This window comes from Lycium barbarum, chromosome 12 (assembly GCF_019175385.1).
Source record: "Lycium barbarum isolate Lr01 chromosome 12, ASM1917538v2, whole genome shotgun sequence".
Classification (NCBI taxonomy): domain Eukaryota; kingdom Viridiplantae; phylum Streptophyta; class Magnoliopsida; order Solanales; family Solanaceae; genus Lycium; species Lycium barbarum.
Window position 1 is genome coordinate 72,513,202 of NC_083348.1, and position 137,038 is coordinate 72,650,239.

The 137,038-nt window shown below is 34.3% G+C and overlaps 8 protein-coding genes across 28 annotated transcripts; 4 read left to right on the top strand and 4 right to left on the bottom strand.

The window, feature by feature from the left end:
- Positions 1-13,319: 13,319 nt before the first annotated feature.
- On the top strand, positions 13,320-36,090 carry LOC132625096 (putative protease Do-like 14). Of its 10 annotated transcripts, none has more exons than XM_060339872.1 (11): positions 13,320-13,338; positions 14,862-14,947; positions 15,036-15,182; positions 15,400-15,527; positions 15,686-15,984; positions 17,289-17,358; positions 17,525-17,655; positions 18,219-18,339; positions 18,910-19,002; positions 20,219-20,343; positions 20,540-21,002. In XM_060339872.1, exons 2-11 carry the CDS (start codon positions 14,869-14,871, stop codon positions 20,562-20,564), a joined length of 1,218 nt encoding a protein of 405 aa, XP_060195855.1. In that variant the 5' UTR covers positions 13,320-13,338; positions 14,862-14,868; the 3' UTR covers positions 20,565-21,002. The 10 variants fall into 10 exon arrangements, with proteins under 10 accessions (XP_060195855.1, XP_060195859.1, XP_060195852.1 ...); XM_060339869.1 differs by lacking the exon at positions 13,320-13,338 and adding an exon at positions 14,106-14,253; XM_060339870.1 differs by lacking the exon at positions 13,320-13,338 and adding an exon at positions 14,263-14,603.
- LOC132625098 (uncharacterized) lies at positions 25,897-30,848 on the bottom strand. Of its 7 annotated transcripts, none has more exons than XM_060339883.1 (6): positions 30,678-30,848; positions 29,528-29,683; positions 27,859-28,014; positions 27,189-27,372; positions 27,065-27,116; positions 25,897-26,570 (listed from the first exon to the last, which is right to left on the bottom strand). In XM_060339883.1, exons 1-4 carry the CDS (start codon positions 30,681-30,683, stop codon positions 27,298-27,300), a joined length of 393 nt encoding a protein of 130 aa, XP_060195866.1. In that variant the 5' UTR covers positions 30,684-30,848; the 3' UTR covers positions 25,897-26,570; positions 27,065-27,116; positions 27,189-27,297. The 7 variants fall into 7 exon arrangements, 5 of the variants coding, with proteins under 5 accessions (XP_060195866.1, XP_060195865.1, XP_060195864.1 ...); XM_060339882.1 differs by having other exon boundaries at positions 27,189-27,363; positions 27,785-28,014; XM_060339881.1 differs by having other exon boundaries at positions 27,785-28,014.
- A 9,070-nt stretch (positions 36,091-45,160) lies between the features above and the next one.
- On the top strand, positions 45,161-54,019 carry LOC132623136 (putative protease Do-like 14). Of its 4 annotated transcripts, none has more exons than XM_060337845.1 (11): positions 45,161-45,272; positions 46,397-46,482; positions 46,565-46,711; positions 46,871-46,998; positions 47,149-47,447; positions 49,102-49,171; positions 49,385-49,515; positions 51,350-51,470; positions 52,022-52,114; positions 53,389-53,513; positions 53,690-54,019. In XM_060337845.1, the coding sequence occupies exons 2-11, from the start codon at positions 46,404-46,406 to the stop codon at positions 53,712-53,714; spliced, it is 1,218 nt and encodes a 405-aa protein (XP_060193828.1). In that variant the 5' UTR covers positions 45,161-45,272; positions 46,397-46,403; the 3' UTR covers positions 53,715-54,019. The 4 variants fall into 4 exon arrangements, with proteins under 4 accessions (XP_060193828.1, XP_060193827.1, XP_060193829.1 ...); XM_060337844.1 differs by lacking the exon at positions 45,161-45,272 and adding an exon at positions 45,699-45,896; XM_060337846.1 differs by lacking the exon at positions 45,161-45,272 and adding an exon at positions 45,710-45,773.
- A 15,589-nt stretch (positions 54,020-69,608) lies between these two features.
- LOC132622904 (glutathione S-transferase U10-like) lies at positions 69,609-71,123 on the bottom strand. The gene is made up of 2 exons (XM_060337585.1): positions 70,673-71,123; positions 69,609-70,289 (listed from the first exon to the last, which is right to left on the bottom strand). Exons 1-2 carry the CDS (start codon positions 70,988-70,990, stop codon positions 69,924-69,926), a joined length of 684 nt encoding a protein of 227 aa, XP_060193568.1. The 5' UTR covers positions 70,991-71,123; the 3' UTR covers positions 69,609-69,923.
- A 20,019-nt stretch (positions 71,124-91,142) lies between these two features.
- LOC132622929 (agamous-like MADS-box protein AGL81) lies at positions 91,143-92,695 on the top strand. Its single transcript, XM_060337619.1, has one exon. The coding sequence runs from the start codon at positions 91,205-91,207 to the stop codon at positions 92,351-92,353; it is 1,149 nt and encodes a 382-aa protein (XP_060193602.1). The 5' UTR covers positions 91,143-91,204; the 3' UTR covers positions 92,354-92,695.
- A 432-nt stretch (positions 92,696-93,127) lies between these two features.
- Positions 93,128-98,866, bottom strand: LOC132622837 (protein GET1-like). The gene is made up of 7 exons (XM_060337507.1): positions 98,679-98,866; positions 98,166-98,245; positions 97,514-97,584; positions 94,700-94,770; positions 94,542-94,623; positions 94,259-94,308; positions 93,128-93,447 (listed from the first exon to the last, which is right to left on the bottom strand). Exons 1-7 carry the CDS (start codon positions 98,784-98,786, stop codon positions 93,376-93,378), a joined length of 534 nt encoding a protein of 177 aa, XP_060193490.1. The 5' UTR covers positions 98,787-98,866; the 3' UTR covers positions 93,128-93,375.
- Positions 98,867-112,484: 13,618 nt separating this feature from the next.
- On the top strand, positions 112,485-114,576 carry LOC132622823 (HMG1/2-like protein). Its single transcript, XM_060337493.1, has 8 exons — positions 112,485-112,689; positions 112,920-112,965; positions 113,484-113,585; positions 113,675-113,732; positions 113,818-113,862; positions 113,959-114,039; positions 114,138-114,224; positions 114,305-114,576. Exons 1-8 carry the CDS (start codon positions 112,500-112,502, stop codon positions 114,317-114,319), a joined length of 624 nt encoding a protein of 207 aa, XP_060193476.1. The 5' UTR covers positions 112,485-112,499; the 3' UTR covers positions 114,320-114,576.
- A 1,402-nt stretch (positions 114,577-115,978) lies between these two features.
- Positions 115,979-129,805, bottom strand: LOC132621837 (uncharacterized). Of its 3 annotated transcripts, none has more exons than XM_060336289.1 (24): positions 129,523-129,805; positions 124,480-124,610; positions 123,943-124,027; positions 123,734-123,787; positions 123,443-123,534; positions 123,255-123,358; positions 122,749-122,821; positions 121,847-122,249; positions 121,147-121,470; positions 120,860-121,054; positions 120,684-120,779; positions 120,543-120,606; positions 120,173-120,294; positions 119,445-119,691; positions 119,180-119,331; positions 118,971-119,092; positions 118,403-118,526; positions 118,253-118,311; positions 117,959-118,052; positions 117,698-117,887; positions 117,241-117,342; positions 116,827-116,945; positions 116,480-116,539; positions 115,979-116,288 (listed from the first exon to the last, which is right to left on the bottom strand). In XM_060336289.1, exons 1-24 carry the CDS (start codon positions 129,568-129,570, stop codon positions 116,187-116,189), a joined length of 3,162 nt encoding a protein of 1,053 aa, XP_060192272.1. In that variant the 5' UTR covers positions 129,571-129,805; the 3' UTR covers positions 115,979-116,186. The 3 variants fall into 3 exon arrangements, with proteins under 3 accessions (XP_060192272.1, XP_060192271.1, XP_060192273.1); XM_060336288.1 differs by having other exon boundaries at positions 120,173-120,297; XM_060336290.1 differs by lacking the exon at positions 129,523-129,805 and adding an exon at positions 124,693-124,834 and having other exon boundaries at positions 120,173-120,297.
- Between the last annotated feature and the right edge of the window lie 7,233 nt (positions 129,806-137,038).

Here is a 137,038-nt window from a genome sequence, read left to right on the forward strand (position 1 = left end):
AAGTACAATCTACAGAGACACAGCGCAACGTGGAACTTTATCTTATGCAGTGAACTGGGGCAAACATGCTGAAGAGGAATATCAAACGCACAAGCAAAGGTCACGGATCTACTCTCGAACTCGACTCCGCCTACGTCCACAAACACGTGACACGTAGGTTAATTTCTCCTTCATATCCACCGCTAAAGCTCTACTCAATCAACTCCTGTCATAATCTTGTAGGCCTTTTCTATATCCCAGTCTCATCATAATTCGACAACAACAACAACAACCCAGTGAAATCCCACATCTTGGGGTTTGGGGAGGGTAGAATGTACGCAAAAAGCGTAGCGTCAATACCGACCCACTTTTTTCAAACTTCACATAGCTTGATTCTCATGGAACCCAAGATATATAGGCCACTCGAAACGGGTTCGGCCATAATTCCTTCTGCCTCCATAATGTTTTCCACCAATTCTCCTAACCCGTATTTCCTCAAGTGCGTATTTGTTGGTCAAAACAAAATTGGCTATTACGTCAACTTCTTCGCCCGAAAACTCTTACATCGTCTCCGGTCGATGAGGGGCATCTGTTGACACCCAATTTTGTCCCTCCTTTATTTCAATTTATTTCTTTGAGCTTCTAAATTGATTGACAAGCTAAATACTTTATTTTCACTATTTTATTTTTATTGCTACTACTATTAATATCGCTACTTTTATTTTCAACATTACTAGCATTACTTTGTCGCAATTCTAAATGATTCGTCATCGTTTCATTTTCGGGTTTGGACTCGTTAAATTACTTACAAGACAACACATTGTTAAATCCTTATTTTTTCTACATATTAATTATTAATTGTTTTACATAGTATATATTGTAATAGTTATAAAATTAGAAACACAAAAATAATTAAATAAAGGAGGAAGGATCAACAATTTTCAGCCAAATTAATGGCCCAAAACACAAATACAATATTATTCCCCTACCCAAATAAACAACCCACATTTTAATACCCAGCCCACATTTTTCAGCCCACTATTCGTTCAACATCAGCAGCCCATTACCTATTCCTACCCGGTCCAGCCCAAAATTACTCGACCCGGCCCATTTATTTTCTTAAAAAACCTACCCTAAATCCCTAATCTCTTTCTCTTTCTCCTCTCACCAGCCGTCGTCCCTCACCTCTCTCTCTCTCTACCCTCTCTCCCTCACGCTCTCCTCCACTCACCACTGTCCCCCACGCCTCTGTCTCCTCTGTCCCCCGCTCTTCTCTCTCATACGCTCTTCTCTCTCCTCACTCTATAAATGAAAAGATTTACTCAGTTGAAGGGGGGTTTCAATGGTTTTCGGGACTTCAATTTGAAATTCCAAACATCTTATTCTGTTTGTTCTTTTATTATTTCGAAGTCGAGTACATGAAAATTTGGGGATTCGACACGGATCGGAAAGATTGGTGATGCATGAATATTTTCTCACAAAGGTCTTTGAGTCTTCCTTTTTTTTTAATCTGGTCTTGAACGTTTGAATCAGAAAACACTTTGTTGAATTATGAGATTTGTGACGAAAGGTTAAATTCTTGACGATTCGATTAACTTTCGTCGTTGCTCGGCAAGAATTTTAGCTATGACAGAGATGCTTTAATTTTTTTACTCGAGTTTCGAATCCGTCAATACGAGAGTAGATTCGAGGCCTCGACGACCCCATTTCACTGTACGCAAAACAGGTCAGAAATCCTCCTTCTCACTCTGTTTTTTTTTTAAAGTTATGTTCTATGTAAGTTGATGTATTTAGATTCGCTTAATTTAGTATGATTTTGATTCGACGTGGTGATTAGCTATTTTGCGAAGTGGTTTCAGTCCTTTAAGTGTTTTGTACTGTTTATGTAAACGTTGTTCTCGCATTTATGTTCAGCGGTTCTTTGGTTCTTGTGTGTTGAGTGCGTTGGCTGTATTTACGATCCATGTTTGGTTCGGATGTTTAATTTACTGTTGTAATTTAGCTCAGTCGTTATAGTTGTTGTTTCGGATTAGTGTTCAGATTAAGTATCTAGTCCGTCACCTTTCTTCCTCTTGTTTTTTATTTTGAAAACTCTGGCAGAATTTGTATTTTACTATCATGGACGTACTGTTAGTTTCACTTTAACTACTTTTGTGTGTCGGCATTGTAAAAAATAAGTATACAGCATCACCCTACTTGACCATTGATTTAAATCATCATTCTATATTCATTGCTTTAGTTAAAATCACATGTTGAAGTATTTTTAGCCGCTGTCCTGTTTTAGAAATCATGTGTTGCGGTGAATTCGTTTCAAGCGATATAGTGTCAAAATGTGACTGTTAGGCATTCAACCGAATATCTACATGAAAATACTTTTTTTTTGTTGTAAAGTTTTGGATTGAACTTCTCATGCTTAGATGTTATGTGTTAGAAATCTCATTATAAATCAACCATGTTCACGTACTCTTTGCTGATCTTGTTTGCTGGGATAGCTTTTGAAAATGGCTGCATCTCTGCTCCCTGTCCTTATGCACACAAATATGTTTTTTTTGTTAAGCCTTGGTATATATTCTCCTACTAAGAGAAGTCTTCTTGTAGAATATCATATCATGCCTGGAAGGATAAAGGTTAAAGATTAACTCTTCATGTCTTAGAGAATTCGTTTCGCTGTAGTTCAAATGTGATGGACTTTGGGGATCATTTTTATGCTTTGAAAATTTAGCATGTATCATAGATTAGTTGTTTTTTTTTTAAAGTTGTTTGAAGTATCATCAGTTGCAAGATGGGTACCTCGTTCGGCATTTGTGTACTTCATGTTCTGGACAGCATCTTTGTTGTGTGCTATTTGGCTATATCTATTTTATTCAACATCTTTTTGTTGTGTGTTATTTGGCTATATCTATTTTATTCAACATCTTTTAAAACTTGAATTGTCTTACTAATTTCATTACTCTCTTATTTACATGTACACTTCGGAGCGAAAATGGAGTCTTCATAAAGACTCATTACCCGAACAGTCTCATTTTGAGATTATGCAGCATTTGGACCTTGCATGCGCATTCCTATTCAAAGCTCTCATTCTTCGACACTCCTCTGAATAGACAACAACGAGAGTGGCTAGCCAAGCGGCGAATCACCGGAAACTTCGTCCTCTTATGGGAGCCAAATACGGCTCTAATCATCTCCTTTACGCTCTTTGATGTTTGTCTGCTTGTTGTGTGACTGATATTTTAGTTTAATAATTAGTTGCCATTAGCCTTGTCTTAGGTGACTATTCAGATTCACTCCTTAGCCTTATAGCAAGAATCATTTATTTATTAGAGAGCATATTTTAGGATTCGGGAAATCAGTTTCGTCTGACCAGGAATTCCCACTAAAGCTAGCTAATTACATAGGTCTTTTTGGTCACTGGTTAACGATTGAAAACGATAGTTAAAATTAGTAAAACAATTTGCCAACCAAACATCTCAACTCTAGAATGATTTATAGTGTGAGTCTAACTTTTAGCTCAAACTTGTTCGCATAAACTTAAAAGATATTTCAAAAGTTCACACAATACTGTTTCAAAACTCCCACTCTTCTTAGTTTAAATCAATTACCTTATAGGTTTATACATCATTTTTACAACTCACACTTAGCCTAATTAAATTTTAGTCCGGTCAGTTAACCATTGTTAATTGGTCTTAAAGGATGCCTAATACCTTCCCTTTAGACTAATTGAACCCTTACCTAGAATAAGTTTCGCAGACTTTTAAAACAGAGTTAACTTTAAAATAACTTTAATAAATTTAGGTGTCCTAATTCACCATAAATAATTAGGTGGCGACTCCTTAAAATAAACAAAAATAGGAATCACCAATATGTTGTACTCTAATTTTGACTCCGGTTAAATTGGGGTATAACAGTACTGACGTCCCTTTGCCGAAGGCACTGTATTTCATGCTTGAAGGTTCTGAGAGACAGACAAAGAGACCTCCCCAGTAGACAGTGCAGAGTATCAGCTTGATTGGTAAGCTCCACTTCATCCGGAGTTACCAGGTCCAGAGTTAGTATTACTTTGTGTATATGGAGATGATAGGTAGGCCCGGGCCCTATCCCTACCACAGTACAGTATGATCTACTTAGAGGCTTGTAGACGTGTCCTGTATATTCAGTATATCAGCATGGTGGCCTTGTCAGCCCTTGTTTATATCTTTATCAGCATGGTCCTTGTCGGCCCTTGTTTATATATTTTTTTGGGTTTTTATTGTTTGCAGATATGCAAAGTGACCTTGTTGGCCCGTTTAGATATGTCATGTATATACATTGCGATGATCCCATTTGTAAAGATGTTTGTCATTTACAGAGTTTCAGAGTTCGGCCTTGTCGTCCTGAGATGTCATGTTTTACTTACAGTTGGCCTTGTTGGCTTAGATTATTGTGTATGTCTAGAGTTCATGAGTTACATATGGTCCGCTCGGGTTAAGTAAGACATCAGGTGCTGGTCTCGCTCTCTAAATGTTACATTTTGAAAGTTTCTTGTTGTTGCATTATGAGTAGACTAGCGTAAGCCTAAAGTGGACACAAAGTCCTTATGAGGTTAAGGAGAGTATTTGATAACTTTAAGCGCGTACCATAAGATTTTGAAGTCATACGAATCGGTGGAATTAAGTTTGTCGAAGGAAGTAGAATGTAAGTCATGTTTGGGACGATTTCGCCACGATTGAGTTATACTTTGTTTAGCAATGACTTGGGGAGGAGACACAGGGTCCTTTAGATGGTTAATGAAGTATTATACAAGTGCCAAGAAGGTTCCATAAGGATTGGGAGTCAAACGAATCAAAACAAGCAACTTATCGGATGGGGACACTTTGACGGACCATAGAACATTTGATGGCCTGTCAAATGGTGGAGCACCACAGTATAACAGTCACAATGAGCCATGTTGGGCTGGGCAATTTGACGGTGAACTTTGACGGACCGTAGGAATTTTGACGGTCGTCAAAGTGGGCGTAGGATTGCCCAACGAGATTTTAAGTGAGGCTTTATATATTTCATTTCACCCCATTTGAGTTCATTTTCTCCCCAAATCAGATCCTTGAGCTCTCCAAAACCCTCTCTCTAATTTTATGAACTAATCTAAGCCAAATCCAAGAGAAACAAGAGATTCAAGTGCTAAGAAGCTTGTTAGGGTTCGTGAACCTCAAGATTTCCTTTGGAGTGATATTGGAGACTTCACTTTAGTGGAGTGAGTTGATCCAAGACTTGTTCTTATGTGATTAAGGTAAGTTTTTACATCACTTGCATATGGTTAATGTTGTTTGATTGTTATACCATGTGGGTAGAGGAAGAAAAGTGATAATAGAGTTCAAGTGTGAACTTGAGGATATTATGAGCTATAGGGTAACTTGGATTGTAATTCTTGGCACGTTATGAGTATAATCTTGTTGTGGGCGATACAAATGATGTTGAGGAAGTATTGTACATAAGTAAATATAGTGTTGTGTTGTAGCTATTGTAATGAATGGTCATGAAAAGGAGTTTTGGGGATGGGATGATGCTTAACTTGAATGAAACCTCCTAATTATGGTATTGTTAGTAATGTCATTGTTGTTTGGGAGTTGCTTTGGAATTTGGTAGAAGTAGATGAAATAGGGGAAATGCTGCCCAATGTCCGATAGCTTACGAATTATACTAATTTGAACTTAAGGGTGTCTTTAGAGCCTAACCTTAGTATGAACCTTCTTAAATGTAGATTTCTCGAGCGTTGGAGGTGAAAGTTAAGTAGTTAAGAAGACATAAAGGTATGTAAAGCTAACCCTTCTTTCTTAAGGCATGATCCCATTGTTGTATACGTTCATGTGGAAATCCATAAACGTCTTCTATGACGACTTCGTTTCCTAAAATCACTAAAGCTCATAGTTCTTGGTACTCCCATGCAATTATTGATTCCCTCCTATGATAATTGATCTTCTAAAGGAGAGATATAGTAAAAATGATGATGATGATGTTGCTCTTATTTATGTAATTCTCTATCTCTCTATATATATATAAAGCTATGTTATAACACCAAGTCCCTTTGTGGCCGGGTATGCTTCACACCGAGTCCTATATGGCCGAGTATGATATCTATTGCGCGCACACCACTGCAGTTGGGTATGAATAACATCGAGTCCTATTATGGTCGGGTATGTTACATACCGAGTCCTATTAAGGCCGGGTATGTCATAATGATGATGCTAATTAATATGTGTGTGTGTGTGTATGGAAAGTCTTCTTCAAAGAAAGGGGTAAGGAAATATGATGAACACCTCAAGAGGTACAAATGGCTCTTCTATCTAATGGCTTTCCTATCTCATGTTACCATTCATGTTTTTATCATGTTATTACTTATGCTTTACATACTCAGTACATTGTTCGTACTGACGTCCTTTTGTTTGTGGATGCTGCGCCATGCCCGCAGGTGGACAGGGAGACAGACTCGACCCATAGGCTGCCCTATCAGTGATTGTCTAGAGGAGCTCCATTTGATTCGGAGCTGCTGTGGTACTATTCTTTTGTGTACATACATGGGCATGGGCGGGGCCCTTTCCCGTCGTTATGATGATACTTACTCTTTCTAGAGGCTCGTAGACAGTTGTATATAGCTAGATGTCTTTTAGCCTTGTCAGCTCATATTTTTGTATATCATTTTGATAGCCTTGTCGGCTTGTGTATATATGGGCATAGTTGTTGATGTTGGTATAAAAGTGCCTTAGCTCGATGGAAATTGTGTTATTGGTGCATAGAGATTATGAATAGGCCATGTGGCTCACCTAGATATGATTGCGGAAGTATGATGAGAGGTGCCCGGTGGGTTAGCTCCGGGTGCCCGTCATGGTCCTTCGGTTGGGTCGTGACACTAGATTTGGGGCGTGACACTGAAAATCCCATAGAATTGAATCCCATTATTCAATCTTATAAAAAAAGTCTAAGTAGGCGTTTGGCCATAGATACCAAAAACAAATTCACTTTTTTTGGAATTTTTGAAGTTGGAGTTGTGTTTGGCCATAGTTTTTAAAATTGTAGTTTTTGGTGAAATGTAGTTGTAAAAAGTAATTTTTTTTTAAAAAACAAGTTTTTTGAGTTTTTGGTATTCCGAAATACAACTTTAAGTTGTATTCGGAATATTTATGGCCAAACGCCCAAAAATGAAAAAAGTGAAGAAAAAAATCCGAAAAAAGTGAATAATTTTTATGGCCAAACGGCACCTAATTAACGGCAAGAATTTGATAGTGGTTGCTTGAAGAAGAAGTCAAAAGAGAATCTTGCTCTCTGCGATAGAGAGCATCTTAGTGCTCAGGCGAACTTCCAAGGTATCTTAATGGGAGTTGCCCTCTAGAGAAGCCCAGCATGCTCAGAATGTGCTCCTGACCGTCTTCCCAGTTTGAAGACATGGCCCACTGGGGCATCAGTCCGGTTTATGTTTTTTTTTTTTTTATTTAATATTCTTACACTTTGTTTGGATGGTTGTTACATATTATTTCATAATGTATCGTATTGTAATGTGCTATATTGTATCGTATTGTGTTGTTTCGATTAACACAACGTTTGGATAAATTGTATCGTTTCCCATCGTTACATAATCTCACACATCAACGATTTAAAGGATAAACTTACAAGAAATGTAGGGTACCGAATAGAGCTACTATAAAAAGGTAGGGTAAACAATAAAATATAACTATTAGATAATCAAAATGAGAGAACAAGATAAGGTAACGACGTGATAACACAAAATAGGTCGTTACATAAAGTAGGACTTTTCGTCGTTACGTAACGATGGATTTAACTATACGAGACATTAAAATTAAAGTAACAATCAAAACAAACATTATATTTAAACTAACAACACAATATACAATAGGTATCAACCATCCAAAGTAGAAAGATTCGGTTTGGTTGCGCTAATTTTGAAGAGAAAAAAAATTATATTTATCCCTTTGAATTTACTTAATTCTATATTTAGGTGTGATTGTTAGGGCAGTGGATGTATAATCTTTACAAGCTACACGACTCACAGGTATTTTGACATCGATGGTAATGTAATTAAGAATTGAAGAAATTCGCGAGGCTTGTCAGTAATTTTGAAAACTTTGTTAACACATAGTTAAATTAGACAACATATTATATTATAGCGTAAAATAAACGTGAATAATATTTAAAAGGGTACTATCTAGGCATTTTTTTCCCAATTAAAAATAACAAACAACCACTAATATATTCTTACACCGTCAGATATTAAAATAGGCGTATGCTCGTTGCCTTTGCCGGAACTCGGTGGTCGTTTTATTTCCTTTTTCACCAGCCCCATGCTCCCACCCCTCCTCCACCCCTCCCCAACACCAAATTTATTTTTTTTTTTTTAAAAAAAATCCTTTTTCACCAGCCCCCCCGCTCCCACCCCTCCTCCGCCCCCTCCCCCACCCCCCCCCCCAACACCAATTTTTTTTTTAAAAAAAAGTTTAAAATTTTTTTATTTGCTTTTTCACCAGCCCCCCTGCTCCCACCCCTCCTCCGCCCCCCCTCCCCCAACCCTTCCCCCGCCCCCCAACCCCAATTTTTTTTTTAAAAAAAAAAGTTTTAAATTTGTTTATTTGCTTTTTCACCAGCCCCCTCCCCCCTCGACCTCCTCACCCACCCACCCCCACCCCCAAAAATGATTTTTTTTTAAAAAAAAGTTTTGATTTTCTTTATTTGTTTTTTCACCCCCCGCCTCCTCCTCGCAACCCTCCCCCCGCCCCCCACCCTAATTTTTTTTTTAAGGTTTTTTTTAACAGCCCCCACTCCGCCCACCACCCTCCCAAAAAAAATTGTTTTAAAAAAAGAAGTTTTGCAAAGTTTTTGTTTTTGTTTTTGTTTTTTTGCACCACCACCCCCCCCCCCCCCAACCCAAAAAAAGAATATATTTTTTTTAAAGAAGTTATTGAATTTTTATTTATTTTTTTTGGTTTCTTACTTCCCCCACCCACCCAAAAAAAAATTGTTTTTAAAAAAAAGTTTTTGAAAAGTTTTTATTTTTGGTTTTTTGTACACCCCACCCACTCCAAGAAAAAAAATCTTGAAAGGAAATTTTGAATTTTTTTTTTGGGTTTAGGAAAAGTTTGGATAAAATCCAGGTTGTTGTTGTGTGTTTGTAGTGAAATAGATGGCTTTTCTGTTGTTGTCCTGGTATGGTTCAGGGTTTAGGAAAATATATCCAACATATAGTTTTTTGTTCTTGTCCTGGTATTTATCTGGTTCTGTTTGTAGAAGATAACCAACAGATTTGTAGTTGTTGCAACAAGTTCTACACTTTTTGCAACAAGTAGACAATCTGTTGCAATGACTCACTAATCTGTTGGACATAGCTTCTGTTATTTGCTTCTGTTTGTAGAAGATATCCAACAAATTTGTAGTTGTTGCAACAAGCTCTACACTGGTTGTAACAAGTAGACAATCTGTTGCAAGAACTATAAATATGTTGGACATAGCTTCAGTTATTTAGTTCTGTTTGTAGAAGATATCCTACGGATTTGTAGTTGTTGCAACAAGTTCTACACTTGTTGCAACAAGTAGACAATTTGTTGTAACAACTACAAATCTGTTGGACATAGCTTTGGTTATTTGGTTCTGTTTGTAGAAGATATCCAATAGATTTGTAGTTGTTGCAACAAGTGTAGTGCAACAAGTTCTACACTTGTTGCAACAAGTTCTACACTTGTTGCAACAAGTAGAAATCTTATTTATGAATCAGCAAATGTTGAGGAAAGATATAGTCAAATTGACAGCCAAATTAACAATCAATTCTCGAAAAGAGATGAAGAACAGAGCCAAGAAGTAGTAGATACAAATGAAGAAAGTGAAGAAGAAACTAATGATGGAAACGAAGGAGATGAAATAGATCAAGGAAATTTGTTACACCCCAAAAGGCAGTTGCTGAACAAATTATTACTTGAGTTGTGGTATTTGGAGTCAAGGTGTCTATTGAACAATTTCTGTTTATGAACTTATTTATTTTGCTTACTAATTGTTGCAACAGATGCATACAGTTGTTGAAGAAGTTGCAAAAAGTTACTAATTTATTTCAACAAGTTACTAATCTGTTTCAACAAGTTACTAATATTTTAAACAAGTTGCTTAGTTGTTGTGACAAATTACTCACCTTGTTGGAAAAAATCAAACAATTGCTTAAATTATTGCAAAAACTAAAAAATATGTCGCCACAGATGAGTTAATTGTTGTAACAGATCATACATTTGTTGAAGAAGTTGCAACAAGTTACTAATTTGTTTCAACAGATGGATCAGATGTTTAAGCAAGTTGCGTAGTTGTTGTAACAACTTACTCACATGTTGCAGCAGGTATCTCATATGTTGCCGCAGGTATCTCATATGTTGCAACAACTCCTCCATTGTTGCAACATATTTACGATATTGATCACATTGAACTCTTTTGTTTATACTGAATAACATTGAATTCATTTTTTTTTATCACTAAATATGGTCGAATTAAGTACTTCACATCAAATCACTCTAATGATCACTCGATTTAGGAAGAATACACTTAGAATTGCCCATCTAATCCATGAAATTACTATCTAATCCATTAAGGATGTTAGTAGACATATATATTCATCGCTAAATACCATTTATTTTCTTTGTTTAACACTAAATATGGGTGAATTAAGTTGTTCACATCAAATCACTTTAATGATCACTCGATTTAGTGCATACTGACTTAGTAGATCATCTCTCTTAACTCAAAATACATCAAATTGATTAAGTATTATACATTGATCACTAAATATCGTTGATTTCTTTTGTTTATCACTAAATATGGGTGAATCAAGTAGTTCACATCAACTCACTCTAATGATCACTCGATTTAGTGCATACTGACTTAGTAGATTATCTTTCCTGACTCAAAACACATCAAATTGATTAAGTATTATACATTGATCATTATCGTTGATTTCTTTTGTTTATCACTAAATATGGGTGAATCAAATAGTTCACATCAATTCACTCTAATGACCACTCGATTTAGTGCATACTGACTCAGTAAATCATCTTTCCTGACTCAAAATACATCAAATTGATTAAGTATTATACATTGATCACTACATATCGTTGATTTCCTTCGTTTATCACTAAATATCATTGATTCCTTTTGTTGATCACTAAATATGGGTGAATCAAGTAGTATCTGTTGCAACAACTGTAATATCTGCTACAGCAAGTGTAGTATCTGTTGCAACAACTGTAGTATCTGTTGCAGCAAGTGAGATACATGTTCCAACAAGATACTAGTTGCTGCAACAAGTCTTGTTACTTGTTCGATAAAACCCAACAAGTTACAGAGCTGTTGCAACAGATTCATTACTTGTTGGAAACTGTTCAGTAATACACACATTTGTGATTTGAACACGATCAACATATCATATAAACCAAGTTTACAAACACCAAGAACATAAATTATCATTCTAAAAAAGAACAATATTAAAATGTCATAAAGTTCCAAAAAATAACTATTTTTGTGCCAGCTGTTTTACATAAGGAACATTTATTTTTCCTCGTTCACAATGATTCCCCGATTCCACGCCTCCTCTTTGTCCGCCTTCTTCCGAGTTTGCTAGGATCAACATATGGAGTAGGTATCTCTCTCTCTAATTCAAAACTTCTTTTTAAGATTTCTTTTTGGGGGGTGGGTGATACAAAAAATAAAAACTTTTCAAAACTTTTTTTTTTAAAACAAAATTATTTTTTTTTTGGGTGGGTGAGTGGAGTAAGAAACCAAAGAAAAAAAAATTACTTTTCAAGATTTTTTTTTGCGGTGGATGGGTGGGTTGGGTGGTGCAAAAAATCAAAAACAAAAACTTTTTTCTTAAATAAAATTAATTTTTTTGGGGATGGTAGGGGTGGTGCAAAAAAAAAAAAACTTTTCAAAATCTTTTTCAAAAAAACATTTTTTTATGGGGTTTGGGGGTGGGGGGAAAGGGCGGGGGAGGGTGGATGGGGAGGGGGGGTGCAAAAAATCAAAACTAAAAACTTTTCAATTTTTTTTTAAAATAAAATTGATTTTTTTGGGAGGTGGGGGTGGGCAGGGAGGGGGGGTGGGCAGGGAGGGGGGTGGGTGGTACAAAAAACAAAAAAAAAAAACTTTTCAAACTCTTTTTAGAAAAAACATTTTTTGTGGGGTTTGGGGTGGGGGTGGGGGGAAAGGGCGGGGGAGGGTGGATGGAGTGGGGGTGGTGCAAAAAACCAAAAACAAAAACTTTTCAAAACTTTTTTTAAAATAAAATAATTTTTTGGGAGGGTGGGGGTGGTGGGGCGGGGGTTGGGTGGTACAAAAAACAAAAAAAAAAACTTTTCAAACTCTTGTTTAAAAAAAACATTTTTTTTCCGTGGGGGGTGAAGGTGGGGGGCAAGGTCAGGGGGAGGGTGGATGGGGAGGGGGTGGTGCAAAAAATCAAAAACAAAAATCTTTCATTTTTTTTTTTAAAAAATAAATTAATTTTTTTTGGAAGGGTGGGTGGTGGTGGTACAAAAAACAAATAAAAAAAACTTTTCAAAATCTTTTTTTTCGTGGGGGTGGGTGTGGGTGTAGGGGTGGGGTGGGGGCAAGGGCGGGGGGAAGGGTGGATGGGTTGGGGTGGTGCAAAAAACTAAAAATAAAATCTTTTCAAAACTTTTTTTAAAAATAAAATTAATTTTTTTAGGAGGGTGCGGGTGATGGGGCGGCGGGGTGAGTGGTACAAAAAAAAACAAAAAAAAAACTTTTTAAAATCTTTTTTAAAAAAGCATTTTTTGTGGGGGGTGAGGGTAAGGGGCAAGGGCGGGGTGGGGGGCTGGGGGCAGGGAGGGTGTGGGGGCTGGGGGCATGGAGGGCAGGGATATTTTATGATTTATATGAGTTGGATTAAAGTATTAAAAATAAAACTTGAAGTCAAAGTGTAAAAAACAAAGCTTAAAGTCAAAGTGTTAAAAATATAACTTTGGGATAAATTAAACGAAAAACGATCAAATATACCCTTGTACTATTAGAAAAGGGTTAAATATACCATTCCTGTTATATTTTGGATCCAAATATACCCCTTTGTTATACTTTGGGTCCAAATATACCATTTCTCCGTTAAAATTGTCCAAGATGGACATAAAATCTAACGTGACATTGACAACTCGATGAGATAGAGGCCACATCACATGCCACCTCACCGCTCAACGCATTTAACCCTCTCTTCCCCTTCTTCTTCCACCACTACCATCTCCTCCCATCTACTACAACCTTTCCCACCATTAGCATGTCTCCATTATCCAACAACCAAGAGGATCATATATTTGAATTATCCACCTCACCGAGTTGGTTAGTCTATTATTTAGTAAGCGTAACCTGAATTAAGTAAAATTGAAGTTATCTTACAGCCTCAGTAGTGAAGAAAGTGTCAGGCCGAGATCCCAGTTTCATAAACTTCATGTTTGATGTCTCTTTTTGTTAGTTATTTCACCAAAATTTAGCAGATTTGAAATACCATAGTATTGTCAGACACACAACAACACCTGCAAGCAGTAGATAATGTTAGAAGACAAAATCACCAACTAATTATACCCTGAGAATTTCCTATAAATTTGGTAAATCAAACAAGAAAGATATTTTATCAACCCCCAAATAGGCAAGGAAAAAAGGAAGAGGAGAAAAGGGTTACTGAACTACTGGATTTTCCAAGCAGAGACTCAATTTATACTAATAATCAATTTATACTAATAATAATAGCCAAAATGTCATGAACCAAGAAAATCAAGCTTCTCTTTCAGTAAAATTCTCTACCCCATTTTGTTGGATAGCGAAGATGATGGTGTTGTGGTGCTAATGGTGGGAGGAGATGGTAGTGGTGGAAGAAGAAGGGGAAGAGAGGGGTAAATGGGTTGGGCGGTGAGGTGGCATGCCATGTGGCGTCCGCCTCACCCGGTTGTTAGTGTCACGTCAGATTTTATGTCAATCTTGGATAATTTTAACGGAGAAAGGGTATATTTTGACCCAAAGTATAACCTGAAGGGTATATATGGGCCCAAAGTATAACAAAGGTATATTCAACCCTTTTCTGACAGTACAGGGGTATATTTGACCCTTTTCCGTAAATTAAAACTCCCTGATCACTAATCCAAAGTTTATCACCCCTACTCAATTAAAAAACCCTACTCAAATAAAAAACCTAAAGTTACCCAATTTAATTTTTAAACCTTTTTGTCACCTTTAATTAAAAGCCCTCGTTTCGTCACTGTGAGTTTCTGTTGCTGTGTTTTGTGTTATGAGGGTTTTGATTTTGTTCGTCGTTGATGATTTTTATTGTTCCTTGTTGATGATTTTTATCGTTCCATGTTGATGATTTTTATTGTTCTTCGTGCCTTTTTTGATTCCTATGTTAAATGGCTAAAATCACACCCCAGGTGGAAACAGAGAAAGAAAACAAGCACTGAGATTAAGCTAAGCTAAACTGGTGATGATGCTATAGATTCATTGATAGCGGTATATTAACCCTAGCAACTGTGCGCATATTGTCTTACCGGGACTAAGAGCTGAAACTGTAAAGGGCTAAAGTGTAACTGAACCCCAGCTTTAATTAATTTTTGGTATTCTTCCTTATGTGTTTCGGCCTGGTTTGGTTTCTGCTGTCAAGTGTCTGACTTTTTTTTATGTTTTTTTGTGGTATGTTTTATTGATGTGGTGATACGGGAAAGGGCTTGATGTGATTTGCTACAATTTAAGTTGAATATTCACAAGTTTTGAATGAGATCCCCGTTAAATGTTATTAGAATTTATTCTCATCACATATCCGTATTTGTTTGATTTTTAATGGATATATGAGAGTAAAATGGCTTATTTTGTAGGTAAATTATGGAATTTGATAATTACAAAAGGAAGTGGGCGGAAGCTTTCACTCCCTGGAAGAGGGAGCCAAAGGAGGCTCCATACAGTGAGTTTCATATAAATTTCTCCTCTATTTTTTTTTTTGTTATATTAGAATTTATTTATTTATGTTGTTTTATTGTAAAATTATGTAGATCCTGATGTTGTAAGAAAATCAACACTTTTGAGTACAGAGGAACAGGATGTTTCTTTGTATCCTCCAAATAGGCACTTAAATATTTACACGAAGAGGGCTGCTTTAAAAGTTTCCACATCTGTCGTCAGTCTTGAATCATACTCGGGTACTTGTTCATGATAGTTTTATTTCTTTTCTCATAGTTGTTGCTTGCCTCGATGTTCGTTTCTTTAATTCTTGGACTTACAATTTTCACTTCTATTATCTTTTAGTTCTATAATTGTGGGATTTCAATGGATACGTTGTTGTTGTTGTATTACTTTCTAGTTCTAACTTTTGCTAGCAAATTACCTATCATTTTTACTTTTACGTTCACTTTTCAGGGGAAAAGGAAATATTTCAATGTTCCGGGACTATTATAGAAAGTGTCAACACTTACAGCATAATATTGACCACTGCAAGTCTCCTTAGGTGTTCCACGAGTAGAAATTCTATAGCTGATAATATCAAGGTTGGTGGTTTATTTTTATCCTATTCTCTATTTTGTCTTTACCCCGTTTTCAAATTTGTCTAATCATCTGCTTATCTCTTGATTATTGACAGTACTTTGTATGTCATTTTAAACTAAATTCTTGCCTGATTAATTGATAATTATAACTATTTATTTAGGTTATCGTGCACCTATTTGATGGAAGATCATTTGATGGTCAAATTGAGTCATATGACTTCCACTACAATGTTGCTGCTATAAAGATTCAATCAGACACACCACTTCCTATTGCATCCCTGGCTCATTTAAGTGATTCTATCACGATTGATTCGAGTCAGCTCCGGGTTACTGAGGAGAAGCCATTTCAACTTCGTTCGCATTTGAACTCATTTGATCTTATTCCCGGAGATTTAGTTATTGCACTTAGTCGTTTTTATACGAAGCCGTATAAGATCAAGGCCGCTCCCGGTGAATTCAGGTTGGTGTTTTATTTCATTGTAATTACTTAAAAATAAAGGAGTGGGAGAGGGAAGTTATGAGACCTAAAAATGTAATACAACAGATTTGATCTACTACTATTTTTGGGTTACTACACGTTTACTTCCTAGGCAAACAAAAGGTGTGTACCTGAAATAAAGTCCAACCATGTAGTAAATTTTAGTGATTAATGAACCCCTGAGATGTAGTAGATTTTTATTTTAAGTGTGAAGGTTTTGTATGAAATTATATTAAAATCTTATTCATGTAAATGCGTTAAATTCACAAATCTAAGTCATGAACTTCGATGTTGATGATCTCTTTGATTTACGCATATGTTAATAATGAAGCGACTAGATAACATCAAAATATCTGTTAATAATGAAGCGACTAGATAACATCAAAATATCTTTTCGGTTTGGGTACAAATAGTTTGGGTAATAAGTAGTTTGTGTGTTTGTTAAGATGTGTTAGACTTTGAAATTCATGAGTTTAAGATTGACATTTTTCACTTGTTGATCAATTAAGAGATGCAGAATGGGCATGTCATTGAGATAGTGGCTATGAATTGGATACGACAGTTTTATTTTGCTGGAGGGTTTGCTTAGCACTTTAGCTTTAGCTTTCATTGGAGCCTGTAAGTTGTAAAAAGACTTAGTTAACTATTAGAACCTTCTACCCTCTTGTCAAATTAGATCTTTTTTTGGTTCTTTAGAATTTCAGTTTTATCTTTAGTGTCTGAAATTATTGGATCTTTGTTATCTGAGAAGGATAACTCAAATAAAATATACTATAAGGTTTGAATGATCTTTTGGATTTGTCCTTGATATTGTTCCTTATTCTACTTCTTGTCTATCGTTCTCTTTTCTGGATTACATTCTTCTGTTTGTAGTTACATGCGTTGTAAGATTTTAACTTTTAGTGGAAATAACCACAAAAATACTCATGTATGTAGATTTTTCATTGGTATTTCATTACCTTAAAAATAATACGACTTATGAAATATATTGGCTAAACTAGGCAATCCTAATTTACAAGGGTTCTGTAGATTGTAATTGGTTCTTACACTATTTCTTTTGCCTTTATAATATGCCTTGCTATCAGCTTGTATCATGGATTTTGAGGGGTTATGGGTGGTAAAAGTATGTTTTCTCATTTATCTAAGTAAGTTGTTTTTGTTAACATAATGTGTAGTTTCTTAAACCACACAGGCAGTAACACAAACACATTGCTTATTGCCTAGCATATTGCCATGTTGGTTGTTGGGACTTCTCTCTCAATTTTTTTGTTGGTTGATCCTTGTAGCATTGATCGCTGCGACTATGACGACTTCGATTGTAAAGAGCTTTTCATGGCGAGTTGCAGAATTATGAGAGTAACTCTCTTTCACACTTTTTTTTTATTTCACCCTTACATGTTGCTTTTGAATATATTCTTAATCAATAACAAATGATATGGATATATTTTATCTATATCTATTGTATGTTAGGTTTTTTAGTAGAAGGATTGCTAATTTAGGGCTTTTTCCTTCTTTATTGTAGTGCGGTATTGGGGGTCCACTTATTAACCGCTATGGAGAAGTCATCGGTATCTGCTTTCAGGATTTAGGATCTATTGCTTTCTTACCAATCAATATAGCCTCCATGTGGTGGGAGCATTACAAGAAATCTAGGTATTCGCCTAATCTTTGCCTTTGTAGTTTCCTTGATATGTGGTGGTACCATTTTTACTTGAATCTCATAAGCGGTGCACGGTGTCTCAAATTGTATAATTGGCCCCTTCAGTCAAGTTCAAACAATTTTGTAAAAATTTTCTATAATAGCCTGCGAATGATTGAATAGAAAATTTTGCAAAAGGAATAGAATTTTTACCTTTATGTATGGAATTTTTTTGAGGCATGTTATTGGGCCATTCTCATATTCATAATGGATTTTTGTTTCTTGGTGTGTGTGTGTCAGTCTACTAAAATGTTAAAGTTATTCCACTTACAGTTTTTATTGAATGTTAACAAACAATTCTTGCTCCTTGATAATCTGCTCGTACATGTCAAAGGTTATGAAGAAAAATGGAGTGAGTTTAGGCTTATCGAAAATCTGCTTGTACATATCAAATGTAATGATGTGCTTGTACATGTCAAATGTAATGAAGAAAAATGGAGAAGAGTTTCGGCTTATAGAAAATCTAACTAATCACACAAATAACTGGTACTAATCTTAAGTTTTTGTTCTATCATAGGCAATCACGTCGACCTTGGCTCGGGATGGAAGTAACTAACCTTTATGCAGCTGGCCTAGAAATTCTGGAAAGAATTATTTCAAAGTTCCCAGACGTCTTGAAAGGTGTCATTGTTGAAGAGGTATGCTCTCTATTATTGCAGCTTTTTTGTGGAAAACCGTTCTTTGGATGGTATTGATGTCCATCTATTTTATGCTCCTAGTTGTTAAACAAAGTAGGCACATAATAGCACTAGGGCAGAATAGGCCACGTCTGGATGCAAGGCATTCTGATGGATGTGAGGTGCCCATGAGATGCACATAAAGAAAAACAACAACTACGCGTCAGTCCCAAACAAGTTGGGGTCGGCTATATGAATCCTCACTGTCCATGTTACTCATGTGCATTAAGAAAAAGACTTTATTTTAATTTGTATGCTGAAATATTAAAGATGTGACAAATGCAAGACATAGAGCACAATTCTGCGAAAAGATAAGCAACAACACGAATTGATGTTGGAAATTAGAGAAGTGTAAAAGAATGGCAAACACCATCAATTATCCTAATTAGTGAACAGCATAGTTCAACTTTTTTGCACGGGTAGTTATGAGCTTCTGTTTCTGAAAATTACTGTTCAACCATGAATGTTGTTAGTTTAAATTAAGTAAATTATTTTACTAATTGCTGGATAATTTGATAAACTGTCCAATAGGTGGTACCTGGTTCTTCTGCTGAATCTGCTGGGATAAAACACAATGATGTTATAATTCAATTTGGTGGAAAAAGAATTCAAAGTTTCTTGGAGGTATATTTCCTTTCTTCTTGTTATTGTTTAGAGTGTATTTAATTGCGTTACTTATATTCTTTTCTACCTTATGATTCAAAATTACTAATTTTCCTCAGACTATGGTAGTTGCTTCTTCGCAAGTTTGGAGTTCTCTTTATGTAGTTAGCATGTTCATCTTTATCATTGTAGTTAATCTTTTGTTTTTTTTTCTGTGTTTATCATTCCAATGCAGTATGCAAAATATCTATCATGCATGGTTTTTTGTCATTTAAATGGAGGATGCTATCATTGTTATTGTTCATATCTAACTAGTGAAACCAGTAGACCACCCTATGCTTTATCGTTTATTTATGTAACTAACTGCTTTCGGCTGTAGCTAAGAAAGGGCTGCTATGTCATGTACCCAAGGATGCTAATTATTGTTTTTCCCTTTAATTTAGAGCAGTTCTTACCACTTAGTCGGAATGAGTTGGGCTAAATTTGAAAAATTGCTTACAGTTTCTGTGAAATAGTGAACGAAATACACTTGCTTTCATGTTTCATTCTTTTCCGATGTGTGCTTTTTGTTTTTTGTTTTTTTGTCTTTTTTCTATAATCGTTTAGGACATGAATGTCACTTCCTTCATTTGCATTAGCTATTTGGTTATGAAGATATTTGCCATTTAGTCATGTTAAAGAGTATATTTTTGACTGGTTTGATAATATTTATTGGTGCTAGTCTTAATCATAGTTTAACGCAACAACTGCAAAATGTCGAGTTAGGGGACATCTATTTTCTTCGAAACTCCCTAGGTTCACCCACTAGTCGCACTTATTATTTGGATAAGATTGGGTAGACATTTTCCTTAAGGTCATGAGAAATATCCATGTCAAAAGTATGACTTTTCCTGAGAGTTACAGGCCCAAATTGGAAGGCCAGGCTAAGGCTAAGCGAAGACAACCCTGCCTGGCATGCCTTTTTGATCAGGTCTAAATTGATGCTATTACTAGTTGATTATTGGGTTTCCATTGCATCGAACATGCTTTCTGGTAACTATGTGCTATTCTGCTAAAAACCCTCCTTTTCTTTCAGTTGATCAATGCAACTTAGCATTCAAGTAAATGTACTGAGATACAATGCACACACACTAAAAAACAATCAACCCAGTCAAGGAGAGAACATGCATGCAATAAGAAATGCAATTTCCTATTGATATTAGTAATTATTTTTCTTTTCTTATTCAAATAATCATAGCTATTCGAAAACATGTGGAATAATGTTGGAGAATCTGTGGAGCTCACTGTGATAAGAGCAAGTCATGATGTTCCTGTACATCTTAGCATGGTGGTGGAAGAAGCCACATCGGATAAATTATACAGGTATCATCTTCTACTCCTTTATCATCTCCTACTCGTTTCTTCTTAGCATACTGAGGGTGTAATTATGTAAACCGGGAACATCTTATGCTATGAGGTAGAGTTTATTCATGGAGCTGCGATGTGTCTCATTTCATTTTTTCCTTCTCTGTGAAGTTTTACCTTCATTCTCAGTGTCTTAAACATTTCATTATTTCAGCTGGCCACTTTGGGAGGCACGATGATGCAGAATTTTGGGTGTCATGATCTTTCGCCAATTATTATCACTGGTCCTGAATTTGATCTATTAACATAAGAAGCTACTGGTTTTGGCACATTGTTGAATCAGCAAACACTTGCTAAGAATGCTTTCATGCCCCTCAAGCCTAATTTTGCTATGTATTTTTCTGGATTGAGTTGGACTGCGGAATACGGAGGTGGGGGTGGGGGTCAATGTAGGCGTCGTCGTGAGTTTTTTTGGGTAAATTAACTGCTCCATCAAAATTGTTTATTGATTGCTACACTGACGTAATTTTTAGTTAATGCAATTTTTGGGTAAACATAGGTGATTACGAGTTTTTTTTAAAAAAAAAAATTGAAATCTTTGTCCATCTCAATTAGCTTCTGTTTATTGAGGATGGATTCCAGTCATTTGACAAAGCAATCAAGTTTCTTTTCCCTTTCCTCTTTGCATTTTCTATTTTTTGAGAACTGGGATGATAACTTCATCAAACAAGACCAAGATCCATAATAAACCTAAACAAGAGAAGTGCCACTAGAAACCAAAGCAAGCATGTCTTCGCCAGCTTCTTTTGTACCTGTCAACATCAGAAACCTAATCATCAAACACGAGTCAAGAGATTCACTGGCAAGATCCCAAAGCGCAAGCAACTAATATCAAGAGGCAGCAGAGATTAGGTGATTTAATCTCCTAAATAATTCAGTTTACCATGATTAAGTGATTTAATGAAGTGAAAGTATACATTAATCAATATTATGTGTTCAAACATAGTATGCATAGTGTCATACTTTGGCAAGCACTGCCACAAACAAACAAAATCAGTCAATGGCAATACGTGCATTGCATTAACCGCAGAATGTAGCAAATCTCAGTTACACACTAAATCATGACTGTGGACTGCACCACCTGCATACGTATCAAGAAGCCAAACAAATAAATGAGACTGTTGCAGCTGATCTAAGCCGATGTAGCTCAACCTACCGCACAACAGCATCAACCACAAGGCTGGCGTGATCGTGCAAATTGTGTCCAGCACTGCGACTACAAAAGATATAGAAGTACTCCTTTCAGAGGTGTGGCGCACCCAATTTACTGATCCCTAATGAATTGACAGTAACATATATTAGACATAAAAAAATAAAGGTTAAAAAACTGGTCAGTATCGCTTTTACTTTCTGCTCCCACTTGTATATTCTTCAGCGGATAGATTTGCTGGCTCTCGTAGACACTAGACAGTATCAACCACGGAATAATGCTCACCTGAATGCATTAAACAAACTATTCAAAATGTCGTTCAACCAAAAAGACAAGCAACTTTGGTATTCTAAGAAAAATGCTGTTGGGGTGATATATTGCACAAGTGCTGGCTTTTATGCACATCAGACTTGCCCCAATATAAAGGCCAAAAAGCACAATAAGATAGAGTAAAAAGGCCAAATGAAAATTCAGAAATATTAATATTGCGGAATAGAATATGAAAAATTAAACTAGGTTGCTAATGTGATTAAACAGGAAATGTATAACTGTGATTCAAAGAAGAAAAAGCTTTCATTGACTTCCTAGATTAATATGAGACCATAATTATATGGGTATCATTAGACTCGTATGACTTCCTAGATTAATATGAGACCATATTAAACCCATTTTCAAATGAAATTACGGATTTGACCCTTGGGGCTTGGAACGGGGTTTTTGGGATAGACTTCTAGACCCGAATCTCTTATGAGGTATTATTGTGTCGATTGACTCGTATTCTTACGCTTAATCCGTGCATAAACAGGTTGGGATCGTTCGGAGGCATTACGAAAAAGCGAGGCTCTGCAGTGATTGTCGGACATCTATTTCAGGCATGTTGAGACTATGAACTTTATCTTTAGCGTCATGGTTGGTTTAAATTGGACTAATAAGAAGGGAAATCGGGTAACTAAAGGGGCTCCCGATACTTGTGAGGTGACAAGCACTTGTATCGAGTACCGATGTCATGTCATGGGTATCTGTGTAATTTCAATTGTATAGCCGGTCTGAATGCCATGCTTTGGGCATTAGCTGATACCATATATTTGATTTCAGTCTATGATTGGGATATGCGGTCCCTTATTTACTGTTTTCTGTGCTTATTACCTGTCTCATTGTATTTATGTGTTCTCACCACTCCTAATAGTCGTTTAAAAGTGGAAAAGAGGTAAAGGTTGAGTCTGTATTGTTTAGCTTGATTTCTTGTTGATGTGCATGTCATATTAATGTTGTATATTATATCTCATATGCATTGAGGATACGTGTGTAAGTCTGAGGGAAATGGTTCAGACGGAGTGATGATCGATACGATGAGCTGAATTGGCCAAGTGACAGGTAACGTGATCCTACAGACGGTGTTCGATGATTTAGAAGCTTAAGAGGCTAGGAACCCGAAGGGAAATAGTTCCGGGTGGTATATGGACCTCGCGAGTCCCCCATGAGTCGCACTCCCTATTGAAGAAGCATGTGTGTACCGGTGAAACTCAAAAGTTTAGAGCGTATATTTCCTTTCTTCTTGTTATTGTTTAGAGTGTGTTTAATTGCGTTACTTAGATTCTTTTCCACCTTATGATTCAATATTACTAATTTTCCTCAGACTAAGGTAGTTGCTTCTTCGAAAATTTGGAGTCCTCTTTATGTAGTTAGCATGTTCATCTTTATCATTGTAATTAATCTTTTGTTTTTGCTGTGTTTATCATTCCAATGCAATATACAAAATATCTATCACGCATGGTTTTTTGTCATTTAAATGGCGGATGCTATCGTTGTTATTGTTCATATCTAACTAGTGAAACCAGTAGACCACCCTATGGTTTATCGATTATTTATGTAACTACCTGCTTTCATCGGTAGCTAAGAAAGGGCTGCTATGTCATGTACCCAAGGATGCTAATTATTGTTTTCCCTTCTTTTCATTTAGAGCAGTTCTTACCTCTGTCAGAAAGAGTTGGGCTAAAATTTGAAAAATTGCTTATAGTTTCTGTGAAATAGTGAACAAAATACACTTGCTTTCGTGTTTCATTCTTTGTATTTTTTTTATTTATTTTTTTGCGTCTATTGTGTGGGACATAATCTATGCTTTTCTGATGTGTGCTTTTTTGTTTTTTTGTCTTTTTTCTATAATCGTTTAGGACATGAATTCCACTTCCTTCATTTGCATTAGCTATTTGGTTATGAAGATAATTGCCATTTAGTCATGTTAAAGAGTATATTTTTGACTGGTTTGATAATATACATTGATGCTAGTCTTAATCATTAGTATATTTTTGACTGGTTTGATAATATATATTGATGCTAGTCTTAATCATACTTCAATGCACCTACTACAAAATGCCGGGTTAGGGCCTAGGGGACATCTTTTTTCGTCGAAACTGCCTAGGTTCACCCACTCATCGCACTTATTATTTGGATGAGATTGGGTAGACATTTTCCCAAGGTCATGAGAAAATATCCATGCCAAAAGTATGACTTTTCCTGAGAGTTATACGCCCAAATTGGTAGGCCAGGCTATGGCTAAGCGAAGCCCTGCCTGGCATGTCTTTTTGATCAGGCTATTACTAGTTGATTATTGGGTTTTCATTGAACCGAACTGGATTTCTAGTAATTACGTGCCTGCCAGAAAACCTCCTTTTCTTCCAGTTGATCAATGCAACTTAACATTCAAGTGGTACTGAGATACAATGCTTACATACAAAAAAACAATCAACACAGTCAAGGAGAGAACATGCATGCAATCAGAAATGCAATATCCTATTGATATTAATAATTATTCTTCTTTTCTTATTCAAATTGTCATTAGCTATTCGAAATCATGTGGAATAATGTTGGAGAATCTGTGGAGCTAACTGTGATAAGAGCAAGTCATGATGTTCCTGTACATCTTAGCATGGTGGTGGAAGAAGCCACATCGGATAACTCATACAGGTATCATCTTCCACTCCTTTATCATCTTCCACTCATATCTTCTTATGCATACTGAGGGTGTAATTATGTAAACCGGGAACATCTTATGCTACGAGGTGAGTTTATTCATGGAGCTGTGATGTGTCTCATTTCATATTTTCCTTCTCCCTGAAGATTTACCTTCAATCTCAGTGTCTTAAACATTTCATTATTTCAGCTGGCCACTTTGGGAGGCACGATGATGCAGAATTTTCGGTGTCATGATCTTTGGCCAATTAGCAGCACTGATCCTGAATTTGATCTATTAACACAAGAGGCTACTGGTTGTGGTACATTGTTGAATCAGCAAACACTAGCTAATAATGCCTTCATACCTCTCAAGCCTAATTATGATTATTCCATTCCCTTATCCAGTGATACTTTCTAGGTTTTCTGGTAGCTACCCCCACCCCAAGGTTTTGAATATTTTTTTTCTTTTGGGAACTTTTAATATGGGTTTTCCTATGTATTTTTCTCTGCGGAATACCGTGGTGGGCGGGGCGGGGGGGGGGGGGGGGGGGGGGGCGTGCAATATTGGCATAGTCGGGAGTTTTTTTAGGGTAAATTGACTGCTCTGTCAAAATTGTTTATTGTTTGCTACACTAATGTGATTTTTAGTTGATGCAATTTTTGGGTAAACATAGGTGATTACGAGTTTTTTTAAAAAAAAATTGAAATCATTTGGTCCATCTCAATTAACTTCTGTTTATTGAGGATGATTCCAGCGATTTGACAAAGCAATCAAGTTTCTTTCCCTTTTCTCTGTTTGCATTTTCTAGATTTTGAGAACTGGGATAATAACTCCATCAAACAAGACTAAGATCCACAGTAAACCTAAACAAGAGAAGTGCCACTAGAAACCAAAATTGCTAGCAAACATGTCTTCGCCAGCTTCTTTTGCAACTGAGAACATCAGAAACCTATTCATCATACATGAGTCAAGAGATTCACTTGCAAGATCCCAAAGCGCAAGCAACTAAGATCAAGAGGCACCAGAGATCAAGTGATGTAATCTCCAGGCACATGCTTACCTCCATTGGGTGTTTACACATAAATAAATCAATTTACCATGATTAAGTGATTTAATGAAGTGAAAGTAAACATTAATTAATGTTAAGTGATAAGTGGACATTTTCAAACATATGTATGCATAGATCAGTTAAGTGTAAACACCGGATGTGGGTATATTTTTACCCACCAAAGAGCGTCATACTTTGGCAAGCATTGCTAGAAACAAATCAGTCAATGGCAATACGTGCATTGCATTAACCACAGAATGTCGCAAATCTCATATACACACTAAATCATGACTGTGGATTGCACTTCTACTGCAGGAACGTTGTAGCTCAAGTTTACAGTGCAAGCAAAGGAAGAAGACGAAAGGAAATGCACAGATAACAAAAAGAAATCTTGGGCTACACTTAGATAGATTCATTCATATCTCCTCTAAGGGAATAATTACAGCATCTAACCAACGGATAGCTACAGCTGGCCCTGCCAGTAACTAAATTGGCAGGGACCGAATATGCCAAACTAAGAATGCACCGGGAACTTAATAGAAAGATAGCAAAGTTGATACTTAAAACATAAGGAACTAACTTATAACGACTAGGTACTCAAAGGCACCACCACCACCACCATATACAACAAGAGGCGAAACACCTACTTGTGACTGTTGCAGCTGAACTAAGCCAACGTAGCTCAACCTACCGCACAGTAGCCTCAACCACAAGGCTGACGTGATCATGCAAATTGTGTCCAGCACTGCGACTACAAAAGATATAGAAGTACTCCTTTCAAACATGACTTCAAACTCACTGCATTTGTTCCTTCTTCTAGAAAAAGAAAATGGGTACTCCTTACAGAGGTGTGGCACATCCAATTTACAGATCCCAAATGAATTGACAATAACATATATTAGACATAAAAAGGGAAGGTTGAAAAACTGGTCAGTATCGCTTTTACTTTCTGCTCCTACTTGAATATTCTTCTGCTGATAGATTTGCTGACTCTAGTAGACACTAGACAGTATCAACCACGGAATAATGCCCACCTGAATGCATTAAACAAACTATTCAAAATGTCGTTCAACTAAAAGACAAGCAACTTTGGTGTTTTAGGAAAAGTGCAGTTGGCGTGATATATTGCACAAGAGCTGGCTTTTATGCACGTCAGACTTGCCCCAGTATGAAGGCCAAAAAGCACAATAAGATAGTAAATCTCATCAAAACTTGGGATAAAATAGGGAAAGTAAAGGACTGTAGATCTTAAATATTATATGTCATGTATGAGTTGAATGTATTGGATTAGATCACGACAACATATTAAGTTAGATTTCCATGGAAAGCAAGGAATGACGACATAGTTTCAGGAAATAGATCCCCAGATTCTTAGGTGCTTCTCTGGTGAAGCACTAGCAAAATATAACCTGCCCAGTGAATTAAAGCCTGAGTTTGTTTGCAAAAACTGGAAGAAGAAAAAATTGTGGCATGTGCATTTGGTCTGTCACTGCTCCAACATCAATATATATGAAAGGGCATAATTTACCTTTTCCTTTTCGATCAGCCGGAAGACCCTTGAATTTCTTGGAATCCCCGCCCTACATTAAATAAGTGTGTCAACCACAATGAATTACTTACACAAATAGTTTAGGATAATGACACTATTGAACCTGAACTTTAGGATCTGATATATCTTTTCTTTTCCCATCTTCGTCGTCTAGGTGTTGTTCTTTGAACAGCCTTAGTATTTCTCTCAGCGCTGCAACATGGATGGCGATCTCATATCCCCCTGAACTCATAGCAAGCATCCCAACGACTTCCCCTTAACATTGAAAACGGGGCAACCTGAACAACCTCCCCACAAATAAGGCCATACATTTGTATTATAGGAACAAGAGGATGAAGATTTTTTGCATAAGTACCGAACGAAGAATGCCTAAAAATATCTTTATTCCAAACATGACCCATAATTCTATGTCTAGGTGTGGTCGATAGGGCAGTAGGTATATAAGTTTTACAAGTTGCACCGGATATAGGTACTTCGACATGGTCTATACATTCAAATGCAACTTTGTCCATCAAGAATGATCCTACAAATTGATCGGGATTCCCTATATATAATAAAGATTGGCCCACTGACAGTGAACCATCATTGGTAAGTGTAGCATATTGGCAACCATTCACATCTAGGACCTGTAGTAATATAACATCCCATTTAGGTTTTTGAAATACTACACTAGCCCGGTGAAAATTAGCTTCATCTAACCTCCTGACATCAAGTTCATATGAAGTCTTTGGGAAAAGATGTGCAGAAGTAAGTATCAATCCATCACTACTCACAGAGAAAGCAGTTCCATGTGTTACTAAAATATCCCCTTGAGCCTCGTGTCGAATTCTAACAACCCATACAACTGATTTCCAGTTGTTGTATGACTCCCGCAACTCAACGATAGTAAGTGTGCAATCATCACTAACTTTGGACACTTTTTCCAAATCCTGTAGCATTAAAGCAAATTTATATTGATAAAGCCACTAAAGACACAGAATCTAAAAAATGCAACTATGAGAATATTTATAATGTTGGATTTGAGTAGTTAAAGATCTCGATTTCTTCTTAAATAGAAAATATGAAGCATTAAAGTTTCTTCTTAAATAGGAAATATGAAGTGTAGTAATTACACAATATAGTAGTAACAAACACATGTTTGTTTGCACAAGTGGAATTAACCAAACCAACAGACAGATAAAATAATATATTCAAACAGGTCAAGACAATTAAATGAAGCTAACTATTTGAAGTGCAGTTAAATGGCCTGAAACTCCTCATTAAAACCTTTATAATTTTCAAACCTCTTTTGAATAGAGAAATCCATTTTAAGTCCAATCACCAGCAACCTATTCACTTATGTAAGAAAGAAAAAAAACTTTTTTGCTTGAGTTTATAGTGAAGAAAATTTTCAAACAGAACATACATATTGTAAATTCAGATGGTGCACAATACCTGTGGCTCACTTTGGCCAATTCAAATTCAGCTCAGTGGCTGGTTAACAAAATTATTTACTGAATTTTAGCATGAACCAGTGAAGTACAGAACCTCCATGATTTAACAGAGGCAGATCCAGGGTTTAAATTTTAGGGGGTTCAATCTTAAGATTTTTAGTATTGAACCCAATTTTTTTTTATTTATTTTTTTTAAGTTATGGGTTCATAAATTTATGCTCCCGTCGAAAGTTTGGGGTTGAATTGAACCCCCACTTACTATGCTAGATACACCACTGTCCATGAATAAAGATTTGTCATACAAGCATGTAAACAATACTCTGGGTAATCTTTTCCTACTAATTTAACAAGAAAATGAAGCTACTTTTGGCATAAAAAACATCAAACTAAAATGCAGAACATTATTAGTATTTCATAGACATGCAAGCATCAAATGAGAAATAGTAGGAAGGTTAAAAAAATGGACCTTCATCGCTGAAATTATGAGAAAACTTGTGCTGCGTACGTACAGTGAAAACAAAACCTCAACATGATCTTAGAAGCTCTATGGTTTACGGCTACATGGTGGAGAAGAAGGGGTTAAAATGTGAAGAGTATAAAGAGTGATTTTTCTACATTAGGAGGGCTTTCTTTTTCTTTTTTTGGTCCAAGCGGGTCTTAAGCAAAGTTGCATTTGAATGTATAGACCATGTCGAAGTAATATATGTACTTCGACATGGTCTATACATTCAAATGCAACTTTGCCCATCAAGAATGATCCCACAAATTGATCGGGATTCCCTATATGTAATAAAGATTGGCCCACTGACAGTGAACCATCATTGGTAAGTGTAGCATATTGGCAACCATTCACATCTAGGACCTGTAGTAATATAACATCCCATTTAGGTTTTTGAAATACTACACTAGCCCGGTGAAAATTAGCTTCATCTAACCACCTGACATCAAGTTCATATGAAGTCTTTGGGAAAAGATGTGCAGAAGTAAGTATCAATCCATCACTACTAACAGAGAAAGCAGTTCCATGTGTTACTAAAATATCCCCTTGAGCCTCGTGTCGAATTCTAACAACCCATACAACTGATTTCCAGTTGTTGTATGACTCCCGCAGCTCAACGATAGTAAGTGTGCAATCATCACTAACTTTGGACACTTTTTCCAAATCCTGTAGCATTAAAGCAAATTTATATTGATAAAGCCACTAAAGACACATGATCTAAAAAATGCAACTATGAGAATATTTATAATGTTGGATTTGAGTAGTTAAAGATCTCGATTTCTTCTTAAATAGAAAATATGAAGCATTAAAGTTTCTTCTTAAATAGGAAATATGAAGTGTAGTAATTACACAATATAGTAGTAACAAACACATGTTTGTTTGTCATAACGTAAAATGTTTGGTTGCACAAGTGGAATTAACCAAACCAACATACAGATAAAATAATATATTCAAACATGTCAAGACAATTAAATGAAGCTAACTATTTGAAGTATAGTTAAATGGCCTGAAACTCCTCATTAAAACCTTTATAATTTTCAAACCTCTTTTGAATAGAGAAATCCATTTTAAGTCCAATCACCAGCAACCTATTCACTTATGTAAGAAAGAAAAAAAAACTTTTTTGCTTGAGTTTATAGTGAAGAAAATTTTCAAACAGAACATACATATTGTAAATTCAGATGGTGCACAATACCTGTGGCTCACTTTGTCCAATTCAAATTCAGCTCAGTGGCTGGTTAACAAAATTATTTACTGAATTTTAGCATGAACCAGTTAAGTACAGAACCTCCATGATTTAACAGAGGCAGATCCAGGGTTTAAATTTTAGGGGGTTCAATCTTCAGATTTTTAGTATTGAACCCAATTTTTTTTAATTTTTTTTTTAAAGTTATGGGTTCATAAATTTATGCTCAGGTCGAAAGTTAGGGGTTGAATTGAACCCCCACTTACTATGCTAGATACACCACTGTCCATGAATAAAGATTTGTCATACAAGCATGTAAACAATACTCTGGGTAATCTTTTCCTACTAATCTAACAAGAAAATGAAGCAACTTTTGGCATAAAAAACATCAAACTAAAATGCAGAACATTATTAGTGTTTCATAGACATACAAGCATCAAATAAGAAATAGTAGGAAGGTTAAAAAAAATGGACCTTCATCGCTGAAATTATGAGAAAACTTGTGCTGCGTACGTACAGTGAAAACAAAACCTCAACATGATCTTAGAAGCTCTATGGTTTACGGCTACACGGTGGAGAAGAAAGGGTTAAAATGTGAAAGGAGCGGCTATGGCAAAAGTGATATAATTGGACAACAAAAAGTAGATAGGGCAACTTTCCTAATTCTATTTTTGTTGCTATCTGGACGTTTTTTGTTGATTGTGGGCTGGGTCACTTTTGGGCTCAGCCATTTTGTTTCATTTTAATAAAATGCGCAAACGGGCTTAATTAAAAAAAAAAAAAAAGGGTTAAAATGTGAAGAGTATAAAGAGTGATTTTTCTACATTAGGAGGGCTTTCTTTTTCTTTTTTTGGGCTAAGCGGGTCTTTGTTTGTTTCCAAGGAGATTGGAATAATTCTTGTATCCTAAAATATAATATGATTTGTATAGTCAAAGACTCGAATTCGATCGATTTCGATTTTTTTCTTTTTCTTTTAAGAATAAAACTAAAAATAAAATACTAGTTAAATATTTTTAAACTAAAAAATTATAATAAAAATTAAAAAATAACCCTGTAATTACAACGTATAATTACCAGTAAATTCTAACCCCTCTTGAGAATTGAAGAGCATAATTATTGCCCTAAATTATACTTAGTTACTTGGTTAGATAAACATACCAAAATTGTGTAATTACATCCAAATTCAATTATAAGGTGGCTTTTCCAAACTAGCCCTACAGAAGAATATAAAAGAGGGGAGTGCACAAATACCTTATTTTGGTCCCGTCATTAAGTAATACCCGTCTTATATATATATATATATATATATATATATATATATATATATATATATATGTGTGTGTGTGTGTGTTTATTTATTTATTTATTTATTTTGCACAAATACTCACTTCACGCCTGAAGCTTGGCAACTTTAGACATTCACGTCTGAAAGTGTAGCCTTGTGAAGGCCAAACATCAAACGTTTTCGCTTGATGTTTGGTATGATGTGGCAAGAAAAAGTTCGAACATTTTTTACTGATGTGCGTGTAAAAATTGGTTCAAATTTCAATCATGTATGAGTGAAGTTTTTCATGTATGTCTAACCTTCAGTCGTACATGACTGAAGTATACGTAAAAATAGGCTAGAATTTCAGTCATGTGTGTTTGAATAATTTTTGTCAAAAATAATTTTTTCATGTATGTCTGCACCTGATTTAACACATGATTCAGAACAAAAATCAACTCTAAATAAATTAAAATTTGAAACATGAATTCCATATATCATCAAGACCAAACCGCAATCATCAAGTTATCAAAAATACAACAAATCTAACAAACACATTTAACCCCTTTTTTCAAGTATGTCGGCACTTCATTCATGCATGCAGGTAAAAATGAGCTGAAATTTCAAACATGTGTGCCTAAGCTAGAAAAGCAAGACAAACAGTGGATACTCGTGCAAAAAAAAAAAAAAAAAAGACGAAACGGGTATAACTTAAACAATGCGCCCAAAAATAGGGTACCCCATGAAATTTAGAGCAAAAAGGGAGGATGTTAACATAAGGAAAAATTAGCATAGCTCATATCATGTTTTGTAGTTTTGTAGTTGTTTTATATAAAATTCAGCACATCAAGTACATTGTTTGGTCATCATTTTGCAATCCATATAAATAAAAGGAATAAGGCACTATTAACTCCCCCCACACACCCCCCCCCACCCCCCACCCAAACTTTGGCCGCAGGCTCTATCAATGGCGTACACAAGATTTTTTATAAGCGGTGTCGACATTAAAAAAAATGAATAAATGATATAAAATGTTTACCACTGCACTAGCTTGGCATCAAACTAGTGGACCAACTTCATTTGTTTAAGTTGTACATCATTTATATAATTTATATATCTTGTCCGATTTTTCATATTTTTTATATGTATATATATATATATAATTATAAAAAAAAAATTGACAAATGGGTGTCGGATGACACCCTAGGCATAGGGTGGGTCCACCCCTGGGCTCTACGACACACCTTACCTTTTCAGAAGTCCTGTTACCTCCCTGAACTTTTTTAAATCGAAATAGTTACCACCCTGAAACTGGATATCTACTCTCATATGGGAGAGTGACATACACTCTCCTTGCCACATGTATATTTATTTGTTTTCTATTTTTTTTAATTCTCCTCGCTTACGTGACAATTTAAAAAAAAATGAATTTTCTTTTAAAAAAATGAAAAATGGATATTTAAAAACAAATCTAAATATTTGTTTTTTTTAAAACCCGTATTTTTAAAAAACAAACAAATGGATTTTTTTAAAAATATGTAAAACTGATTTTTTTTTTAAAATGTCATAAAAAATTCAGATTTTCATGATTTCATTTTTCTTAGAACACTTGTATTTTTCAAATAAAATCTGGATTATTTTTAAAGAAAAATATTGAAAAAGTGTTTTCTTGTCAAAATGTGAAAAACTGAATTTTTATGAAAAATTGGAAAAACTAATTATTTTTTTAAAATGTGGAAATCTCCTTTTTTTAAATTAAATCTGAAAAACTAGATTTCTTTTCATATATAGAAGAAAAAAAAATTAGTTTCCACATTTAAAAAAAAAAATCAGTTTAGGAAAAAAACTTTAAGATTTAATGATAATTAATTGGGTGTAATTAAATGTAAAGTACCCAATTCAAAAAAAATGATACGTGTCAGATTTTTATACTTCTTACTCTCCCAAAGAGAGTGAAATACACTCTCCTTGCCACGTTAGCTCTTAGGGTGGTGATTATTCCATTTTAAAAAAGTTCAAGGGGCCGAGTAATAGGATCCCTAAAAAGGCAAGGTGTGTCGTAACAACTTTGGCCAAAGTTCAGGGGGTAACAGTGCCTTACTGCCTTATCCCTAAATAAAATAGTTATAAGTTATGAGTAAATTTATGCATTATTTTATGCTGGGGAAAAGATGGAATAACCAATGCGGAAAATAGTAATACATGGATAAAAATATTAAAATTACAAATTCATCCTCGTGAAAGCACGAATAGAGATGCTAAATTCATCACTGCTAGGCTCTTCCTCTCCTCAATATATTAGAGACAAAATCAGTGAACTGCAATAAATTTCTCTAGAAATTCCAAAGATATAATTGTAAACAAATATTTTATTTTAAAAATTATATATCATAGATTAATTTCTAACAAACCAACCAAACATCCAAAGAAAAAATTCATACATTGTAATATCTGCATAACTAGTTCCTACGTTACTAAACTCTGCATAGTTAATTCTTCTTTAACTAATCGCTAAATAACTAATACATGACAAACTCTATGTGATTTAATAAAAATATTGCGTATGTCTTAAAAAAAAATTACTCGGTAACCAGAATATTGCATTTGCAAACTCATTGTTTTGACCAGCATTAAATTATTTTTTTCTTTTAACATGTTCTTTCAAGTGTTTGACTCTCTTTTTTACATCGCGTATATATAATCTCATAGTTCCGGAGGTGAGTAGAGAGAGCCCTCTTCTTCTTGGCACAAAGCTAAGAAGGCCAAGAAGTTAAATCACCCGAAGAAGAAAGAAACCAAGAAGAAGACTAGGGAGCTTTCAATCCTCTATGGCATGCTTGTACCATTTTTCTTGGTCTTACCGGGGAAGTCGATACATGGCCTGAATGTTACACCCCGTATTTTCATGTTAGAATGCTACATAAGTGAATCAATATGAGCCGGAGAGGTTCAGGACCTTTACAAAAATAAAGAACATCATCGAAATTTAAGCAAAAAATACTTTCCGGAAGCTGAAATCTATTGTGAGGAGCAAACCCAACAACTATTCACACCATTAAGGATGTAACGACCCGTTAGGTCATTTTAGCAATTTTGCCTGTTTTTCCCTTTTTGACCTTTCCCCTAGCTTCGTTAGAGTATATTTAACCTGCGGGGATGGGTGGTGCGGTTCCCGAGGTAATCAGATGTTTGGGTGAGAAAATGGAAAATTTGGAAGTTTATAACGGTTGGGCTGACCAAAGTCAACATCGCGGGTAAATGCGTCATTTTGAAAATTTCATCGACTCCACTAGTTCCGGAATGTCATTTATAGCTTGGTTGAATAGTTAGTTCGGTTCCCGAGGGGCTTGGGGGCATTTTAGTCTTTTGGATAGAAAGTTAGTTTTAAGGCTTTGGGATTGACCGGGTCAAGACGACCTCTTGTAGGAATTCCGAGTGCGCGGGTGAGTTCGTAGCGTGTTTTTCTGCTAGGATACATATGTGGTTTGTATTCGGGAGGTTCTGGATGGGTTTTTGTTTTTTTGTCTTTTTTCTATAATCGTTTAGGACATGAATGTTACTTCCTTCATTTGCATTAGCTATTTGGTTATGAAGATATTTGCCATTTAGTCATGTTAAAGAGTATATTTTTGACTGGTTTGATAATATTATTGGTGCTAGTCTTAATCATAGTTTAACGCAACAACTGCAAAATGTCGGGTTAGGGACATCTTTTTTCTTTGAAACTCCCTAGGTTCACCCACTCGTCGCACTTATTATTTGGATAAGATTGGGTAGACATTTTCCTTAAGGTCATGAGAAATATCCATGTCAGAAGTATGACTTTTCCTGAGAGTTGCAGGCCCAAATTGGTAGGCCAGGCCAAGGCTAAGCGAAGACAACCCTGCCTGGCATGCCTTTTTGATCAGATCTAAATTGATGCTATTACTCGTTGATTATTGGGTTTCCACTGCATTGAACATTCTTTTTGGTAACTCTGTGCTATTCTGCTAAAAACCCTCCTTTTCTTCCAGTTGATCAATGCAACTTAGCATTCAAGTAAATGTACTGAGATACAATGCACACACACAAAAAAACAATCTACCCAGTCAAGGAGAGAACATGCATGCAATAAGAAATGCAATTTCCTATTGATATTAGTAATTATTTTTCTTTTCTTATTCAAATAATCATAGCTATTCGAAAACATGTGGAATAATGTTGGAGAATCTGTGGAGCTGACTGTGATAAGAGCAAGTCATGATGTTCCTGTACGTCTTAGCATGGTGGTGGAAGAAGCCACATCGGATAAATTATACAGGTATCATCTTCTGCTCCTTTATCATCTTCTACTCGTTTCTTCTTAGCATACTGAGGGTGTAATTATGCTATGAGGTGAGTTTATTCATGGAGCTGCGATGTCTCTCATTTCATTTTTTCCTTCTCTGTGAAGTTTTACCTTCATTCTCAGTGTCTTACACATTTCATTATTTCAGCTGGCCACTTTGGGAGGCACGATGATGCAGAATTTTGGGTGTCATAATCTTTCGCCAATTATTATCACTGGTCCTGAATTTGACCTATTAACACAAGAAGCTACTGGTTTTGGTACATTGTTGAATCAGCAAACACTTGCTAATAATGCTTTCATGCCCCTCAAGCCTAATTTTGCTATGTATTTTTCTGGATTGAGTTGGGCTGCGAAATACGGAGGTGGGGGTCGGGGTCAATATAGGCGTCGTCGTGAGTTTTTTTTTGGGTAAATTAACTGCTCCATCAAAATTGTTTATTGATTGCTACAGTAAGGTAATTTTTAGTTACTGCAATTTTTGGGTAAACATAGGTGATTGCGAGTTTTGTTTTAAAAAAAATTGAAATCTTTGGTCCATCTGAATTAGCTTCTGTTTATTGAGGATGGATTCCAGTCATTTGACAAAGCAATCAAGTTTCTTTTCCCTTTCTTCTGTTTGCATTTTCTATTTTTTGAGAACTGGGATGATAACTCCATCAAACAAGACCAAGATCCACAATAAACCTAAACAAGAAAAGTGCCACTTCAAACCAAAATTGCTAGCAAACATGTCTTCGCCAGCTTCTTTTGTACTTGTAAACATCAGAAACTTAATCATCATACACGAGTCAAGAGATTCACTTGCAAGATCCCAAAGCGCAAGCAACTAATATTAGGAGGCACCAGAGATTAAGTGATTTAATCTTCGGGTACATGCTTACCTCCATTGGGTGTTACACCTAAATGATTCAGTTTATCATAATTAAGTGATTTAATGAAGTGAAAGTATACGTTAATTAATGTTAAGTGATATTTTTACGTGTTCAAACATATGTATGCATAGTGTCATACTTTGACAAGCATTGCCACAAACAAAAGCAGTCAATGGCAGTGCGTGCATTGCATTAACCACTGAATGTAGCAAATCTTAGATACACACTAAATCATGACTGTGGACTGCAGTTCTACTGCAAGAATGTTGCCGCTCAAGTTTACAGTGCAAGAAAAGGAAGAAGACGAAAGGAAATTCTAAGAAAACAAAAAGAAATCCTGGGCTAAACTTAGATAGATTCATTCAGATCCTCAAATGGAATAATTACAGTATCTAACCAATTCAGTACAGATAGCTACAGGGACCGAATATGCTAAACTAAGAATGTACCGGGAACTTAATAAAAAGAAAGCAAACTCCATATTTAAAACATAAGGGACTAATGTAACATTAAACTAAACTTAATAAAAAGCTTCCACCAACTAACTCATAACGACTAGGTACTCTTCCAGAAATCAAACGTACCACAACCATCAACATATGCAACAAGAGGTAAAACAACTAATTGTGATTGTTGCAGCTGAACTAAGCCAACATAGCCCAATCCTACCGCACAGTAGCATCAACCACAAGGCTGACGTGATCGTGCAAATTCTGTCCAGCACTGCGACAACAAAAGATACAGAAGTACTCCTTTCAAACATGACATCAAACTCACTGCACTTGTTCCCTCTTCCAGAAAAAGAAAATGGGTACTCCTTACAGAGGTGTGGCGCATCCAATTTACAGATCCCAAATGAATTGACACTAACATATATTAGACATAAAAAAGAAAGGTTAAAAAACTGGTCAGTATACACTGATGTCAGCTTTTACTTTCTGCTCCTACTTGAATATTCTTCGGCTGATAGATTTGCTGACTCTAGTAGCCACTAAACAGTATCAACCACAGCATAATTCCCACCCGAATGCATTAAACAAACTATTCAAAATGTCGTTCAACCAAAACACAAGCAACTTTGGTGTTTTAGGAAAAATGCAGTTGGTATGATATATTGCACAAGGCCAAAAAGCACAATAAGATAGTAAATCTCGTCAAAACTTGGGATAAAGTAGGGAAAGTAAAGGACTGTAGATATTAAATATTATATGTCACGTATGAGTTGAATGTATTGGGTTAGATCACGACAACATATTAAGTTAGATTTCCATGGAAAGCAAGGAATGACGACATAGTTTCAGGAAATCGATCCCCATATTCGTAGGTGCATCTCTGGTGAAGCACTAAACTGGAAGAAAAAAAGATTGTGGCATGTGCATTTGGTCCGTCACTGCTCCAACATTCAAAGGCTCAAAATACAGCATTTGTCCTTTGAAAGGACTACATCAGACACTGAGACCCTTGTCACTGAAGTCTCCACAAAATTTGTCAAGTAATTGCTTTCTATATGAAAGATAAATGCCTTCATGACTTCATCCCAAAACAAAAAAAAAGCCTTCATGTGCTAAGAAGAGGATAGGACAGGGCAGTACTAAGAAAAAGTCATGTTGACGTAATAGAGTTAGTATGCTGCACCTTGTTCCTCTACAAATAAACCTCAAAGCAAATGTTTTATTCTTTCATTCAACTCAATCTAGGCATTTCAATAGTCAAAGTACTAAATAAAAATTGAAAAGATCAGCAAAAGTAAAACTGGCACAGCCTAATGTGCTTCCAACTATTTCCAAGTCCTTTCATCTGGCGGTTTCCTGGCAATGGTAGGCTGAGTACCCTCAAAATATTTAGATTCATTTTGGAACTCCAATGCGGAATACTTGTTCAATGCTTTCTATAGGTATTAACAATGAGGATCATCGACTCTTGCAAAGTGAGTTTTTCCATCATGAATGGAGTTTGGTGGGGTATAATGAATGTATCTTTTGTTTATATAAGAGGCAGCAAAAATCTTGACGCAATCTGCTAAATCGGTCATATCATTCATGGAAGAAGAACCACTTCATTAGGTGGGTGAAGAAATTATCCCTGGCAGCAAGTTAGTGGAGAGATTGTCCCTACTCCCTAGCGGACAACTATTCTCTATGGTAAGAAAACAGCTGAACATTCATATCAGAAAAGACAGAAGACAAGTCCAATATTCCTTTCAAAAGTTACGATTTCAAGTCACGGCAGCACAGCCATGTTCCTATTTGAATAGTCATTAAAGCTAGCAAACCTGAAACTTCCGGTCATTTTGAGTCGAGGTTCAAAAGAAAAGGTGAAAGCAGGGATGCCGAATAATGTATTGCGCTATGAGCCATAAGGCCATCAACTATAGTGTTAGTCATTCTAGATATGGATTCTGAATACAGCAGTAACTATCCTAAAGAAGATAGAATATAAACCATACTTTTTGCAAGTTCCTTCTCCTAGGCAGTAGCTGCTAACCTCCTCAGTGTTGCAGCTTGTGCTAATGTTAAACGCCTGAATTATATGTGAAAGCATAATCAATTTTTCCATATAATTAACTTACCTAATGACGTGATCAGTTTTATTTACCATAGAAAAGAGAAAATTATCACGTGTCCTCTTAAAGACTCCACTTTCTATCATGAAAATTGTAGGTTGAGAATAAGAAAAGCGGAAGCAGTTAAGATAAATCTAACGAGGTTCATTCAAGATGCCAAAAACTGAATATATATGAAAGGGCATAATTTACCTTTTCCTTTTCGATCAGCCGGAAGTGCCTTGAATTTCTTGGAATCCCCGCCCTACATTAAATTAGTGTGTCAAACACAATGAATTACTTGTACAAATAGTTTAGGATAATGACAGTGTTGAACCTGAACTTTAGGATCTGTTAAATCTTTTCTTTTCCCATCTTCATCGTCTGGGTGTTGTTCTTTGAACAACCTTATAATTTCTCTCAATGTTGCAACATGGATCGCGATTTCATAATTGTCTACAGACAATGCAACCATCCCAACAACTTCCCCTCTAACATTGAAAACAGGGCCACCTGAACAACCTGTTCCACAAATAAGGCCATACATTTGTATTATAGGGACAAAAGGGTGAAGATTTTTTTCGAAAGAGATTTTATCAGACGAAGAATCATGAAGTACATCTTCATTACAAATATCACCCATAATTCTATATTTAGGTGTGGTTGTTACGGCAGTTGGTGTATAATCTTTACAAGTTACACTACTCACGGGTATTTTGACATTGACATCATCTATACAGTCAAATGCAACTTTACCCACCAAGAATGATCCCACAAAATTTTTAGGATTCCCTATATGCAACAAAGTTTGGCCCACTGGCAGTGAAGCATCATTGCTAAGTGTAGCATAGTGGCAACCATTCACATCAGCAACCTGCAGTAATGCAACATCCCATTTGGGCTTCTCGTATACTACTTTAGCCGAGTGAAAATTAACTTCATCTAATCTCCTGACATCAATTCTACATGTAGTCCTTGGGAAAAAATGAGCACTAGTCAACATCAATCCATCACTATTCACAGTGAATGCAGTTCCAACTGTCTCGAGATTTTTCCCTTTAGTTGTATGTTTAATTCTAATAACCCATACAAATTTCTTCCAACTATTGTATAACTCCTTCATCTCAACAACAGTCAATGTGGTATCATCATCCTGTAGCATTAAGACAAATTTATATTATTACACCCACTAAAGAGCAGAAAAAATCAAAAGAAAATGCAACTAGAGAATATTTACCATGTTCAAAAGTGGATTTAATAAGGTAAAGATCTGGGTTTCTTCTTAAATGTAAGAAAAAATGGAAGTGTCAAAGGTCTCTGTGGCTAAGCTAGGGCAACATGTCTGCTATTGGTTTGCTGACATTATACCAATCAAAAAAAAAAAAAGGGTTGGTTGACATTATGCCATATTTGTTCAAGGGTTTAGGGCTTTAGGCAGATGAAGAGGACGAGCGAGTGGTGAGTGCTTCTAGAAGGATTTATTACAAATTAATTTATGGGGTTTAGTCTGCTTTTCGAAAGTGTGTTTGTTGAGATTCTCGCGGGGAAATTTTTAAAAATATTTTCTTAAAGATTTTAATACTAGTATATGATCTAACATTAGCATTATTTTAAGACTCGATTAAAAATGTTGTTCGTTAATTTTAAATCAGTTTTGGGTAGGGATTTGGATTAAAAGGAAGAGGTATTGTTGGGGTTAGGCATTTGGTTTTTGATGTATTCTTTCTGTCAATAAGGGAAATAATACTTGGGTTTGGGTTAAGACGGAATGGGTCGGGTTCTAGGTCTGATTAATTTAATTTGGGATGAGTTTTGATTTGGTGGGACCGGTTAGTGACGTGGACCTCTAATTGGCTGCCACGTGTATTTTCTGGTATTGTAAAAACCGATCATTTCACCCCAAAGGGTGGCTCAGTTGGTTTGAGCATGAGACCTCCCGTCAGGTTCGAAATATCCTACATGCGACAACACGATATTTGTCTTCTGGGTTGAGCTCGTCGTACGGGGCTTGCCTATTGCGGTTTAACTCACTTGTGTGGTTTGCGGGCTATTGCACAGGAGCGAGGTTTACTCTGTGCGGACGCGAAGCGTAGCGGCTGCGGGTTCCTCTGTCAAAATAAAAATAAAAAAGGGAAAATAACACTCTATGGCATTTTGGGTAAAGTATTTACCTGAAATGGCCATAATTTTTTTGTTTTTTTTTACATTTTGCAGCCTTCATCCCATTTTTTTTAAAATAATTACCCGAGATAGCCACCCCCCTTCCCCCCATATCAAACTCCAAGATGTTATTTTTCCTTCCAAATCTATTTCTAACGATAGTGTTTTTTTAAGGGTAAAGTGTGTATAAAACACATACATTATGTTACACTTTTAACACTGTATAAACACTGTATACCACTGTAGAAGTGTGTATAAACAACTCTTATACGTTATTATACATTTTTATACAAGGTTTATACATTGTCTCAGTAGGTGTATAAAGTTGTACATTGTTGTATAATGCTGTATATATAAGCTGCAGCCATAATTTGTTGGGTCATAGGTTTGTAATTTAAAATTATGGCTACGCAAATGTAATTTTGTGTGCTAAATTGTACATTACTGAAATTCCCCCTAAAAAAAACCTGATCATTTGAGCCATTAATGGTAAATGGCACGAATGTGCACTTTTGATCACAATGATGACATAATTTAGCACAACTATTAACGAATAACATGTTTAAGCCATTTCAAATAGTTTGATGACATATTTAAACTTTTCTCTTATTATTATTACTAAATCGAATTTGTACAGATAGAACTAAGTAAAATTAGGATGTTTGGCTCATTTTTGCTACATTGGGCTGCAACCTCTTTTTGTTAACAAAATTTTGAATTATGAAATTACGAACAAACCCCTGAAAAGAATGACTAAGAATCTCTTGATGATGCTTGTTTGTTGCCCATTAATCATAAGTTCTAGCTCTTGCCTGTAAGGTAGAAGTTCAGAATATTTCAAGACAATAAATTTGTTCAGTTGATCACAAGTTTTGTCTTATAGGCACAAGTTATAACTTATGCAACAGAAGTTCTTCCCAATAATTTTTTTTGAGTTAAAATCATTTTTTAAATATTTTTTAAAGCGGGGACGTAATGTTGAAGAGATCAGCCATGGAAATCAGAGAATGAGGAAAGTAAATCAAGGAAGAAGAAGAGGAAGTGGAGTTGTGCTTCATTCATAAGCTGAAACTGAAAATATCTCAATATACAAAAGCTCAAATGTAAACTAGAGAGTACATGTATATACATACACTTACACTAACCAACTTATGTTAAATCACACGTTGACTAACTAATTACAGCTTTGACTTCTAACTAATTCCTAAAAAATACAGCTAACTAGTGTTTAAGTTATATCCACCTTGGATCCATTGGACCCCCACTTCTTCACTCCCCTTGAAGGAAGAAAAATGATTTTTTCATTCCAAGCTTGACAACCAAATGTTCATGTTGAGGCCTGCATAATCCCTTAGTGAGCAGATCTGCAAGCTGTTCCTTGGTACTAATATGATGAGTACTAATGTGTCATGCTTGTATTTTTTTTCCTTATAAAATGACAGTCAATATCTATATATTTTGTTCTTTCATGGAAAATGGGATGAGCTGCTATTAGTTTAGCAGCTTTACTGTCACAAAAGACTTGAGCTGGGGTAGGAATACAAGATCCAAGTTCCTTGAACAAGCCAATTAACAATGTGATTTCTGCAATTGTGGAAGCCATGATTCTGAATTCAGCTTTGTTACATCTCAGAGATTCTGGATTGTTGCCTTATGAGTAGACTAATGTGAGCTTAAGATGAATATGAAGTCCTTATGAGATTTAGGAGAGTATCTAATAGTTTTGAGAGCATACCCTAAGTTTTTTTTTTTTTTTGATTAAGCACCGGGTGTCCGAGGCTCTTTGAGCCCCGACTAATCTCGGGGGTGCACAGGTCCTCGGCAAGGAGTTTCCCGCAAGTGCACCACGGGTAATTCAGGGTTTTACCCAGTCCGATGGCCCTCAGAAATTGTTTGCACCCAGTGGGTTTCGAACTTGAGACCTTGAAAGGGAGCACCCCAAGGCTCAAGCTAATTGCCACCAGGCCAACCCCTGAGGGTTAGCATACCCTAAGATTTTGAAGTTGTATGAATCGATGGAACTAAGTTCGTCAAAGGAAGTGAGACGCAAAACGTGTTTGGAAAGGTTTTCGCAGTAGTTGATTTGATGCGTATTTAGTAATGTCTTGAGGGGCTGCTATAGGATCTATTGTATGGTTAATGAAGTGTTATATAAGTGCCAAGAAGGTACATAACCTACTAAATTTGGCTCAAAAATACGTTTCTTCCCCCTATTGGATAAAGAATAACTCCGACATTATTTTCCAGCTTAAAAATGTCCTAACGTATTGAATTTGGCTCAAGAATACTCTCTTTTTAATTATTGGACCAAAAATACCCTTAATATTATTTTTAGGCTTAATACCTAGATGGACCCTTAAACTTGACATGTTTTGTAAGATAGACATATAAACTTATAAGGTGACCAGATAGACACTTAAACTTACTCAAAGTGTATTTTTCAAGTTTTTCAGTTGTTTTGAAAACAAAAACTATATTTTTCAAACACTCACAATTTTCATGGCCAAACAAGCCCTAAATATATCACAAAATATTTTTTTTTAAAATGCAAAAATAAGGCAAACGCATATACATGAGACTATAAATGTGCACTTAAACCAATAAATACTCGCTAATCGCAATTTTGCAGCTTTCAATTAACTCGGATTTTTTTTTACACTTGAATAATTAAAAAACAATAACTTTAACCAATAAAAATCCTTAAAAAAAGAAATTTCAAATTAAGAAATTTCTAAGTTCAGCATTTCAAGTGTAAAAGAAATTTCAAATTAAGAAAACTGTAAAGCTGAGAAGAAAATCCTTAAAAAAAAGAAATTTCTTAATTTGAAATTTCTTTTTTTAAGGATTTTTATTGGTTAAAGTTATTGTTTTTTAATTATTCAAGTGTAAAAAAAAACCCGAGTTAATTGAAAGCTGCAAAATTGCGATTAGCGAGTATTTATTGGTTTAAGTGCACATTTATAGTCTCATGTATATGCGTTTGCCTTATTTTTGCATTTTAAAAAAAATATTTTGTGATATATTTAGGGCTTGTTTGACCATGAAAATTGTGAGTGTTTGAAAAATATAGTTTTTGTTTTCAAAACAACTGAAAAACTTGAAAAATACACTTTGAGTAAGTTTAAGTGTCTATCTGGTCACCTTATAAGTTTATATGCTTATCTTACAAAACATGCCAAGTTTAAGGGTCCATCTCGGTATTAAGCCATAACTAATTATTAACTAGATGGGGCTTTGTAAAAAGCCACGTGTCTGCGTATGATTAGTGCGGGTGTTAAGTCAATGTGAATTAAACTACCTAATCCATATGTATTGATTCATCACCCATATAATTAAACCTGAATTCCTGATTGTTAACCTTGAACCCATATTTCTTTCTTATTTCTCATATATTTCTCTAATATTGTTGAGAATTACAAGTTAATGAAGTATAGACGGATAATTGAATAGAGGAATGGGTTAAATGAGCTATGAATTAATGATTAATGAAGTGAAATCAAGTAATTAATTAAGAATTGAGTTAAATGGGTTATGAATTAATGAAGTAAAATTGGTAATTAAATTAAGAATCAAGTTAATGAAGTGAGATAGGGTAATTTAATTGAGAACTGGACAATTTGGTGAAGGTTTGAGGGTAATTTTGAAAATTTATTAACGACTGAATTAAATTCGACAACATAGGATAATAACGGAAAATAAATATGAGTAATATTACTTTAAAATAAAATAGAAAGGTATATTTAGGCCTTTTTCCTAATTAAAAAAAATCAAACAACCACTAATATATTTGTCTTTGGATTATATTAATTATAATATGAATAAAGAGATTAAATAGGCGTATGCTCGTTGTCTTTGCCAGAACTCGGGAGAGCTCGGTGGTCGTTTCTTCACTTATTATTAGTGAGTTTTTGTTCCTGTGTTGTGTTCTGAGGGTTTTGATTTTGTTCCTTGTTCATGATTTTTATTGTTCCATTATTTCTTCGTGGCTTTTTTTTTTCTTCTTTTTTCTCGGTATTGTTTTTCCTTATGTGTTTGTTACAAAAAAGAAAGAGAACAAGCACAAAGATTAAGCTAAGCTAAACTAGTGGTAATGCTAACATGCTATAGGTCATTGATAGCAAACATTGCAGTATATTAACCCTAGCTTTGTTTCCAGAAAATAGGATAAGGTTCATGCAACGTCTTACTGATTCTTACAGGGATCAAATGTGACAAAAGTACAAAAACTAAACTGGACTAATATGTAATAATTGAAACTAAGAGCTAAAACTGCAAAGGGCCAAAGTATAATTAATTAATTTAATTAACTCCTAACTCCTGAAACTCCATGTACACTGTTCCCAAGGAAAGAAAGCAGGGTTCATATCTGCATAATCCTCCCATAGGGGACCAAAATATGAGGTACAACCTTGTTGCACAATTTCTTCTGGCCCTACACAATGAAGACCAGCAATATCACTAAATAGAGGGTGATTATTGGTAGTTGAGACAGTATAACATAGTTTCAATTGGGAAACATGCAAGGTAGGATATAGTGCAACGTGGGAGGCTGCTTTCGTCTAGTTTTATTTTATCTGTTGTTGATGCTCCTTCGTGTTTTATTCGTGTTTTAGTACAACGTGGGGACTTCTTTCGTCTGCTTTTATTTATGTTTTTTTTTTCCCGTTGTATTAGTCATTCGTATTTTTTTAATTCAAATGCTTTTTTTTCTCGATGTTGTTTTGCTGTATGTCCGTATTCTTCCTTATGTGTTTTTGACCTGGTTTGGTTTCTTCTGTCCAGTGATATTGAAGTATCTGACTTTTGTTTATGCTCTTTTGTGGCATGTTTTATAAGTTTTATTGGTATGGTGATACGGGAGGGAGAGGGCTTGACATGATTTGGTACAATTTAAGTTGAATATTCAGAGGTGTTGAATCAGATTCCCGTAGATGTATTAGAATTTATTTTGATCACATAGTAGTATTTGTTTGCTTTTAAATCGTTGAGATGGATATATAAGAGTAAAATGACTTATTTTGTAGGTAACTTATGAATTTTGATAGTTACAAAAGGAAGTGGGTGGAAGCTTTCACTTCCTGGAAGAGGGAGCCAAAGGAGGCTCCGTACAGTGAGTTTAATAAAATTTCTCCTCTATTTTTTTTGATATCAGAATTCATTTATTTATGTTGTTTTATTGTACAATTATGTAGGTTCTGATATTGTAAGTGAAACAGCAGATTTGAGTACAAAGGAACAAAATGTTTATTTGCATCCTCGAAATCAGCACTTAGATATTTACACGAAGAGGGCTGCTTTAAAAGTTTCCACGTCTGTCGTCTGTCTTAAATCATACTCGGGTTTGTTCATGATAGTTATTTCTTTTCTCGTATTTGCTGCTTGCTTTGATGTTTGTTTCTTTAATTCGTGGACTTGAATTTTTTCACTTCTATTATTTTTTAGTTCTAACTTTTGCTAACAAATTACCTTCCATATTTACTTTTATGTTCATTTTTCAGGGGAAAAGGAAATATTTCAATGTTCTGGGACTATTATTGAAAGTGTTAACACTTATAGCATAATATTGACCACTGCAAGTCTTCTTAGGTGTTCCACAAGTAGAAATGCTATAGCAGATAACATCAAGGTTGGTGGTTTATTTTTATCTTGTTCTCAAATTGTCTTTATCCTGTTCTCAAATTTGTCTAATCACTTCTTCACAAAATTTCGTATCTGCTTATTTCTTGGTTATTGACAGTCCTTTGTATGTCATTTCTAACCAAATTCTTGTCATTAGGTTATCGTGCACTTATTTGATGGCAGATCATTTGATGGTCAAATCGAGTCATATGACTTCCACTACAATGTTGCTGCTATAAAGATTCTATCAGACACACCACTTCCAATTGCATCCCTAGCTCATTTAAGTGATTCTATCACGATTGATCCGAGTAAGCTCCGGGTTACTGAGGAAAAGCCATTTCAACTTCGTCCGCATTCGAGTTCATTTAATCTTATTCCTGGAGATTCAGTCATTGCACTTAGTCGTTTTTATACGAAGCCGTATGATATCATGGCTGCTCCTGGTGAATTCAGGTTGGTTTTTTATTTCACTTTATTTTATTGCAATTACCTCCTTAGAAATAGAGTGGGAGAGGGAAATTATTAGGCCTAAAAATGTAATACAACAGATTTAATCTACTACTAATTTTGTGTGACTACACCTTTACTTCCTAGGCAAATAAAAGATGTATATCCTGAAATAAAATCCAACCATATAGTATATTTTTGTGCTTAATGAACCCTTGAGATGTAGTAGATTTCTATTTGGAAGTGTGAGGTTTAGTATCAAATTCAGTTCAAAAAACTAAGTCAACAACTTCAGTGTTGGTGATCTCTTTGATTTACGCATATGTTAATAATGAATTGACTAAATAATATCAAAATATCTTTTCTATTTGGGTACAAATAGTTTGGGTAATAAGTAGTTTGTGTGTTTGATAAGATGTGTTAGACTATGAAATTCAGGAGTTTAAGATGACATTGTGACTTGTTGATCAATTAAGAGATGCATAATGGGCATGCCACTGAGATAGTGGCTATGAATTGGATAACACAGTTTTATTTTGCTGGAGGGTTTGTTTAGCACTTTAGCTTTAGCTTCCATTGGAGCCTGTAAGTTGTAAAAAGACTTAGTGAACTATTAGAACCTTCTACCCTCTTGTCAAATTAGATCTTTTTTTTGGTCTATAGAATTTCAGTTTTATCCTTAGTGTTTGAAACTAATGGATCTTTTTTTCTGAGAAGGATAACTCAAATAAAGTACACAAACCTCGACTGGAAAATAATATTAGGTTTGAATGGTCTTTTGGAGTTGCCCTTGATATTACTCCTTATTCTGCTTGTCTATTATTCTGCTTGTCTATCGTTTTCTTTTCTGGATTGCATTCTTCTGTTTGTAGTTACATGTGTAGTAAGATTTTAACTTTTAGTGAAAATAAGTAAGCACAAAAATACACATGTATGTAGTTTTTTCATTGGTATTTCATTACCTTAAAAATAATTATGACTAATGAAATATATTGGCTAAACCAGGGAGTCCTAATTAACGAGGATTCTGTATATTGTAATTGGTTCTTACACTATTTCTTTTGCCTTTGTAATATGCCTTGTCAGCTTGTATCATGCATTTTGAGGGCTTAAGTTGATGTTGTTGAGTTTCTCAAACTGTAATTCTTACTTCTCTGTGTATAGAAAGTCAATATTTGCATTTTGCTCATAAGTAGATGAATTCACCTGTTCTTTTTCAGTCTTGGTTTTGTAATTGCATGTCCTTAGAGAAAGGGACATGTTCGTGATTGTAGACTACGTCATTGTGGTCCAATAAGCAACACATCACTTTTTTGGTCAATCTACTACTGGTATGTATTTTGACCGAGGATGTCGAATACATCTCCTGCATATTGGAATCATTTCCATAGGCAGACAAGTCTAAGCTGGTTATTGAGAGAGTGGAAAATCCGTGAATCCTTTCTTTATTTTCTTTTGTTTAAAATGCAAAGGGGTTATGGTGGGTTATGGGTGGTAAAAGTATGTTTTCTCATTTACCTATATAAGGTGTTTTGTAACATAATGTGTAGTTTCTTAAAACACACAGGCAGTAACACATACACATTGCTTATTGCTTACCATATTGCCAGGTTAGTTATTGGGACTTCTCTCTCATTTTTTTGTTGGTTGATCCTTGTAGCATTGATCGCTGCGACTATGACTTCTTCGATTGTAAAGAGCTTTTCATGGCGAGTTGCAGAATTATGAGAGTAACTCTCTTTCACACTTTCTTTAAATAAATAAAAAAATCTCTCTTTCACACTTATCTCTTACTTTGGTGGTTAGTGACTTTGTTCTTTTGCTTTTGAATATATTCTTAATCAATAACAAATGATATGTATATATTTTATCTATATCTATTGTATGTTAGGTTTTTTGGTAGAAAGATTGCTAATTTAGGGCTTTTTCCATCTTTATTGTAGTGCGGTATTGGGGGGCCACTTATTAACCGCTATGGAGAAGTCATTGGTATCTGCTTTCAAGATTTAGGCCGTGTTGCGTTCTTACCAATCAATATAGCTTCCATGTGGTGGGAGCATTATAAGGAATATAGGTATTCTCCTAATCTTCGCCTTTGTAGTTTGTTTGATATGTGGTGGTACCATTTTTCTTTTTGCAATTGCCAGTAGTATACTTGAATCTCATAAGCATGCACGGTGTCTCAAATTGTATAGTTGGCCCTGTTGACACAACAAATATTTTTACGAGACATCTTGCATTGAACATATTTTGTGGTTGTGTAGGTTCTCTACTTTTTGCATACGGCTTATATGTGAGAGTTTTTTCACATTAATAAACTTATTTACCTTATTAAGAAAAGAAACATATTATGCTGCCTAGCTATTATTTTCCGCGCCAGCATCTATATGTTCTTTTATATGTGATTTATGATTCTGCATTGTCCAGATTGTATACTTTTATTTTCTTCTTGATTTTGTTACAAATACCCTTACCAAAACTGCATCCTAAAATGTAAACTAATACTTAACTGATTGTTTTCTAATTGAGATTATAAGATGCGACTCAAAGTACTTGTTTTAAGTGATTTGTTAATGGTCTTTGGGATGCTTGATGCATTAGAACCTGCCAAAACAGGCATGTGAAGTTCAGGAATGAAGTTATACGAAATTTACTGTATTTAATTTTAGTTCAGAGCAAGATCTTAAACCGATGTTTGATTAGACAACGAGAAATGTATTTGTAGTTTAATACACACGAAACTTAGAAGAATGGTCTAAGGCCTCATTTGTTTTTGCGAAAACTGTCAACATTCAATCCAAGAAGTTGGCTTATAACCACAGAAATACTTTTCACCATGTTCAACTTCTTCAATATAACCAGTCCATTCATATAACAACTCAAAGAGGGAGAGCAATCTCTCTGTTGCCGATACCTAGGAACAACCTTGCCTTTGCATTACTGTTTGCTAGGCATTGGACAGTGGCTAAATCATCGAAAATCTTGCTTTGGTGCTTTAAAATAATATATCTTGAAAATGATTTAGTCTAATTTGATAGAAAGAGAAGTTAAATACTCTTCTGCGTACGGGTTTTGCTGTTGTTTTTTAAGCAAAAAGACAAATCAGAAAACTACGTCGTCTGCCAGCATATGCTTATTGTTTTTAAGTTTTACCTAATTTATCATCTCTTAACAACTGAGAGTCAGCTATAATGATCTGCTAATGTATAGACCTAATCAAATTTGTGGTTTATCTCTAATGTCGCTTAAACATTACTCAAGTTGTATGTTGGGGTTTTTTGAAAGTGCTACATATTATAGTCAGTATTGTAAGAGCCTGGTGTCTGTCAAAGCAAAAAAGCTATAAGAGTTTGGTGATTTTGAAAGTAGGACACACAAAAGGTCTGAAGAGTAGGATGGATCATGATGAATAACCTATAACTGATTAGCACTTTCTTCAGCTTTTTAGGCAGATCCGAAAAGCTCTTCCCCTTCAGTCAAGTTCAAACAATTATGGAAAAAGATTCTATAATAGCCTGCAAGTGTTTGAATAGAAAATTTTGCAAAAGAAATAAAATTATTACCTTTATGTATGGAATTTTTTGGAGGCATGTTATTGTGCCATTCTCATATCCATAATGTGGTGTGTGTGTCAGTCTACTAAAATGTTATAGTTATTCCACTTACAGTTTATATTGAATGTTAACAAACAATTCTTGCTACTTGATCATCTGCTTGTACATGTCAAATGTTGTGAAGAAAAATGGTGTGAGTTTAGGCTTATAGAAAATCTGATTGTACATATCAAATGTAATGATCTGCTTGTACATGTCAAATGTAATGAAGAAAAATGGAGAAGAGTTTAGGTTTATAGAAAGTCTAATCACACAAATACCTGGTGCTATTCTTAAGTTTTTGTTCTATCATAGGCAATCACGCCGACCTTGGCTTGGGATGGAAGTAACTAACCTTTATGCAGCTGGCCTAGAAATTCTGGAAAGAATTATTTCAAAGTTCCCTGACGTCTTGAAAGGTGTCATTGTTGAAGAGGTATGCTCTCTATTATTGCAGCTTTTTTTGTGGAAAAAACCGATCTTTGGATGGTATTGATGTCCATCTATTTATACTTCTAGTTGTTAAAGAAAGTAGGCACATAATAGCACTAGGGTAGAATAGGCCAGGTCTGGATGCAAGGCATTCTGATGGATGTGAGGTGCCCATACAACTACACGTCAGTCCCAAACAAGTTGGCGTCGGCTATATGAATTCTCACTGTCCATGTTACTCATGTGCTTAAAGAAAAACACTTTATTTTAATTTGTATGCTGAAAAATAAAAGATGTAACAAATACAAGACATAGAGCATAATGCTGCGGAAAGATAAGTAACAACGCGAATTTGATGTAGGAAATTAGAGAAGTGTAAAAGAATGGCAAACACCATCAATTATACTAATTAGTAAACAACATAGTTCAACTTTTTTGCACAAGTAATTATGAACTTCTGTTTCTAAAGTTTACTGTTCAACCATGTATGTTGTTAATTTAAATTAATTAAATTATTTTACTAATTGCTGGATAATTTGATAAACTGTCCAATAGGTGGTACCTGGTTCTTCTGCTGAATCTGCTGGGATAAAACATAATGATGTTATAATTCAATTTGGTGGAAAAAGAATCCAAAGTTTCTTGGAGGTATATTTCCGTTTTTGTTATTGTTTAGAGTGTATTTAATTGCGTTACTTAGATTCTTTTCCCCCTTATGATTCAAAATTACTAATTTTCCTCAGATTGTGGTAGTTGCTTCTTCGCAAGTTTGGAGTTCTATTTATGTAGTTAGCATGTTCATCTTTATCATTGTAGTTAATCTTTTGTTTTTGCTGTGTTTATCATTCCCATGCAGTATGCAAATATCTATCATGCATGGTTTTTTGTCATTTAAATGGCGGATGCTATCGTTGTTATTGTTCATAGCTAACTAGTGAAACCAGTAGACCACCCTATGATTTATCGATTATTTATGTAACTAACTGCTTTTGTCTGTAGCTAAGAAAGGGCTGCTATGTCATGTACCCAAGGATGCTAATTATTGTTTTTCGCTTCTTTTCATTTAGAGCAGTTGTTACCTCTTTGTCAGAAAGAGTTGGGCTAAAATTTGAAAAATTACTTATAGTTTCTGTGAAATAGTGAACGAAATACACTTGCTTTCGTGTTTCATTCTTTGTATTTTTTATTTTGGGTTTATTGTTTGGGACATGAGCATAGCTTTTCTGATTTGTGTTTTTTTTTTTTTTTTTTTTTTTTTTTTTCATTTTTCTATAATCGTTTAGGACATGAATCTCACTTCCTTCATTTGCATTAGCTATTTGCTTATGAAGATAGTTGCCATTTAGTCATGTTAAAGAGTATATTTTTGACTGGTTTGATAATGTATATTGGTGCTAGTCTTAATTATAGTTTAATGCAACAACTACAAAATGCCGGGTTAGGGCCTAGGGGACATCTTTTTTCGTTGAAACTGCTTAGGTTCACCCACTCATCGCACTTATTATTTGGATAAGATTGGGTAGACATTTTCCTTAAGGTCGTGAGAAAATATCCATGTCAAAAGTATGACTTCTCCTGAGAGTTATAGGCCCAAATTGGTAGGCCAGGCTATGGCTAAGCGAATACAACCCTGCCTGGCATGTCTTTGTGATCAGGTCTAAATTGATGCTATTACTAGTTGATTATTGGGTTTTCATTGCACTGAATATGCTTTCTGGTAACTATGTGCTATTCTGCCAAAAAAATTCCTTTTCTTCCACTTGATCAATGCAACTTAGCATTCAAGTAAATGTACTGAGATCCAATGCTTACACAAAAAAAACAATCAACACAGTCAAGGAGAGAATATGCATGCAATCAGAAATGCAATTTCCTATTGATATTAATAATTATTCTTCTTTTCTTTTTCAAATTGTCATTAGCTATTCGAAATCATGTGGAATAATGTTGGAGAATCTGTGGAGCTGACTGTGATAAGAGCAAGTCTTGATGTTCCTGTACATCTTAGCATGGTGGTGGAAGAAGCCACATCGGATAAATTATACAGGTATCATCTTCTACTCATTTCTTCTTAGCATACTGAGGGTGTAATTATGTAATCGGGGAACATTTTATGCTACGAGGTGAGTTTATTCACAGAGCTGCTATGTGTCTCATTTCATTTTTCCTTCTCTGTGAAGATTTACCTTCATTCTCAGTGTCTTAAACATTTCATTATTTCAGCTGGCCACTTTGGAAGGCACGATGATGCAGAATCTTGGGTGTCAAGATCTTTGGTCAATTATCAGCACTGATCCTGAATTTGATCTATTAACACAAGAGGCTACTGGTTTTGGCATTGTTGAATCAGCAAACACTTGCCAATAATGCCTTCATGCCTCTCAAGCCTAATTATGATTATCCCATTCCCTTATCCAGTGATACATTCTAGGTTTTCTGGTAGCTACTCCCACCCCAAGGTTTTGAATATTTTTTTCTTTTAGGAATTTTTAATATGGGTTTTGCTATGTATTTTTCTCTGTGGAATACGAGGGGGGGGGGGGGGGGGGGTTCCAATATAAGCGTAGTCGTGACTTTTTCTGGGTAAATTAACTGCTCCATCAAAATTGTTTATTGATTGCTAATTATGGGTGATAACGAATTCTTTTTAAAAAAAATTGGTCCATCTCAATTAACTTTTTGTTTATTGAGGATGATTCCAGCCATTTGACAAAACAATCTAATTTCTTTTCCCTCCTCTGTTTGCATTTTCTATTTTTTGAGAACTGGGATATAACTTCATCAAACAAGACTAAGATCCACAATAAACCTAAACAAGAGAAATGCCATTAGAAACCAAAATTGGTAGCAAACATGTCTGCGCCAGTTTCTTTTGTACCTGAGAACATTAAAAAACCAAATCATCATATATGAGTCGAGAGATTCACTTGCAAGATCCCAAAGCGCAAGCAACTAAGAACACGAGGGACCAGAGATTTAAGTGATTTAACCTCCGGGTAAATACTTACCTCCATTGGGTGTTACACCTAAATAATTCAGTTTACCATGATTAAGTTATTTAATAAAGTGAAAGTATACATTAATTAATGTTAAGTGGTAGGTGACATTAATTAATGTTAAGTGATAGGTGTACATGTTCAAACATATGTATGCTTATATCGGTTAAGTGTAAACACCTGATACGGGTAAATTTTTACCCACCAAAGAGCGTCATACTTTGCAAAGCATTGCCAGAAACAAATCAGTCAATGGCAATACGTGCATTGCATTAACCACAGAATGTAGAAAATCTCAGATACACACTAAATCATGACTGTGGACTGCACTTCTACTGCAGGAATGTTGCAGCTCAAGTTTACAGTGCAAGCAAAGGAATTGCTGAGAAAACAAAAAGAAATCTTGGGCTAAACTTAGATAGATTCATTCATATCTCCCCAAAGGGAATAATTACAGCATCTAACCAATTCAGTACGAATAGGTACAGCTCTCCCTGCCAGTAACTAACTTGGCAGGGACCGAATATGCTAAACTAAGAATGTACCGGGAACTTAATAGAAAGAAAGCAAACCTCATGTTTAAAACATAAGGAACAAATGTAACATTAAACTAAACTTAATAAAAAGCTTTCACCAACTAACTTATAATGACCAGCTACTCAACCTACAGCACAGTAGCATCAACCACAAGGCTGACGTGATCGTGCAAATTGTGTCCCACTGCGACTACAAATATACAGAAGTACTTCTTTCAAACATGACTTCAAACTCACTGCACTTGTTCCTTCTTCCAGAAAAAAAAAATGGGCACTCCTTACAGAGGTGTGGCACATCCAACTGTGGTTGCCAAACTTCTGTACTCAACTTCTGCTGAGCTTTTTGAAACTGTTGTTTGCTTCTTTGATTTCCATGAAACTAAAGAGTCTCCTACCAAGATAAGAAATCCAGTAACAGAATTTCCTGTAAGAGGGAAGGCTGCCCAATCAGCATCACAGTAGGTTGCTACCTTGTCTTGAGGTTTGCTTGACAATAATATTCCTTTTCCTGGATTAGTCTTGATGTACCTTACTAGTCTGAGTGCAGCATCCATGTGGGATTTCTTAGGCTTCTGTAAGAACTGGCTGAGGTTTGTGCTCCAGATGATAGATCAGGTCTGGTTACAGTCAGATATAACAACTTTCCTATTAACTTCTGATACGCTTCTTGATTTGCTAGTGGATCGTCTCTTTTCTTGATTTCACTCATAAGTTCATCATGTTGTCTTGTTGTGTGAGTTTGACATTGTTGTCAATAGTCGCTGATATAGGTTTAGCAGAGTTTCATAGATTAGTTCCAAAGCATACTTTCTCTGATGCATCATAATACCTAGTTTTAACCTTGCAAATTTAATATCTAGGAAATACTTCAGTTCCCCTAGGTCCTTCATTTTGAAGGTTTTCTGCAGTACCATCTTCGTTTCTTCTATCAGTATCAGGCTGTACCCAGTTAACAACATGTCATCAACATAGACAAGCATGCACTATGACAGTTCCTTGATCTGTTTTCTTAGTGAATAATGAATGATCATGTTGACTTTGCACAAAACCAAACCTGATAAGTGTTTCACATAGTTTTGCATTCCATTATCTTGGAGCCTGTTTTAGGCCGCATAGGGATTTGGCCAGCTTACACACAATCTCTTCCTTACTGGGAAATCCCTGAGGCATATCTATATACATTTCATTATTGAGATCACCTTGAAGAAAGACATTATACACATCCATTTGATGTATATGCCATTGTTGAGAAGCAGCAAATGATAAAATAGTTCTTATTGTGACCATTTTCACTACTGGTGAAAATGTTTCTTGATAATCAATCCCTTCTCTTTGACTGTATCCTTTGGCAACTAGTCTAGCCTTGAACCTTTTAATTTCCCCATTGGCCTTGTACTTAATCTTGTATATCCATTTACAACCTATTGTATATTTTCCTTTTGGCAGTGCTACTACTTCCCATGTATGATTGTTTTCTAGTGCTGATATTTCTTCTTTCATAGCATGTACCCATCTGGGATCCTTGGTTGCTTCTGAGTAGTTTGTTGGCTCATTAGTGTTGGAGAAATTAGTGATATATGCTTGGTACTTGGTTGAAAGTTTATCATTTCCTATAGATGTAACACCTCGTACTTTTAAACTAAGTCGCGTCTATAACTCAGGGATTCCGGAAACCAAAAAGGGGAGTTTAAGTCGAAAAACCAGGCTCAATTCTGCAGGTGTCATTCGATGGCCAGAGGGACGAACCGTCGAGTGATCGAAGGCCCGTCAAAATGCACCGTCCCTAGGACGTCATTTTGCAAACTCTCTGGACTTTCTCAGACTACTGACAGTATGGTTGAATCGACGGACCGTCAATGATGCACCGTACTTTTGCTTCACAAAATACACTTCTCTGATTCCCTCTGTTTTGTACAATGACGATCCAATCGACGAACCATCGATATGTTGACGGTCCGTATTTACCCAGACTCAGACTGTCGAATAACAAATAGTATAAATACGACACTTCATTCTAGAAAATCAGTTTTCACAATTTCCAAGACCTAGCACGAAGGTTTTCTCTTCCCAACCATCTCCTACATCAAGGTAAGTCCTTTCTGATGCAGTGTAGAGAATTACAGCTAGGAAGATAAAAACTATACTATGCTAGAGATAACAATAATTTCATTGTTCCCTTGTGATGGAATCAGAAAGCCAATGAAGCTTTTGACAAGCTGAAAGTGGCACTCACAACAGCACCAGTCTTGATTCTTCCTGATTTTACAGTGACATTTGTGGTAGAGACTGATGCTTGCAATATGGGGGTTGGAGCAGTATTAATGCAAAAAGGGCAACCTGTTGCCTATCTTAGCAAGGGACTCTCAACTCAACATCAATTGTTGTCAGTTTATGACAAAGAACTGCTAGCATTGGTGATGGCAATTGGCAAATGGGCTCAATATCTAACTGGAAGAACTTTTGTTGTCAAAACTGATCAAAAGGCACTCAAGTTCCTTCTAGAACAAAAGTAATATGGTAAAGACTAGGGATCTAACTGTGTATTCCAGAATGGACCCCTATTAATTCTACCTTTAACTAAATGACTACCAAGTACAAGCATACACTAGCCTTGGTACAATCCTGTTAAGCAACTCTCCTTTAATTCGTATCACTTTCCACATATTTTCAGGCAATCCTATCATAGTATAATCAATTCCTAAGTGAGCTCCACTATTCTTAACCTAGGGTTTTCAAGAAAACCCATCGCAAAAATTCACGATTAAAGCTTTTGGGACTCTTCTCAAGTTCAGACCATTAGTTACAAGTTTTGGAGCATTAGCAGGTATGTAGGGTTGCTATCTACGTGTTTTCCCCATGCCACGTTCTTCCATGATTATACGAAAGTTCACCAAAAACTAGGGTTCTAGACATGTTTATGATAACCTTAAGCTCATGTATCATGATATACCATGTTTGTATGATTACTTCATTATTGTGTTCTTAATATTCCCTTTTGGTTATTGAGAATCTGTCCGTAATCCATGAAAACCTATACTTTACATTCCATGGGTTCTTACATGCAAGATATGTACTATTATGCTTATATTCATGAAAATCCTACATGTCTCCATGCTTTCGTACAAGCTACATTATATACTATCTTCATTTTGTAATAAAAGCAAGAATCACTTTTACAAGCAAGTTATATAATTCATCGGCTACTAAGCTAACTATATCCATCTTCATATTTTGGGAGTTGCACAGATTACTAAGAAGGCTCAGACAGCCTGAAATTACGTATGCCAGTGTAGGATAAGGATCGCTCCGTCCAGTTAGGACGATACCTTCATGTTTACCCATTGTGGTTATTGGATCCATTCATGTTCATGTTCATGTTCATGTTCATGTTCATGTCTTGTACCCCGGCAAGGTACAAGATGGCTTAGCTGCTCGGGCAGAGACCAGACGCCACGTTCTTACATGGTGGTTACATGTCGGTTATACTAATGCTCTCCCACGGATATCTTTATAGGCTTAAAATATTTTACTCATGTTACACATGCATATTCATGTCAAATGATATTCATGTCCATGTTCAGTTTACAGTTCAATTGCAGTTCTATTACTTCATGTGCCATGCTTTACTTCATTCAGTTGCTTTACATACCCTTACAATTCAAGTGTAATGACGTCCCTTTTATTTCCCTAGGGGCCTGTATTTCTCGATGCAGATTTACAGGACGATGGATCAGCACGTTAGGACTCAGCACATATCAGCTTTTGGTGAGCCCCATTCTATTCGGGGTTTTAGCTTTACTTATGTTTATTTCAGTCTTGCAGTTAAGGTACGCCGGGGGCCTTATCCCGGTAAACAGTTTAGTAGGCAGACTCATGTCAGAGATTCCATAGACTAGGCAGTTATGTTATGATAGATACTCAGAGTCGTCTAGCCATTTTGGCTCATTATTATTATGTTTATTCAGACTATCTTCACATTATGATATTATGATATTTTCAGATTTACGATTTATGGTCCCACGCTTTACTTAAATTATGCATGTTCATAGTTTATTCCGCATCAGTTTATGCCCATGTTGAGTCAGCAAGCCATGTGGTTCGCTCGGTCACATACAGTCAGGCATTGAGTGTCGTGTTACGCCCAGGCCATGGTTCGGGGCGTGACAATATAGTTGTCCAAGCAGTAAGGAGTGTCTTGTTAAATGTTGAGTAACATAAAGTCCTTCATCCGTATTGGAGGTTTTTTCCCTCTAGATGACTGTCTTTGTGTGATGATATGAGTTGGTTGTAGTTGCTCCTCTTGAGGAACATGCATTTCTTGAGGAATCTGAAGCATGTATGCATTCTACAGTTGTTCAAATTCCGGTGCTAGTTGTTATAATGTAGGTGATTGTGGTTGATTTTGTGCAGCACTTCTATTGAGGTGTGTATTTGTATCAGTAACCCATCATTCCCAAAGATCAGTGTTTCTTGTTAATGTAGAAGTATCTACAAAGACATGTGTATTGTCAGTAGGCTGTTCAGAAGAAGGAAAAATAGTTTCATTGAATGTGACATCTTTGTTAACAAAGAATGACTGAGTAGCAAAATCCAACAATATATACCCCTTTTGTAACTCAGAATAACCCATATGTATAGTAGTTTTGTTCTTGACATTAGTTTATCATGTTGAGTGGTAGGGCCGACTCAAGGCCAAAGCTACTAAGGCAACGGCCTTAGGCCCCCAAATATTTGGAGCCCCATTTTTTTATTAAGTTTATGGCTAATTTGTTTCAAAATTATTGTGACTAGTAGTATTTTTATGTAGTTTCTAAATATGTAAATTGGTTTTTCAAATAATTTAAAGATTGTAGGTCCGAATTCACGATAAAAATAAAGAAGTTTGACTCTCGAAATCTAAATTATGTACATAAATTGAGACAAACAGGGTACACAATTTTTATTAAAAAAGAAAAAGAAGAAGAAGTTTTAGTCACGTGATGGATTAGCTATTTGTCAGTTGAATTGTTTTTGAATAAACTGATTTGAAAAAATTGTTAAAAATTTTGCATTATTCTTGACGATTATAGAACAGTAATTAATGATTTTGTATCTAAAACAACTAGAAAAGTAGACTTTAAACAAAAATATATGTAATGATCTTTTCTTAAAAAAAAAAAAGAAAGTAATTAATGATTTTGTATCTAAAACAACTAGAAAAGTAGACTTTAAACAAAAATATATGTAATGATCTTTTCTTTAAAAAAAAAGTAATTAGGGCCTCTCTCTAAAGTTTGGCTTTAGGCCCCCAATCTTGTTGAGTGGGGCCTTTAGCATGACACAAGCATCCTAATATCCTTAGATGATTTAGTGATGGTTTCCTGTTGTACAATTTCTCATAAGGTGTATGATATTGCAGTATTGAACTAGGCAGTCTATTGATCAAGTATACAACTGCTAACACACAATGCCCCAGAACTTGATAGGAATATGTGCTTGATATCTCAATGCTCTAGTAACCTCAAGAATATGTCTATGTTTTCTTTCAGCCACTCCATTGTTATGGAGTGTACACACATGTAGTTTGGTGATCTCAATTGTTTGAACATATTGTCACACACAGAATTTAGGAATTTAGTTCTAATATAAGTTCTAATGATCTTTACTGTTTTGTTAAACTGATTTCTGGTTTAATTCATGAAGTGTTGTAGGGACACACAAACATCAGACTTCTGTTTAAGTAGAAATATCCAAGTAAGTCTTGTAAGATCATGAACTATAGTCGAGAAGAATTTATTTCCATCGAAGGTAGGTACTCTATATGGTCCCCAAAGATCAACATGAATTAGTTCAAACTGACTAGTACTCTTAATACTACTTGATTGAAAAGGTAATCTAGTATATATGGCACATGGACACACTGTACAATTTGTTATTTTCTCCTTGATAGTTTGTATACTAATAGGAAAAAATTGCTAAGTACTAAAGAGGACCAGTCTTCTATGCCATAGAACCAGGTCCACTGAAGAATTAGAACTTTGAGCTGTTAAACTGAGATTTCTTCTTTTTTGATTCAGCAGCATGTACAATCCATTGATTTCTTTACCAATCTCCTTCACCCTCCCAGTACAGAGATCCTAAAAATGAAAAAGCCAGGAAAGAAAGAGGCAAAACATTTCAATTCCTTAGTAAGTTTTGAGACTGATAATAAGTCGTACTTAAACTGTGGTACATGAAACACATCTGTTCTCTCAGAAATATTACTTGACCCTGTGTGAGTTACCAGAGATACATTACCATTTGGTAGTTGTACCTTCTTAGGAATAAAAGTTTTAGTTATGGTATTTTTATTTAGTAACTCAAGATCAGAAATCATATGATTAGTTGCTCCTGTATCCACGATCTATTCAGGACCATGAGGAGTCAACATAGCCATTATTTTGGGTTTGATATCCATACCTACTACATTACCTGCCAGATTCACAGATGTATTCTCAGTAGTGATGGTTTGACCTTGATTTACTTGTCCTTGGTTCAGCATTTGCACTATTTGATCATACTGAGCTCTGATAAATGGAACAACACCTACTTGTACTTGACCAGTTTGTCCATAACCACTAGTACCAGACCCGGAAGAACCAGCATTTTCACCATGGATTGTATTAGAGTTTTGAGCCTCTATACTTGTGTTTTGCCCATAGTTGAAGACTGGTTGTGAACTCGCACTTTGAGTTTGAGCAATTCTATTTCCACCTTCTCAGCTATTACATTATATGTGGCACCTCCACTAGAACCATTTTTTTATTTTCCTGAACTTTAAGTCTGCATGGTAGCCTACAAGCTTGTAACACACATCTCTGGTGTGTCCCTTCATTTTACAGAAGTCACAGAAAAGCTTCCCATTATAAGTTCTTTTATTTTTCTAATTTCCATAGTACCTTGCATGCTCATAGATTTCACTGTTTCTTGTGAACATAGCAGTATTATAATTTGCAGAGTTTGATCCTGGTACTACACCTAGAATCCTAGAACTTGTTATAATTTGTTGCAACTGACTTTTGTCCTTCATCACTTATAACCATTGAGTAGGCTTGATTTACAGATGGTGCAGGGTTCATTAATAAGATTTGACTCCTAGCTTGACTATAAGACTCATTCAACCCCATCAAGAATTGGTGTAATTTCAGTTTTTGCAAATGAGTCCTAAAATCTTTTGATTTTTCACAGTTACAACCATGTAAAAGGTGCCAATGCATCAAACTCTTCCCAGAGGTTTTTCAATCTTGAAAATAAACTGACACAAAATTTGTTCCTTAAGTGAGGGTTGCAATATCTTTGTGAATGTTAAATGTTCTTGACTCATCCACCTTATTAAACCTCTCATTTAGTTTATCCCATACAGATTGAGAACTAGTGGCATACATAATACCACCTAGCAAGGTTTTTGACACAACATTCATAATCCACGAAAGAATAATAGCATCTACTCTATCCCAGTGAGGCTGAGATGGTTTGGGCATGTGATGCGGAGAGACGCAAATGCCCCAGTGCGGAGGTGCGACAGGCTGGCTATGGACGGTTTCAAAAAAGGTAGAGGTAGGCCGAAGAAGTATTGGGGAGAGGTGATTAGACAGGACATGGCGCATCTCCAGCTTACCGAGGACATGACCTTAGATAGGAGGGTATGGAGGACTCAGATCAAGGTAGAAGACTAGTAGGTAGTCGCGTTTATCCTTTCTTGCGAGCAGCTGCATTGATCTTTAGTTTCTTGTCCCTTGATTTCTGCGAGTATCTGTTTGCACAGAATGGTTTATCATGGCTTATTCATTTTCGTTGCTTTCATTTTGATAATTGCTTTGAATCGTTTGCCCGTATCTAACCTTTCCTATGCCTTTTCTTGAGCCGAGGGTCTTCCGGAAATAGCCTCCCTACCTAAGGTAAGGGTAAGGTCTGCGTACACTTTACCCTCCCCAGATCCCACATTGTGAGATTCATTGGGTATGTTGTTGTTGTTGTTGTTGTTGTACTCTATCCCAGTGATTCCATAGAGTCTCAGGATATTACTCTTTAGCACCAGTACTGTAGACACGTGATTTTTGACCCTCGCGGGATGTTTTCACTGTCTTATTGATTAATTTTCCTTTTTAGTCTAATCTTGGACATTTTTAACTTTTATTTTTTTTTTAGTAGGTTTTTATTAGAGAATTTGAAAACCGCAAAAAAGGAGTCTCATTTTTAGAATATAAGTTTTGTTTTCGTTTGTTACAAAAGAAAGAAAATTTCCCAAAAAATACATTTTTTTATCTATTTTAGTTAATTTCCAAGTTAAAGATTGTAAAAAAAGAGTATCTAGTAATTGAGTATTTTTAATCTTGCTTTTTTAATTAGAGGTAGTACTTTTATCAACTAAATAAAAAATAGAACCAATAGTGTATTGCCACTTGGCAAAATTCTACTCTATCAACAAAAAAACACATTCCATTTTGGGAAGAAATATTTCATTCTTCCTTCCCATATATTTTTAACCACAAGGGACATTTTAGAAAAAGGGAAAAAAAGAAAACACCCTCAAACTCTACACCCTAGACACACTATAAATAGCTAAAGATAGATATCTAATGGGCCTAGATCCTACATATCATCATGATCAGCCGCAATTCCTAATGAGAACCTACACACACCATAACAATCAGTTGTAATTTCCATTACACACAAGCAGCTAAGACCAAGAAGACAAATTAGCCTTAAGACCAAAAATACATATCAGCCGCAACAAGAGAACGCAGACCAATTTCCATGGCCAAACCACTGTGAAACTCCGTTGATAACACAGCCAGCAAAAATCCAAGACACCTCCGTTCCTCCTTCAACAATCAGTCACTAACCACCACCATTAAATAGGCATGAAAATATCACCTTTATCAGCCATGGACGCCTTTATCCAAATTCCATAGAACCACCTTCAAAACTTCATTGTTGTAGCTCTAAAAACAGTTGAGTGGTCCATTTGAGGTTTGCCGTTGGGGTCTGTGGTTGTTGGATCCATTCCAAGTCACCGGCGATTTTTCCGATCGAGTCTAGTCGATGAGTCGTTGTAAACTAAGTCCAGGTTCATATATACAAAGGTCCATTTCTTATCTTTGCTTTTCATTTTTTCATGTCACTGCTATTGTTTATTAAGTCAATATCTATTGTCTCTGTTTATCTTAACTAATTACCTTGATACATAGTTTAATTTGCTTGTTGAAATTCTGACGAGATTGTGCCTTACGTACCTATATATAATTACATGAAAAATTTAAGTTCAGGCATAATTTCTTCACTGTCATATGGGCTAAGGGAATATTCTTATTGAATGTGGTCAAAACATGAGCTTTTCCACTAAGTGATGATGATTATAAATGCTTAAAGTCTCATTGATGCATTCTGGACGTATTTGGTTAATTACAGCAATATTCATTTTATAAGAGCCATTGTTGCTAGTAGTCTTCTTTGTTATAGACGTTTAACATTGTTTATATATATGGTGGATGCTTTCAATTAAATTTCTCCCATTCAGTAAAAGCATGCTTTCAGTTCCTTTCGTTGGGTTTTTTGTTAATTTTGTACTTTGAGTTGTCGATTACAAATGTCGACTAATCCATCGTTCATAGAATCTTTTGGGTCTAGACTAATGTTTAAAGCCCGATTAATTGATTATTAATTGTGAGTTGAGCGAGCTGCGATGCGAATTTATTTCAAATCTCGTTGTCAAAGGCAAAGATAATAGTGGAAAAACCAATTATAAGAGAGCGAGCTGAGATGCGAATTTATTTCAAATCTCGTTGTCAAAGGCAAATAAAATAGTGGAAAAACCACTTATAAGAGAGCGAGATAAGTTGCGAAGTTATTCAAAACCCGTTGTCAAAAGAGTGAAAATTAACCAAATATTAAGTCTCAGATTTTAGAGACAAATAATTGCTTTTAACGCTAGATGAGCTTTAGGCACGTTTCAAAATGTTTGTTTCGATTAAGAATGCGGTTACACATCTTATTTCGAGGCGCTTTAAACAACTCAAGGATGCGGTTTCGCACCTTGGCCAATCTCGTTTTAATAATTAATTTTGTTTCGATTGAGAATGCGATTATGCATCTCATTTTGAGACAGTTAAAACATCCGGAATGCGGTTACGTATCCGAGTTAAGACTAGTAAAAGTTCAATAATAAAAAGCACGAGCAAATCAAGGCTTGTAACATAATATATCAAAAAAATAGATTAAGCTAAGTATAAATTGATAAAGCGACCGTGCTAGAACCACGGAATTCAGGGAATTCCTAACACCTTCTCCCCGGTCAACAGAATTCCTCACCCGGTCTTCTGTGTTCGCGGACCATAATAAAAGAGTCATTTCCTTTTGATTAGGGATTCATAAGGTGATTTGGAACACCAAAACTCAATTTCAAGTGCGACTCTGTAAAATAAAATAATCCCTTTTCAAAACCGTTACTTCAATTGGAAAAACCCTTTAATAATAAAAATCTGTGTGTGTTTATATCGGGGGTTGGAAAAAGGAGTGTGACAAGTACCATTGACTACACCCGTTTTATTTCTTCCTAATAGAGCAAGTCACATTGACCTAAGCCAAACAGTGTAGTTTTCTATACCAATTAGTTGGAAAGATATGATTTAAATTCCACAGATGTTAGATGGATGCAAGAAAAGAGGACGATTGTAGTCAACACCAGGTGCCTGATTTGAACTGGAATTCGCTGGAGCTACAGTCTCCGGAATTGCACTATTTGACCGAGGATTTGGTTCATTGGTTATTGTTATTTTTCTTTGATTTCAATGAATTGATAATTTTGACACAGATTGAAGTGGAAGCAAACTGTGAATTTCACAAACAAGAAGAATGTGAATACTAATTGTGAGTTCTTCAGATTATGAACTCTACAACAAGTAAATCAGGAAAATTGAATCCAGACTTTGATTGAGACTCAAATCTCTGATACCATGTGAATCACAAGAAATGTATAACTGTCATTCATAAAGAAAGAAGAAGAAGAAGAAGCTTTCATTGAAGAAGATGACTTTGTAATACAAGTCTTGACCTTCACACTTAACCATGTGAGTATATATAGACTCAGCTATCTTAATAACTAACTAGTGACTCTTAACAACCTAACTACTTCATAACTAACTTGAGAAAAGACTATAATACTCTTAATGACTATATTTACATAATAACAGCTAACGTATGAACATGTGCAAACATCAAAGAAATAGTTCTTTTTTTTTTAATACTTAATTCTCACAAAGGATATAGTCCCTCTGTCCCAATTTATGGGCACTTTTAGCTTTTCGAAAGTCAATTTGACTAAATTTTGAAGCTAAATCAAATTAGATTAACTCAATATTTTAACATTAAAATTTATATATTTGAAAACTAGATGAAAAGTAGTATAACGTTGCAACTTTACTCATATCAATTTGGTGATAAAATACATCTCAAAATATTGGTTAAACTTCATGCAATTTGAATTTCGGTAAGCGAAAAGTGTCACATAAAATTGAAACAAAGGGAGTAATAAATCAGGATAACTTAGTAAACTATATGTTGCATCTACTAATTTTCTAAATGAGCTAAAACGACTGTTAAAATGGAACAGGTGGGGTATCTGTTATCTCTAAGTCTTCAAATCGGTAATTTATTGAAACTAGTAATTTACCAGAACTTTACTAAAACCAATAACTTTCCGGCCATTTAAAAAAATTACTTTCATTTTTCAAAACCAAAAACTTTAAAGACAGAAATTAGCTGAAATAGAAAATTTTCTAGCCCACAAGTTTCTTATGTATCCTTAAGAAATCTAATCCCCTCACAGTTGCCAAGGTTAATGGATTAATTTCTCCCAGAATTGAATGAAAAACTATTCTGCAATAGCGGTAATGCAAATTACAGAACTTCGGCGAACTCAAAGGTGGCAGCAAATCACACTGGACGCTTACGCTTTGCTTTTGAAAGAAATGCAGAATGCAAGAGTGAAGAGGGGATATTAAGTTCAATTTTTTCCAGTGATTTCAATGTATCAAAATGAAGCGAAGCATCTGAAAATTTGTAGCCATTGAAAAGGTGCAAAGGTACCTGTTCGAGGAGAAGGTGACTGTCTGGTCATTAGTTAAGACAGTTGTGAACATAATATTAATTTATTTCGCGAATTAATATTAGGAAAGGAAAAGTAAACAATGAAAATGGAAAATAAATTAGATCCAAAAATATTATCAATCAATCAGATCATTTGACGAAATCCAAATCCGAATTCGAAGCCAAGCCGAGCGACAACGACAGCCCGAGGGGAGGTCCTCTTCTTAACTCTTTATGAGCTAGAGGATGTGCTTCTAAATATAAGCACACGCATATCACTTTCCACCACCAATGTGGGAGAATGGTCACTTCGAAAAGTTACTTTTCCAAAATTTCACTTTCCCCCAATTTTGTTTCCCTCCATTTCTCAATTCACACTTCATCTTTAAAGCTCACTACTTGGTGACTTTAAATCCCAAAAATCCCCCACATGAATGGGGAATGGCTATATTATGAAAACATGCATGAAAAAACTTGTGTGATTCGCAAGCAAGGATTAATCGCATCTGGATAAGTAGGTTTCCCTTTGAACTTTCCATAGTGAACGCAAGTCTAATATACTTGATCAATCAGTAGATTTGATATCTTTGAACCGTCAAACTTTGATGTATACCTAAACAACCACATGTCACAAAATTAACCCTTTAACCGTCTTTGGTTCTCATTGTTGTGTTCGTTTCAACCATGAACCGTGCCTGGTCTAGGAAATGCGTAGAGAATTAGCCTTACAGAATTCTCCTTGAAGCGACTTACACTTCACACTTATTTAGGTGATTCCTAAACGTGTAATTCTGTAGAAACTCTATTTGATAAACCTTGTATCAAACTTAGAAACCATTAAAAAGGCTTAATGCTTTATCCGTGGTACTGAACAGTGTCTTCATCATGAGAATGAACCAAAAGTTTGTTTGACAATGTTTAACCGTTAATCATAACTTTGTTTGATCTCATTGAACCTAGATCTTGAGATCTTCAGTCTTCTAGTTAGAGTTACCACCATGTTAACTTGTCCTCGGCCATAGCCCCATTCCCTTTTGATGATATCTCAACCGTCTCTCTAGCTAGGCCTTTTGTAAGTGGATCCGACACATGATCCTTTGATCTTATATAGTCAATTATGATAATTTCACTAGAGAGTAGTTATCTAACGTTATTATATCTTCGTTGTATGTGACGAGATTTGCCATTATACCTAATGCTCCCAGCCCCTCGTATTGCCGCTTGACTACCGCAATGTATGCAAATAGGTGCCAAAGGTTTGGGCCAAAAATGAAATATCTTCCAAGAAATTTTGGAACCATTCAGCTTCTTCACCGGCTTTGTCTAAAGCTATGAACTCAAACTCCATTGTAGAGCCATCAATACATGTTTGTTTAGATGACTTCTAAGACACTGCTCCTCCACCAATGGTAAAAGCATATCAACTTGTGGACTTAGTTTCAGCTGATCTGGTGATCCAATTTGCATCACAATATCCCTCTATTACTACGAGATACGAATTGTAGTGCAAAGCCAAGTCTTGTGTGTATTGTAAATACCCCAAAACTCGTTTCATTGCCATCCAATGAGTTTGGTCGGGATTACTTGTACATCGGCTTAATTTACTCACGTGATTTTAGTTTTTGCAACAAAATAAATTACTCATGTGATTTGAGATTTAATTAGAATGAGAAGCCATAATCACATTCTTTGGATGTGACGTATTCTTATATACTTTGTCCCTATAATTATGAGTTAATGATGTGGAAAATACGCTCATTCACTCCGGAGCATTGCCTTCTTTATTTTATTAGAATTGATACATTTCATCGTGTATGAACTTAAATGACAATGGAGGATATCATTATAATCAGAACATTGAGATATATTAGCCGATTTATGCTGTTTGATGCAATTTGTTGATTTTATACTGTTCTCTCCATAAAACTTGCAGATTGACATTTTTTCAAATATCCGAAATATGCATCAAAAATCAAAATATAACTGCAAAATTCTTCAGTGTGTGGAATCCTATATGCTTATTCTCATATCCGGTGCATAATTTTTTTAATAATGAAATAAGCTAAAAGATAAATAATAATAATAATAATAATATAAATTTTAATTTACTGGATAAATAATAATAATAATAATAATAATAATAATAATAATAATAACCATATATAAAAATTATGATAAATAATACTCATGTTATTGATTCTTTTTCTACCATTCTTAACATAACAGACACGTTAGTTATTGTTGGTTTATACATTTTTCAATTATTTCGAGTGATACTGGATCATTTGAAATAGTATGGATGGATATTGTATTTTAGACATTCTAACTTTGAATCCTAAATATAACTTTTAAATACCTAAATTACTAATTATGTCTTAATAAATATTTTAGAAGATGTATATCATTATATTTTTATTTTTTATATTACTTTTTTAATAACTTACACGAGATATATAAATGCAAAGCACGTGTCCAGAAACTAGTTTGTTGCAATTGATGATGAGATAGAAGTTGAAAGATGTCATGGACTCATGCTTGCACAAATTTTAAATATGATTTTTCACAAGCGATTACTACTTGATCTCAAGCATGGTCATAGACCTTATTACAAGAAGAATTCACACGGCTCTGTGACGGGGATATATGAAAATTGAATTAAACCACGATGACCATCACCAATTATAATCTAGTGGTATTATGGGAGTTTTCCATACAATAAGTGCGGGTTCAATTCTCACTGTCCTCTTATAAAAAGTGAAAAAAGAAACACGATACATATGTTCGCAAACTCACAAGCATTACTTTCACAAAATCAGCAGCTCAGTTGGTGGTGGATTTGAAGGCATTTTGTCTATAGATGTTGAGTAAAGCAACCAGCTTATCATGAGGAGGACAAATTTCTTTCACCACTGGCAACTCATTTAAACTTGTCACACATGAATAAAGTAGTGGTGTGTTTTCTTGAACCAAAACCTTCACACCAAGGACCTCTTCATATGCTTTAAAAGATCCAAATGTTGTAAGTAGCAAGATTTGTAAGAGCCCCAAATCATTTGCACAGATTTCAAGATTTGTGCTCTTCATTCCCTCTTCCAGAATTCTCATTTTTTCTAATACTTCCTCTTGAGCCTTCTCTTGTTCTTCCCCAGTTGACTTCCAGATCTTAGCCACGCTAAGTAAAACATGCTGTATTTGAGCAAAGTAATGTTAAACGATATTTAAAACAGGATTGATCCAAACAAATTAAAACGTTTTAACTGTCATAGACTTGGAAATAAATATTCTCTATGTGCCAATTTGTTGTCTTAGTTTGACCAGGCGTCGGATTTAAGAAAGTATAGAAAAAAACTTTGAATCTTATGATCTTAAACTAAAAATATGTATAATGTATCAAAATGTCATTTAATCTTATGGTCTTAGACATGATGTGTGGAATGTTGAAATTAAAGTGTTGTCAAATTATGAAAGAGACATTTTTCATTAAAGAGACTAAAAAGGAAAGTAAGTCAAGAGAAGAAAATAAAAATTCCCTCTGACGGTATGAGATGGTCACACAATTCAATACTAACTTGATCGATGAAATTGGCCCAGAAACGAACTCCGGCTCTCTCGTGTGGATCCTCCGGCAAGATTAGAGATCCGATTTTCCAGGTTTCATCGATGTATTCAAGAATGACGAGTGACTCGGAAACAGGTTTACCATTGTGGACAAGTACAGGTACTTTCTTATGAATGGGATTGTATTTTAGCAGCAATGGACTTTTGTTGCTCAAATCTTCTTCCACATACTCATAAGGTATTCCTTTGACTTTGAGAGCCAGCTCTACTCTTTTAGAAAACAGGCTAGCCCATGTTCCATGTAGAATTATTTTATTTTCCTCTCCCATTTTCCTTATCACTATTGTTTTGCTCTCTGTTATTGTTAATATTCTTCTACCAGGTCCTATGAGTAGAGTACCTAGCAAACTTTATGTTCAGACTTTTCTTGCATTAGCAGAAGTCAGAAACTGAAAATTATATAGAGTTTTCAAAACTCTCCATCCCCTACTTATGTTGTATTATTATATTAGATTAGTCAATTCAACTGTACAACTACAATGAAATTTAAATCCAAAAATGAGTAGTGGGTGGAACATTGTTTATGCCATTACTTGCGGCCCAAGATCCCTTTACTTTTTTTAATTCCTGTGCGCACATCAAGCCATTACAGTCAACATATTTACAAATTTTAAAATGGAGTACAAAATCAACAACATTGGATTAGTAGATAATTGTTTAGGCTTTCTTGGAGATTAAATAAATTTTTAGTCGGTCTAACATAAGTTTTTTAAGTAGATGAATCAACTTCTAATATTCTAAATAGCTTCATTGACAAGAACGTGGTCAGCTGTCAACTAGCTAAAATGAAAATGAAAACCTTGGAAACTAAGATCGGAATTCGAGTCGAAGAAACATTAGGTGATTTTTTTAATCATCTAACCCTTGACGAACAAAGCTGTAGTTTATTGCTAATTTCATCTTCTAAGCTCTTTCTGTGTTAATTGCCTTTAACGAAGACTTTGTAGTTTGCAACTTCTGAGAAGTTTCTAATCATTTTCAACATTCTTTTTTTTATGCTTTCCGTAGTGACTAATAAATATGTAGACCAACTAATAAAAGCCATAAAAGAATGAACTTAAAAAAGTAAACATTAATGTGGAGGGGTAGACTTATGTATGGGGGACCATCTGTCCTTAATCTAGAGGATTTTGAGATTCGTGGAGGAAAAGTAAAGACTAATTATATTATTAATTATTCCTAACTATGTTTGTATTCATTACCTAAAAGTCATTATCTTCTTTGTTACATAAAATGTTATATTATTTTGCTCCGATTATTACAAAAGCAATTTTGATCAGATTAGATAAAAATGGATCTGAGATGTGAGAAAAATGACAAAAATGTCTCTTATGTTTTAGTATAGGTTTAAAATTATCACTTGAATATATTTTTGAGCAATTTTGATCCTCTAAACTTGTTAAAAGTGATTTTTTTAAATTAAAAAAATTAATATGAACTCATATTTAGAGGTGTGTCTTTTGCAATTTCAGCTATCTTTTATTTATTGTAGAATCTGGTAAAAAAAAATTGGTACAGTTTTGGTTTTTTTTTTTTTTTTAAAAAAGGGGCAAAGGTGGAAATATACCCCTCAATTTTGCGACTTAGAGCATATATATCATTCGTTAAAAAAGTGGTGCATATATACCCATACTGTTACATAAATGATGCAAATATACCCTCTTCACTGACGGACTTTTTAAAAAGAATCATTTAGCCTATTTTTAATTAAGTAAATATCACGTGACTTTTTTCTTAAAAAAAAAAAGTATACCATTTCTTAAGCCATGTTTTTCGTGGCTTTAAAAAAATAAGTCTACTCAATTTTTTTTTATTGAATCAAACTCAACCCACCAAAAAAAAAAAGATTATCACGCTGCTTTACAAAAATAAATCTATTAAAAAAATGGGTAGACTTATTTTTTTAAAATCGCGTGACATTTTTTGATTAAAAACAAGCTAAATGATTGTAAAAAGAAATTTTGTATATTTGCCTTATTTGTGTAATCTGGGGGGTATATATGTGCCATTATTTTAATGAACCAGACCCAACCCATCAGAAAAAAGTTACTACTTGGCTTTACAAAAATAAGTCTACTAAAATATTGGGTAGACTTATTTTGTAAAAGCACGTGAAACTTTTTTAATTAAAAAATAAATTAAATGATTTGTGTCATTTATGTAACGGGGTGTGTGTATGTATGTATATATATATATATGCACCTTTTCCTTTTTTATATAATGACCCCCGGCCCCAAGTTTATTTTATTGAAAAGGTTGCTCAGCTCGCTTTAACATTTTTTTAATCCGTAAGTCTCGAAACTTTTTCTTGTCTCGTAGACTATAAAGTGGGGTATTCATCCTTCTCTAATCACTAGATACTTTGAAGCGCGTGCTCGCGTAGGCCTAATATGACTGTTTATATCATGTTAAACAAATTTAGAATTTTCTATTGCGATTTTGCCTATTTAAGGAAAATTGAAAGAAAAAATGTAGATCTAAGTTTACAAATTTCTGTAGATACATTAACCAACATTTTGTTGGTCCTAGCCAAAACTTTAGAATAATTAAAATAATGATGTAACTTAATCCTCCAATTTTGTCAAGCATTGTTAGTATTAAGGATTAATACATCGAAATTCGCTTAAACTTGTCAATATGTTCCATTTAGACATTCAACATTTAGACATTCAAATCTCTGTTTGTTCCAATTGAGGATCTAAACACATAATAATTTATTCCTATTAGACACTTCAAACTTAAATTTTGACAATCTTTCTGCACGTATTCTCAAATATTCATTACATAAGTAAGTTAACCACTTAACAAAATCACCTCATCGATCTATTACTACTATATATAAGTGGGAATCAAAAAATTTGTAGTCCTCACATTGAACTTTAATCAACTGAAGCTTTTACATGTGGCTTCTGTGTCTTTTTCCTTATTGCATATTATTACTTTTACAAAAAAAAATAAAAAAATATTATGACATTTCACTTGGGCCTTTGTAATTGGTTAATGTAATAGTAACTTTTATGAATTTATTTTTGTGTCTTTTTTTTCTTATTGCATATTCTTACTTTTACAATTATTCTTTTTTTTATGACATTTCACTTGCGCCTTTGTCATTGGTTAATGTTATAATAACTTTTTATGAATTTATTTTTTTGCTCCTTAATTAACTTATTTTTACTCCTTTATCTCAAAATAACCCCACTTGTGGGATTTTTGTTGTTGTGTTAGATGATTCTAGAAGATGAAAACATGAGTTTTGTTGATACATATGAGAATAAAATACATTATTAAAATCTTAAATGAGTTGATAAGCGCAAAATGAGTTTGAAGCAGGGGAGAGCTAGAGTGTCAACAACGGTTTCGATCGAACTCAATAGCTTTGGTCCACAAACTTTGTATTTAAACGATAAGTTATTAATTTAGTACTGAATAACTTAAAAAATAAGAATTCAAAACCCATAAATTTCATATGTTGGCTCTACATCTGAATTGAAGTAAATAATTTCGTTAACACTGAAAGTTAAAATGTTTAAGAGTTTGAGCCCGGGCTTAGCACTGGCCTCATGAAACGAGTATGTATATATATATATATATATAGCAATAGAAAAGTGATCTAGCACCTCTCTATGATCACCATTCCTATTTATTTATTTTGTGATTTTTTTGGCCATTTACACTATCATTCTTCCTATTAAATTTATGGATAATCTATACCTTCTATATATAATATAAAGCTAAGCAATAGAAGAATGATGTGGCACCTCTCTTTGGCCAAGGATCCTATTTATCTTTTTTCTCCTTTTTTTGCCCCTTTTTAAAAAAAATCTTGATTAATTTATTTTAAAAACTCCTAATGGAAGATTGCAACAGTTGGATGAAAAAAGTAGTTAAACGTCAATTATTAGTAATAGAAATAATGGTGCAATTAAAATAATTAAGAGGTGGAAGTGGAACTAATATTGAAGAGGTGTGAGGCAATTAGAGTTACTATAATAGATGAGAATTGCAAAGGTTCAACTGGATGGCCACAAATTTTTATTCACGCAATTGTTGAGGTCTGAGTGATTAGCAAATCTCTCTTTTTTCTTTTACCTTAGCGGTAGATCTTAATTTTTATTAGATTAAATAATATGGCTATGATATATATTTAGATTGCTTCGAACAGTCATATGATTTGTGGATGATTTTTTTGCGTCTTCATAGAGTATTAAATTTAACTATGCGGGGTTTTGTGACATGTGATACAACAATCCTTTCGCTATCGGTTCGAAGAAATATTTTCCTTGATGTTCAAAATATTCATGCGGCCATGAATGAATAACCAAATTGCACGTGTGAACATTATATCGCAAATTTTTATTCTTGTGAAAGCTTTTTTGTTTTCAATACTTCATTGGTCTTCCTTTCTTTTATTCTTGTCAAACGTTCTGAATATCTATGCAGTAAATAGAAAATGAAGTATGTTATTAAGGGCTACAGTAAATTTTTCTCCTTCTTAGCTCATGTTGACATGTTTTGTTTCATAGCGACGTTAAATTTTTAGGGTAGTTTACAACATGCATCTTACCTGGCATTTAAAACTTCATGCCGAGAATTTTTTCTTTTGAAACTCCTAATTAGGCTAATCTTAATATTATCATTTCCATGGAGTTGGTGGTCGATCGCGGGAACCTTTTTCATGGCAAAAGTGTGGGCTTACATAGCACTTCTCTATTATTGTGATTCAAGGCTTCGCAACAAACTATTGTCTTCTTTTCTTAAGTTCTTTTATTTTTCAATTTGGGTGTGTAATTGCTTAACCTTCACTTTATGAAATTATCTAAATTTATGTTGTATGTGAAAGCATTTGTAAATTTAAAAAAAAAAAAAAGTTTGTAAGACAATTTTAGATGTTGGCTAATTTTAGTTGCAAAAGAAGTTGTTTAGTCGATTTTTAAAAATTAACAACGATCATATGAAAGCATTTAGATTTTTAAAGAATTTTGTAATGTTTTTTTTAAAAAATAAAATAAAATTATAGGGCAATGTTAGATGTTGGCCGGTTTATTTTGAAAATATCTCCGTGCTACGTGCTACATGGAGTATTAAAGATCCATACATGGAGAAATTCCAAGATTTGCTGTGGAGTTTAAACGCAAAAAAGAATTGTAATTTTTTATTTTTGGATTCTACTCCCTGAAAGTTTAGATTATATCTTTGGGAAAAAAAGAAGTGCATGTGAAAAATATCGATTTTTAAAGCTAAGGTACTGTCCACTAATCTTTTCCATTTAATCCATTATTGTATTATGCTTCAATTAGTTGTATCAAATATTGAAATAATTTTGATTATATTTTCCTTTAGTTTTTAGTATTCATTGTTATATATTGTTTTTCCATTCATTCCTAATATATGTTAGACAATTAAGAAAATCGCATTTTGCAATTCTTTTTATTAGTATTCTTGAATGAATTTTTCAATTCTGTGATAATTAGATATCACTAATTATCTTTATACAAGATGTACCGTATCTTGTGAGTCATATAACTGATGAAACATGAATCTTAAAAAGTTGATTATTGATAGTTTGGCAACTTTGTTGCATGAGCTATTTATGTCAAAAAAATGTTCTTCATAATTTCATGTAATAGCATACTTAATTTATGGCAAATATTAATTTTTAAATTATATTTTTTTACAACCTCGCAAAGCGCGGACAAATTCTCTAGTTCAGTTTAATATCGTGTAAATTCATAAGTGTCGTTAGAGGCTTTTTGCTAAAGGAGAAACCGTTTCATTCTATTGAAATTGTATTAAATTCGCTACTCATGATTCTTATTCAAAAAAAAAAAAAAATCGTTAGTCAATTAAAGAGGGTAGCCATTAAGAAAAATGAAGGATGAAATTATCAAATTTCAGTTTCAAAACCTCTCATTTTCAGTAACTGTTCATTTTTGGGTACTGAATGAACGAAATTAATGATGATCCTGCAAACTATATTACGACACGGTGAAGAGATTGGGAATATCGATGGAGCGAGAAATATTTGGTGTTGTGATGGCAGCAACAGCTATTAGTACGAAGGAATTTGCAAGCAATGATTCCAGCTTCTCCAATATCAAGTGAATATCTCCTAAACAGTGATCTCTTGCCACCACTGGCAGCACCAATAGGTGTGTTAGAGCATCTTCTTTCCTTCAATTTCGTCTTACCTTACTTTGCCTCATATGCAGGACTTTCTTTGTTTTGAGTTTCAGTACATGCATCGTAGCTATCCAGGTGAGATTACAGCAGGAACCTCTAATTGAAATTCAAAGAGTGATCTTCTCTATGGAACGAAAAAAAAACTACTCTTAGCGTGTCGTCTGTGTGGAGACAATTCGAATGGGCTTTCTCCAGATTTGTGTAGACAAATTCGAATTTATGTGAGTGTGACTACTATTGACTTGTATCGTCTATAGTTAGAAGGGAGTTTTCAGTATGTGTAATTGAAATTGTGCCAAAATATGTATGCATGTCAACTGTCAAGAATGTGGAGGTGACGTGTGTATATGAATGTGTGTACGTGTGAGATTAATGTTTGGAAAGGATAACAAAGTATCTCAAGTAGGTGGCAATATGATTGACTATTTTTGTTCTTTTTCGTTTTTTTTTCTTTTAATGATATCATAACAAGAAGATGAAATTTTTTAATTAATTATTTTTATAACAAAGCATACAAGAAAATCAAATAGCTAGGCTAAGTTAAATGTCATTAAGGAGAAACATAAAAGTCAGTAACTTCTTTATTAGAATCATATTTAAAATAAAAATAAAATTCTCTTGAAAATAAAATAAAATTTGTATCTAAAATATGACTTTTTAATTTTTAGTTTTCACAAGTGACAAAAGGACAGCCGATGAACAATGCATTTCGTGTTAGCAGGGTCATGAAAGGGCCGCATGCCTGGGGTGTGATGTAGACAACCTACTCCAATGCAAAGGGTGGTGACTACTTACATGGCTCGAACTCTTAACCTTTACGTCACACAGAGATAACTTTACTGTTCACGAGTGAAACTTATTTAGTACTAACTATTAAAACAAGACCTAAAATATTTTAAACAATAAAATTAACCAAGGAGAATAAAAAATGAGATGTTTACACCTTTTCTGACTAAACGGTCAAAGATTACAGTGTTAGTTAAAAGTTCGAACTAATAGTGATAAACATTAACTGTGACTTCAAATTTTCTCCCTTATCTTCAACTCGAAAACAGATTGCATGGGAGTAATATATCAATCATGCAAAGGGAAAAAAAATCTGTTACCAGAAAAATATATCTTCGAGCCATGGAATAAGACGATGGCGAAAGACGCTCTTTTCATGTAAAATTCTTTACTAAAAGGAGAGTATCAAATTTTACTCAATGAGTCTGATCAATTATCAAGAAAATACCAAATAACTCAATTGTTACTAAATTTCTCCTACTCTTTATTAATGCAGAAAGACAAAAGAATTTCTAAGATCACCAGTCGCTAGGCTTATAAATATCTCTTATACCTTTATATTTCTTTTGGTTGTTCTTAATCTTTTTTCACATGATGTCCTTTTATTTAATTAAGGTTGAAATGTTTTTATATCTTTCAATTTTTACAAAATCTACCTTTTTGTTATTTAAACATTTTGATATTAATAAAGATCATTTCGTAAATTTAATAGGCTCTATTATGATCGTGCGAAGCGCGATCAAGTTTCCTAGTTTAATAGCATGCATTACCCTCATCAACCTCAATTGGAACATGCTTGATGAATTAGGCCTATCATTATTTATGATAAGATTCTTTTCAAACAATTATAAAGCACTATGAATCTAACGCTCAAATTTCATTTAATAATAATAATAATAATAATAATTCATGGGGATGAGCCATTATGCATTATTTTCCTAAAGGTCATTACTTCCAATTTCTTGCTCATAAGCGAAATTTATAATTTTATGAGGATGAATTATTATACGTCGTTATGTTGAAGAGCTTACTTTCCAATTTTTTGCTCAATAGTTGAATTATAATGGAGGAGTGAGTGTACCTAATTTTTTAACAAAAATAAGCATGTAATTTATCTTAATTATAATAAAAAAATAATGTTAGCATGATACAATGATTATATTCAGTTCATTGTTCGTGATAAAATGATGCATAATTAAAAGTATTTGTATCATTTAAGTCATTATAATGAAAAATATTACATTTAATTTCAAATCATAAGTGTATTTTTAGACTATCCTATCTAGATTTTGTTTTAAATTCTTTTACTGAATTTTTTTTTTGTTTACGATTTATAGTTATATATCAAATTAATTAGAATAAATTATTTTTTGGGCCCAAATAGTTAAAAAGAATATTACAGTATTATGTTTGGTTATGTACAAAAAGCTTGTGAAAACTTAAATTATTCAATATAATATTACATGGAATTCATTAATATTTTTAAAAGAGATAATTTACATAAAAAGAAATTCCTTTCCCTTTCTTATTTGAGACAAAATAATATTAGTATTAAGAATTATGAACTAATTTGAAAAATAATGCAAGCAATCTATTATAACAGATGAAAAATTGATTTGATTAATTTTAAAATGTAAAAAGATTATATTGTCAGTATTATAAATTGGACCCAAAGTAACACTTGTTTGTCAAATTAAAATTTAATTTAGTAAGTTTGAAAAATAAATCAAAATTTTATTAGTTCATAATACATATTCTATTTAAATTTATAGTCAATCCTTCCGTTTCAATTCAAGTATCTTATTTTTATTTTTAGTATGTCATACTTATTTGGTTCTTTAATTCAAATTTTACATTGCATGTTTAACACCATAAAATTCAAAGAGAGTTTAGGTCTATTACATAATCTTTAATTTAATATTATAAGATTTAAAAAAAATCTTATTTTTTAAAATTTCGTACCTAATTAAATGGAAACCCTTAAATTGAAATGGAGAATTCTAATTTTCTATTTTAGTGAATCTATTAGTTTACTTTAATTGAAAGTAGCAAAATAAAACAATTAATTAGATTACAGTAGATGTCAAGTTAGTTTTTTTTTTTTTTTTTAGAAAGAAAGAAAAAAAATTGAATGGTCTTGATTCTTGAATGCTAGTGGGGCCACGTTTAGGGCCCACTTCTATGAACTCAGACTCCATTGTAGAGTGGTCAGTACATGTTTGTTTAGATGACTTTCAAGACACTGCTCCTCCAACAATAGTAAAAACATATTCACTTGTGGACTTAGTTTCAGCTGATCCGGTGATCCAATTTGCATCACAATATCCCTCTATTACTACGGGATACGAATTGTAGTGTAAAGCCATGTCTTGTGTGTATTGTAAATACCCTAAAACTCGTTTCATTGCCATCCAATGAGTTTGGTCGGGATTACTTGTGTATCGGCTTAATTTACTTATCGCACAAGCTATGTATGGACATGTACAATTCATGATGTACATCAAACTTCTCAACACTCGAGCATACTCCAATTGAGACTTACTTTGACCTTTATTTCTCACAAAATTATGATTTAAGTCAATTGGAGTTCGTGCAACCTTGAATTCCAAATGTTTGAACTTTTCAAGTACCATTTTGATGTATTGAGATTGAGACAATGCTGCCTTGAGGAGTTTGTGGATTTTAATTCCTAGAATTAAATCAGCAACTCCTAAGTCTTTCATGTCAAAGTTTCTAGCAAGCATACGTGTCACGACCCAGCCCCGTGGGCCGCGACTGGTGCCCTTCTGGGACACCCCAAACGAACTCACACCCAGATCATCCTAATCAGACTCGTCCAATCTCAACGTACGTTATTCGAACTCAACATCGTAATCAGACAACTACCGAACACTTATCCTAAGCAGTCGCCCGTACAGATCAAACAAATCACAAATCAGAAAGGAGGCGGAATATACATCGCCAAATTTCACACACACACATCAGAAGGGTGGCGGAATGCACATCGCCCCCAAGTACATACACATACATACAAACTCAAAGGCCGACTTGGCCATAGCAGCGTACGGGCCGCTTAAGATCGCAAAACAGACTCACATGCAAACACACCGGACCCACGACCCACAAATTTGACTACAGGCCTCTAGACAAAACAGAACCTAAGAACATAGGACGGGACAGGGCCCCGCCGTACCCACTCATCCAAATATACTGAATACAGACACAACAAAAGATATGTACCAAAAGTAGGTTCCGGATCAAAGGGGAGCTCTCCAACACAGCAGAATGAGTAGCCTAAACTGGAGGACCACCCAAACGAGCTTCTGTACCTGCGGGCATAAAACACAGCCCCCGAAGAAACGGGGGTCAGTACGGGAGAAGTACTGAGTATGTAAAGTAGAAGGTACAGAAATCACAAACACAGCTGGAGTCAGAAAGAACAAACACACCGACATCGCAAACAAAGCAAACCTGTGCGGGAGGCGAACGTACAAATGCGAATCAAATCATGTATAGGGTTTAGGAACGTGGTCACCCCCCGACGCTGGTGCCACAGCACATCATAACTCCAGAAGTTTTCAAATCTCCGTACAATCTCCAGACACATCATATCACACACACATCACATCATCAGAACATATCAAATGCCATATCACATCATAACTCCATAAACGGTAACCGGCCCTATGGCGAGGCCTCGGAAACTGTAGCACATCATAACTCCCGAATATATTATAGCGCGCACGATCACAAAGTCGGCCCGGGTACCGACGAACGAAGTCATAGCAGACAGCACGAACAGAGTAGTGCAGAAACCATATGCATATCAAAAATAATTTGTCGGACTCAACATATAGTTTACATGTAGGCATAAACTGACGCCAGAAGGCTCGGAGTAGGAATCAGATTGATCAAAGTATGCGTATAAAAGTTACGAAGTTCCAAACTGTCAAATTCGCAAGAAAAACTGTTCAGAAGTCGTTTTCCGAAAATCTCACATCATTCAAAGTACAGAACGTACGTTAATGGCATAGGAAGTTTCAAACACATCCTTGGGTCATAAACAGACAGTCGCAGATCATAACGGACACAAACGGACCAGACAAACCGAATAAGGGGAGCCTCGGGGCTCGCGGGCCCACCTCGGGTCAAATTGAGGCGGCGGACACAAATCACAGGCTTTCGGCTCCATAGAGCCATCTACGAAAGTTTCGAAGAGTTTCGGACACAACAGCACAAGTTATGGAGGTGCGAACATTCTTTTAACCAAATGCGACAAAAAGGGTTCAATCGCGCTGAGTGAATAGTGCTCGAACTTGAACCTCGATCCCCAAGAGTAGGATTATTCCCGAGGGGCCGATCTTAACCTAGTATGTCTAGGACATGCCAAAAGAATGATAGGTAGGCTTTACATACCTGGTTGGCGCCTTACGCTCCTCAAATCGCAATTCCCGTTTCGTCCAGAAACTGCAAATGGTCACTTTTACCAGTTACTATTCATGAGAATTAACATTTTAGTCTTTGGGCTATATTTGGCTACCGAAATTTCGGCAGCACTTCCCCTATAAATCTAACACCCCCGAGACTTAGCTCGGCTCAAAATACAACAACAACAACAGCCCAAACGTCATTAAACCATACAAACCACAATCATACTACATTAACTTCAAAATTTCACTTTAATACATAAGTTGGCAAATTCTTGATTCAACTTCAAAATTCCAAATCTATTTCCACATTAGTCCATTCATTCACTCATTCCCAATTATTCAAACACACTACATACAAGTTCCAAACCACATACAAACATCCCCAAAGTTCACTACTTTCCAATTTTCATTCAAAACACCAAAAGTTACGACGAACGTTCTAACTTGCGTCGTTTCATTCCAAATTCGTTATCATCAACCATAAATCTTATTTAAGGTCTTTAGTGTCATAAATATACTATGATATACACAACTATACCAAATGTATACGCTTTTCGATAACGTCCGAAATTATTTTCTAGCACCAACTCAATTCTTTAATCGATCCTTTACGACATAAAGATCACAACAACACATTATTCAAACTAAACAAGATAAAATTCTTATGGCTTGCACCACATGGAACTCACGACCAAACACACCCTTTTTACACACACACACCATGCACAAACACAACCTCATCCCACAATCTTCACACTAATCCAATCACTAACACATATATATCCATTTCATAACATTAAAACATAAAAATCTTACCTTTTTCTTGAATTTCCGACTTGTCGCAAACGTCGCTCTTTCTCCAAACTACTTGTATCACGTCGGAGAGCGTCTTGAGTACTCCACAACTATGTAAAACTTGAGATTTTTGGATCAACAATCAAGCTTGGAAATTTTTCTTTCTTTTTCTCTCTAGTGGCCGAAACCCCTCTTTCTTTGTGTTCTTGAATTTTTTTGATTAAATTCTTGATAATTCCAAGTGTGCTTGATATATATCCACTTATAGGTCATGTGCATAGCACATGACCTTAATGAAATGGGCTTGGGCTTGCCCCCCCCTTGGCCGGCCTCTTCAAGGACTTGGGCTTCAATTCCTTGTTGTCCAAACTTGGCCCAATTCGTGAAATGTCCCGTTTTGTAATTCCCGAAACTAATTTCTAAAATTCCAAATTTACCCTCGGCCTTCCCCGAGGTCTTGAAATCAATGATTTCATAATCAACATGAGCATAGCAACTTGAATCAAATTATTTCCTCAACACACACAAGTCTTATTTATTTCTTGATTTCCCGTTATACGAAAATACGGGACATAACAATACACTTAGTAGCATTTATGTCAGCAATGTCTTTATTCATTATTAGCATGTCATCAACATACAAGCAAACAATGACCACATGATTTGGAGTGTTCTTAATGTAGACACATTTATCACACTCATTAATCGTAAATTCATTTGACAACATTGTTTGATCAAATTTCGCATGCCATTGTTTTGGTGCTTGTTTAAGTCTATAAAGTGACTTAACAACTCTGCACACCTTCTTTTCTTTTCCAGGAACCACAAACCCTTCAGGTTGTTCCATGTATATTTCTTCCTCCAAATCTCCATTTAAGAAGGCAGTTTTAACATTCATTTGATGAACTTGAAGGCCATACACGACAGCCAACGCTATTAACACCCGAATAGATGTAATTCTCGTTACGGACGAGTATGAGTCAAAATAGTAAAGGCCTTCTCGTTGTCTAAAACCTTTGACAACAAGTCTTGCCTTATATTTTTCAATAATGTCATCATCTTTCATTTTCCTTTTGAAAATCTATTTGGAACCTAAAGGTTTGTTCCCTGGAGGAAGATGAATCAACTCCCAAGTATGGTTGCTTAAAATGGATTCTATTTCACTTTTAACTGCATCTTTCCAATATTGTGCTTCTTAAGAAGACACTACTTCCTTAAAAGTTTGAGGCTCTTTTTCCACTAAGAATGTCAAAAAGTTTGGACCAAAGGAAGTAGATGTCCTTTAACGTTTACTTTGTCTTAGGTTCTCCTCATTAGGATTACTTTCCTTTCTCTTCCCAAGGTCGTTTAGATCTTTCGCTAGACGACTCACATTTCTCTTTATACGGGTAAATGCTTTCAAAAAATTCTGCATTATCTGATTCCATTACTGTATTAACATGAATGTCAGGATTTTCTGCTTTGTGAACCAGAAACCAATATTCTTTGCTATTGGTGGAATATCCTATGAAAACACACTCTACGATTTTCGGTCCTATTTTTACCTTTTTGGGTTAAGAAACTTGTACCTTAGCTAAACACCCCTACACTTTGAAGTATTTCAAGCTGGATTTCTTTCTTTCCATCTCTCATGTGGAATGGATTGTGTTTTGCTATGGGAAACTTGATTAAGTATTCTATTAGCCGTAAGAATAGTTTCCCCCCCCCCCCCCCCCCCCCCCAAGTTCTGGGGTAAACCAGAACTTAACAGCAAGGCATTCATCATCTCCTTTAATGTTTTATTTTTTCTTTCTGAAATCCCATTGGATTGTGGAGAGTAAAGGGCAGTTGTTTGGTGAATAATGTCATATTCCAAACAAATTTCTTCAAAAGGAGATTCATATTCACCACCCCTATCACTTCTTATCTTTTTAATTTTCTTGGAAAGTTGCGTTTCAACTTCATTTTTGTATTGCTTGAATATGTTAATTGCTTCATCTTTACTATTAAGTAAATCAACGTAACAATAACGAGTGTTGTCGTCAATGAAAGTAATGAAATACTTCTTTCCACCGTGAGATGGAGTTGACTTCATGTCACAAATATCTGTGTGAATTAAGTCTAAAGCATTTGAATTCCTTTCAATTGACTTGTAAGGATGTTTAGCATACTTAGATTCCACACAGATTTGACATTTTGAATTATCGCATTCAAATTTAGGCAATACATCCAAATTAATCATTTTTCGCAAGGTTTTACATATCCTAAACGATAATGCCATAAATCATTTGACTTAAGTAAGTAAGACAAAGTTGAAATCTTATTATTATCAACGATCATTACATTTAGTTTGAAAAGGCACTCGGTAAGGTAACCTTTCCCCACATACATATCGTTTTCCTTATTTCTGGAACATGACACATGCTGTTGAGAGTCACCACCTTGCCAGAGGTCATCTTCAGAAATATCTTTTCATAACCTTCAATCTTTGTCGTTGCAGAATTTCCCACAAATATGGTCTCGTCGGGTCCGGCGGGAGCATATGAAGCGAACGCTTCTCTAACTGCACAAACATGGTGAGTGGCTTCAGAATCAATCCACCACTCTTTAAGATTTCCCACTAAATTTCACTCAGACAGCATAGCGCACAAGTCATCAATATCCTTATTTGTTTCAACATATTTGCTTGACCCTTGTTCTTTTCCTTCTTCGGAGCACGACAATCTGCAGCTTTGTGTCCAATTTTTTCACAATTGTTGCAGTTTACCTTGAATTTCTTCTTGTTGGGATAGTTCTTTGGCCCTGAAGCCTTTTTCCTCTTTTTCGGATTCGTTGGAGCAGTTTCAACAATATGTGTTCCCCCTATTGCTGATCTCTCATTAGCCTTCTTTTATGCCGCTTTGCTATCTTCCTCAATTCTTAACCGAACGATGAGATCTTCCAGTGTCATATCCTTTCGTTTGTGTTTTAAGTAATTTTTGAAGTCCTTCCATAAAGGAGGCAACTTCTCTATTATTGCAGCAACTTGAAACGCACCACTAATCACCAAACCTACAATAAATAATATGTAAGTAATAACACACTTAATACTTTCAACAAAAGTATTAATTATATTTATACCTTCAGCAAGAGATCGTGGATGATAACCTGCAATTCTTGAACTTGAGTAAAAACAGACTTGCCGTCTACCATTTTGTAGTCCAGGAACTTGGCGGCTATAAACTTTTTCAATCCGGCATCCTTAGTTTTATATTTCTTTCCAACGCATCTCATAGTTCTTTTGAAGTTCCCACATTACCATAGACGTTGTAAAGATCATCCTCCAGTCCGCTAAGTATATATTTCTTACACAAAAAATCTGAATGCTTCCAAGCCTCGATCACAATGAAACGTTCATTTTCAGGAGTTAATTCGGGTAGAACTGGAACTTCTTCCTTAGTGTACTTTTGTAGACTTAAAGTCGTTAAGTACAAAAGCATCTTTTGTTGCCACCCTTTGAAATCAATCCCGGTAAACTTTCCGAGTTTTTCTGCCGGAGCAGCCCGACTGGAGGAGGCAACATTGCTTGTAGAGCCAACCGCGGGGGTTGATGTGGCAGTAGCAGTAATATTTAGATTGGAGTTTGGTTTCCCATTTCTGTTGACAAACACAAACAGAATTAACAAAATCGGTGAAGTTTTTATATCTTCAAACTGAATGCACAAATTTATATACTCGATGAAGTTTTTATATCTTCAAATCGAGTAGACAAAATGAGTAGAAAGTTACAAAAACTTTAATCTCGAAAGCGAAGTAGAAAATCCGAAGATTTTAGTCTCCAACACAAACAGAACATAAAAGATTAAACAAAAGCTTTACTAGGCTCACCCTCGAGCCACCCCTGCTTACAACTTGTAAATTATATATAACATAATTTTACTGTTATAAACAATAGAATGAAATAAAAGCTATTATGGAATACAAATAAACTCTAACATCTTAAATTTACAAACAATGAAAAAATCACAATTTCTTAAAACAATATTACTATCATACTATTCATTTATGTCAATAAACTTTATCAGTATTGTAATTAAAACGTAATTCCTTCAATGAATAAAATGAAAATTACTTTCAAATAGCGAAATAATAAAATATGATAATTTTGATAAATAGGACAAAAGACCAATGACAAGTGAAAATGTACAAATCGGCTATGTATTTTTTAAAAAATATTAAGTGTTCTCAAATAGTAAATATGCAATACTACGACTTTTTATTTGAGTTACACTCAATCTTCTTATTTCTATAGATGAAAAACTATTAAGTATCATTCATTTGTCAAAGAATTATGAGGGTCAACGACTTTAATTGAGGAATTTAACATATAATTTGTGTAAGAACTGTTTGGTGAGCCCCGAGCGTTGGGCGTTAGGCGTTTTTAGGGCGTATAGTTGGGCGCTTAGGGCGTAAGCCTCACATGAACTAAGTCCCGCACGTGAGCCCCGGGGCGTTTTGCTAGTACCTCGCCCCGAGAGGAGCACCGAGGCGAGTCTTGAAACTGCCTTTTAAAACACTGATACTTACTTGTTACTGGGTGAGTTTAAAAAAAAAAAGGGGGGGGGGGGGGGGGGGGACAAATTCTCAATAATCTAAATTTTCTATTTTTAAAAATAAATTAGAAAGTCGAATAAATAGACGTATTTCTTTAAGCTAACATTAAACAAAGCAAAGGTGAGGCGGGTATTTAATGATTTTGTACAAGTATAATTATTTTATTGTAAACCTATTAAAATCGTTGCTATCCACTGAAGTTTAACAGAATTCTGTCTTAAAAGTTGAAGTAAATCTATTATATTACACTTATATTTGTAGAAGAACATCGAAAATATTTCTACTTTGTCGAAGCATAAATCGCTTTTGAACGACATTTGTTTCCTCTACCTTCCATCTTCTTTGTTCCTGATTTCCTTCAAATAGTCCATTGAATATTAATTTTAAACACGAATTACCACAACCAACTTCTTTTAAAAGTGGCTAGATTAGGCCCAATAAATTTGACACTCACATTTTTTTTTCCTTTCTCATTCGATGTGAAGTATTTGTTTTGAGCTCAACCAATTTGTATTCGTATTAGGAAGTCTCACTGTTAAGTTGATTAATAATCTTTACATTATTGTATTTATTATCGGATTTTTATCTGGTACATAAAAAGTTTATCGATTATAGGATTAGCTACTGTATAATCATATGTGATAAACATAATTAGCATTAAACAATTAAAAGTTAACCTATAATACTAATTCATTTATCTCGAATGAGAACTATTTTTATAAATAAATATTGAGCATACACTATATCAACGATGAATTTATCTGCTGCACTATAAAAATTTAGCTATGAAACATTAAATAGGCACAATATAATTAGGAAAAATGACTAAAAACACACCTAAACTATATCCGAATTTATTATAACACACTTACTTTGCGGGGTCCTATGACCCCCCCCCTAACAGTTTTGAAGTAGAACTAATACACACATAAGTGCTGATGCGGCATAAATGACCAAACATACATCAAAAAATATTTTACACACGCCTCTCTCTCTTTTTTCCTTTCTTTTATATCATTTAAAACTTTTTTTGTCCTTTCTTTCAATTTCAATGGCCTGCCTCTTCCATTCGTTTTTCTTTCTTTCTCAAGCCTATGATTCTATTACTTTTTTGCCAACTTCTTCTATTTTTGTTCTCCTTGGCTGTACCTCTAGATTGAAGAAGGTTACAGTCTGCTCTTCGGTTAGCTCTTAAAGAAATGGACCACAAGAAATTGTTGTCCATACTCAATGAATTATGAGAGGATCCTCAAGGTGATTAGAATGGTGAACTTACGGCTTCGAACACAAGATCCGGTGACTACGCAAATCTTGTAAATGCATCAAAAAGTGATTACATTAGCCACCAACATTCGAAAATTAATCAAGATTAAGACTAAACTGAAATGGCTTTCGAGTATTTACCTTGCAATTTGAAATTATGAGGAAAACTAGCTTTTTTGCATCTCTTTTTACCAGATTTTGTGCCAATCTAAGGCGTATTGTAGATATTGGAACAAAAAACTACGGCGAATCCCTTTTTATCTAAATTTGTGAAAGAAGAATTAGTAGTTTGAGGAAAACGTTATGGTAGCAGTGGTTGAACACAGTATGATGTGGAAGGGAATAGGAGTAAAATTAGTATTATAAAAAAGAAAGGAAATAAAGCCTTCTGTCGGTGCCGGAAATATTTCCGGCAAGGTTCTTAAATTTCTGTAATTTTGAGGTGGTCAATGGAAGGAAAGTATAAAACACAAGCAAAAAGAGAGAAACTGATGAGAAAATAAAAACTTAGGAAAATATTGTAAACTTAAAAAAAATTAACTTTTTTCTTACTTTTCATGCTCTTTAGGAGAGTACATGCACTCTTTTTGACAGGTGGCATTTTAAGGTTGTTTTAATTCTACTTAAAAAATGTTGGGGGGTCATAGGATCCACGCAAAGTAAGAGTGTGTTACAGCAAATTCAGATATAATTTAGGTGTGTTTTTAGACATTTTCCCATATAATTATCTAGAAGCCTGAGAATAGTTTTGATAGACCATCTTTTGATTTTTTTTGTGATATCCTATTATAATAGTGAAATTACTATTCTTTGTATCATTTGAATTTTATCAAAATCATCGAATGAACATCTTCATGAAAAATTATCAATTCCTAAAGCCAAATAAATCTTCAATTTTAATGTTCTAGTGACTTATTTCATTGTGTTAGTAAAAGATTCAATTGCAAGTTTATCAAAGTCATAAGAACGAATATTCTAATCACCTATGCGTAGGTGGTACTTTGCTTTTCTATAACAAGGAAAGTTGTAAATTTGTAATTTTTTAAAGTTCTTTACTTATTTATTTTGAATTTTTATTAGCTCAAAATGAATCTTGTAAGGTCAACTAATTGTTAGATTTTCAAAATGGAGTTTTTTTGTTCGGTAATACATTATTGCAATTACTATTATAAAATGTTAATTATCTTAAGTACCCACTAAAAAGAATGAGAGTTGGACACCTAAAGAATAGAAATTAATCCTCTGTAGGTAAGAATATAAAACATGTATTATCATTTTAAAATATAAATTTTCATATATTTTCTTAAAATTAGTGAAGAGAACGTATGCTTTTGCTTATCTTTTGATATTTTATTAAAAAGTTTCTCACATAAATTCTACATTATAATAATATCAAAAAACTTTATTATACTTCAAGTGCTAATATTTTTTGGATTAAATTTTTCAAATTTGTTGATCAATTCTATTAAAATATAAATGAATGTTCCGGAAGATAACTCGTGTTCCACTCAAACTCATCAGTGTGTTAAAGATGTGAAGCTTGTTCACACTATAGAGTGAAGCTAGGCTCTTTTATCTTGTGAGGATTTATGTTTGCATATATAATTATAAAAAAAACTAAATCTATCAAGTACATAGAGTTTTGTTTATTGTTATAGTTTAAGTAAGAAGATCATTTTTCTAGTGTTTAGATGAAATCATTTTAGGCCACCTTTTTTATTTCCAAATAAGCAATTGCAGTAATAAGTTTTACAAGTTGTTTAACAAATATTTTGAATCTACTTATCTTATCAAATTAATATTCTTTGTCATGTCTTGTATTTAAAATTAATCCAAGCAAATAGAGAAATTATACATTTCCAAAAGTTTTCAGGTGGGTTCGAATTAAAATTAAAAATTAACATTTATTTCCTCATCTCAATTTATGTGATACTTATAGATTCTCAAGAGTCAATGTGATTAACCTTCGATGCTAAATTGGATTAGATCAACTTAATATTTTAAATTTTGGTATTTGAAAACTATATAAAATATTATAAGATGTGATTCTTCTCATGGTAATATGATTTTTTTTTTAAAATCAAAATATTGATCAAAGTTTACATAATTTAAAACTCAAAAAATAAAAAATATCTCATAAATTGAAACATGAGTGGTAAAATTTTCATTTAGTATTTTACTTGAGAGTTGAAAGGGGTCCAAAATTACCCCTAATATGCAATAGATAAACAAAGTAAACCTAAAATTGATGGAATGTGGAGGTGAAAAATCCTGTACGTGTTAGACGTTGTACTATGGCAGGACGTGGGGCCAGCATTTAAGAGGGCTGACACAACTCAAAAATATAAGTAGCTTATTTGCCTCTATAAATAATAAAACTCTAGTAAAGTAATACTCAACAGTTCTAAAGTAATTCTCATAGTCCAGAGTAGCAGTACCTTTCTTCTTGGCACCACAATGAAGAAGGGGAACATGTTGAATTACAGGAAGAAAAAAGAAACAATCAAGAAGAAAACTATGGAGCTTTCAATCCTCTGTGGCGTTAAAGCTTGCGTCGTTCTTGTTGATCCTAATGGGCAAGTCGATACATGGCCTGAAAATCCGACAGACTTGAACCCCATTATTCAATCCTACAAAAAAAGTCTAATTGACGGCAAGAAAGTAGTAAAGTCAAAAAAGAATCTTGATCTGTTTTGTGATAATGATGATGATCAGTGGCTTAGTAACATGTCTAGAGAGTCGAAAGAAAGTTTGTTGGTGAAGTTGAATCCGAAGTTAGCGGCTGTGGAGAAAAGGATTGAATTCTTGAAGATGGTGAATAATGGACATGGGGTTGCTGGTGATGTTACTGGTTTAAGTTCAAGAGGAAAAGAAGTTGTAGTTGCTAATCAAGAAACCCATAATTCAGATTTTGAATTCTTGGAAAGTAGTGTTGGAATTAATGGTGATCAACTGAGAAACAATAGTGCTAATTATAATCAAGGAAACGAAGTTATTATGGCTGATCAAGAATTCTGGGAAAGTAGTGGTGCAATTAGTGGTGATCAATTGAGAAAAAAGAGTGCTTATAATCAAGAAAACGAAGTTATTATGGCTGATCAAGAATTCTGGGAAAGTAGTGGTGCAATTAGTGGTGATCAACTGAGAAACAATAGTGCTTATAATCAAGAAAACCAAGTATTTATGGCTGATCAAGAATTCTGGGAAAGTAGTGATGCAATTAGTGGTGATCAATTGAGAAACAATAGTGCGTATAATCAAGGAAACGAATTTGTTGTGGCTGATCAAGAATTCTGGGGTAGTGTAGCAATTAATAATGGTGATAAACTGAGAAATTGTTCTGCTTATGATCAAGTCCAAGGAGTTGATATTTTTGGGCATGATGGACAATTGGTGGTAATGCCTACTGAGATGAACATGTGGGAGACACTAAACAATCTGGAGAAGTACGATTTTGGGACTAATGATCTTTGGCCAGTGGTCTCTGATCCTGAATTTGATCTATTGCCACAAGAGGCTACTGGTTTTGGTACATTGTTGAATAGTCTACTTGCTAATGAGCCTAATTATGATTATTCCATGCCCTTTTCCACTGATACTTTCTAGGTTTTCTGCTAACTATTCCCCCAAGTTTTTGAATTTTTTGGGGGTGTGTGTTGAGCTTAGGTATTCTTTTGTATTTTTTGGAAATTCTTTTTAGGTAGAATACTGGTTTTACTATGTATTTGTCTGGGGGGAGTTCGGTTTGGCGTACATGCAGGTTTAGTCATTAGTTTTTTGGGTAAATTTACTGGTCCTTCAAAATTGTTTACCGATTGCTGTACTTAGTTGATGCAGTTTTTTTGGTAAAAATAGGTTATGTTATGACTTGCGAGTTTTTTTAGTTGAAACCATTGTTCCATCTCAATTAACTTTTGTTTATTGAATATGATTCCAGCCTTTGACAAAGCAATTTGGTTTATTTTCCGTTCTCCTCTGTTTTCATTTTGTATGGTTTGACAACTGGGAAAATAACTCCATTTCGAAGACCAAGATCAAATAAACCTAAACAAGAGAAGTGCCACTAGAAACCAACTAAACTATAACGACTAGGTACTCTTCCAGAAGCCAAAGGTAGCACCACCACCAGCATATGCAACAAGGAAGAGGCGTTTACGACTTAACTGAGACAGTTGCAGCTGAACTAAGCCAACGTAGCTCAATCTACTGTGCAGTAGCATGAACCACAAGGCTAACGTGATCGTGTAAATTATGTCCAGCGCTGTGACCACAAAAAATCGTCTTTTGTATACCAAATGTACACGCTATAATTTCATATAAACTTCAAAAGTAGATGCAGTTCATGAACTCTAAAAAATAATACAAATTTATCCCTCAAGAAACCCAAGAAAACAAACTGCATTTGCTTTTCAAAGCCAAAAAGCAGTATAAAATCACTCATTTCAGACATGATTTTCTAACTCACCGCATTTGTTCCTACTTGCGGAAGAAGAAAACGGTTACTCCTTACAAAGGTGTAGCGCATTCAATTTACAGATTCCAAATGAGTTGACAATAAAATAAATTAGATATCAAAAGGAAAGGGAAAAAATTGGTCAGTTTGTTGTCGTCGCTTTTACTTCTGGCTCCTACTTGAATATTCTTCGACTGATAGATTTGCTGACTCTAGTAGACAGTATCAACCACGGAATAATCCCCACCTGCAAATGCATCAAACAAACTATTCAAATGTCGAGCAACTTTGGTGATTTAGGAAAACCGCAGCTGGTTTGATATGTTGCACAAGTGCTGGCTTTTATGCACATCAGACTTGCCCCAGTAAACAGGCCAAAAAGCACAAAAAGGTAGTAAATCTCTTCAAAACTTGGGATAAGATAGGGAATGTAAAGGACTGTAGATCTTAGAAGTTATATGTCATGTATGAGTTGGGTGTATGGGATAATATTACGACGACAACACATTAAGTTAGATTTCCAAGGAAGTGAGGAATGAGAAATAGGTTGCTGGAAATAGATCCCCAAATTCTTAGGTGCAACTCTGGTGAAGCACTAGCAAAATATACTTGCCCAGTGAATCAAAGCCTGCGTTTGTTTGCAAAAACTGGAAAAAAGAAATTAAGTGTGGCTTTTTTCAACCAAACGCCATTATAGAAACTTTTTCAATTTTTGAAAAAACTCAAAATCACTTCTTCTTTTTTTCAAACTGGTACTTTTAAAATCTGGGGTAGTTTTTCAGTTTTTGTAAAAACAAAAACATTTTCAACAATTTTTGGTCCAAACGCAACCAAATTTTTAAAACCCTTTTCTTGAACCCCTTTTTCTTTCAAAATTCTCAATAATAGGAAAGAGTGTCACCAGCTCCCCCTAATAAATAATGAAGCAACAGACTAATTTCTTTCTACCTTCAGAGGCTAACCCAAGACCTACCCTCACAGGGCTACTCTATTTTCAGTCACTATTTCCCCTTAAAGAATAAATTGACATTAAAGAAACAATAGCGACTAATCATTACCATAACATTTTCATTGGCAGGACCTCCAGCTCGCCATGACAACATCTTCCCTGCAGAAATGAAAGAACGGCAGATCAGTATGTCACAAGCAGGAAATCTGAACAAGGATCTAAAAGCCAGTGAAATTAAAGCAATCAAATGGATATTAATCCATAAATCACAATGAAAAAACAAGTGAAGCAAATTGGTTAATGGGTAAACAATATTTTAAGCATATATCATAGTCACAAAATGTCATGTGGGTATGACTACAGCTCAATAATTTAGGAATCAGAAGCATTACCAAAGGGCTGTACGAGCTGCTTGGATATGGAAGCCACAGGAATACGCCAAAACCAGATAATCAATAACACGTACGTCAAGACCTGTGAGATTAGGGTAAATAGGCATCTTACAGCTTAAACGAAGCTTGTACAAATCCCTAAAAAATCCAATTCATACCTGCAAAATAGTAAGGCCTTTTGTGTATGTATCATATGACATTTTCGCCTCTTTGCTGCGAACTTCTTGATCTGCATCAGAGGATGAGAACTAATTAAATTTATTGATAAATTTCATCCAAATAGAATATGCTATGAAGAGAACACCACCAACAACAAGAAGTGCTATGTTTCAACCCCAGCTAGTTGAGGATAGTATATGATCTATCCTCACCACCAATTTCACTTCATATGCACCCGTTTCATTCCAATTCAATACATTAAGTTTTCTAACGCTAGAAATTCTCTATGTTTTCTCCGGACACACAGTTTCTAACAAGATTAAAAGTACTTCTAGCAAATATCGAGTAAGCTTACCAACATACCTAAGCCTCAATCTGTACTACTTCGTATCACTTATATATGCTATAAAGACGGGAGTGCAATTCAGTTAATAAGACAAAATAAATAAAGAGAAAGAAATATCAACATAAATGAGAGAAAGACGTAGCTGGTGACATCGTTTTGTCTTACAGACCACAAGATAGGACCATGATATACTTTGGAGCATAGCTCGTCGAATTACCAGCCTGAAGCCACCTTCCAGTTAGCAAAGCATGTCTGTTATATAATTGTCCCCAATTTGGCCAACCCACTCTAGTGATGTAGATCCATGCTTAACCCATAAATAAACTTTTGTGTTGCCTTCTGGTTTTCACTTTTGGATGTAATTTTTGGTTTCCAGCACTTTTGTGCTGATGATTTATATACAGAGTCTGTTACCTTGTCAAAAAAAAAAAAAAATTACTTGCTTCTAGATTTCAAGACCACTAATATTACTATCTCAGCATTCCTATCACTGATTCCCTTCCTTGTTTAAGTTCACCATAAGACATCCCTAAAAGTTCTTTTTTTATTTATTTTTAAACAAAGAAAGTGTATTCTTTTAGTTTCAGTAACAATTATGGATATTTCTCTCCTTTGGATCAATCCCTTTGGTAGCATTGTAGTTTCCGTTGTACAACTTCCACTATGAAGGATCGCAAATTGACGGACATTTTTTCTCCTAGAAGATTCAGACTCCGAAACACAACTCCTCTCCAAGAGTTCTATCCAAATAATTTACTCCTCTGCAGGAGCTGTTTCTGCTAACTTGATGCTTGATTAAAGTATCCACAAAGTGTGTGCTTCTTAACTTGATACTTCAGTACCTACTTTCAATACTTCAAGAATACTTACTTAAGGAGGCCCGCGCTCTCCTTAATTATATAAGCTGGTCATGGAGACTTTTTTTAGTGGAAAACAATCAGATAGCAACTCTCATGTTTCTTCATCTAAGGTGCCAAACCTTGAATATCACTAACATTAGATTTGCAGATGTTATTTATTCAGCTAGAGCTCAATAGAGACAATACCAGAAGAATGACCACAGATATAATTGATAAATTTTCAAAACTGCCTTTAGTTCATCCAATCTTGTGAAAGAGATCACCTTCCTAACATGATTGACTCAGATAAAGGACAGACTGCTTTGCCTGGTAAATCAGGTCAGCATATCTACTTGGAAGGCTCTTGAAAAGTATTTGGGGTTCCTCGGATCTCTAGCAGGCAGCAAGCAGTTATACTTGACTATTGATTCAGGATTGAAAGGTGAAGTATAACCAAATGTTGAGTTAGTAGAAAGTTTCCCTAAAAAGGAGAGTCAACATATTTATCTGTATTTGGTATGTGTTTCTGCTTGAACATATATGGTACTTCAACAGCCACTGATTTGCAAAAGACAAGTACTAAACAGAACTTCTGCAGTCTTTAACTATAAGGAGGAGACAGACTTGGTTTATATAGTCCACTTCAGGAAGAAAACTTCAACAATCAGAAAATCGTAGAAACTTGCTGCTAAAGGCGACTTTAAAGGCTAAACGGTTTAAGTTCCTCATCATAGGCATGCCCATTTGGTCCGTGATTACTCCAACATTCACAGGATCGAAATACAACATTAGTCCTTTCAAAGGACTACAGCAGTCACTGAGACATTGTCACTGAAGTTTCCACAAAATTTATCAAGTAATTTGCTATCTTTATCAAAACTAAATGCCTTCATGTGCTTGAAGAGGATAGGACAGGGCAATACTAAGAAGGAATCATGTTGAGGTAAAAGAGTTAGTATGCTGCACCTTGTTCCTTTACAATTAAACCTCAAAAGGCAAATGTTTTACTCTTGCATTCAACTCAATCTAGACATTTCAATAGATAAAGTACCAAAGAAAAATTGAAAAGTTCAGAACTAGTAATACTGGTACAGCCTAATGTGCTTCCACTATTTCCAAGTCTTCATTCATCTCGTGGTTTTTCGGAAACGATAGGCTGAGTACACTGGAGAAAATTTACATTCATTTTGGAACTCCATTGCAGAATGCTTGTCCTATGCTTTCTAATGCTATTGATAATAAGGATCATCGGCTCTTTCAAAGTGATTTTTTCCATTATAATGTAATTTGGTGGGGTATAATGAATGTATCTTTTGTCTATATCAGAGCAGCATAAATCTGGGCGCAATCTGCTAAGTTGGCCATATAATTCATGGAAGAAGAACCACTTCATTAAGTGGTGAAGAAATTGTCCCAGGCAGCAAGTTAGTAGAGAGATTGTCTAGCAGATAACTATTCTCTATGGCAAGAAAGCAGGTGAACGTCCATATCAGAAAAGATAGAAGACAAGTCCAATATTCTTTTAAAAAATTAAGCCATAAGGCCATCAACTATAGTTCTAGTCATTCTAGATATGGATTACGAGTATAGCAGTAACTATCCTCAAGAAGATAGAATATAAGCCATACTTTTTGCAAGTTCCTTCTCCTTGGCAGTAGCTAACCTCCTCAGTTTTGCAGCTTGTGCAAATGTTGAAGGCCTGAAATATATGTGAAGGCATAATCAATTTTTCCGTATCATAGAACTTACCTAATGACATAATCAGTTTTATTTACCATATGAAAAGAGAAAACCATCACGTGTCCTCTTAAAGACTCCAACTTTCTATTTTAAATACTGTACTTGTTATTAACTACCGACAGACACTTATCCATCATGTATAACTACAGTAAGTAACTCTACAAACAAGGATAGTTTTGAAAAATCACAACAAAGAAATCAAAACGAAATCTTGATTAGGATACTCTGACGTCCAAAGAAAAGATACTAGTTATAACCAAAGCTACATACGAGCATCCAATGGTGTAGCTTAACATCCAGGATTCAAATCCTGGCAAAGAAAAAAACAGCTAGGCAACTTTTTGCTATGTGTCTAAGCATTGGTAGACAAAGTTACATACGTACTTGTGCTAGTGGGAGACGAGATAGCGGGTACCTAGTTGATTAATTGAAGTGTGAGCGCAAGATCATGTGCATCGTTGTCGAAAAATGAAGAAATAAATAAATAATAAAGGAAAAGAAAACATGTTTGGTCTGATTAGCAAACAGGACATCACTTACTGTGACAAGGCACTTGCCTCCTTTAACAGCTGCTTGATTTCTGCTCGCAACTGCATATCTTCAGAACTTGTAGAACCTTTCTGCAAAATTTTAAACATTTCATATCATAGGAGTAACAAAATCAATGGCAAAATAAGCGAGTATTTAATAAAACACTACTATTAAGACATCCCTAACTGACGAGCGAATTTCCTCCAGCCTCGACATTGAACAAATCAATCATCGAAACAACAATAGAGATATAATTATCACAACAACTTATTCAAAGCTACTATTTCACCAAATCAAAAGATAAGGTACGACCAATCCACTTTTAACTGAAAAAAAATCATCAAAATCAAAGCAAAGAACGGTTTTCTAATATTTTTATAAGGGATTAATTGAAAACTGATTGATGGTCTATATCTTTGACTATATATAGTTAATGGATATTACAAAGAATAAAGCACCTATGCTGAAAATTATTAAATAAAGTTTAAAAGGAAGATGAGGGATATAATAAAGAAAAGTAACCTTTTGATTGATTTCGAAATAGCGAGAAAGGAACTGCAGAGCTATGACAATAGTGAATATAATGGGTGCGGCTATCGATTTCTCTAATTTCGCCGTTGATTCTTCCATTTTCGGATCCGTATCAGTTTTCGTGTCCTCGTCACCAGTATGAGCTTGGCCTTTCCAGCGCTTTTTTTTTATTATTTTTTTTTTTTTATATAATCTTTTACGTCTCCCCCTCTCCTGGTTTTTCTACTCTGTTTTTTAAAAAAAAAAAAAAAAAGATAAAAAGTACTCGAATTATGTATACTCTTCATTTGGGTTTTGGTACAGAAGTACACTTATAAGTGTCAAAAGAAATTTGCCCCAGATTAAATGTTGCTTTAGGAATTTTTTTTTAACAAAATATATTTTTAACTATGTCTTATGTTAAAAAACAATTCATAATATTGCTCAATTCTCAAGAAAATAATAAATATGGTAACTTGGTAAACAATACTTTGTATTTGTTATTTTTCTTAATAGTGTGAAATGAGCTAAAGCGACACTTATTTTAGGACAGAGGCGGCATATCCCTCGATTATTATAAATAAAGCAATATGTCATTTATTTGTTTTTCGGCATAAAAGTACTCTTGAATCTCGACAGCCAAGTAAAGTAGATATGCCCCTTTCCACTAATAGATTTAACGTCATATGGTAAATAACTTAGGACTTGTTTGGTTTGAGGTATAAGTCAAGTTGATTTTAATATAAAAATGAGTACGGAAAAGGGTTAAATATACCCATGTACTATTAGAAAAGGGCCAAATATACCCCTCGTTATACATTGGGTTCAAATATAACCCTGTTGCTATACTATTGGATCAAATATACCCTTCTTCCATTAAAGTTGTCCAAGGTGGACATCATATCTTATGTGATAGTGATATTTGATGAGATAGACGCCACGCGACATTGTCACCTCAACACCCCTAACCCATTTTACTCCTACCCACTTCGACTACTAAAATTTCACCATCGTTCCCACCATTACCATCGTATTATCCAGCAATGGTGACTAAATCTGAGAGAAAGAAATAATGGACTTAAAATGAACCTCAGATTTTGGGTTAATTTGTTCTTTGTTGTGAAGTGTTGGTAGTGGAGAAGCAGATAACAGACATATGGATACAGAATGTTGTGTATACAAAGAGCGAAGAGGAAAGGAGCATTAGTAGCTGATGAGTCTACTAAAACCTTTTTTTTTTCTCTCTTCTTGGAAGAAAAAAGAAAGGCTCTCTAGCTCGGCGGTGGCATGGACATATGATCTGTGTTGTCGTCTCGTGTTTTACCCATGCTTTTTATGGCGGTTTAGTTCAAATGCAAAATTAATTATGCGAAAATTAATACTCTTTTTGTTAAATTTTTAAATTGATGTATAATTTTTAGAACACATTAAACATTTGATCAAAATTTCAAGGGACAGTTTGGTTACTGGAATTAGGGGACTATCCAGTATAAAATGTAGGATTAAAATTGTTTGCTAGTAATTAATTGTACGCATTAGCTAAGATCGAACAAAATTATTTATCCCATTTGTTAGTAATTATGTTAATCCCAAAATTTGAAGTTCATTTTAAGTTCATTATTGCTCTCTCACAGATTTAGTCACCATTGATGGATAATACGGTGGTAATGGTGGCAGCGATGATGAAATTTTAGTGGTAGAAGTGGGAAGGAATAAAATGGGTTAGGGGCGATGAGGTGGTAATGCCACGTGACATCCACCTAATCAAATATCACCGCCACGTAAGATATGATGTCCACCTTAGACAACTTTAACGGAGGAGGGGTATATTTGATCCAATAATGTAACGGCAGGGGTATATTTGAATCCAAAGTATAACGATGGATATATTTAGCCCTTTTCCAATAGTACAAGGGTATATCAGGCCCTTTTCCGAAATGAGTATTATCTTATACCATGTTTGATTTTCGGTATAAAATTCACATAATTTATATGAATTTTAATGCCAGAAGCAAAATATTATACAATTAATACATGCATAAATTATATGAAAATTGATGTATTATTTTATAAGGGATAGAAGGTGCAATGAGTAATATGTGTATTAGCAATACGTGGATATGAGTTAAAGACAAAAATGCTCTTACAACAGTTAATACGCTAAAAAATCTCATATTGTTTATTCACCATATAACCATCCTTGTATTATTTATTTTACGCATAACAACTCAGGTACAAATAATTTGTATAATACAATCCCCAAATCACTAATACATCAAACCAAACGACCCCTTAATGTATATTTTTTTCTTTAAAATCACTCAGTTATGGTAAATTGCATTAACTTTGTATAAATTTCGGTATGGATAAATATTTACTCATCATAAACTCATGTGATGAATGTCAATCGCTAACAATTTTGTATTAACCGATGAAATTTGTGATGATGTCGAGCTAAAAGCTTGAGTTTTAAAGTACTATAAAGTGTCCTAAGGCTATTTTTAAAAGTGATTGTCATAAAAATATTTTTGTCATAAACATTTGTGTTTGATAATCAATTCCAAAAGCACTCTTGAACAATAATTAGTGTTTGGTTAGACTTTTACAAAGTGATTTTAAGTATGTTTTCTCAAAAGTACCTTGCAAGCTACTTTTTTCAGTTTTTCAAAAACAACTTCTGCTTCTATTAAGAAAAATAATTTTTCTTATTCTAAAAACTTGGTCAAACACGTCAGTTTTAAAAAAAAAAAATAAGCAAAAAAAATACGTTTGGCGCTGAACAGCTTGGTCAACACAGGCTATTAATAATAAATAACTAGATAAGTAAAGTTAACACTAAATATACTTATTGCTCTAGCTTAGCCAACGTAAGAATGGTAAAGTTGAGGTAGTGTTAAATGTGATTATGATGCGTAAAGACAAATAATTTGAATATATAGATAAGATATTCTAAGAGAATGATAATGATAAACAAAAATGTTAACACATTGGAATGGATAAGTACAACCAATAGAAATTCTATTAATCTGGGTGGTTAAACTACGAAGAAATATATAACCCAAGATATACATCTCAAGCAATAATTGATACATGAACACATTGAAAGAATGACTAAACACAGCCCAGGATACAAAGAATAAAAAGAAAATTATCCCCGAGAATTCCAATTCTTGAAAATATGTAATACAAAGCCCAGGATACAAAGAATAAAAAGAAAATTATCCTCGAGAATTCCAATTCTTAAAAATATGTAATTTGAAATTGAACACTTTAGGCATAAATAACACTTTGAAGTAATGATCAAAGTTTTGAACCTATCCTTTAGAATTGTCTTATGAAAATTATATTATGATTGAATGTGACCTGATAATGGATCTAAAATTCTTTAAGCAACAATTATTTGATAGTGCTTATGAAGTTTTCAATGAAATTGTTAAGTAAAACTTTTATACCAAATTATTTTGATAAGCTTTTCAAAAGAAAAAAAAAATCTCAGTTAATGCAACGTGGCAAAGTAACAGTGGTGAAAATTTAGTTAAAATGTTAAAATCTTGTTTATTTATTTCAAAGTGTATTCAATTTAACAGAAGGAAACTACTAAGTAGCACTTAGTAAAAGATAACACCATTAATTAACCCAATTTCAATAAGTTGCTAAAATTCTTTAAGGGCCTATTAAAATAGGGCTTCAATATGCAAGTGCGGAACATTCGCGTTTGCCACTCAAATTCTCGTTGCAATTAAAACATTCCTCACATGATGTCGAATATTGACTCTTGTTCCAAACAATCTTCAAGTTTTCAAACATAATATTCCTTGCATGAATTATCAAATAGCTCTCCGAAAACCTCATAACCAATTCTTAAAGATTATGCAACTTCGTAGAATGCATTATTAAGCACTCTTGATATTAGAACGAGTCTATGATCCTGTAGACATTCTGGAACCAGCCGTAATAGGCTTCGATTATGTTGGCTATCCAAGATCATATCAAAAGGCAACTTCAATAGAATACTTGTAAGACCAATCTATATATATGCTACAGTAAATGTATGAACTCCCTAACCTGAAATTAAAGTTGAATTATATAATACCTTTAAATATTTAAAATTAACTTATTTATAAAAAAACAAAACCTTGCGCCTTGGCAGCCGTCCCAAATGAAACGACACATAACTTAGACAAAGAAGCCAACCCTTCATATTCAGACTTGCTCTTGTGAAGAGCGGTCACCTGTTAGACAAAAAAGCCAACCCTTCGTTTCATTCAGCACTTCAAAAATCAAATTCTCCAATAGTACTTTAATGCCTCCTTGCTTTTAATCTTTCTAGACTTATAAAAGTACTTGATGCTTGATTGATGCATGGAGTCCGCATAAGAATCTGATCACCTGAATCTTTATAGTGTGTACATTGATAACGGTGATAATCCTGATAAATATTTATCACTGTTAGTCTTTATTAATTGTCATGGTTTTCCGCACACTTTATCTTTTCTTTTAATTTTAATATTATTTAAGTCTTTTCTTTTTCCTATATACTTGGTGTGGGATACTTAAAGTTTAAGCATGTAAATTTACTTATCATCATGCATAATGTTTACCCCAAATTTCGGTAACAATTAAATTTATAAGGGAGGTATAGAAATGTGGATGAATTCTAACCTATTTTAGTTGGTATGAAATGTATATGGATTTGCTTGTTGTAATATATATATATATATATATATATATATTATGAGTAAGTGTATTGAGATCGATGATTTAAGCTAGATATATATATACTAGGCAACATATTATGTTGAATGGATAAGTAAAACTAAAGAACACCACAAATCCAGACCAATATTAGAGAGAGAGCATTTATATATTTGGCTATTACAATGTTCTAGATCTGAAGAAGCTAACCCCAAAAAGAGGGAGAATGTCCTCTATTTATAGGTTTGTCTTATGGGCCTTTAATGCAACACAAAAGCCCTTATGAATAAAGAAACTCTAAAAACGATAAGGTAGGACCGTACGGTCGTCGGTATAAAATAGCAGAACGGTTTCCTGACGCGTGTCAACACTGCAACCGGTCAACCGGACCAACAGACACGATGATCTCGGACCAGCGCACCCGGACAAACGGACACGCTTTTCCTGTCTCGGGTCAATTGCTTCGGGCACGATATCTTGGTGTGAAGAAAAGACCAAACATGCTCGTGCTCATTTGGACTTACACTTGGCTCCGGACTCACCGATCATACATTGACCCGGTTTTTACCGTATACACATAACTTAGTTAATTTTGAATCTGTGTCGGAAAAGTAAAAAAAATTTAATCAATGAAACAAAGTAGAGAGAAAAAGAAAGTAAATATGGATGGTGGGGGTTAAAATCATACCATTAGCTTGTTCAAATGTTATAAAAGGGAGGACTGGGTTACTATAAATGGTATTCTCTGTTCAGCCAAAAATGCTGCCGCATTGCGAACTTTTTTACAAAATTTTAAAACAACCTCTCAACAGCATAAGTATGGAATCACCGCAAGTCGTAACATACAGATGATATAGTGCAAATCAAACTATTAAACTTCAAAACAAGAAGCATAAATGGTGTTTAAAATATCTCCAGTCTCATGGCGGCTTTGCCCCTACTTGATGTTTGTCCTCACGGCAAGAGTAGCAGATCCTCTAATAACTCTGATCGGTACCATGAGACACATTCCAAAACTTCAAGAATTGACATAATAATGATAATGATAATAAAAATATAAATACAACCACTGCCCTAACAATCATGATGAGTGAATGATCACATGTGTAAAATTCTTTAGCGATTAGAAATCAACTATGTTATTTTATTATTCATTACATTATACATATGCGATTGTGCTCCGTGTTCTTCTATCTAGGGCTGGGCATAAAATACCGAAAATCGAATTACCGAACCGAACCAGTTATTTCGGTATTCGGTATTTTTGTTTTTGAGAATACAAGTAAAAAAATCCGTATTTGATATTTATAAATATACTGTTCAATAATTCGGTAAATACCGAAATAAATACCAATATAGGCCCATTGTATTAAATTACATAATTACTAGTCCAGCCCAATAGCCAATAGGCCTACCCATCAGTTCACTTCACACGAATCACACCTAAAAAAAATCCCTAATCGTCCTAAACTCACTTCACACCTAATCCTCCAGTTTGTATTTTTGGGTCACTTTTGATTCAACTGTAAACGGGGTCTCTAAGTTTAACACTTAGTTGAAGGAATGACTTGTATTGAAAAATTATGTCTTGTTATTTTTTTTACTTTTCAGGTTCTCTTCACTGTTATGACTAAATCTTGAGGGATGTTGGTGAGAAATAAGCCTTGAATTTCTAGAGCAATGGAGAACTCATTCGAGAATGAGAATGAAGTGACTCGACTGTCCTAAGCTTTTAATGTTAGCTTGGTTGTAAACATTAACTTATTTTTCTGTTTAAGACTGAATGTTGAATGTTGATGTTGCTGCATATTCTTTCTTCTCTTTGTTTGCTGCTTATCTTGAGGTGGTGTAATTATAATTGTGTATTCACAATGGATGTTGGACGGTTTTATGGAGTTATTGTAACTGGAAAGTTCTGTGTGCAACTTCAGTAATTATGGAAGTGCATCATGAAGACATGAACCAGTGCACCGGTTTTTTTGATAATTATAGAATTGCATCAGCAATGACGGATCTAAATATGACTGGTATCTGAGGAAAAAAGAAATTGTTGATTACAGGCCTTCTAACCTAAAGCAGAAAGCTGGTTTAGAATGTAGAGACTTGAATTTTGTGCTTGATCAGTCATCTGGTTCGATTAGTCCTTGCATAAGTCTGGTGCTTGAAAGCATTTTTGCATTTAGCTAGGTACAATGAAGTGCATTTTTGCATCAACTGTTTGGGGTATTGCTGTGGATTTCGACTTTAATATGGTATTACTGAATACCATACCCAATCGAAGTTTTGATTTACCAATTACTGAATAATTGAATCGAAGTTTAAAAGTTCGATATTTGATATCTACTTTCAATTACCGATTATCGAACCCGAACTTTAAAAATACCGAACGCCCACCCCTACTTCTATCTTACAAAAGAGTCAAAAGGTTACCAAGCTACTCATGTGCTTTAAGATGTAGTGATTCTAGATAACAAGGCAACATTGCCATAAGCTGTAGGTACCATAATTGAAAAATAAAGCATTACATGCTGAAATGAGCGGTTATCAACTTTGAACTTTTATTTTTGCAAAATACTAACCTACAATCTGTTTAAAGAGAATACTTAAAACAAAGTCAAGTCAATACCTGTGGGATTCCAGATGCATGAATAATAAATCTTTGTGAGCCAGCTTTAGTTTTTGGATTGGGAGAACATTTGGACGTCAGCAGGAGGTGATGTTCCAATGCGGTCTTCTTGAACCAATCACCATAGCAAAATTCAGAATGGAAGTAATTGTTTCTTATACAGGCCCATGTTTTTAGGTCGAAGTCTGGCACTTCTGTTGTACTGCTTTCAAACTACTACCACTACTCTTTCACTACAGTGGCATTTGCCAGAATATATTATAACTTGCCACCATGGTTAATCAGCATTCTTCCCGACTGCAACTGCAAGAACATTATATTCAATACAGCAAAGGTAAGAAGAAGCAAGAACATTATATTCTCTGAAATATTTATGCTGTTTAGAACATAACAATAAGAAATTCTCTAATCCAAAATAAAGGCTGATTCCGGGCTAATGAAAGAACCCTTGCCGGAGGTGTGCCTATTGATACATCATACATGTCAAAGTCTCCGGTTTGCAAGACGTCTCCTTCCATTGGCTCCATCTATGAAAGAAAAGAGGAAAAAGGAAACACCATAAAGCTCTTAAAAATTGCAACTCTACAAAGCATTGAGATGAGAAAATTAACCACTTCAAAAATGGTGACTTATTCCTCTAATCAATTCGTCAAAACACACTAAAATCTATCAATGGAGGGCTCATAGGGAAATAATGAACATACAACTCAAACTTCAATGTGTCAAACAATTAGGTCCCCTTTTTTCCTTCTTAAGCAAATAAATTTAAGAAGCGTCACGACAAAACCAAAAACATATACCAATTTGAATATCGTCTATAAAAAGTATTATGTGAGATACGATTCACAATGTATATATTTGTACCTGATAAATTAAAATAAGTCAAAAAATCACATATATCCAACTAAACTTTAATTTGATTGTTCATCGTAGGTTCGAATCATATCTAATTAGCTTGATATCGACAAACAAGTCACTATACGACGATCCACATTGATCATTTATAGAAACTTGTACTTTATTTTTTCACGTATACTTATATACTAAGGGGTCGTTTGGTTGGAAACAAGTTATCCTAGGATAACTGGATAACTTAGCTTGGGATTAGTTATTCCACCCTTCCACAGAGATAAAGTAACACTACAATCCCGAGATAACTAATCTCGGGGTTAGTTATACCGCCATTTTATCCCAACCAAACATGGGATAAATTCGTCACAAATATAATCCCAAGATTATTTATCCTTATCTCTTGTACCAAACGAGCCCTAAAACTATTTTAATAACATTATTTTTATTTTATAAAATCATATATTATTTAATTTAGTATACACGTGCAACACGCGATAAGAAACTAGTACTATTGTATGCAAGTGAATGTCGAGTCTCTAAAACCAATATATTCATAAGCAGGGGCGGACCTATGTAGAATATTTGGGTGCTCCGGCACCCATTAAATTCAGTTACGGAGTGTATAACTGTATAGAAAATATAAAGGAAACAGATATAAATAGTTAATAGAGCACCCCCGAACTCAAAATTCCTGGATCCAGCACCCCCGAACTCAAAATCCTGGGTCCGCCTCCGTTCATAAGGCGATCGTCACGAAGAATATAAATGATTAAATGAATGTATAATCATATAATGATAAGATAAGATTAAAAAAATGATCAAATACAACACAAGGTGCATGATGAGATGCTCATGGAGATCCCAAGGCAGACCATATACCAAATAAACTGTTTACATGGTCCCAAATCAATTAGTTGCGTGATCTCTAAGACAAATAAAAAAGGCAACATAATGGAGTTTTACTTAGTAGGACTAGCATTAAAATTACGCTATAATTATTGCTTTTTGTTGACTAGTATTGTTTTAATGAAAGTTAGGAGGAATTATCATACAGAACACCAAGAGAATCATACACTAAGCAAAGAGTGCTTAATCTCACAATAATATTAATGACAATGATGGTAATAATGATAATAATAGATTAGGCAGAAAATTGATGCATCTTAATTTCTATCACTAGCTAAGTTGTAAAGAGATGATTCAAGCCAATAAGTTGTTAGTTGATAGTGTTTCTCACTCTAGATTCAGGGCCTTATGTTCAAACCTTGCTGTTTTCTGTTTGTTCATATCATACTTTGGTAAATAATATTTTTTTACTTACCGAAAACATATTATTATTGTTACCTTTTCATATTTAAGAAGCCTAATTTGATTATAAAAACCATTTAACTCAAATATTAGTTATAGAAAAAGTAGTAGAAAAAACATTTTGGAAAATGTTAGACATGTTTCTTAATTTTGTGGGTAAATGACGGTCCGGCCTGGAACATGTAAGCAAAAGTTTTTTACTTTGTTTGTAAACGTAAATAGAGGTGAGTGATTTGGTAAATTAAAATTCTAACTTTCCACTTACAAGATACAACCTGGTATTAGTTTTATATGTGAGTTAAAGCACAATATTTGTATTGCATATTTTATTAGTTCCAGCAGTTGACTGCATTTCGAGTTAGTTGACTTCAAACATTAAAAATAACTCATAACTTGATCATGACATTTTCAACTTGATCATTTTTTCTACTATATTAGAAGCACCGGTTGGTGCTTCTTTCGTCGTCCGTTGTGGACCCCCCCACCCCCACCAACATAAAAATAAAAATAAAAATTGGGCTCCATATTAAACAGGTTCTAAAAAAATGGTAAAAAAAAATAAAATTGTGGGCCCCATATTCAACAACATCCAGTATTAAAAAAAATTAAAAAAAATTGTGGGCCTCATATTAAACAACATCCAGTATTAAAAAAAAAGTGAAACCCACCACATCCAAACTCATGGGAAAAAAAAAGTGGACCCCATATTAACAAAATCAAGCAATATTGAAAAACAAAAGTGAATCTCATATTTAAAAAACAAATAATGTTAAAAAAAAATGTGGGCCCCATATTAAACACGATGCGTATTCATAGCAAACACTAATATAATAAAGTTTTAAATACGGAGCACAAACTACAATGTTATATTAATCGTGTTTTGAACATAGTATCCCATATTGACAAAATCAAGCAATATATATAAAAAAAAAATGAATCCCATATTAAAAAAATAAAGAATGTAAAAAAAAAATGCAGACTTTGTATTCTTAGCAAACACTAATATAATAAAGTTTTAGATTCGGAGCACAAATTACAATGTTATATCAATCATGTTTTGAACATAGTATATATATATATATAAAAAAAAAATGGGCCTCATATTAAACAGGCCCATAAAAAAAAAACAAAATTGTAAAAAAAAAAATTGTGGGCCCCATATATATTGACCCCATACTAAACAACATCAAACAATATACATAAAAAAAAAACGGAACCCACCATCTCCAAACTCACGGTAAAAAAAGTGGACCCCATATTAACAAAATCAAGCAATATAAAAAAAAAATAAAAAATTGAACCCCATATTCAAAAAAAATAATGTCAAAAAAGACTTTGTATTTGTAGTAAACACTAATATAATAAAGTTTTAGATACGGAGTACAAACCACAATGTTATATTAATCGTGTTTTGAACATAGTATATATATATATATATATATATATATATATATATATATATATATATATATGCATAAAAATAATGCAAATTAATAATGTCAAAAAAAAAAAGTGCACCCCATATTAAAAAATCAAACAATATTCATGTAATTTTTAAAGTATCTCATTAAGTCAATAATGATGGATTCATTACCGCGTGCGTATCAATCCATTAGTGGAGCAAATGAAATTATTATACAGTAACATACTTAAAATACTTATATATTAAAATAAGATAGAATTTAATTACTTTTTCATTTTTTCCTTACTCTAATAAATGTGAAAATAATTGTGGGCCCCATATTAAACACCATGCGAATTTGTAGCAAACACTAATATAATAAAGTTTTAAATACGGAGTACAAACTACAATGTTATATTAATCGTGTTTTGAACATACTATCCCATATTGACAAAATCAAGCAATATATATATATATATAAAAAAGTGAATCCCATATTAAAAAAATAAACAATGTCAAAAAAAAAAATGCAGACTTTGTATTCTTAGCAAACACTAATATAATAAAGTTTTAGATAGGGATCACAAATTACAATATATATATATATATATATATATATATATATATATATATATATATATATATATATTATATACATAAAAATAATGTAAATTAATAATGTCCAAAAGGGTGGGCCCATACTAAGCGACACCAAGCAATATAAAAAATAAAAATAAAAAAAGAAGAAACTATATAAAGTATGGGTTTAGACCCATGCTTCATCGTCCGTTGTCCCTTTAAATAAAAAAAAGAAGAAAAAAAGTGAAACTGACCACATCCAAACTCACGGGAAAAAAAAGTGGACCCCATATTAACAAAATCAAGAAATATTAAAAAAAAAATGTGAATCCCATATTAATAAAACAAACAATGTTAAAAAACAAATGCTTAGAAAATCAAACAATCAAATCAATAATGATGGACTCTTTAGAATAAGGAAAAAATCAATTTCTACTTTGTTTCGTTTTAAACATGTAAAATTAATTTAATAATTTGAATTAAAATTATCTAAATCAAAATTTGATAAAAAATAATAAGTATTTTACACCGTTAAATTAATCGAATTAAAATTGAAAGTATCAACTGATGCTTAAATATTGCTATTGTTTTATCTCAAATAGAGGAAAATAGTTTCTTTTTAAACAAGTCTTCTCTTTTAAAAAGTATTAATAAATTTTCGTAGCAAACACGAATAAAATAAAGTTCTAGATACGGAGCACAAACTACAATGTTATATTAATCGTATTTTGAACATAGTATATATATATATATATATATGTATTATCATTATCTAAACACAACTACATATACATAGATACACTATAATCCGAAGTGTTGGGCCCGTGCTGCGCACCGGCATAGGCCATCTAGTATGGATAAGAAAGGTGAATTAAGAAATGTAGTATATTGGTAGCAAAAACAAGAACAACCCAGAGAAAAATAAGATCTCTTGTCCTTTTTATGTGTAAAAAGGTCATATACTAAATTTCATTTTATAAAGTGGTAAAAAACCGTTTCTCCAAAAAACTAGTAAGTAAAGAGGAAATTAGTTAAAAAAGGTCTTTACAAAATAAATAGAGGTATATGACCCTTGTATGACCTTCTGTATACATAAATGATTTTGAAATAATACAGAGGCAATCCGTTATATTTTATAGAGGGTCATTTAATCAATTCTATGAAAATGAAAAAATATCTTGATTTTTTTTTAAGGCCCTGTTTGGCCATAAATACCAATTTTTTTTTCACTTTTTTTTTGAATTTTTGAAGTTGGAAGTTGGAGTTGGAGTTGTGTTTGGCCATAATTTTTGGTGAAATGTAGTGTAAAAAAGTGAAAAAAGTTAATTTTTTTTAAAAAATAAGTTTTTTTCGTTTTTGGTATTCCGGAGTTATATTCCGAAAAAAAGTAAATATATTTTATAGCCAAACGCCAAAAGAAAAAAAGTGAATAATTTTTATGACCAACTGTCACGGGCCGCCTCCTTTCTCGTGTCTGTGGTACACTAATGGCCCGTGCGGCGCCCGTAGTCCAGGCGGACTACGAGCCAGCCTAATGATAGTCCCAGGACTCATGGCATGATCTTAAGTCCATGGCTTTGGAGGCTTAGCTTCAACGGTGCTGCTGAGACGATGTCAAGGCTTTGGCCTTGCCTTGCTAGAATGCCCCTGTGGCAGGTTTCATAGGTTCTGTCTTTGCCTGCACTCACACTTGGGGTTGGCTATGGACATGACAGTCCCTCGCCAGGAGCTGAGCGTCGCGGGTGCGCGCACAGTCCAATCCTCTGGCTTGACACTGGTCGGGTGCCTGTACGCCCGAGCGGTGCGACGCCTGAGTAGGGCAACTCCTGAATCCTTGGCCTATGTCATGGGTGTTCTTTGTAGTATGCCTATGATGCAGCTTTGCTAAATGTAGCCCTCGCGACATACTTCCATCTTGCACGGTGCAGCGTCGCCCTACGACTGCACGTCTAGGCCAACGGACCCTTGCTCGCTAGGCTGACGCCCACTAAAAGTTGCAACAAGGAAAATGGATGGAAAGAAGTCGGAAGAGATTCTTCCAACTAGTGAAATGACATAACTAACCCTCCCACTCGCAATACGCATCACGATTCCATTTGTCGAGATTAGTTTAATAAACCCACACCGCCCCTTTACACAACCGTCATAACACAAAAGGTTAACTCCGTCATTACACTCTTAAACCACCACACGTGTATATCAAATTATTAAAACCCCCAAACCCCCAGGATCCCTCCACGTGTCCAATAATTTCCCCATCAACGGGCAGGATCTTCCCATTGAGAAACACAGAGAAAACACAAGGTCCAAAATCCAAAACACGGAGAAAGAGAAGAGCACTATATCCAGTAAAACAATAGCACAAGGATCGATGACGTGGCAAAAGAGTTTTCGAAATCCCGCCCAAACCACTAGGATTCGATTTTTAGAGAGGCAAAATTCTTTTAGAGTCCTTCAACACGAAGCCCTTCTTATAGAGCCTTCTACACACACACAACTCTTAAACACAACGCACCAAAATCACAATAGTAATATCTCTCTGTGTTTTCTTCTCTCTAAAGGTAATACGTAACCCTAAAACGTTGACTCGACCGTTTTTTCACTTTTTTCGCCGGTTCAGTACCGATTTTTACCGGTTTTCGGTGTTACTGATTTTCAAAAAACTGGTTCAGTACCGATTTTTACCGGTTTTCGGTGTTACTGATTTTCAAAAAACTGGTTCAGTACCGATTTTTACCAGTTTTCGCCGGTTCAGTACCGATTCTTACTGGTTTTTGGTGTTTTGTTGCAGGTTTTGACATGAAAGGAGGTAAATCGAAGGCTAAAGCTGATACTAAGTGAGTTTTCATCTGTTTTAACTAATATTTTTGATTTGTTTAGTTATAAAGTTTCAGATCTAGGTTTTTTCGGTGTTTCTATCTGAGATTTTGTTGAGTTCGTGTTGTTAAAATTTGTTGCTGTTTGATAAATTCGTATTGTTAAGTTTTGTAGCTATTTGTTGATTTCTATCTGAGATTTCGTTGAGTTCGTGTTGTTAAAATTTCTTGCTATTTGATAAATTCATATTGTTAAGTTTTGTAGCTATTTGTTGATTTCTATCTGAGATTTTGTTGAGTTCGTGTTGTTAAAATTTGTTGCTATTTGATAAATTCGTGTTGTTAAAATTTGTTGCTATTTGTTGAGTTGGCGTTGTTAAGTTTTGTTGCTATTTGTTGAGTTCGCGTTGTTGAAATTTGTTGCTATTTGTTGAATTCGTGTTGTTTTGTTGCTGTTTGTTAAATTCGTGTTGTTAAAACTTGTTGCTATTTGTTGAATTCGTGATGTTAATTTGTTGCTATTTGATGAATCCTTACAGGCTTGGAGTAAGGAAGAAGGCAACTGAGAGTAAGAAAGCGAAGAACGCTGCAAAGGATCCTAACAAACCTAAGAGGCCTCCAAGTGCTTTCTTCGTTTTCATGTATGCATCTACTTGTTGTATTTATTGTTATTTTGTGTTTGAAAAAAGCTATATTTAATGGTGCTAATTGTGTGTTTTGATGAATAAAGGGAGGAGTTCAGGAAAACTTACAAGGAAAAACATCCGGGCAACAAATCTGTTGCGGTTGTAAGTAGTTTACCCTAAACAGATTCTTAATTAGTTTTTGTGGTTGAGCTTTATGTTAATCAGTATTTGTGACACTAAATTATAGGTTGGTAAAGCTGGTGGAGACAAGTGGAAACAGTTAACTGATGCTGTGAGTATAAGCACTGAAAAAAACTCTCATCAAATTGCCTTACATTGAAATATGTATTAAACTGAAAATCTTTATTTGATTGTTAAATTGATTTAGGAGAAAGCACCTTACCAAGCAAAGGCTGAGAAAAGAAAGGCTGAATACCAAAAGAACATGGATGCCTATAACAGGAAGCTGGTAAATACTTTGTTCTTACTAATTTTAACTTTTATGTGTATGTCTATATGCTATGTTTATTTGTTTTACAAGTTTTTTTTTTTCCTGGTGCAACACAGGCTGGTGATGATGCGGATGATGACGAATCTGATAAGTCAAAGTCTGAGGTACACGATGATGACGAGGATGATGATGGAAGCGAAGAGGTTTACATTTGTGAATCTTTGATGATTTTTTTGTGATTTGTGGGAGTTTTATTGATGATCGTTATTCATGTTTTTCACAGGAGGATGATGATTAAACAATTAATAGCCGTTGAAATGCAGAAAATGATGACTGAAGTTCACGTAGGAATTGCTATCAGTCCTTCCCTTGATAAATAGATGCCCTCTTTTATGTTCTTTTGTTTTTGTTTTTTGTTTTTGGGGGTTTAGTTTGGGACAGGAAAAGGAAAATCAGATTAGCTGCCTTGGAACACTCTTAAAGTGGGTTTATGTAATTTGTAGTTTGGTGCTATTTAATGAAAATTCAGCTAGGGATTTCCCTTTGTTTCTAGTATACATTTGATCTGATCCGTTTCCTGATATTGCAATGTTGGGTGCCAAATATCTTTTGTTTGCGTTTGTTATTGCATCAATGATAGCTTTCTGATCATTTTCTTTATGGCGTTGGGACCCGGTCTCGTTTTTCACTTGCACATAAACAATTGTGCGGAAGCATCTTTTCCTGTTGGTCTTTAGAAAAAAAAAAGGTGCTGTATCTTTCTGTAGCTTTTTTGCTTTCGACTTGGTCATTGTATCTTGTTCAGTTGGGTTAATTCTTATGGTGGAGTGTGACTATTCTTATGCGACTTGTCTGAAATCTGATAATGTAATCCTAATCTTTTAGCTGCTCTTCTCTAGTCTCTCCTTTCCATGTGAGTCCACATTTTTGTAGGATGGGGAAATGAATAATTGACTTGCACGTGTTGGTTATTGTTTTAATTCTCTGTATATAGGATCCTAAGCGTGAAGTTATCTGGTTGTGAATTAACGTGGGACAGATAGAAATATGTATAGATTATAATTACTGTAGACCTCAAGGATTGTCATTGTCGCGGAGTGGTTCAAGGGTCTATTATTGCTTGTATCGTCCCCTCAACTCATAGCGGTCCATTACCTAGCGTTTCTTGTCAGTTGACCAAATTCTTCATATTTGTCTTTTCTTTAATATGGCAGTGTGTAACTAGTTATGTATTAATTTGATTGTTGTATCATTTCAAATATTGTTAACTATAGACGAGACCATCTCTCCTGTATGGTGCGATGATATAACGATCATTGCGTCTTAGATTTTGTTTTTTTACTTATATATTTATGTTGATGATTAAGAAATTTAATAAATGTCTCGCAGTAACTCAAAAGGTAGTCTCATGTGTTGATTAGGGAATAAGAAAATGACAATCCACAACGACGCTTCAGTCCCAAAAAGAGTGGGTTCAGTGAAATGCTTCCTTGTGAGTTGACTGGTTCTCTATGCGCACATTAAACTGTCAAAACAGAACTTGCTTGTCAGGTTGGAGGTAGGACTACCAGACAGTGTTTAAGAAGCTACTTTTGACTTATTCAATTTACCGTCAGTAATAGAATTCTCTCTTCTGTACATGTGCAAACTTAGAAAGATAAAATCAAGATGCATTCCACTTGCTGTAAACCTGAAAAGTGTCGAGAGGGAGATAACGATTCTGCTTTCGCCTTCTTGCTTTCTTATTGTTGTTCATCTTTCACTATGCCGGTGAATACAATCGATTAAGGCAATTTAAACATGAAATCTGACGCAAATTTGTCTAAATGCAGAAATGCCTTTGTTAAAATGAATATTAGATTGTATTCTGCCGCACATCTGAATACGTTAACATGTAATTTACATCAATGCCAACCTTCTATAGAGAAACATATCCACCTCCTAACAACCATGCCTCTTTGAAAGAATCTTATCAAACGTTGTAGTTATGAACTCAAGAGTCATGAAAACTATTTACATAATAAGTACAAGGAAGAAGAAAAGAACATCTCAAACTCCAGTCCCATAAAAAGGAAAAAATAGAAAATATCCGGCAAAATACTCGGAATATTAATCTAATATACATTTCCAGCAAAACATTTTTTAAGCGTGGAGTGAAGTAATCACTAATTTGTCTTGTCGTTTCCAGCAAATCTCAACACCTCTTTAGCCATGGAAGAAAATGACTTGGCTGTGTCCTGCATCTCAGTACTTTTAATGTTGATGCCCTGCACATACACATTTACAAACAATCAGTACTTTCTCGGTTATGCTTTCCTCTATCTTTAATTGGAGGTACTATCAATAAGTCTAGATAAGCCTAAACATTTCAGACATATAGAGACTAACAGTCTTTGTAATTTACTAGGGTAAATATAGTTCTGAGAAGATGTCCACAATGAAAGCCACACTATGGTACCTGCAACTTCTTCTGATTTTCACTGAGCTTTGACTTTGCTGCCTCTGCAGCACTTGGTTCCTGCAATTATAGTAGGAAATTTACTTATATCGCAAGGATAGCATCGAGCTAGTTGCACTCAGTTAAATTACTAAAATTATTGAGATAACTAATAAGGATGGAGGTCAAGGGTTACTTCCCAAACTGTTAGGAAGTAAAAGAGGACACCAAGTGATAAATGCTGTTTATTTCCCAACAAGTACATCTTTTTCACTTCCCTTTCTACTAGACAATATAGTTTTAATGCCCTTGCTTACCCTTACCCTTTTCTCGAACCAAAAAGACTGAATGCAGGAAAGAATACTTACAGCAGAAGCAGTGTACCCATATCTTTTCTTAATTTGACCAACAGTATCTGCCTTGTCATCTTTCGGTGCATCATTTATCGGGGCTTTATCGTTTTTGACCTTCATGTGCATAAACTTTCCTGTAAAAACAAGAACAATGATTTCTAAATGAATAATGTGAAAATGGTATGGAAGTACTGGTTATTCAGCACCACAATATTAAGCGTAATATAAAAGACAGCTAAAAGACTGACGGGAATTCCTAATAACTGGTGAATGGAGACATGTGTGACAGAATTAACATTACTCGGTTGAAAGCTGAAAGTGTTACTAATACTTCTGTGCTATATGTGTATACATTGACAGACATTTTCTGTGCAGCTATTGATCCGAGTGCACCATGTGGAATATTATCACTTTCTTGACTACTCTTACCTTTCAGAGCCTGAAATGTATTTGTAAGGTTCTGCTTGTTTAGTGCTCCAGCCATTGGATTTCCCTTCTGTTTCTCTTCTGGATCTTCAATTTCAATGTCATCTTTAGAGGAAAAAGAAAAAAAAGTTATGTACCGTTTGAAAAGCAACTAATATCTTCTGAGAGGGACAAACTGTGAGCAACTCCTTTAAGTAATACACTCGATCAGACTTTCATCAACCAGAACGTTTAGGTTTTCATGAAAATACAAAAAAGTTCAGCAGGTAAAATTAGTAATTCTTTTAGGTTCTTATTTGTTACTGCCCCACTTTCACTTTTTTCTCATCAGATTTCAGTTCAGTCTGAGAAGAGCATTATGCAGGCTCTTGCCCTTATCAGGTCATGCGAGGTACCTCAGTCCACTGGAGGAAGTGAATGACGAAAAAAATGGACAACCGTTATAAGAGACAAAAAGTACCTATATCCAAATCATCATCCTTTTTGTTCCTGCCTAACGTTTCTTCGCTCTGTATGTGCGATGGAAAGTTGTCAGCTGAAAATACTGCCGACATCTCTTCAATACCTACTCTTGCATTTTCAACTCCGGTGTCAGGCACATTGCTTGCCTTATTTCCCTTGGCATCTTTGAAAACAGATCCAAAAATTCCCTAGAGTCAAGAAAGTAAAAGAAATTAGTATTTAATAATGAACTGACCGTATAGTTAAAATTTCAGGATACCTTTTTCTTTTCTTTTTGGATGATGGGTGCAGAGATCTGCCCTGGTTCAACCACTAGATCTCTATCATAAACTTGGGAAGCAAAGTCCAGGAACCTATCATGCAGCAATACTGTGAATGCAGGCGATACTGTTTTTCTTATAAAATAATTGAATTCTCACCGGGGATGGGAAGTGAAGGAGGTGGGGAATGCGAGTATGTTCGGTTATTCATCCTTAGGAATGCATATGAATAATCAAGAAAAGAGCAGGGCAGTCAAATGAAAAAAAGATGTGGTTGCTGGAATATTTGTCACCTGAAGGTGTCATTTTGCAAGGAAACTGAGACGAAGAACATTTCTTGATCCCTGTCAACCTAGTCATAAATAATTTTTGGAGTTCAAGTCAGAATTAAAAGGTAAAAAACTTATCAAAAGTACAAAATGCCTAAAGTATCTGAACTATACCACTATGAGATCACCATTTTTTGATGCGCATATTGAATGGTCAGCAATGGAGTTTGCCTTCGGAGGCGAAAGTATGAGGCCACTAACTGAAGTTTCCTTTAAAAGGGACAACTCCGGAAGAGACCTGAAGTTTGACAGACTAAAGTCAGCAGATAGTTTCCCCCTTGTTTCACTGAAAACATATAGCTAAGGTACTGAAGGAGAAAATCAAGTGCACTTTATATGCACAAGCTTCTAGTGGGCACTCATCAGCTTATATTAAGTGAACTTCATAGCGTACCCTAGAGGAATTTAGAAAAGGAAATAGAGAAGCACTGGTAAGCTCTGTTTGAAGAGGCAAAATCTAGATGTTTTAAAGCATTATATTCTTGTGCGCTAGATGAATCTGATGATTTGGAGATCTAGAATGCACATATGCTTTTGAACTAGAACAAAAAGAAAAAATTCTAAGCCAAATAAACACCATGTATGATCCATGACAGAATTAAACAACAAAGAGCAGTTTTGATAATATTACGGAGCACAATAATTCTCATATATCTGGTCACATCAATAGAAGAAACATTACCTAATCTCAATTTTTCCGTTGGAGAAGAGAAGCACAACGCCGGCCTCAGGCGTGTCAAATGTTGATGCCCAGCAACACAAAGAAGAATGGAACTTCTTTTTGTAGTATACTTTCTTAATACCCTGAATATATTGCAAGCAAAGAGAACATGCACTGAGATGGATAGTGTGCTAGTTTTATATATGCCCACAAGACAAATAGACACCCACCTGAACAATATGCAATAAAGAATAGACATATACAGCTTTTTCAGAACAGAGCAATACTAGTGGTTGCTTTGATGAAATATTATTTGAATTCCCCTTAATCATGTCTATACCATCTGAAATGCTTAATCCTCGACCAGACAGTTCTTGTTCATCTGCACCAAATGTAGAAAAAAGGAAAATACATGAATCTTTGCTAATTTTAAGCGTTCATGAGAAAGCTTTGTCATGAACATGAACAACAGATTCTATAAAGATGGTTAAATACCCAAAATCTGCATAAATAAAGCTCTGGATGGTTTCTTTGGATGAACCAATGAAGGGCTTAGTATGTTTCCTGTTTCTGTCTCAAGGGCCAAGACTGATGAATCCTTGGTCGCTACCACTAAGATATTCTTGTCGAATCCATGCAAGCTACACGTGTTGAACTGCATAGAGATGACACCAGTGCAGAGTTCACTAGCAATATGTGTTTGATACAGTATGGTTTTGCTGTCGGAATCAATTAATACCACCTGCATACCACAAATTATGGGACTTCAAACACTCAATCTTTTCATATGAACAGTCGACTTGAAAAGCATCTTCAATATGTCACATACGCCCCACTATACAATCCAAGGAAAACCGGTCACTGGGAACTTTTTCTTACAAGGGGCCGAACAAAATTCAGTTAGGGTACTTATCAGAAACTGAGAATTACTAGAGCCTTCCAAAATGGAAGTGTAAAACCAAGCTGCTTTCCAGTTAAAAGCTTTGAAGCCATCCATACTAGACAACCTCCATCTTACACCGAATTAACAATCCTAAAATACTGAGATATACAGTTCATGTTCTGCACATATCCTACAAACTTACTATAGTGGCACTATTATCAAATGATTGATACCAACATTTGCGTTGGAAGGAGAAAGGTGCAGTATTAAAGTGCTAGAAAACCTAAAGGAATACAATGAATGATATATAGCTGGAAGAAAGATAGAAGCAGAAGCTCACATATCCTTGGTCAGACCCAACAGCAAAATACTTAGAATCCTGGCTGGTACTTATAGAAAGTACAGCTCCATTAACCTTAACAAGCTTGACGCTCTGGATTGGGTTGCTTCCTTTCTTTGAACCTACTGGAATAGTGTGAATAAGTCAAAAATTCCTTCTTTTTGCTGATTCTGGAAACATGTGTACATAGAGTAAAGGCAAAGGGCATGTTTATGTTTTAAGAGATCAAAACAGTTTAAGACAAAATAAAATGAAAACAATGCAGAAACATCCACTGTAATTTTGAAAGTTACAAGATAGCGGATACCCCTAACTAATCTGTGATGTATCATAACATTCTCAATTTTTTTTTGACATTCATGTGTCATACCTTGAAAGGACAGAAAACTGGTATCTGGGGCAAAAAAATCAGGTTTGAACTTATAGATTCGTACCTGCACGACAAGTACACAGAGACCCTCAGAATGCAGAAAAATCCTTTATTTTGGTAAATCCATAACAGAGACTTTACCGTTCCAGCTTGATCACCAGATATGAGGATATGTAAGTCAGAGGTAAGACACAATGCCGTTAGGGGTACACCACTTAAGGAAAGGTTGTCCTCACTCTGCAGAGTTGAAGTTACGTGAATTTGAAGGGCAATAAACAGAAGAAGCTAATCGTTGACAAGATGGATAGGTTCATTACCTGCTGAGTTAGTGACGCAATAGGAAGTGGATTTGGGCATGAGACATCCCATAAGTTTATGGTTCCATCACTGTGACCACTTAAGAATACATTTTTGGCCTTAGAAAATTGAGTTGAATTTGACCCGGTTCCATCTTTTTGTGCCCTCTCAAATGGGAAAAGAGGCATGCTATCTTTAATCAGGCTACTATAGTCCTGCATAACCAAAAAAGTATGTCGTTAATTATAGCCTCGAAAAAAACAATTGTAGAAGTAAAATGTATCAGATTGAGAAAAATTATGTTCACCTGATCCATGGAAAACAACATGTAAGGATTGTTTACGATGAATTTTGCAATGGTGATGCTTGAATCAACAAGTGGGAGCTTCACCTTCACTTCCCTTGGAAGTGATGGTGGTGACCTGGACTGGTACTGTAATAGGTACCTTTCAATTAAAGAATCATCATATGTGTAAATTTGGCCAGACTTTGCTACCAAAAGTAATGAATTGTTAATGTTCTTTCTCAATGCAGGGAAGCTTGATATAATCTCCATGTCCAGACAAGACTCAGGAGGGTTGAGTCCCAATTTAATTGTGCGAGATTCAGTGTGCTCATTTAGTAGAACTACCTGCCAAATGACAAATCATATGACTTCAATTGAATGCAGGCTAATGCATGAAAATAGGAGAGTAATCCAACACAAAAAACCCTACTTAATGTTCTAATAAAAGATGGGATGAGTGTGCAACCATCACCATTGGATTAGCCATATTCAGCAACTACTCTTGAAAGTAAAGTGAGATAAACCTAGACTAATGAATAATTAAATGGCAACAGATTCGAAAAAGGAAACTATGTGGTGATAAGTTGCAACAATAACAAATTAACATTACCTAAATTAAAGTGACAGTTATACATGAGGACTAGTGTCCAAACTCTGAATTCACCAAGAAAAGCAAAGTGAGAATAAAATAAACACATATAAGTAGCCAAGACAAAGTAACCTGTAGCAAGTTTGCCGCTTGACTATCTGGGGAGCCCATAACATATAATCGACTGGCCTTTCCTTCTGCATAGGACCAAATTAATTTTGCTATAGGGATTTTGTCTAACTTATATCCAAGATTCAGTTTACAAATTGGGGCACTTTGAGTTCCACTAGGCACTTCCTCAAGTTCTTGATCTATGCTTGAATTTGAAGTAGCTGGAATACTCCAGATGAATATCTCTCCATTGCTGTATCCAACAACTAGTTTACTTCCATAAGGACAGCACCAACATGCTGTGGTTGCTTTTTTTGTCTCATGACCCATAGATTGCAGAGGACTCCCTCCAGTTATAAAGATTGCTTTGCTTTCTCGAATCGACCATAGTGTTATAACACCATCTTTGTAAACAATTGCCACCCTGCATCAAATAAAGATTTTCCGTAATGGTATAGTAATGTAGTTATCTCCATACAATCATCAAAAAAATAATAAACCTTTGCTCCGTAAAAGCATATTCAGTTGCAGCATGATATAGTCTGAGGACAAATTCAACAGATAAAGTTATCAGTAGTGCCTTTATGTCTAGTAAGTATAACTTTTAATAAGCTCAGATAACCCCTATGTTACACAAAATGAACTTCTGATAAAGTTACCGACCTACTTTTGGAACATTGAGATATCTATGGTCAGTAACCTCTAAAATTAGAGATTCTAACAATGTTAATCAGATTTTGTGTATTATTAACTTTCTTCACATCAGCAGAAATTCTCTTACAATAAGAGTTAAGAAAAAAAATCTCCAGCAAAGAAGAGAGAGAACTACTAATGGAAGCACTAAGCTTGTGCCGCAAAACGTACAAGCTGGTGTTCCTTGATCTGGGTCCTTAGAAACTAAGAAAATTTAGTATAAAAGTTACCTTTTACTTTCTGCAGCAGGTTGAGGCAGTATATGTGCTACAGCAGTGTCCCCGGCAACTTCATTTGATAGGCCTGAATGAGGATCATTTTGTCAGGCCAACATGGGGTGGTATGTATTGAGGACCTATGCATAGAATAATGACCGAACCATCTGTTTAACAGTTCTCTTTACTTTTTTTTTCTATTATTGGGGGACAACCTTCAAACTGTCTATAAAATGTTTTCTGTTGTTCCTAATGCCAATTTGAATCCACAGTTAATGTTCCGGAATACAAAAACTTCGGTACACTAGAAGTTGCTTATAGTTGAAACAAATGGATTTTAACTTAATATGTATATTTTCATCTATGAGCCCCTTAACCAAGTTATAAGCATTAATGATCACAAACAAGTACGAGAATTTCTCAAGCAACTTTGCTTCATGAGTAAACTGCAGTTGAATTTTAGCATCAACAAAAATGGAACAACAAATAAGCAACAGGTGTAAAAGAGGAACGGGTCTCACCATGAGATGCTGAAAGAGGGATACAATATTTCATTCTCTCTATATTACAGGGTTCTTTAACAAACTTCATAAGTGAAACATGTCCTGATGAGTCTCCAAGATACCTGAGGACAGCACAATGAATCACAGGTTCATGTCTTCTTCGCATACAAATCAGCTTAACTTAGTTGTACCTTAGACGCACTTACAGGTAGGGAGTGTGCTGTATGAGTGTAACAGAGGTGATTTCCCTGTCGAAGTCATGGAAATTACACAAATACTTCTGCTCTACATCCCAGACCTAATGAGACCACCAAATAATCAAATTATTAGTTTCACAACACAGTTATTGCCACACTCATGCAGGGATATATAGCCGAGAAAGTTAAACTTTTAAGTCACAGCAATGGAAAGAAAACTCCTACTTAAAAAAATAAAGTGAGGAAAGACAATGGTACTGCTTGTAGAGTATGCTAAAAGAGTTTCATCGAATAACTTGCCTCTATTCGGTTATTGGAGTTTATGTTAATGAGGAGACCTTGGTTCTCCATAAACTGCAAGACGGAAAAAATCAGTTAGCATAAGCTTGCAAATAAACATTTTCATCAGAGATCAGTTTTTTTTATTTTGTTAGATGCTTGCTCATGGTATTAGCATCTATTTCAATGTCAATGAAGAAATTTCTTTGCGGGGTTCAGAAGATCCATACCTGCAAACATTTACTTGACACTGTATCCGATGATACCAACTGAGCTTGTGTGCTATCTTTTCCAAATAATTTGATCCGTCCATCTCTGCATATTAAACACAAAATATTTCAACACCTCGAGTCACGGGCCTAAAGGATTGATTTTTCCTACTGCTACTGAAATGCTGTATAACATTTTCTCATGAGCATTAATCTCCCCTTTAACAGCCCAGTGCACAAAGCATCTCGCCTTAACAGGGTTTGGGGAACGGCCGCACCGAAAGGGATGTGATGTAGACAGCATATCCTAATGCATTATTGCATTATTGCATGCTTCTATAGGTCACAAGAAATGCTCCAAGGCTCCGGTAATATCATATCTACCATAAAGCCGTATCTTTCGTTTTTTCAATCCCTCCCTTTCTTGTTAAGTAGTCTTGCTTTCGTGACTTGCTGTTTTAGCTAGAGATTATGGCTTGACGTTAAGTACAAGAATCACATAAACTTCAAATGCTAGTGTGAATGGATTATTCTATATATATGAGGAACAACACTTACTTGGTTGCAAGAGCAACAATTTTTTGAATGGAGTCATAAGCGGATAGCACAGATCCTGATGGGATACCATAATGAAAAACACAGCGGGGATTTACGTCATGAGGTTTCAGACCATCTGAATCTCCACTAGGCTGCAACAAGAAGATTTAACATTGTGAAAAAACTAAAATGCAACTGTCTTTCACTTAATTTGCTCCAAGTTCCTAACTTTACCTCGAGATTTCACATGATCATCTGTTACTTAATTCATCAGTAAAGTAAAGTATCTTCATTTTATACATTTAATTTCACAGAGACCCTAGTTCATAAAAAAGAACAGCCTTAAAACTTAGTCAAAAAAATCTCACTGTGCTCCCTGCAACCGGTGCAAATGTCATGGCCACCAATCATATCAACATTTTCTTTTTAGGACTATCTGTTAAATTAGCAAACCTTTCTTTTTTTGATATCGTTATATCTATGGAACCAAAACCGCATACTCCCCCTCCCCCTTCGACACTTCATTTTTTTCCAAAAAGTATGTTTACTTTCTATAATAAAAAATAATTAAACTTTTTTTTTTACACTTAATAAAATAATTTATAGTCATATAGATGTCTAAGGTTTGTTTTAGATTACAAATTTCAAAATCCTTCCATTGTTTCTTAACCTTTGTAGCTAGTCAAATGACGTCAAATAAATTGGGACAGAAAGAGTAATAAAAAATAATTTCGTCAGTTGTAACAGTTCGGTTCTTTTTTGTTCTAATATTTTCCCTTTCCCACAAGAAACGCAACAATTTGCTCAAAAAGACATTAGCCCTTAGATTTTAAATTCGGAAGCACACTGCAGATCTATTGTTTTGCACGTTCATCCACGTGGATGAAACAACAGCATTTTCCTTTTTCTTTATCTGAATTATTCTTATACATCAAGGTACTAAGTAAAGTCAACTTTTTCTACTATTAAGAAGAGCTGGTTGGGCTCACTTTTTCGTCGTCCGTTTTAATTTAATAAAAAAAAATTATGGGTTTCATATATATTAAACAATAACTAATATTAAAAAAAAAATTATGAGCCCCATAATTCTAATATATATATATATATATATATATATATATATATATATATATATATATATATATCCGTTCCAATTTAATAAAAAAAAATTGTGAGCCCCATATATATTAAACAACAACTAATATTAAAAAAAATTGTGAGCCCCATAATTCTAATATATATATATATATGCATATGCATAAAAATAGTGCAAATTAATAATGTCAAAAAAAAAGTGCACCCCATATTAAATATATATATATATATATATATATATAAAAGTGCACCCCATATTAAAAAATCAAACAATATTCATGTAATTTCCAAAGTATCTCATTAAGTCAATAATGATGGATTCATTGCCACGTGCGTATTCGTAGCAAACACTAATATAATAAAGTTTTAAATACAAAGCACAAACTACAATGTTAAATTAATCGTGTTTAACATAGTATCTCATATTGACAAAATCAAGCAATATATATATATAAAAAAAAATGAATCCCATATTAAAAAAACAAACAATGTCAAAAAAAAAAGTGCAAAAAAAAATTGTGGGCCCTATAATTCTAATATATATGTATATATATATATATATATATATATATATATATATATATATATATATATATATATATATATATATATATGCATAAAAATAGTGCAAATTAATAATGTCCAAAAAAAAGTACACCCCATATTAAAAAATCAAACAATATTCATGTAATTTCCAAAGTATCTCATTAAGTCAATAATGATGGATTCATTGCCACGTGCGTATTCGTAGCAAACACTAATATAATAAAGTTTTAAATACGGAGCACAAACTACAATGTTATATTAATCGTGTTTTGAACATAATATCCCATATTAACAAAATCAAGCAATATATATATATAAAAAAAGAGTGAATCCCATATTAAAAAAACAAACAATGTCAAAAAAAAAAGTGCAGACTTTGTATTCGTAGCAAACACTAATATAATAAAGCTTTAGATACGGAGCACAAATTACAATGTTATATCAATCGTGTTTTGAACATAGTATATATATATATATTATATGCATAAAAATAGTGCAGACTAATAATGTCTAAAAGGGTGGGCCCCATACTAAACAACAACAAGCAATATAAAAAAAGAAAAAAAACTATATAAAGCATGGGTTTAGACCCATGCTTCGTCGTTCGTTGTCCCTTAAAAAAAAAGGTGGGCCCCATACTACATAACACCGAGCAATAAAAAAAAAGGAAAAAAAAAGTGGAACTCACCGTCTCCAAACTCATGGGAAAAAAAAAAAGTAGACCCTATATTATCAAAATCAAGCAATATCAAAAAAAAAAAAAGTGAACCCCATATTAAAAAAAATATAATGTTAAAAAAAAAGTGTTGGCTTTGTATTCGTAGCAAACACTAATATAATAAAATTTTAGATACGGAGTACAAACTACAATGTTATATTAATCGTTTTTTGAACATAATATATACTCTCTCTCTCTCTATAATCACTATTCAAAGACAATTATATACACATAGATGCACTATAATTTAAAGTGTGATCCGTAGGCAGGCATAAACCGTCTAGTTATTAGATAGTGAATTGATGTTTGGTTTCTTAAGGTTCATGGACCTCGTAATGGAATAATGGGTCTAGGGCCCACGGCCCACTTCTCTTTAAATATTTCATTTATTGAAGATCCATATTTGCGTGTACGCTCTGTCACTCGCTTTTTGATTATAAGTGCTAAAGCGTGCATAAGCAAAAATCAGATTTAGACAAAGGAATTAATTTCCTTTTTCTCCGAAAGATTTTATGTCAACCAACACGTGTCTTAAATTCATATGTTTTCATAAAATCCCAAATGACGATAGAAAGTAGGGGAGGTTTGGTACGTCTTAAAAGTGTCTTAACTAATCCATTTCATGGCCCACAGGCAAAAGCAGAGTAGCGTCACTCTAAGCCTGAGTAGCCGTAGACTAGTTTATACTTAAGCAAGATTTACGTGCCTCTTTTTCCGTCATTATTGTTATGCTCAATCCACTCCGTTACCAAAACCACAAGCTTAAGCGCTTTTTAAGGGTTTAGTAAAAAGTCATAAGTTGATCATCCTAACTTACAAATAAAGGTGTTCATGTATCGATTTTGAGTCAAAATTAAAACTAAATCAATCTAGTCAATTTTTAAAATTATTAAAATTAAACCAAATCAAATATAATATATATTCATCGGTTTGATTCGATTTGAGTCGATTTTTCGATTTTAAAGAAAACTAAAGGTATTGCTCTCTTTCATGTTTACTTTCTAAATTAATAGAGAATTTTCTATTCTTTTCCAACTTATAATTCGTTGTTACCTTTTTATTGTGGTAATTATAGTTTTTTTGGATTATAGAGAAAATGTCTTAGGATTACAAGTTTTAATTAAGTGAATAAATTTTATAGGAAATACAAAAAATAAATCTAGGTAAATCTCATAGTTATTTCTTTGACTAAATGAATTTCTTTAAAAAAAAATGGGCTTAAGGTATAAAGTTCATTAGCCTATTAGAGATAAATTAAAAAATTCTTAAAAAGTATACAAATTATTTAAACGTATTTATAAAAATTAAGATATTGTGTATATATAATTATAAAAATTATGTATAAATTTGCCGGTTTGGTTTGGTTTTTTCTTCGGTTTGCTTTTAGTAAAACCAAAATCAAACCAAATATTATTGATTTCTAAAAATTTAAAACCAAACCCAACCCAAGTAAATGTCGGTTTATCTAATCGGGTTGGTTTGAATTTCGGTTTAGATCAGTTTTTAACCAAACTGTAAACACCCCTACTTACAAGCAGTTTTATATTTGACCAAGTATTTTACAATTATTTCCTAAATATTTTTTCTATTTCTCAAAATATCTTTTTTAAAATAAAATTCTTAGCTTCCTCTTCACGCTGCATCTGTCCTTCCTTCTATTCTTTACACAAATACTATTAAATCTATAATTTTTAACAATTTTTTTTAAAGGATCTCCTAGTCATTCTAAAAAAAACAACTTATCAATATTTTTTTCTACCTAACATATCATCTGCTTATTAAGAGTTTCGACACTTCTATCCAAATAGATCAATGCTTATTTATGAAATCAATTTCATCACTTGCTTTTCACCACTTAAAAGCTTATCCAATCAGCTGACCCAAACAAACTCTTAATTCATATCTTCTTTTTTAGGTATAACTTTGTAAGTAAGTGTTTGTTACAGTATTGCTCTTACAGATCCTACTATCTTTATCAATAATGCAACTTCTAGACCTTGTATTTGACCACATTTTGAGCCAAATAGGTAATACTGATTACCAAAAACAGCATAATTAAATGCACCGGATCACTAAAGAAACAGTTTTTATTCACCCGTTTTTAATCAGATTCCTAAAACTCACTAAATAAATGATTCTTCCTCATCTTTTTTTAGAAATCCCAGATACAGAGGATATTGTTACTATATATGGTACTAATATCAATTCAGAAAGTTCATAAACTAGCAGTTTCACAGTATCTCTCCAAACTCCAGCTTCCTATTTCCTAATTATACTTTTGTTATATGGAGACTACAAGATGTAACCGAAAAGATAATATTCTTATTCTTATCTTAATTACCGCTTAAAATCAAAAGTAAAGCTTAGCGATTATTGCTTGATCGCGTCATGCTTCACGACTATCGAGATCAATCAAGTACAACTTGAAGAGCTTCTCCATGACAATTTCAAATTTCAAAAATATCATTCTTTTTAACTCAGAAACAGAAAACTAGAAGAAAGTAGTACTAAAATTAACATGAACTGAAAATGCAAATTCTCAGTGATGAAACAACACTTGACAAATGAAATCCACAGATTTTAATTTCTGACACTCTTCAAATTTGAATTTGAAATTCACTTAACCCAATCAAAAATAGAAAAAAAAAAAAAAAAAGAAGTCCAGAAATGAAGTTTAAAAGGTAAAAGTAATACAGATGACTGACCTTCTTAACAAAAGAAGCCTTCTCGACAAGCTTCTTCAACATACTCATACACACCCACGTGTGCTGCTCGAAGAACAAAGGAACCTTAAAGATCGAAGATAATTTGGGGGAGTGCTTAGTTAGACTTTAGGAAGAAAAACAAGAGAGAGAGAGAAGGCAGTTGAGTTTTACCGTTTCGATTTTGTGATTGGACAAGGATAGGCCGGAGTTTTATTTGTGTTCTTTTGTATTGTTTCTTCTGTTTTTCAAATGAGGGACACGTGGCGGCTGATGAGGTTGATCCGAAGATTGCGAGAGAGAAACGGGTTTGGACGGTGCCATCGGGTTACCAACTCTCTCAAAAACGACAAAACAATATCCATTTCCATATCATATGCATTTTCAAATAATCAGATGTTTGTATTGTTGTTTTTTTTTAGATAATATTCACACTCTGATAATGGGTGGTGTTTTTTTTTATCTTTGGGCACAACAAACTACTGGTTTTCAGAAAGTATGAAGTGTTAATTTAATTTATCTTTAATCAAATGTCTTGAAAAGAAGTAGAGATTTAATTAAGGGTGTAGGTAGCACTTCGGTTGTGGGTTTGGCCGAACTCAGTAATTTTTGTTCGAATCATATATTTGTATTAAATTTTTTGTCAAAGATGTACAAATTATCAATTAAGAATCTATTAACTTTAAGAATTAGAATCCCGAATTCATAAACTTCGAATCCTGTCTCTACCTTTGAATTTAATGATTTCTTAGTCATGTGAAACTACATTTATTTAAATAAGAGTAAAATTGCAAGCAAAATTTACAAAACATCGCTTATTTTAAAATAAAATGAAAAGCTAAAATAAAATATCATTTTTTTTTTTTTTGAAGAGACGAGAGTATTAAGCAAGGAATAATAACGATTCGTCGGTGATTTTGAGAATACGGAAATTTGTGATATTTATGGTTCTTTTCAGATATATATACGTACATTTTTTCCGAATTTATATAATCAGGTGGCTTTGAAAAGTTGGAATTTGTGATATTTGGTCATGGCAGTTGGATGTACTAGATGGGCTTTGGACCACTTGGCAGACATGTGTTACACTTTGGTTTTGACTCTGAACAAGTTGGATAATACCACGTGGATCCTCGATTTTGTGTCTCTCATTTTCTCGCTTTCTCTTTGACAGATAAGTAATTAAACAAAGCAGATGCTTAAGTAGGAGTAGTACTTAATTTTGATTTTTTTTCTCTATTGATATTTTAGTTCCATGTTAGATTAAAAAAAAAAAAAAGCATTGTAGTGGATATATAAAAAAATTTACCAAAATTACAGTAAGACCTTAAGGAGTGTTTACATCAAAGGCGTTCTTTAACCCATTTGAACTTTATTTCTGCTCTTTTGAATACAAACAAGCATAACTCATATGCTAATTTCATATTGAATGGCTTCGGATGGGAGAACTAGAAATCCTCTGTGAGAAAAAGTGAGTTTATATGTTAATGAAGGAAAAATGAAAAGATTGCCTTGTTTTGAAATTAAAACAAGCAGAGATATCTTTTCGTTGATCGGTTGAGTTTTGCGACTGTAAGATTGAAATTGCTAGGAACCGTCCCGTCCTGCCCCATTGCTATACCTATTTTTCGTGTACATCGACTCGCTAGTAATAAACTTGGTGAGTTTACTGTTTCTCACGATCCACCTTCTCTTTTCTGTAGTGGTCACCCTATTTAATAGAAAAATATTTAACGAAAACTAATGAGTCATTCAACCTGTTTCTGGAAATTGAGTCTTTGGATCCAAAGTACAAAATAATTAAATAAGCCTCTACTTTATCATCTGATACTGATGTTTCCTTAATTCACGCAAAACTCCATATCTAAGGATAGTGATGCGCAAATTAAATTTACTTTTCCAGATAGTAATTTTAGAATGTTGCAAGTAGGTTATTAACCAACTAGTAATCATTTTCAACTTTAAGGTGACTTCAGAGAACCGAAAGTGAAGCTTTGAAAAGGAAAAAAAAAAACTATTAACTCGAAAAAGTTTATCATGACTGAGTGCTAGTGCCTCACAAAAGAATCAACAGGATAAACCAATTAAGACAAATCAAAAAGAGGTTCTCCTATTTTCCTTTAAAAAAGATAGCATATAACGAAATTGCAAGAAAGTTGAATAATAAGTTGGACAATACTAACTTATATAGTGAGTAACTTATATAGTAAGTTTCTCAAATGATCACAGAGATTAGTGAAATTGTGTAATAAAATCACTAATTTTATTTTTGTATCAATAAAATCACATAACTTGAACTTTATCTCCTATTAAGGTAACTCCAATTGAAAAAACCACAATTTGGCACCAGAAATCTGATATAGATAGGGCCCATAGATTCTTTTTTTTTTTCTTTAATTTTTTTGAAATGTTTTTTATAAACACGTGCACTATATCTAAAACAAGACAAATGACTTTATTATACAATTTCACAAACCTAAGTGCGTATTTGAGAAATTCACTCCTAATTTAGGCAAGGATCAATTGGAGTGCTGACAGAATGGCAAGAAAATGTTCAAGAAATATTCAGAAGTGAAGGGACTTAAGCAAGTCATAAGGGGAGTAGTAGTTTATTCATTAGTTTCTTTTTAGATAAAGATACGGGGCAATTCGCCTATCTTGGGGCGGGGCTGTGGGGAGGGGGGGGGGGGGGGTTGGTTAATTTTTGCTCCTCAAATTGATGATCTTTAATTTTTGTCCTTCGGCACTCTAAGTAATAAAAAAGTGGTCGAAAATATCTCTAGCAAGAAAAAAATAAAAAAAGAAGTTCGGATTTATGACCTAATTTCGCAAGGTAAAATTTCATAGAAAATATGTCTTGTCGGACAAAGTTACATAGAATATATTCCTTGTCCGGCATAATTTTGTAGAAATTTAAGTTATCCTGCATAACTTCATTTCTACAAAATTTATGCCGGACAAGGCAAAGTTTCTATAAATTTATGATGAGGGAATTAGTTACTACACAACTTATACCACATAGCTTAATTTCTACAGAACTATGGTGGACGAAACATAGTTTCTATGTAACTTTGCACGACAAGGTATAATTTCTATGAAAAGGCCTTGCGAATTTTTTATTTTTTTTAACTCTGCTGGGGATCAAATCCCGGAGTCTCTGGTTTCTTAGACTAGCGAATAAGGATATTTTGACCCATAAATTTTCATTAAATGAGAAGTAGAGACAAAAATTAAAGACCAGCGATTTGAGGACAAAACTTAAAGACCAGTACGTATGAAGGCTAATCCACGCAAAAAGAAAGTAAAGATAACCTTTCAATTGAAGGCGTTAGACATGGGCCTTAAGTACGTACACTACAGAAGTTTTGGACCTAAACATTTCATAGGCCTATTTGGATAAAGCCCGTCTTGCATCATTTGGACTGAAAAGAAGATGGAAAAGAATAGTCTAATTATTGTAGATATGGTCCATATGAAACTCTGGAAGGCTGGAATTATAAGCAGCTATACACGTAAGTGGTGGCCGTGAACATGTATAAGGTTGTCCAATAATATAACCCGAATAAGTTAATGTGATTCTTTTATTGCTTTCTCATAATGAATCTCACTGAAATCTCATGGCTTTAAAGCTTTGCATGCACATGACACTTGCCTTTGAACCATCATTATTTGATAAGGATTCCTTGTTCTAACTTTTGTTGTAAGAAAAAAATTAAGCCCCACATAAAGCTATCATCCTCTTCTAAATGAGTTGTAAGTGATAGACTTTGCCCCCTTCCCCACACCACTGTAGTTCATATTTTGGGGTCATATAGCAATAGCACCCTAACTTCTTATTTGTTTTGTCTAATCTTGCAATCATGTAACCCTAACTTTTGAAACTCATTGGGACCTAATTCAAGCTTGTATATTCTTTTCACCTTGCTTTTTGTGCATCATGTAGTTTTTATTTCAGAAACTTACTTATAATGTACTCCCTCCGTTCCATAATAAGTGTCACTTTCGCCAAAAACATGCATATTAAGAAACCAATAATGTAATGTGAAGCTTACCAAATTACCCCTATATAATAAAAATAAACTACTTTTACCTCTTGATTAGAGCATGCACAGGAAGTAAACCTTTTGACATTGGGAATCCAACAATACCAAGTTACTATGTGGCTTTTCCAATGATCATTTAGATGTTACATTATTATCCAAGGGTAAAATTAAAAAAAAACTAGCTATTTTATGTTTTGGTTTTCTAAGGTGACACTTATTATGGGACGGAGGGAGTAAAAATTTCTTTCTTTTGTCTTTTATAGTTTATAGTGTTGAAACTTGTCGAGAGTTTGGTCAAGTAAATTGGCGAATAGCCAATTTGCAAGAAGATCGTCTATGTTCAAGTTTTACTATGATTTTCTTAGTTATTTATAGTAGTGATTAGTTTGGAATTTTGAGGCATTGTTGTTGTTAACTTAGTATATAGTTGAAATAGTGAGAGTGAATTGTTAGTTGTATTAAATATTTTATAAATAGATGAACGAGAAAATTTAAAGGGTTTTACCTTTTCAATTTTGAAACTCAACCTGAACAATAATTAACAAATTCTAAGTTAATTCACATTTTCTTGTTCATTCTAGTGCATTAAAACTCAAATTCAATATTAACTGATCATGCCATTGTACTTATAGTTCAATATCTTATTCTCTGAATGTTAATTTTGTTAGATTTCATTTTCAAACTTTATTGATTTGATATTACACAAATGAACAGATTAAATAAGAAGTTTATCAACATGAGGGATTCTGTTAGGTTCAATAATGTCCATATGTATATAATTTCAATAATTTGTATATAGTACGTGGTCACAAATGTGTCCAATTATCACGAACATTATTGACATGATTAAAAGAAAATATGATAAACGTTCATTCCTGTGTGTCAATCATAGTAGCTAGGGCTGCTTATCGGGCGGATCGGACGGATTATTATGTTAACGGTTCGGCTTAACGGTTATCGGCTTTTAAAAGTACTAATCCGCTAGCCAACCTATAAGATATCGGTTGGTTCGGTATCGGATTAGCAATTATCGGACGGTTATCGGACGGTGTATCGGTTAAGTATGGGTTACCACATTCAATCTTTTATTTTGGTTACCACTACTGGACAGTCTGGACTAGTACTCTTCTGGATATGCCAATGTAAATATTCCTACTGGACTACTGAATATGCCAATCTGCGAGCTCTGTATGAACTTGGATCTTGTGAAATGCTTCTGCATTTTTTCATGCAACAAGGAACATTTTGTCCCTTTTTGCTGACAAAAGGACTTGTATTTGATCCGTTAGTTTTCCTTCTTATTTCAGTGAAAAAGTCTTGCTTAGGCACCGATTTACTTGGTAATGACTAATACTTGGTAAATATTCCTTAAGTGCAGTTCTCCTTCACCTAAGCAGTTCTCCTTGTCCTAAACAGTTCTCCTTGTCCTTTTACCATACACCAAAGATTAACATCCAAAATGCTCTTATAAGTCTAGCAAAAATTATGTCCAATCTGCAGTTCTAATACTAATGAAAAGGCAAAAGTATTACTCGCTAATACTAGGAAATATGTGTCTTTATGGAGTATTGACTAGGGAGAATTCTAAAAGTTTTAAAATAGAGGAAACCCCATGGATCAGAAGGGGAAAACCCATTACGATCATAAGTGGAAAAAAAAAAAAAACTCGAAATTTACCTTGCGTGTAGTAGCAGACTAGCAGTTGCTGAGTTGTTGTGGACTTGTGGTTTAATAACAAATGCAGCCCACTTTTGCGATCTTCTCTTGAGTCTTGACGCCGTGTAAAAAGCAAAAAAAAAAAAAAAAAACCCTAGGAATCCATTAGTTGAGTGGAAAAAATGACAGCACTACAGCAGTTCCTACCCTTTAGTAAAATGAGGGTTATTTTCTAAATGGGCTGTTGCAACTATTGCAGTCTTATTTACTAAATGGGTTGTCTTATTAATTAAATGGGCTTGGCCTGCTGAGGCTTATCTTTAAGTTTACAAATTATAATTACCATACATATTTTATATGTTTAGAAATTATAATTACCATACATATTTTATATGTTTAGGGATAAAAATATAATAGATTCTTAACGGGTTAACGGTTTACCCAATAAGAAAATTGAGTAATCCGTCCCCCGCACCGATAAGCCGTTAGTTATAAAATTTAAATCCATTCCCCACCCGCTAATCCGATAACCCAATACCAATAAGCCAATTTTGCGGTTGGATTATCGGTAGCGGTCGATTTTGAACAGCCCTAATAGTAGCACCATTAAGCGAACACTTTGTAGCGAATCCGGACTAGTCGAGGCTTCAATGCTACTAGACACCGGATGTGAAACAAAATAAAAATAAAAATCATAATAGTACTATTAAGCAAACATCCAAAATTTGTGTCACCCAGCCTAGCTAGTCGTTGTGCTACAAATATAAACATGAAAGGGATTTACTCGCACCCAATATTATTTAAATGTAAATAAATAGTCTTACAGCTTTAACAGTCACAAATTAAAACTAAGAATACATATTACTTGTTCATGTATTGCATAGTTTCCAGCATGTTTTTATTTTTTTTATTTTTTTGACGAAGGGGGACAGTACAAACAACTTCCTTCAAGCAAGACGCTACTCATTTTTCGTCAATTCCTTTGTTCCAATAAGATGATATAGTCTTTCAATCCCAGATTAATATTTGGCTTTTAATTTAAATTTAACGAAATCCATTCTGTTCGGATATATATTTCATTCTTATACTGCATTCCTCTTTTTTTTTTTTTTTTTCCACTATTGCATTCCTCGTTGACTTTAACGTTATATGAGCGTGATCAGCCTAAAAAGTAGAGTCCGGAGCCTAAAGGGTATAAAAATACATGGTATTTATCAAAAGGGGATGATAAAAAATTTATATACCAAAAAGGGTATATCGTGGATCAGCCCACGATATACCCCAAAAAAATTTTGCGGCTGTCAACAAAAATTAAAAAAAAATAAAAATTAAACGTATAACGTGGACTGATCCACGTTATACAATATATTTTGTATAACGTGGATCAGTCCACGTTTTACAAATATATTTTGTAAAACGTGGACTGATCCACGTTTTACCTCTAAAGTTTTTTTTTTTTTTCGAGCACTAAAAAAAAAATTTTGGTAAACTTTTTTTTTTTTTTAGCAACACTTAGTGTGTTTTTTTATACTTTGACCAATGATTAGTCGTGTGTGAAGACTCCGAAACGTCAATATTTTATATAGAACCTGATATTTTTTTCTGCGTACAATAATGTAGGCTCAATACATCAAGGATACGTAGACGTTCGGATCGTCATTTTAGGGGTTGAAAAGGTGTCCGAAGTAAGTTTTGTTTGAAAATTTCAAACTTAGTGTTTTTCATACTTTGACCAATGATTAGTCGTGTGTGAAGACTCCAAAACGTCAATATTTTATATAGAACTTGATATTTTTTCTACGTACAATAATGTAGGCTCA

What these genes read in the sequence shown, in the direction of transcription:
- LOC132625098 (XM_060339880.1), bottom strand. An exon ending in CACATGGAACTGCTTTCTCT is followed by an intron (nt 28,015 to 29,527) that starts GTTAGTAGTGAT and finishes TTAATGCTACAG; the next exon opens with GATTTGGAAAAAGTGTCCAA.
- LOC132622929 (XM_060337619.1), top strand. Translation starts at nt 91,205, where the DNA reads ATGAAGAAGGGGAACATGTTGAATTACAGGAAGAAAAAAGAAACAATC.
- LOC132622904 (XM_060337585.1), bottom strand. Translation starts at nt 70,990, where the DNA reads ATGGGAGAGGAAAATAAAATAATTCTACATGGAACATGGGCTAGCCTG. An exon ending in GGGCCAATTTCATCGATCAA is followed by an intron (nt 70,290 to 70,672) that starts GTTAGTATTGAA and finishes GCTCAAATACAG; the next exon opens with CATGTTTTACTTAGCGTGGC.
- LOC132622823 (XM_060337493.1), top strand. Translation starts at nt 112,500, where the DNA reads ATGACGTGGCAAAAGAGTTTTCGAAATCCCGCCCAAACCACTAGGATT. An exon ending in GCAACAAATCTGTTGCGGTT is followed by an intron (nt 113,733 to 113,817) that starts GTAAGTAGTTTA and finishes ACTAAATTATAG; the next exon opens with GTTGGTAAAGCTGGTGGAGA. An exon ending in ATGCCTATAACAGGAAGCTG is followed by an intron (nt 114,040 to 114,137) that starts GTAAATACTTTG and finishes GGTGCAACACAG; the next exon opens with GCTGGTGATGATGCGGATGA.
- LOC132625096 (XM_060339872.1), top strand. Translation starts at nt 14,869, where the DNA reads ATGGAATTTGATAATTACAAAAGGAAGTGGGCGGAAGCTTTCACTCCC. An exon ending in CTATAGCTGATAATATCAAG is followed by an intron (nt 15,528 to 15,685) that starts GTTGGTGGTTTA and finishes CTATTTATTTAG; the next exon opens with GTTATCGTGCACCTATTTGA. An exon ending in GCCGCTCCCGGTGAATTCAG is followed by an intron (nt 15,985 to 17,288) that starts GTTGGTGTTTTA and finishes TGATCCTTGTAG; the next exon opens with CATTGATCGCTGCGACTATG.
- LOC132623136 (XM_060337845.1), top strand. Translation starts at nt 46,404, where the DNA reads ATGAATTTTGATAGTTACAAAAGGAAGTGGGTGGAAGCTTTCACTTCC. An exon ending in CGAGTTGCAGAATTATGAGA is followed by an intron (nt 49,172 to 49,384) that starts GTAACTCTCTTT and finishes TCTTTATTGTAG; the next exon opens with TGCGGTATTGGGGGGCCACT. An exon ending in GAATCCAAAGTTTCTTGGAG is followed by an intron (nt 52,115 to 53,388) that starts GTATATTTCCGT and finishes AATTGTCATTAG; the next exon opens with CTATTCGAAATCATGTGGAA.
- LOC132621837 (XM_060336288.1), bottom strand. Translation starts at nt 129,570, where the DNA reads ATGAGTATGTTGAAGAAGCTTGTCGAGAAGGCTTCTTTTGTTAAGAAG. An exon ending in AAGCGGCAAACTTGCTACAG is followed by an intron (nt 121,471 to 121,846) that starts GTTACTTTGTCT and finishes GTCATTTGGCAG; the next exon opens with GTAGTTCTACTAAATGAGCA. An exon ending in CTTTATTGCATATTGTTCAG is followed by an intron (nt 119,093 to 119,179) that starts GTGGGTGTCTAT and finishes CAATATATTCAG; the next exon opens with GGTATTAAGAAAGTATACTA.
- LOC132622837 (XM_060337507.1), bottom strand. Translation starts at nt 98,786, where the DNA reads ATGGAAGAATCAACGGCGAAATTAGAGAAATCGATAGCCGCACCCATT. An exon ending in GAGGCAAGTGCCTTGTCACA is followed by an intron (nt 97,585 to 98,165) that starts GTAAGTGATGTC and finishes CATATATTTCAG; the next exon opens with GCCTTCAACATTTGCACAAG. An exon ending in AAGGCCTTACTATTTTGCAG is followed by an intron (nt 94,624 to 94,699) that starts GTATGAATTGGA and finishes CTAATCTCACAG; the next exon opens with GTCTTGACGTACGTGTTATT.